At 40.5% G+C, this 112,757-nt stretch overlaps 2 protein-coding genes across 2 annotated transcripts; both read left to right on the top strand.

Moving 5' to 3' along the window:
* The first annotated feature begins 1,291 nt into the window (after positions 1-1,291).
* Positions 1,292-35,395, top strand: CAPRIN2 (caprin family member 2). The gene is made up of 19 exons (XM_084262649.1): positions 1,292-1,477; positions 3,348-3,410; positions 6,104-6,190; positions 8,570-8,808; positions 10,130-10,212; positions 13,901-14,065; positions 14,532-14,575; positions 15,913-16,650; positions 21,552-21,683; positions 21,879-21,966; positions 23,755-23,810; positions 24,367-24,468; positions 26,494-26,604; positions 27,239-27,391; positions 28,650-28,833; positions 30,978-31,163; positions 32,339-32,439; positions 33,167-33,233; positions 34,594-35,395. The coding sequence occupies exons 1-19, from the start codon at positions 1,307-1,309 to the stop codon at positions 35,160-35,162; spliced, it is 3,339 nt and encodes a 1,112-aa protein (XP_084118775.1). The 5' UTR covers positions 1,292-1,306; the 3' UTR covers positions 35,163-35,395.
* A 7,505-nt stretch (positions 35,396-42,900) lies between these two features.
* On the top strand, positions 42,901-88,062 carry IPO8 (importin 8; the record flags this gene model as incomplete). Its single annotated transcript, XM_084276514.1, has 25 exons — positions 42,901-42,984; positions 51,273-51,354; positions 53,393-53,549; positions 54,743-54,901; positions 55,839-55,995; positions 57,076-57,165; positions 57,826-57,920; positions 58,478-58,562; positions 61,233-61,367; positions 62,193-62,292; positions 63,887-63,963; positions 65,248-65,364; positions 68,999-69,088; positions 69,593-69,758; positions 70,349-70,509; positions 70,947-71,072; positions 72,646-72,712; positions 73,377-73,502; positions 74,003-74,100; positions 75,008-75,103; positions 76,528-76,757; positions 83,375-83,580; positions 84,983-85,210; positions 85,885-86,001; positions 86,694-88,062. The coding sequence occupies 25 exons, from the start codon at positions 42,901-42,903 to the stop codon at positions 86,789-86,791; spliced, it is 3,147 nt and encodes a 1,048-aa protein (XP_084132640.1). The 3' UTR covers positions 86,792-88,062.
* Positions 88,063-112,757: the final 24,695 nt, after the last annotated feature.

The raw sequence follows: 112,757 nt of genomic DNA, 5'->3' as shown, positions 1-112,757 counted from the left end.
CTGCGGACTGCCGCAACTTGGTGGCGGCAGCGCGAGTAGGCGCAGGACGCGGAGGAGGAGGACGAGGAGACTCCCCGGGATGGCGATGTCGGCGGGAAAGAGACTGCCGCTGCTCTCCCCTCCCTTCTCCTCCGCCGTGTTGGTGAGGCGTGCGGAGCGGCTCGCTGGCGGCGGCCGTACCCGTGCCCTCCCCGGGAGGTACTTTCTTGCCGTCGCCGAGGAGGACGGGAGGCGGGGCCGACTCCGATGCCCCCCTCCTTCCCGGCTGGTATCGGAGCCGGTGGGGTGCGGAGGCAGCTCCCTGCTCTGCGGCGGGGGCCGCGGCAGGGGCAGAGCGGGCGTCGGGGGGAGACGAAGGTTTTTCGCTTCCCTGGCCCCTCATCTCCCTTGTCTGTGGGTGGCTGGTGCCTGCGGGGGTTGTGAGCCGCAGGCCTCCCCGCCGGGCAGGGCAGTGGAAATGTGGTGTCGTGGCTTTCCAGGAGCGGGTGTGAGTAGTTGAGGGTGGTGGAGCATCTCTGGCAGAAATTCTCTTTTCAAGGTTAAAGCCCAGCCCCTCCCATCAAAGCTGGTGTCTTGCCATGGCACGAGTGCATCTTCTGGATGGGTGTAGGCAGAGACCAGTTCCTCCTGAAGGATAATCCTGTTGTAACCAAATGTGCTGCTTGCTTTATTAAGCAATTTTTTGGGGGGGTGTCTTTTTTTAGTTGAAATTTTTTAGTTCATATGATTATCTGGACTGCTGCAAAGATCATGAAGTGGTAGAACTGAATTGGGGGCGAGAAGAGGGGCTGTATGTTCAGACATGCCACTTCCAGATTTTTATTCAGGCTGCAGGCTGGGCACAAGGCTCATGGTGTGATTTGCATTTGCTTGCTTGCAGTTTTTTCCCCTGTGGGTGATGTGTGCAGGAAACCTGCCTAGTTTTATATGGGCACTATATTGGGTTTCTGGAATCATCCCCTGTGCTGTCTGATTCTGCCGATGTAAAGGCTGTCTGGTGGCTGGATGGGTGGGGAGTCTTGAACAATACAAAGTTTATCTTTCTTTTAAATTCCTGCTACAGATATTTTGAAAGGGGGAGGGAGAGGAAAGGAAGACAGACTGATGAATTCTTAATGAGGCTAGATTTTTTTTTGTATTTACCTGTTCTGAATGCATAATAAGAAAAAATGTAACTTAAGTGGGGGGAGGGGAGTTGAGAGAGAGTTTCTTTGCAGCTCTATCCATTTCAATGGTGCAGCTTTCCCAAGCCCCTTTCCGTTGCCCATCACCTTCAGGCCGGTCAAAGGAGGGGGAGGATAAGAGTATGAAGGCGGCCAAGCAGCAGGTGAACCCGTCTGGGGAGAGCCAACCTCCCTCCAGCCCCGTGCAGTCTGCGCTGAACTCGGCAGCCACTCCTTCCCAGGCATATGAGACTTATATTGATAATGGGCTTATCTGCCTCAAACACAAGATCAGGAACATTGAGAAAAAGAAGGTAACTTGTTTTTCTTTTGTGTGGCACATACTTAAACTGCTAACTCTAAAACTCATTGACTATTTTATAATAGCTGGAATGAGGTTGTGTGTGTATATAGTTACTTTCTCATGGATTTTTTTAAATAACCTGTGAAAGGACATAAATGTGGATTTGTTACTGCTTTTTTGTTATATTTTATAACTCTTGCATAGTGTAGAATGGTGTTCTTTACTCTCCTGAATTGGGCTACTTGCATTTGACCCTGTAAGCATAATATTATTGTTTCAAAGAATCAGGAATGCAGCTAACTATAAACCTACTGCCAGCTGCTGGCTTTACAGTGCATGTCCTGTAGTTAGCAGAAGTAATTGAATGTGGATCAAAAGTGCACTGCTGCTTTAATAGACTGAGTCAGTTCAGAACTAACTTGGAACTGATTTGGGGATGGCTTGGTCTTGCAGAAATTTATTGTTTGCATGCATCTAACATTAGGATGTAGAGATGTATGTTAATCTGGAAATGAGAAGTGTTTCCTCTTGACTCGTGGAAATGTCAAGTCATATTGAGTGTGTGTTGCCATTCGCTTTGCATAAGTATTCAACTCAACATTTTAAATAGTCATGTTTTATTTACTAGAAAGCTTTTATACAAAAAGGGTCCAAAGCCTGCCCTTGGTGTGAACTGTGCTTTTCTGGGATGGGTGAGGGGAACAGTATAGGATTAATGAGACTAAGATAATGATATACTTAAACTTTGGCTATAATTGGTCAGGCTTTTGCATTTTGAGACTTTTTCAGTTGGCAGGTGACTGAAGGTTGTGTGTGTGATTTTTAACTGGGAAATGTGATTCTCTAAGATATGCTGCATCAGGATTACAAGTAAAGTAGTTGTACAAGTATGTAGTGCTTCCCTAAATGTCTGAAAAGCTTTTGTGTTAGGTTTTGGGGTGAAGAAGTGGAGTAGATCAGATTTTTGGCCATGCAGCTGGGGGCTTGATCCTCCTGCAGGAGATGCAGTGTTACTGCTGTCTCATGTCATGCTTCATGCTGTAATTTTGAATAATGTCAGATAAGCATATTTTTCCATATGTCATTTGTCTTGTAGTCTCATTCTGACCAATGAAGCTTATTGTTGTGACATTCTTTGATTTTTCACATGAATATGTAAAAGTGTGCCTTACTAGAATGAGTAGCGAGTATATCTAGTCTAGGCTCCTATAGGTCAGTAAAGAACTATATGGATAATTAGGCAAATTAAATGTGTGACTTAATGGCAGTGAACTCCTCTCTTTCCTGTGTGTATAAAGAAGCTTTAAAAGATAGTTTAGCTCGTATGGTTTATATTGGCTTTTAAATCTATTTCAGTACACTAGGAATCTTATGTCTTCTCTGAAGGCATCAGTCTACCTCCTTAGGAAACGGTGCTGTAGAAACCTGATGACTTCACTGAAGCCAGGTTTTGAAAGAAATGCTCCAGAGAATTAAGTATGATTGTTGAAGGATAAGATCACTAATTTCCAGCATGGATTTGGAAAAGCTAAAAAACCTAACTTACAGTAAGGACCCTGTGGATGTGTTTGGAGTCCCTTAAAGATACAGGGTTAATTCATTAGTATTCATCAAATGAAATAAGTAGGAAGCAGGAAATGAGAGATCAAAGGTAGGAAAGGGAAGTAGGCAATCCTGGAGACCGAGACTGCCAAATCAATGGCATTGCAAAACTTTTCCTGTGGCTTTCTCCTGAGAATGGGAGGAAATAGTAAAGTTCCTATGATGTTGCAGTATGTGGATGGCTTAAAATACAGAAAGAATACGTAATGTCATTTGTACCCCTTACTCCACGTGTTTCGGAAATCAATATGAAAGATGTACTTTGGATTTTCCTACAGCTCAAACTAGAGGACTACAAAGATCGCCTGAAGAAGGGAGAAGCCCTTAACCAAGACCAGTTGGTAAGTTTGCTTTAGACAGGAGTGGGTGGCCTCAAAACCTTCAAACATGTCAGAAGGGATAGGTTGCTGAAGGAGATGGTGGTGTAGCTTTGCAGAAGTAATACTTGCTGCCTTGCAGTGGTATTTTTCATGAAACCAAATGGACAAATTAGTGATAGTCTGAATGGTGAACCCATGAGATTTGTCTGACTTCAACCTTCATGTTGTGTACTAAAGTAACAGAATGCCCTTGTTTCTTTGCTCTGTAGACTCTAAGTGTCAGTGCTCCTGCACCTTTATTTCTTGATGAGGTGTCTGTATGCAGTTTACCTATATGGCATTTCAGTGTTAGAACCAAATACTAGGACTTCTAGGATAAATAATTGATCCTCATGACTTCTTCATTAACAGCTGTATCCTGGGATAGACTTGATTTTCTTCCTAGCAGCTGGTATAGTGCTGGGTTTTAGACTTAGGATGTGAATAATGTTGATAACACACTGATAATTTGGTTGTTGCTAGACAGTGTTCACAGAAGCTGGAAGGTCCTTGTACTGCCATGCCAGTGGGGAGGCTGGTGGTGCATAAGAATCTGGGAGGGGATGTGGCCAAGATGGCTGACCTGAACTGGCCAAAGGGATATTCCATACCATATGGTGTCATGCTCAGTATATAACAGGGGGGAAGGTTGCTGGGAGCTCGGACCACAGCTCGGGAACTATCTGGGCATTAGTAGTCTGTGGGTGGTCAGCAATTTTGCTGTCACGTGCTTTGTATATTATTATTATTAATGTTGTTCATATTCTCTTCTGTTCTATTAAACTGTCTTTACCTCAACCTATGAGTTTTACTTCTTTCAGTTTCTCTCCTCCATGCTAATGGGATGATGGGGGTGAGCAAATGGCTGTGTGGTTGTTCTAGCTGCCTGCTGGGTTAAACTGACAAGGTGTCACTTGAAGTTGCCTGTTGGCTACACAGTGCAGTTGGTTACAATAGCTAAAATACAACTGCCAAACAGTCCTTGTTGGTAGAAAGGAAGGTGCTGGTCTAACTTGCAAAGGATCTAACGGCTTCCCTAATGCAGATATCTGGCTCTGAGGTACTGACTTAGCTGGGAATGCTTTCCTGTCCTTCCAGTGCTGCTATTTGATAACTGGAGTCACCAGCACTCAAGTGCTGTTAGAACAGTGTGTCTTTTGTTCCTAAGGTTGGGCAAGTTTGGAATGCCAAGATGAAGGATCACTCAAAGAAATGCTGTTTATGCTCATGACATGATATTGGAAGTTTTTCTAGAATAGGCGCATCAACCTAATATAAAGCTTCTTCAAAGTAGTGCTCATGTTGATAAGTGTTTTATCAGTATAGTGATAAAAGCTTAATTATAGAATTGTTTTGGTTGGAAAAGATGTTTAAGATAAAGTCCAATCATTAACCCCACTTTGTGGGGTTAGCTGAAACTTGCCTGATAAAACAGTGGGTCTGGCTTTTTTTCTGACTTGGATGGAATGGACTGTAGCACTAAAAGCAGGGTTTTATAATGGCAAAGCTGTTGTTCCTTAAGCATGTCTGAGTAACAGTGTCCTGTAATCCAAAGGGTTTACTGCTCTAGTGATCTAGGAGTCACAGTTTTTTGAAATGTGCTTCCCACATGCTGAAGAACAGTTGTGTGATAAAGGGCACTGACATGCCAGTGATTGTGCTGATCCTGCTAATGAACCAGCTGGAAAAATACTTCATTGACTTAGCTTCATCACAGTGCAGCAGTATGAACACAAATATCATCTCTGATTCTCTGATGAAACACTTTTCAATGCTATCAGTACTTTAAAAAGAACTTTAAACTAATGGGCCCTTTCTAGAAAAACTTGTGGTACCGTAACTAAACAGCATAATCTTCACAGTGTAAAGCACGTGTGAACAACTGAAGTGAAGCTTAACTTGTTACTTCCCAGCTATGTCTTATGGTCTGAGGATATGGACAGCCTGTCGAACCGCAGCATTCTATCTTCAGAGCTCTCAAGGAGAGTTATAAACTAACCCCTTAATAAGGGGGGGAAACCTCATAAAATTAGGGTATATCAAAATTCAGTTATTCTACTCTTAAGTAGTCTTTTTGAAGATTGGCTAGTAAAATATTGGTTAAAGCCATTAGTGAAAACAGGAACACTATTTCTGTGGAAAGTAAATTTAAGACTTTTTCTGGAAGCATGACTTGTTGTCTACATGAAGTTTCTATGAATTTTATATAAAGGCATTCAGCTGGGCATCAGAGTAAGAGATTTGTGCTGAGCTTGCCTGTCTCCAGTATTCCTTCCAGGCTTTCATATCAGTATCTGATTTTTTTTTTTAGTAGCTGTTTACCTCCAGTTGCTGAGACCTAAGGGAACAAAAGGAAAAATTAAATAAATGGTATCCCGGTTTTCCTCTTTCAACATTAGTATGTTGAAGTATTTCACAAGATGTTGCTTATAAAGTTTAATACAGACAAACTTGTAGGATGTCTGTGTGGTGAGATGGCTTTGTACTGCATCTCACTCATGGGTGGATGATATTTATAACTAAAAGTACTTGTTACAGACATAGTATCTTTATAAGTTTAAAATTTCAGAGAATTACCCACTAAATGACTAGTTCTCAATGGATTTCAGTACAAGGGGATTGAGATGCAACCGATATCTTCTGATAAAAATGTATTTTATTTTTTTTCTTTGTAGGAGGCAGTAGAGAAATATGATGAAGTAGTACACAACTTGGAATTTGCCAAGGAGCTTCAGAAGACATTTTCAGGACTTAGCCAAGATGTAAGTATAAAATGTTCTTCCTGCTTTGTCAGGAGATAACTGTAAAGGTTGTGCTAACTTCATAATGGCTGTCCTTGTACACCAATATGTAGAATACTGGAAGTTTATCTTGGAACCTGGGGGGAAGTGTGCTGAATCAAACAATGCACTGTCTGAAATAGTGTGTAGAGCAGAGTAAATGTTGGCAGTTTTGTGTACTACAGACCTCTATGATATAGTTATTCACTGCATACCCCTGTAAGAACTTTTGCTTAACTAGTCATTTGAACTCATCTATGTTTGAGAACTTCAGTTTACTTAGGTTTGAAACTGCTAACTGTCTTGCTGGTAGCTCATATTTGAAGTAGGCTCATCTGCATAACTGCAGACCGGCAACCTTAGTCTGAGGACCAGTAGATTAAGGAGAACTGATCATTTGGTGCTTGTTAACCAGTTGAGTTTAGTTCTGATCACTTGATACACAAGCTGTAGATAAACTGCGTGGCCAGTTGTGGGAATCTGAATGACTGGAGCTGGAGCATGAGACTTGATGAGGGCCTGGAAGAATTGAGCTGCTTGGGCCTGGTGAAGTGAGGACTTGGAGGTGCAGTAGCCTTCAAATATCAAAGAGATTCCTGAACAGATGGAGCCAGGCTTTTCTGAGAGAGATGGTAGGGGAAGGAGTGATCACAAATTTATATAATAGGTTCCAAATAGATAGGAAGAAAATAGGCCCTGAGGATAACTGTGCACTTGAGTAAGCTGCCTAGAGAAGTAGTAAAATCCTTAGATGTTTTCAAGACCTGACTGCACAAAGCTCTATGCAGTCTGGTCCTGATTCACTGTATCCTTGTTTGGGAGGCTGGGCTAGATGATATCCCAAGATCTCTTCTGAACTGAATGTTTCCAGTGAGGGAAAGCACTGGGGCTAAATCACTTTGGTTTTGGTGAGAAGTACAGATCTCAATAAAATTTTATTGAAGCCTGAGGAGCTTGCCACTTACTGTTTTAGTTGTTGCTAATTATGGTAAGTCATGGATTTAGTGCTTTCAGGCCTTTTTCAGTGCTACATACATTATTTTTAGGTAAGTGGGTGTTTTATCTGTGGAGAAACTGTTCTCTTGGCTCAAGTAAACACTATCTTTATGAAAAGATCTGATCCAAGGTAATGTTTGGAATGCTAAACATGATTAGTCACTGCTCTGGCACAATTTCTCTGCTTCTTGCATAATGCCTGAGGACCAGTAAAATGCCTTGTCTGTGACTGGGACCCAAACAATTTTGATAGAGAGGATTTTCTTGTATATGTAGTAATTCCAGGTAATGCAGTAAATCTCTCTGAGCTAGAGAGCTGCTGCTATGTGAGCTGAGATTAAGAGCCTTTTCAGCAGTGTTGCTGCTCTGGGTTCTCTAAGTCATTGTATGTTGAACAGAAGAGTTACTGTGCTGAATGTCAACTTGGACTGCTTCATGTTGCAATCTCAGCAATGGAGTATTGTGACTTGATATGTCTTTCTATAGATGTGTTTAGTTATCCAGCACTAACTTCTCCCAGTTCATGTTTGATCTTGAATTTGCTATATCTAAAGGCTAATGCAGTTATTTTTCTCCCTGGTTCTACTAGTATGGATTCTACAGCCATTACCCCTTACTGGAACACCAAGTGGAATTCTGGCAACAACGTGCTTTATGTTTTTTTCCAGTGCATTCTAGAAAACTAATTTTTCATAGGTCTTGCAAAGAAAACACCAAAGGCATAGCCCCATATTGAGGCATTTTAAATTCTGCCGTTACCTGCATAGTTTCTGCTGCATAATTCTCTTGGTACATGAGAATTCTCACATGCTTGCAGCCTGTTCGTGTTCTGTGACTTGTTGCTTATTTTCAGTGCTTCAGTCTTCTGCTAACAGAACGATACAGCAGAATCCTACAACTCAGTATTTAAAAGTGAAAAGGCAGTGGTCTCACTAAGAAGTTTGAGACAACTTGTGTGTTACTAACTTCATATGATAAATATTGAGGGTCAGCTAAGTGTGGATTTGTGTGTTAGTATAAACTCTATCAATTCCTTATATTCAGTTTTGAAAGCTGTTACAATAAAACAACTAGCAGGCATAACCAGGATGTGACATAAAGTATGTGACAGTGAAGCTACCAGTATCCAGTTTGACTTAAAGCTAGATGGTGTTGAGCATTAGTAGATAAATGGGGAACTCTTCCAGAGGAAGATCTTGAAAGATCTTGGGTGTCCAAAGAGAATTGGATTAATTCTGTTATCTAACCAGAATTAATAGTTATTTTGATCAATTTAGGATCGTAAATACCAGAACTCGGTGTGTTTTATCTTAGAACCCTGCTTCTAAACCATTGTATTTGACTCTAATTCATGTATTGTAATAGCTGCTGAAAGCACAGAGGAAGGCTCAGCGAAGAGAGAGCCTACTGAAGCTTGAAGCGGAGAAGAAAAAATTGCGTACAATACTTCAAGTCCAGTATGTGTTGCAAAACTTCACTCAAGAGCATGTTCAGAAAGATTTCAAAGGTGGTGTGAATGGTGCAATATACTTGCCTTCTAAAGAACTAGACTACCTCATAAGATTTGCAAAACTGACATGTCCAGAAAGAAATGAGAACTTGAGGTAAGTTTGAAAATTATTTTCTAATTAATATGCTTCATTCATTACAGTAGATGTCCAGTGTTTGACACTGCAGTGTCTTGAAATATTATGTTTTGTGACACTAATTAAAATTCTATTCAGTACCCTTGCTTTGGTCTGAGACTAGGAAAGTAGCTGATTTGCTGTACTCTGAGCATCAAAGGAAAGCTGCAGTAATTACAGCCTCAGTTGTTGGAAGCTATGCACAAGCCCCATCATGTCTCCTTGTGGGGTTGAGGGTGGGGGAGAGTCTCATACCATTATGAACAGGGAGGCTGGTGATATGTTACTTCCCTGAGGTCTTGAAAGAAGTGCAGGAAACACAGCAGAACTCGGTCCGTGTTCCGTTCAGATGATCCAAATGTGCTGCTCTATTTCAAAGGTGGCAGGCTTGAGATGCTCTTGTTTTTATCTTCAATAGCTTTTAAAAATTTAAAGGTTTTGATACATTTGCACTAAGTCATATGTTTCAAAGTAACAGATTGTGAGCAGATTTAATGTATGTCAGTACTAACTTGGCATTATGTTTGTACTGTGACTCTTAATGTTTAGTGTGACAGCCTGTGTGCTTTCAAGATAGTGTAGTAAGGGTTGGATTTTAATATGGAAAAAGTAAAGTGCTAAGTTGAAACACTGTAGCTAGGAGTAATTATTTCCATATGCTAATATGACAGGTTCCTAAAACTTGTAATCAGTTGTCATCTGCTAAACTTGCCTAATATCTGCTCTTACATTAATGTCTAAAGAACAGCTAGTTATAAAAAGCCAGTATAAAACACACTTAAGTTTCTCACCACAGTGAAATAGCTTATTCTCATTGTAGTACACATGTACGAGAAGCATAATACTTTCCTTCAGGATATTAAATTTCATCATGGTGGACTCCAAATCCATTATCTGGAGGGGGTGGATCATGGACCTATGTCAAAGTTTCATAACTACCAGAATGGCAGGACTGTTGGTGGCTGTTCCTGCACGTGTGTATCCAATAAGCAACAGTTCTTTCCCTGCCTGGAAATCCTGCCTTGTAATGAATGCTAGCTGTATAGTCTTGTGGGATAGTGCTAGTCTCTTTAATAGGTCTTACATACCAATTAAGGAAGTTATATTTGCTAGATTAAGTAATGTAAAAACATAAAGATGAATCCCTTTCAGGCGTGGATAATGGGCTTAGGATTCCCTCTATACAGCCTTTATTTGGAAGGTTAAACCTTGGTCAGCCTCTTAAAAGGAAGGACATTGGGATACTGCAACACTTGATCTTGACTATAATTCTACCTCATAAAACTGTTGTGTATTTTAGTGTTGAAGACCAGATGGAACAATCCTCTCTTTACTTCTGGGACCTTTTAGAAGGAAGCGAGAAACCTGTGGTTGGAACAACATGTGAGTGTCTCCTAGAGAAATAACTTGGATATCTGAAATTTGCATGCTGTTTAAATATCTTGGAAAGAGTGAATACACATAGAAGGCTATCAAATTAAGCCTTTTTAAGTGCTGCATGTAACTTGGATATCCAAGGATGAACTGCTGTTTGTTTTAAGATCTGCTTTGTAAGTATATATTAAGTAGATTGATAGCAATACAGCATGCTGGTACCTTTTTTGAAGAATAATGATGGTAGTAATTTTAAAGCTGATGCATTGATACCTTGCAGAACCAGTGGTGGGAAGCACATAGTTGTGTGCAAATAAGTTAGATTGGGACACCATTCCTGGCTGCTAAATGCTTAGTTGATGAGTGTACTGATACATACTGAAACTCCATTGCCCCAGGCTTAAGGTCCCACAGCACTGAAAATTCTGACCTTGTAGGAACTCAGGCTTATACCTGTTGTCTGACTACAGTGCAGGATACAACACTAAGGGAGGATAGTCATTAATAATCATGCACAGCCTGGGTTTTTTTGACCTGTAACAAATGTCCTTACTTCTCAAGCACACCATAATCTGTGAAGGACCTACATATTTTCTTCTATCTGTGTCTTAGTTTCAAAAGCCCTGATCATAAGCCAACCTATGCTTTCTGTGTTCCTGTTCAGAATGTGCTTATGGGGAAGCTGCGTTTGAGTTGTAGTGTCTTTCCTATTGCAAACAGACCTCCCTTGTCTTGTTTGCTCCAGTCATATAATGGCTGTATGGCAGTAATCTTTCACTTGTTATTGACAATGCTGTTGAAACTGTTAGACCAGAACACTGATGTACCCTATCTAACTTCCACTTACAGATAGCTGAACTGACAAGTAAGTGTTAACTCTTCATACAGTTCTGGACAAAGTACAAGGTGGCCCTATATTATTACAGGCTGGTAATTTTTTAGCTTTGTATCTGTTGATGTGGATTGATAGTGGTACAGTTATCTTCGTTACAAATTTTTGTAGCCTTTGGGCTACCATCTAAACTTTTGTGTGACTACTTTACTTTATCACTACGTATTATGGCCCTCTAGTGCCAGTCTTGCATCCTTTTGTATGCAGAGCTAAACTTCAGATAAAGCTGGTGTGACTTCTTATTAGTATTCATTGCCTTGAAAGGCAATTTTATCTGTATCCAATTCTAGCTACTAGTGTTAATAGGGTGGTCACTAATAGGAGTGATCTTTCACTGAATATTCTGTCTTTTTACATGAAGGAAGAAACTGGACAGTGCTGCTCAGAATACAGTTATTTTTTTCTTCAATCATGTTAACATTGATTCTTTTCCAAAACTTCAGAGGATTAAATTCAGTCTGGAACAGTCTTGCTTTTTTCCCTACCTGCCTGCTTTTGCAGTTAGGATGGTCTCAAAGAAAAGCTGTGACTTGGAAGAGGGTCTTGCAGGGCAGCTCCATAGTGACTTTGTTTAGCTTTACTTCTGCTGCAGGCTGCACAACATGCTTTTAGTATCAGTGCTAGCTAGCTTACAGATGGTAAGCAAATCCCTTTCAAAGCATGTGAGAGACTGGGTGGCTCACTGTTTACCTTATGTGCATTTAAACACAGGCTGCAGTCTTACCCCTGGATAGCAGAGATGTTTGTAGCTGTAGTATGTAAAGCAGTTTAACAAATCATAGAATCATAGAATGGCATGGGTTGGAAGGGACCCCAAGGATCATATAGCTCCAACCCTCCTACCACAGGCAGGGACACCAACCTCCAGCCTGGATCTACACAAGGTTGCCCAGGGCCCCATCCAACCTGGCCTTGAACAACCCCAGGGACCGGGCATCCACCACCTCTCTGGGCAGCCTGTTTCAGCACCTCACCACACTCTCTGTAAAAAAAACTTCCCCCTAATATCTAATCTAAACCTTCCCTCATTTAGCTTCAATCCATTCCCCTTGTCCTGCCAGTGTCTACCCTCTTAAAAAGTTGATTCCCCTCCTGTTTGCATGTTCTCTTCAGCTACTGGAAGGCTGCAATGAGGTCCCCCCTGCAGCCTTCTCTTCTCCAGGCTGAACAAGTCCAGCTCCTCCAGCCTCTCTTTATAAGGGAGGTGCTCCAGCCCTCTGATCATCTTTGTGGCCTCCTCTGAACCCTCTCCAGCAGTTCTACATCTTTCTTGTATTGCTGGCCCCAGACCTGGACACAGGACTCCAGATGGGGCCTCATGAGGGCAGAGTAGAGAGGGACAATCACCTCCCTGTCCCTGCTGGCCACCCCTCTTCTGATGGAGCTCAGGATACCATTGGCCATGTGAGCTGCAAGAGCACACTGCTGGCTCATGTTAAGTTTCTCATCTACCAGAATCCCCAAGTCCTTCTCAGCAGGGCTACTCCCAAGGAGCTCTTCTCCCAGTCTGTATCTGTCTGGGATTCTTCCAGCCCAAGTGCAACACCTTACACTTTGCAATGTTGAACTTCATTAGGTTCATCCAGCCTCACCTTTCCAGCCTGTCAAGATCCCTCTGGACGGCTTCCTTTCCTTCTATTGTGTCAACCACACCACTCAGCCGTGCTGGCTGTCCCGGATCACCCGCTCATCCCTCATGTGCTTCATGTCATCCAGGAGGATCTGTTCCATGATCTTCCCAGGCACAGAGGTGAGGCTCCCTGGCCTGTAATTCCCTGGGTCTTCCTTGCTCCCTTTCTTATAAATGGGAGTGATGTGACCTTTTTTCCAGTCCCCAGGGACCTCTCCTGACAGCCACGACTTTTCAAATATGATGGAGAGCGGCTTGGCAACCACATCAGCAGCTCCTTCAGGAGCCTGGGATGCATGTCATCCGGCCCCATAGACTTGTAGACATTCAGCCTCATGAGGCAGACTCAGACTTGCTCTGCCCTTACAGTGGAGGGGGGGAGGATTTACCTCCTCAGTTCCCACCTAGAGGTCCAGGGATGCAAGGTTCTGGGACTTGTGACTTATGAAAATCCTGGCTGCCAGAGAAGACAGAGGCAAAGAACTCATTCAGTACCTCAGCCTTCTCCACACCAGTTGCAGCAAATTCTCCATTCTCATTTACCAAAGGGGGTATGCTCTCTTTGGCCTGTCTCTTCTGGCCAATGTACCTGTAAAATCCCTTCTTGTTTTTAAAATCCTTTGCCAAGTTCAGTTCCATCTGCACCTTGGCTTTCCTGATCCCATCTCTGCAAGTCTGAACAGCAACGCTGTATTCTTTCCAGGCAACACACCCTTGTTTCCAGAGCTTGTATTTGCCTTTCTTTTCCCTCAGTTTGGCCAGCAGGTGCTTGCCTAGCCATGCTGGTCTCCTGCCCTTCCTGCCTACTTTGTTATTCAGAGGGAGAGAGAGCTCCTGAGCTCTCAGAAAGGCATCCTTAAAGAGTAGCCAACTTTCCTCAACATTTCTTTCTCTAAGGGCCACCTCCCAGGAGATCTTGGCCAACAAGTCCTTAAACAGCCTGAAGTTTGCTCTCCTAAAGTTCAGGGTCCTGATGCCACTCTTTGCCACGCCCACATTCCTTGAGATCGCAAACTCAACGAGGGCTTCCATTTACTAAAATGTTTTATAGCTATAACTTGATAAGATGTGAGGCTTGAAGTTGCAGTCTAAGGATCTGTAAGGACTAATCAGTAATCTGAATCCCCTTAACTTCAAATTTTCACATCTTAACTTTGTCAATTTTTACTCTTCAGATAAACACATGAAGGACCTGTTATCCAAACTTCTAGACTCTGGCTATTTTGAAAGTATTCCAGCTCCTCGCACCATTGTGCCAGTAAAAGAAGTGGAAGAAGTAATAAACAGAAAACCTGAGAGACCAAGACAGCTGTCAAAAGGAGAGTCTATCAAAGAACCAGGTGCAATATTACAGGGTTTAATTTCTGTACTGTAATGTTGGGATAAACTTTAACTGAGCATTGACTCTGCATTATCTTGATGTTAAATATAATTGTGCTGTAGCTTACTTGCAATGTAGCAACTAAAATGGCTTGCAGCCATAGTCTTCCATCTACCTGTAATCCTAACTTTAGTAATAGGATGTGTTTGCCTTCTGAGCAAGTCTCCGTGTTGAAGATGTGAGAGTTGGTGTAGCAAATGTTACATACTACACTAATCAAATTATGGATACTACATAATATTTCTTGCTTAACTCTTAAATCAGGAAATAAAACCTTGTTAAAAATAGTATTTTGAATGACAAGCTGAGCTTTCAAAATGTCTGGCTTAGCAATTGGCACTACTATTTAAATAGAATTAAATACTTGCTACTGTTTGGTCTGCATTTCTGCATTTGATCAGTTGAAACAAACATCCTTTCTCTAGAATCCATTATGGAGCTTATGAAGTCTGAAATACAGCCACAGGAGGTAAGATACTCCACTGCTAATTGCTTTTGCTTAGTATTGTGACTTATCAGAAACATAACTGCACTTCTGTAGCCCTTTTTAATCTTCCAGGGAGTCTGAACAGCAGCTTAAGTGTTGCTTTATGTAGGAAGTGTTAATGCATTTCTATTTCTAACCCCAAGTTATGGCTTCATTGGGGTATTTTGGGATAAATGGGGCAGCATTATATGAAGAAGTATAGTACTTCCACTCTGGCACTTTCCTGAATGAACAAACCAAAGCATCAGCCTTTTGAGTGAAACACACTGATCTTGTAGCCTATGGGACAGGCAAAATACACATCTGCTGAAGCTGACTGAAAGCTAAGATCATTGCAGTAGTCTCAATACTGGTGGGGTTGAGAATGATGGAGGCTTTTGATTTGTCAGAAGTAGGGATTCTGAGATGTGTGTGCACAAGAGTGTAGATGTTTTTCAGTAGCCTTTCAGATTCCCGAATTAAGAATTCAAGCTTCAAAAAGTAATATTGTAAAAATGGTTAGACTTGGTTCAAAAGGTAGGGAGGCGTGTTAAGTTGAAAATACTGTTTTTTAAAACACTAAATCCTGATTTCCAGGTATCCCACTAGATGGTGTACTCTAGAACAAGTTTTTGTAACCTACTGGTAATTGTTACTTGACTCTAAAGCATTTCTGTTGACTTGTCAGGAAAAATCTCAGCCAGTGAGTCTTGTACGTTCTTCACTTAATATATTAATTCCTGTTTATGACAAAACAATAATTTAGGAGAACTTCAGGATATCTCTTTTGAACTCTCAAACATACAGTAAACACAGCCTGGAGTTGTAGAGGTCCAGTGGTACTAAATCTGATAATCTGGTGACTGTAATGTTTGAACTCGAAGAATGAGGGATATACTTGGGTATTGGGCCAGTGATTTTGGGGGGGAAAGGTGCTGCTATGCTTAGCAGAATATTTCCTAATATAGTACCATAGAGCATTTCAGATGCTTAGGAGAAGAGCTGCCTTTATAAAAATCACTACTGAACTTGATATTGTCACTGCCTAAGAATGTCAGTTAACACTGAGGATAAGGAAAATGGATTCACTCAGCTCAAGTATGTTTCACTTGTGCTGTTCAGGACTTTAATGCTTCTGCAGCATGCCAATTACAGTTAGTCTGCAATGCTGTAGGATAAAGCCATGGCTGTCCACATAGCTTCTATGGCTAGAGCTTAAATTGCCTAGATACTACTTTTAATCAGAATTTTTCAGTAGCTGGGTGACTTAACTTAACTGACCTGAACTGTGGTAGCAGAATGTTTTCTTGGGAGCCATTAAGTTTCTTTGGTCTATGTAGTTTCTCAACAGGCGTTATTTGCCTGAAGCAGAATACTCTGTCAAGAAGACGGAAGAGCCCAAATCTTGGGAAGCTGAGTGTGCTAGAAAGCAAGACCCTCCAAAATCCTGGGAAATGCTTGTTGATATTGAAGAGCAGAAGCAAAAACAAGAGACTCTAAAGCCTTGGGAAGCTCGTGTTAGGCAGCAAGAACAAAAAAGACCAGATTCTCCAAAGCCTTGGGAAGCTCATATTAAAGAAGAGGAGCAGAAGCGTGAGTCTAAAAAGCCCTGGGAGGCTTATGTTGAGGAGGAAGAGCAGAAGAAGCAAGAAGCCCCAAAGGCCTGGGTAGCACGTGTTCAAGAGGAGCAGGAGTCTCCCAGGCATTGGGCAGCAAAAGTTAGGGAAGAGCAGGAACAGAAAAAGCAGGAGCCCCCAAAACCTTGGGTAACCAAAGTTAAGGAAGAACCAGAACAAAAGCAGGTATCTCCAAAACCAGAGCCTGTGAAATCATGGGAAGTGCCTCTTAGGGAAGAGCCAGAGAAAAAGAAGCAGGAGCCTGTGAAGGCTTGGGCTGCACATGTTAGGGAGGAGCCAGAACAAAAGAAGCAGGAGACTCGAGAGGCTTGGGAAAAAGCTGACAGGCAGCAGCAAGTGTCATCACAGCAGTTACAGAACCCTCGCAAGTCCTGGGGAGCTGCAAGTGTTGGGCCAAAGGAGCAGATGGGGCCAAAGAAGTTTGATATGGAACCCAAAGAAGTGAGTTGGTATATGTAGTATTATCTGTCATAAGCTTTTCACACTAGTGTATTGGACCAAATCTACCTATTAGCAGAAGCTTTTTAAAGTGTGTTTTGTAGGCCTGTATTAAGGCTCCTATTTCTTTCTTGGGGCAATTAAACACTATATGTGAATAGCAAGATGGTCTGCTTTGCTGTTTATGTCAACACAGTATTGCTGTGTTTGAGCCTTGAATAACTGTTTTATATGTAAGACAGAAGAATTAACTTGGTTCATCCCCAGCTATTGCCTCTGTCCACTGTTATCCGTGCAAAGCAGGTATGACTCATCCAGGGATCAAATACTTTGTCTGTGGCTGCATGCAAATAGCACTTCAGTATTTTTTTAGGCTTTTGATTAAAACAGCTGCTGATTCAAGAGAGATCTAACATCTAGATCAAGCAATGCAAACTGTACAGGGGCTTAAATATGTATTTCCAGATGAATGAGTAAGCCATACCGCTGTTCTAGAGAGTGTAACTATAGCATAGTTATAGAAATGTAAAATGGAAGCTTAATGCTGAGCGGGCTTCTAGCTGCTGGTTATTTTACCTTTCACCTGTAGTTGGATCGTAACAATTCTGATACTGTGAGAATAGGTAAGATGGTAGGCAAAGCAGCATTCCTGTATGTTACTGAAATCTATTAATTTAGAGTTAGGGTTTAGAAAGATAGCATGGGGAATTAAGCACTTTTGTCAATGTTAGCCCTACTACATAGTTCTACTGGAAAGCAGAAATCAATTAATTCCATATTACAGCAAACGATTAAGCTTAAATGTTGTCAATAATCTTGGTGTAACTGCAAAATTTTTGTGCCTAGAAGCGGGAGCGCAAACAGAAGGCTGAACATGAAAATAAAAGAGTAGGTAACATGAAGCACTGGGTAACAAAATGGGAGTAAGGTGTTTCAACTTGATCTGTCTTTACGCTCAAGCTGAGTAGAGTCTTGTGTCGGCTGGTGGTGGTACAAGTACAAAACCTGGTTGCCTCACACTAAGTACCCCTGAGCACAAGTTGGTGGTGTGTACCCATTACTGTAACTGAAATGTCTATATCATATTGGAATAGTCTTAAGCACTCTAAGATGTCCTGGAATATCTGGTGTCAGATTAACTTGAAACTTAATTGCAAGATGCTTTCTAATGAGATGGGGCTCTTATTTTTGTACAGAATGGAAGGATTGATAGCTTAAGTGGTAGGCAAACTTTGTGGTAAGGAGAAAGGAGGGTCTTCAGTCAGTTGGAGAGATTTGCAAGTTGCATAGAAATTTTCATAGTAATGTGCAGGTGTGCAAGTCAGCCAAACTAAATTGAATGTTGGAATGTAAGGTTGTTTGATCTGAATTAAATAAAGAAAGCATATTTTAAAAGTAATCTTTGATTTACATAGACTGTAGTGAAACAATGACTATGTTTTTTGCTTAGTAGCTGTTAACAAATCCTAATATCAAAAGTATATTAAATGAGTGAATAACTGTACTCTCAACCTACCTAGTTTTCATAACCACATACAAATATATCTTAATTTGACTTGAGGTGCATATAAAGAGCAATTTAAATATTTCAGACCTTTTGGATAATGAAACTTGTCTTTGTTTATATAAAGGAAGAAGAGGCAATGCAGTGTTTGTCCTGGTTTTGGCAGGACAGTGCTATAGCTGGATCCACTTAATTTCCTGGAGAGAACCTATAAATCTTGTGTGGAAATCTAGGCATGGTAGAAAAGACCTATGTAACTGCTGCTGTTTTCTGGAGCTAAAACTAACCTTTATTCCCTAAACTAAGTGTTAGAGCTCTAATGCATCTTGCTTGATTTCAAGATCTTAAAATATGTACCGTAAGACCTAAGAGGTTGGCCATAAGGTGGCAGGATGAGTTGATGTGCAGGCCTGTTAAATTGTTTAAAAGTTTGTGCAACCTGTGGGTTAGCGAAGTTGATTAGAGCTAAATAAGTGGTCTGTTATGTGAAAGCAAAACAGTTTGGCTTTTGCTGTCATCCAGTGCCATTTAATTTACACCTGCTGTGAATGTTGCTCTGAGTTGAAAGCAAATGTTAATTTTTATAGCTGTGTAGTACAGCTGGTGATCGTAGGTTACAACTTTGGTATCACTGTTCCAGCTTGTCTAGTGCTCCACAGTTAAACCTGCAGAGGAATTTAGGTCTTGTATCATAGGATGGAGTTTTACTAGTATATGAGGCAGTTGAAATGTATGCTAGTGTTACAAGTAGGTAAAACCGTCTCTAAGCTTTAAATGGAATACCTAGTATGTTGGCACTTTGACTAGTAAAATTTGAAGTTGTCAGCATGTCCTTATTGGTTTACTTGCAGTGGTTTAACAGGCCCTGAAACAAAGTCTAGGTTTTTCAGCTCCCCTTTTAGTCAGTTTTCTGGATATGTTAAAATAGTTTTTGTTGAATGTGTAAGTTGTGTTGAAGTTAGGTTTCAGAAACACTGTCATGGCAAATTAGACTAAACTTATCAGTGCTGTGTAAAACTAATCTGAACACTGCTGAATCACAGCAGCATTAGTGTTAAGTGATGGCAGCATGTGAGTGATGGCCTGACAAGTTGGTTAGAGCAAAATCTGCTACCAGCTTGTAATAACTTTCAGAAACAGTATGTAACTGTAAACTAGAAGGAAAACTGGGGTTCAAACCATCAGAAGGATGTAATGTACCTGTTCTTTTTCAAAGCATTGCTTTTATAAAGGTATAACACCTGAAGTACTTAACTTTCTGATGCTTTTTCATGTATGCTCAGTATTGCATTTAGAACATTCTAGTTCTGAACACCTAAGGACCAGCAAAACAGCAAGTCAATTCACTAAAGCTACTTCTGCTGGTGTATTTTAATATAGGCAGGAACTAGAACATAACTTCTGCAGAATGGAGAGTCTCCTTTGTTTCAATCCTGGCTTAAAGCCGGAATGACACATATGTAACCCTATGTGCTTGCTCTTCTACTTGAAGAAAGCTACCAGCATAATGCAGAGTATGGGCTGGGGAAGGAGACTCAAACTGTAAAAGCATACAGAAATCTATCATCTTTGCAGCCACAAGTGAAACACAACAGTCTTTTGCTTCTGTGGTCTTGGGGCTGTTTTTATTTGTTTGTGTTGAATGTATGAGTCTTAACTTATGTAGGTAGAGGACAATTGTAATTGCTTTAGACCCTGCTAAATTAGACCTGGTTAGGTGACTTAAGGGGAAAAGCTTCTGTTACCCTTTTGCCAACATGCAGAACTAGTTTGATAGCGTATGTGTGTCTTAAACTGTGGTGAGGAGGAAGAGGCTAATAAAAGCATGAACCAGTTTGAGTCATAATGAATTTACCGAGTGTTTTAGTAATGAATTTAGCAAGTGTTTTAGGATTAAGTCTGCTGGTAGTAAGGGCTCACAGTGATGGACAGGAAAATTCAGATCCCTACTAACCTAACTTATTAACTGTGAGATTTAACTAAAACAGATTTAACTTTATTCAACCATGTTTTTTCCCCCATACTTAAATCTTTAATAGTTTTAGTTCCTCTTCATTATTGGAACCTATACACAATATAAACCTGCATAGTCAGTAGTTAAAGGTAATGCTTGTGCATCAGAAATTCTAATTAAGCTAGAGTAGTACAAAGGTGCACTCTTCTAGCTCTAGAATAAAGTAAAACTTATCACAGCTCAATAAGTAGCTGTTGTGTGGGCTGTGATTCAGAGTCCTCCAGAGTTAATGATGTGCATGGATTAGGCTTTGAAGCCCACTAAACCCAGCAAGCTTCTTCCTGTGCATGCTATTGGAATTTCTGCAAATGCTAGTGAATTGTATCAGATAACTGTTGAAGTGGAAATGCAAGAGTATATTTGGGCCTGTTGCCCTAAAACTGGACAAAAAGACTGTTTTGAATTTAATGTGACAAATGTAATGACATACATACTCTTCTACCATATAGTCTAATGACTTTACACAAATATTCAATTATGCTACTACTATAAAGTGTATTGAAGGAATAACCTATTAAAGAGACGGATGTTTGCACTGTAGGAAAGTAAAAGCTTTCACATGTTCCTGTGTGTCTCAACATTTGGGCCAGTTGAAGTAATGTAGCTACTTAAATGTCCTCAGATTTGCCCCTGTCTAGCTGCACAAACATAAGAACAGCAAAGCTCTAGAATCACTAAAAATTGTGGGTTTAAAATACTTGGATGTTACATTTCACTCTACAGTGAGAACAAGTTGTGATGAGCTGTTAAGGGACCATCTGAAACAATCAGGGAGTAATAAGGCCCTGCAGAAATCCTTGTCTAGCTACAAAGTTAGGCTCCCATGTGGCAGCACAGGTATATTTTTCATGCCAAACTGAAAAGTTTAATCTACTATTTGCTACGGGAGCTGGTACACTGAGAGGATCTGGCCTGTTAGTGGAAGGACTTTGGTCTAATACTGAGTAACCTGCCTACACTATATCTCAAGTGCAGTTTCTTCAGAATGTATGGAAATGCCATCCTAAAAGCATCTGTACTTACTGGGAGGAAGTATGTTTAAAAACCTTCAGTGGTGCAGCTTTGATAGCTTTTTAAGCTTGTTCTGGCCTTTAACTTAAATGAGGCACATCTAATAAAATTCACGTTTTACACTAAATACAGGCAACTTACTGTCTTCTGTGTGTTTTACTGTAAGAAACTGAAGTGAATTCTCTGGCTTAACTAGATGTAGCAACAGTAAGCTGACTTTTCTAATGATGTGAAAACTGATATTTCCTAAATCAAGCAACAGCATAGAATTCCTTGGCCCATGGTGTCTGATCTATAAGTTGCTCTGGAATTACAGTGAATAAGGCAGCTTGTCTTGCTTCTGGTATTAGATATAATATCTTTCTTCCTTATTAGGTGCCTAAAGCTGTACATCAGCCAGCTGCTGAATTTTGCTCTACTTCAACTCTTCCAAAGGATCCAGTATTGAGAAGGGAAAAACTTCAGGATCTGATGACTCAGATACAAGGGACTTGCAACTTCATGCAGGTATGGTTTTCTCTGCTGTTGTAGCACAAAATGACAATTCCTACTGAATTAGGGTAAACAGTGCTGATAGTGCATGTTTGCATGGAATGAGTGAATCTAGCATTAATTAGCTAACAGCAGCTTATCAGATGAGAATTTAATTTGTACTGAATTTAATTTTTCTCCCAACTGATGATCACTTTTCTTTTTCAAAAGGAGTCCGTTCTGGATTTTGATAAAGCTTCACCAAGTGCCATTGGTTCATCCCAACCACCTTCAGTTACTCCAGCAAGTAGTCCTGTAGGTAGGTAATACTGTAAATTGTATGTCAGCTTTTGCAAGCACTGGCAAGGCTAGCTTGGGCTGTAGATAAGTAGGCATGGTGAAGACAGCTTGTCTAATTATAGAGAACATCAAGGTATTTACCTGCTTATGCTTCCTGATGAGGGGCAGTGAAGGGACAGGTGCTCATCACTCTCTGGTGAACAGTCATAGAACCTAAGGGAACAGTACAGAGCTGAGACGGGGAGGTTTGGGTTGGATGTTAAGAAGAGACTCTTCACTGAGAGGATGTTTGGGTGCTGGAACAGGCTCCTCAGGGAAGTGGTCACAACACCAAGATTGAGTTCCAGAAGCATCTGGATGACATGGTCACATGCTCTGACTTGGCTGAGCCTGTACAGAGCCAGGAGTTGGAATTGATGATCCTTATGGGTCTCTTCCAACTCGGTATATTCTATGAATGGTATACTATGACAGGAAGGCTCTACAAGGGGACCTGGACAGGTTGGATCAATGGTCTGAGGCCAACTGTAACAAGGTTCAACAGGGCTAAGTACCAGGTTTTGCAACAATCCCAGGCAGTGATACAGCCTTGGGGAAGAGTGGTTGGAAAACTGCCTGGTGGAAAAGGACCTAGGGTTGCTGTTTGACTGCTGGCTGAACATGAGCCAGCAGTGTGGCCAGGTGGCCCAGAAGGCCAACAGCATCCTGGCCTGTGTCAGAGCTGATGTGGCCAGGAGGACTGGGGAAGTGGTAGTGCTCCTGTAGTTGACACTGGTGAGGATGCACCTCAAGTATGCTGTTCAGTTGTGGGCACTTCAACACAAGACATTGAGGTGCTGGAGTATATCTAAAGAATGGTAATAAAGCAGGTGAAGGGTCTAGAGCACAAGTGCTGTGAAGAGCACCTGAGGGAACTGGTGTATAGCCTGGAGAAAAGGAAGCTGAGGGCAGACCTCCTCACTCTTCACAACTATCTGAAGGGAACAAGAAGTGATATGACTCCCAGGTAACAAGTTATGGGTCAACAAGAAATGGCCTGAAGCTGTGCTGGGGATGTTTAGATTGGATATTAGGAAAATTTCTTCACTGAAAGGGTTGTCAATCACTGGAACAGGCTGTCTGGGGAAGTGTTTGAATCACCACCCCTGGACGTATTTAAGTGATGGTGTGAATGTGGTGCTTAGGGACATAGTTTAGTGACAGAGTTGGCAGCACTGAGTCAACAGTTGGACTTCATGATCTTAAAGGTCTTTTTCTGACCTAAACAATTTTATGATTCTATGACTTGTTGCTGGAGGTGGCTTAAGTTGGTACACCTGCCTGGAACTGGAATGCATGTGTGGTCACTGACTGGCATGTGCATCTAAAACCAGCTGCAGAACTGATATGCTATATCTGTGTAACAAACTTGTGTAGATGAGGTATATAGACAGAAGCTGTGAGCTCGGGATAAAGGGCAGTTAGCCAGCTACACTTAAACTGGAACATTCTACAATGGGCCATGTTAAGAAACTGTTTGTGTGGCTCTTGAGTTGTAAACCACAATTACCCAGACAGGTGGGTATCTCTGTGGTAGAAGTATTTTTATCACTGAGTGCCTGTCCTTTCACAAAAACAAAGTGAGGTTTTTAACTGGCTGTAGTTTACTGATGCTAAGTCCTAAGTATAGGTATCTGAATATGGTGTGTACTCTAAAAATAGTGTGCATCTTCATACACCAAATGTCTTCAAAAAGTAAGAACAGCATAGTAAAACTATACACGGTGTTTGCACTTAAAATTAAATACTGCTTAATATTTTTTTACAGCTTCAAAAGAACAGAAACTGCCAAGTCAGAGTGACTTTCTTCAACAGCCACTTCAAGTAAGTTGAAGTTAAGACTGCTCTGAAGACAGAGCTGTAGCTGTGACATGATACAGAAGTTAACTAGAATAGACTTAGTACTTTAATTGCTTTTTTGTCAGTTTTCTAACAAATTTCACATAACTTAATAGCTTCTGAGTCTAAGATCACTCAGATGCTGACAACAGATGTTTGAAGTTTCTTTAAAAAACTGTTGCAGACATGCTAAAATAGTTTGAATATTTAACCCATGACTTCAAGTATAGCTGATAGCTGTGTACTGGAGGTGTCTTCATCTGAGGTCCTCGCTTGTGCCAAAGATGAGTGTGTCAAGCTTTGGCAGACATGGTTAAGTGAACATTAAGTTCACCATGTATGCATGTCTTGTGACTTTTGGCTTTAAAATATGTTCCCTTGCCACTAACATGAATTCCTAAGAAACTTTGCCTAACTGGTCAAAGTACTTCAGCTCCTGTCTCGTTCAGAGGCTTACTTGGATATGCCTGAAGTGAGTTTCAGCAAAACCAAGCATTTAAGATAGTATTTCAAAACCTTACCTGTTTCCTCTTCTTGCAAGGCTGCTACTTCATCTGTGACACTGCATGGGTCAAATACTTCCCTGGCATCTGCTGATCAGAATCTTTCTGGCTCTGAAACTGAAGACTTGGTGACACCACAGGTATATCCCCAGGGGTTCACTGGCATTCAAAGATCTGTTTGATAGCCAACCCTAAGAGAAAGCTGTGGTGGGGTCTCTTGAGCTCTCTTGAGCAGCATACAGGGGAAGGATGCAGGTAACAGCAATAGTATAGCCTGCATCCTGGAATATTTAAGATGGTTGAATGAGTCTTTCTAGTGCTGCATGATTTCAGAGTGAAGTCTGCCTCATGAAGTGGGAAGGGTGTAGAACAAAAAATGCTGTCTAAAAAGTATGGCACATGTTCTTGTGGGAACACTGGAGCAGTATAAGTATTTGCTTTGGTTACAGTATAGATACTCCCTCTAATGACAACATAGAGGATACATAATGGATATTGTCATGAAATAGCAGACTTCTATGAGCTGAAGACCAAGTCATGTTTTCTTAAGCATAACTGAAAAAATAATAGGAGTCTGACTTCCTGATATTCAGCTAAGACCTCAAACTCTGCTTTAACTGTATTTATGTGCAGTTAAATCTTCAGCTAGTATTCAGAAGTGGTTTAGAGCTGAAAGTAGTGTTTCAGTTTATGCAGATCACTTAAAGATTTCTTGCCAAGTGTTATGTTCAGAAACACAGCTGGGTCTTACCTATGGGACTCTAATACAGTGTGTATTGAGGAAATGTTCATGCTTTGTAAGTGTGTTTTGCTGATATATGTGCTATCAGTATATTGTGTATGATGCATTTACTCTGATCTCGAATATATGGTACAGCTGAATATGTCTTAACAGGGATGTTTTAGTCTTGCTGCCTCTTGAATTAGTAGTTTTGGCCTGGTTCTTGACACCTTCTCATTTATGTAATGTTGTAAGACTTCTTGTGCTGACAAAGATTATAGTCTTGAGGTTTGATATACATCCAGAAGACTTGCACTGTGCTGTAATGCAGAACACAATTTAGTAGAATGCTCTGTTTTGCATGCTTTGTGTGGAATTAGGGTTGGTTGTGCCCAGGATTTCTCTAGTCCCTTAGGTTTGAAGTGTGGTGTCTTTCTCTTCCAGTCCTGCTTCTCATGTGAAGCAGGAGGTAAGCTTTGTGTGGTCTCAGTACAACCAAGAAATACTCCATGGTAACTGCACTCTTCTAATATGCAAGTGATGCACCTGTGGTGGTATACATGGTGAGAATAGGACTGGCAGCCTTTAGCCCTAGGCTTTATAAGTATAAGCAACTGTTGTTTAACCCAGTTGACAGTTAAAACAACTACACAGTGGTCTGCTCACTCCCTTCCTCCCAGTGGGGTGGGGGAGAGAATTGAAAAGGTAACTCATGGGTCCACCTGGAGTCAATGGTCAGCAAGACCCCAAGCTGCCCTGTCTCCTGCCCCACCCCCAGCTATACACTCAGAATGACATCATGGTAGGGAATATCCCTTTGACCAATTAGGTCAGCTGTCCTGGCTGTGTCCCTTTCCAGCTTCTTGGTCACCTTTGCTGCCTTGGTGGGGCAGTGAGAGAAGCTGGCAAATCCTTGACTGCTTAACTACTAAAACACAAGTTACCAACACTGTTCTCATCCTAAATCCAAAACCCAGCACTGTACCAGCTGCTGTGAAGAAAATTAACTCTCTCTCTGTCAAAGCTTGTCCAGTCTCTTAAATGTAGCAAAACAAGTGAGCTAACTATCAAACATGTAGAAGCAAACCAAAGTTTGGTTCTGAAGCCTTGTTTGACACCTTACTAAAAGTTTAACATCAGATATGTCTTTCTGTTTAATTCAGTGAAGTGGGTGGGTGTCAGATTTCATTGTAGCTGCTTGAACTAATTCAGTTCTTGAAATTACTGGACTTTGTAGGCCTGTTATGTAAGAAGGGTGATCTAAGTCTGAATCTCTAAAGTGAATTCTTGAAGCTTTTGATTAGGATTACTATTTAGTACACTTAGTTTAGACTTAATACTTGTCAAGGTCTTTTAAAATCACTTATTTTAATTGTAGACTGGTAGTTCGTAGAAGTTTTTCTACAGTAGTTGTAATAGCAGGTACATGTATGGCTGCTTCTAGGCATCAGCATCACTTTCTCAAGAGACTGAGAAATATGCTTCCCAGCCACTGTATCAGAAAAGTTCACGTATTTCTGAGCCACTGATACCTAAGAAGATTGAAATTGCCCAGGTGAGCTATCACAAATATTGGTAAGGTAAATGTATGGGTTGCTGAAATGCATCTAGAGCCTCACATTCCGTTTGACTTCCGATTCCTATAAAAATTGTTATTCTAAATCAACACTTTATTTTATCATCTGCACAGATGAAACTTAATGCTGGTTAATGCTTTGTCTGAACAACTGAGCATTATTTCGAAGCTGGAATGTAATTAAGTTGGGAGGGGGAAAAAAAATCAATTCCCCTAAACTTCCTGACTTGTTTTGGAGAAGTCACTTTTAATATCAGCCAGAGAATCATCTTCCAATAAATGGAACAGAAGGCTTTGTGTTCCCTTCATGGGGGGAGGGGGGGAACCCTAATGTCTCTTTATTGTGAAATTATTACAGTGAGTGGTATGTATAGTAGCTCATATGAACATTTCACTTAATCAGCAGAGACTGCAATAGAAGTACTGTTTGCTGAGAATGCACAGCAAGATTTTAAATTGTAAGCAAAAGCTATTTTGTAGCTCTACTATGTCCAAATGTCATCCTGTAGAAACTGCTGACTTCTGTCAGTCTAGGCTTTAGAACAAATTAACTGCTTCTGTTACTGCCTGATAACTATCAAGTGACCTTTCATCACATTTGTTCTTCCCTCAGGCAACTGTTCCCCTCCCAAGTGAGCCACAGTCACCATTACCTACTTCGAGCACCTCCATGTCACCAGTGCCATCAGCACAAAGCTTTCAGTCTGCTCCAGCAACTAGCAGCTCTGTTACAATAACAGCAGCGCCCTTTCAGGCTATGCAGACTGTAAGTATGCTACTTGACGTCACAGAAGAACTGACAATGCTCATAACTTAGTCCTAATACTGGGGAACTGTCTCCCCTTGATATAGTACAGAACTTCATTTTGATGTTTTAATGTTACAAACCTAGATTAGAATTCCACTTTTTCCAGTGCTTTCAGAACTTAAACCAGATCATCTCAGGATAGAGATCCTGACTTGGCTCTGCATAGTCCCAGAATCTAATACTGGAACCTCAAGGAACTAAGAGGGAGAAGCCAGACCCAAAATATAGTCGTACCCCAAGATTAAGTTGATTCTAGCTAAACTGTCCTTATCAAATAATAAAAACTGTAGAGGAGAGAAGGAATCCTGAAGTGAATAGCTGTTCAAACTAAAAGCCTGCTGTAGCCAGAACCTGTCTTGCTGCTCTTTAAACGGCTTTAGTGAGATAAAACTTAGTCCAGTGGAATCATAAAGAAATGTGTCCTTGATAGAGATGTAGCACTCTATCCTATGTTGTTAATATAGATGTCTAGTCCACATACTGAGGAGTGTTTCTTGCAGATAAATATTTTTTCAGGCCATTACCTCATTACTAATCTTTAACACAACTAACATTGCTACTGTCATGTAATTTGCAGTGCAAGCTTAGAGGGACTCAGCAAGTGTCTTCATTCATCCAGTCGTTAATGTCCTCTTCATGGTAGATCAACTCATCTATCTACAGAACATGCTAGAAACCTTCCTTTTTTTTTCTTGCTCAAAAGTCCGTCTTTGTTGAGATTATCCAAAGGCATTCTCTATTTTAACTAAATGTACCAGTGCAGCTCCACAACTTGCTGGACAATATACACTTAGCAGGAATGAGACATGTAGTAAGATTTAGTGGAAGAAGGTAGCAATAGCCTTTTATCCTACATCCAAAAACCAGCACTAAATCAGCTGCTAGGAAGAAAATTAACTCTGGCCCAGCTGAAGCCAGGATTCATTTCCCATAGAAGGAAAAGGAAAACAGCTTACTGCATAGTAGTTGCTGTTTTGAGCAAACGTGGTATGATCAAGCTATGTATCCTGGGTAGTAGCTACGTAGTAGGAATAAGCTCTTGAAGCTTACTAAGAAGTAAAAGGATGAGTTGAAATACAATGTTTTTGGTTCCTTCTGTGAAACAGTTGGTGTTCTAAACTGTTTTGGCATACAGATTTGAAGTACAGTATGGTGGTGGCATTAGGCAGAGACTTTAACTGGTAGTGTTAAGCACTTGTCTTGAAATATGTTGTAGGTATTTAAAGTGAATGCACCACTGCCTCCACGTAAAGACCAAGAAATTAAAGAGGATTCTTCATATTCATCAGGATATAACCAGAGTTTCTCTACAGCAAGTACACAGACTCTTCCTCAATGCCAGCTGCAGTCTTCTCATGTTGCAGAACAAACCTCTCTTTCACAAGAATCTGTGTCTTCAGGTGAGAACTGCACTTGTGTCTCTATTTTAAAAACTACTTAAACTCCTTCAGGTTAGTAGTATTTTAGTTTTAATGTGTGCTGTGAATATATGTAGGTTCTTCTAACTCAGTAAAATTCTGAACATGTTAGTGTTACATCACCTCTAACCTAGCTGATGGTACGTAAACTTAATTTCAAAACTGCTGGCAGGATGAAAAGGTGTCTCAAACTAGTATCTGTTAGCTGTACAGTGTCACCTACTGGCCTGAGAGACAACTTCCCACTTACTGGGAAACTCAAGCATGCAGTGATACTTGTCAAACAAGTGTTTGCTTGGAATTGAATCCGTGATGAAATACAGAACCATTAAATTGATCTCTGGTAAAAGACACTAGCTTTGTCTGTAGTGCTGGGAGTTGCAGAATGCTAAATATGAAATCTGGGATAAGTTTGCAGTGCTGAGGTGAATTTCCCAAAGTGTTAAGTATTGTATGCTACTGGTACAAGACTGTCACCTGAGAGCTAGTTAACATTAGAGTTCTTTTAAGAATGAGCTGGTATCAGTCTGGAACTTATCTCACATATTGTAAAATGCATAGCTGATCTTGACTATACTAATATGTGCCAAAATCTTCACATGGGTATTACTTTAGTCTGTAAGAGAAGCATTCTAGGTGTTACTGCCAGGTCATACCTGCCATTAACTCATCATTCCAGCTGTATCTTATGATCTAGCTTACTGTAGCAGAGAATAATTTTGTTCCTAATTAGGTCCTAAATTTGTCACTTGTTACCTCCAAAGGCTAATTTCCTAATTAGGAGACTTCAATCACAAGTTACTGTAGTTTAGTTAGGTGCTGAATCAGCTGAGCTGCAGGAGTCATTCATGTGTGTGCTTTTTAGCCTGAAGTAGGTGCAAGCTAATGACATCTTTTGTTACAGAGTAGGCTAATCTTCAGTTTATCTAGCTCAGACTTCTCACCAAGGCTGACTTTATTAACTGTGTTAGAGTCTGAGTGTCTGACCTAAGAATAGTAACCTTCTGGTAAGTGGGGTCTTGAGCTGCCTTAGTCAAATCAACTGATCTGCTTGACATTTAACTACTGTACCAGGTGAATTTATGTAGCTGACACTAAGAATTTGAAATGAGGCAAGCCCCTACACTTGTCTGAAATGAGTTCCAGGACAAAAGGAAGCTGTCAGCTAGGAATTTGGATTTATAAGATTATCTGTAATCAAGGGACTTAATGACACTTAATTACTGCTTTTCTGCTGGAGGACTCCTGGTAGGATTTGTAGTAGAAATAGATTGATATTGTGTAAAGTGAGACAAACGAAGATTAGGAGCTCCAAGGAACAATACAAGTATAGCAGTCAGGAAAGCTTGACTGTGCCTTCTCATTGTTGAGACTACAGGTGATCAGCCTTCTATAAAGTTTTTTTGATGTAACATCATGCTTTAATGTTAATATTGTGCAGTGGCTCTGCACAGATTTCAGAAGGAGACTTACTGTCACTCTGGATCGGTTTTTGAACTTTCTGGATTGATGTAAAGCATGGACTTATGGAAACATTCATGGTTTCAAGGTCCATATTTAAAGCTAACCACTCATTCACTCTGAGTGAAAAGCATTCTTGAGTACTTGTTGCTTGGGGTTGAACTGCTCAGTAACATGTGATAGGAATGCCTGAGGAGTCTGAACCCACATATCAAGCTTTCTGCACTTGTCTTACTGCTATCTAGGTAAGACTGATCTTGTCTTACCACTTCAAAGGATGTTGATGCTGAAGTGACCTAGTTTATCTCGTAGACCACTGAGTTCTTGCTAACCTGAACAGTGGTGGTTCTAAGAGAAAATTCTTAATTGGGTGTTACTTGACTTTATTCTAGCTTGGTTATTAATGCTGCTAGCAAGCTTGTTCTGACAGACAATGCAGTACAGACTTACAATGATAGCCTGTGTTGTCTAGAGTATCCTGTAACAAGCATCACACTGCAGAACAGAGGGGGTGGGTCTCTATGTATTTGGAGTGAAGGGGCACGAGAACAGGATATTCAGAGTGACTTAGTCTCTGAACTTCCTAATATTGTCCTTACTTCCAGCTGTGGTAACTTCTTACACTTCTAAAAGCTTTGAATTCACTTGTACCCTCTGTTTTCAAGCAGTGAATTACCAACCTGATGGAGCTGTTCCTGTTAGCAATGGTAGCCTTGCCTTTTATCCAGCACAGACTAATGTTATTCCCAGACCCACTCAGCCTTACCTTAACAGTCGTGGGTCTGTCAGAGGATCTGTTAGAGGTGGAAGGTCACTGGCTAATTCATATCGTTCCCCTGGTGGGTACAAAGGTATGTATGTATTTATTACTACCTTAAAAGTAAAAAAATGTAGTAACACTAAAACATGTTTTAACATGGTAATAAATTTAGGTTCTAGTGAAACTTCTGAAGACTTTGATAGCAATATGCAGAGGTTAGGGTCTTCCTTTGTAGAAGTTTTTGCAGGTTTATTCTCGCAAAGTTCAACTTCTCAAGTTCATTCTGACGCTTGTAGTCCGTGTACTTAGTGTTGGGTGATCTGGCAGGGCACTTTTGTAGCCTTTTGAATTAAAAGTAACTCTGATTAATAGTTTATTAAATTATTTAATTGTATACAGATTTCTGCTTGCTATTTCATTTAGCTTTCTGACAGTCTTGCTCCCTTCATTCTTGAGTAATCTTGGTATCTGTCCTGCCCATAATGCTAGCATGCATTTTCTCTTCAGATGTCACTTGTGGGTATTTGCCCAAAACAAGATACTCTTAGCTTAGCATTGCTGGCTTTAATACTACCAGCAGAAATTGGGATGAGGGAGAGGGCACTTCTGTATTAATAACAAACTGAAGGTTTTGAAGAGAAGGATTGCTTGGTCTTTGCCAATTAGCTGCTATTCTGCTGGCTGAAGTAATGTAAAAAGCTTTCACTGACTCAGCAGGTACTAACTTAAGGTTGTCAATAGCTGTGGCCTATTGCACTTAAGTGGAATGGCACTTAGTCTCTTTCAACTGCTGATCTGAGGCTGTTCAATGCCTTGTAGGAATGTGTACTGGAAAATGAGTCACATAGGTCTAACCAGCAGTTAAGTGCTAGCTAATTATTGTAATAGCTAAAGGTGCTGAATATTATAGTATGTAAATATATGTCATAGCGATGCATCTGGAATAGCAAAAGAAAGCATTAATTCAGCTAATATATCTGGATCTAGCAGCTTTCTCAGCTGCTCTGTCAAGTGCTGTTAATATCAAACAGGCAATTATTAAGGTCTGTTCATATTTCTAAATGTGATTTTTATGCAGGCATTAGGTTGTTCAGAGTAGCTAATGAAGTGTGTTCTTTATAGGAGTTGTGACACTGAAATAAAGAACAAATGTGTAAATTCATAATGTAATACACAACTACCCAAAGGGAGCTCTAGTTTTATTCTAGCCTTGTATTTGTAAACCAAACCGTGAATAATATTGAATAATCAACTTTATTTGAACAGGTTTTGATGCTTACAGAGGCTCACCTTCAATAACTAATGGTAACTATGGCCAGCTGCAGTTCCCTGGTAGAGATTATGCTGGAATGCCGTATTCTCAGAGGGTAAGAATAGACATAGTTTCCAGAAGCTGCCTTGAGAACTGCATAGGAGAGAAATGTTATAATACTGTAGCCTTTCATTATTCAAACAGGTGCACTGTTCCCTGCAAGCTAGAGATTAGATTTCTTTTCTAGTTAAAATCCCTTTTTTAAACAACAGACTGAACTGACTTCCTATTTCAAGTGCTGGTATCTCTGTATGACAGGTTGGTTTTAGTCTAAAGGGGATCTCTGAATTGCAAACATAATAAAATGGACCCATTATGCCACATCTTATGGGTTTTACAGTTAGTCCTCAATGCCTCTGTATTTAATAATGAATTCTTAAGTGGTTTATTGAGAATTTGGTTAGGCAAAAAAATCCTAAAAGCAGTGTTTAAGAAAGCAAATGTTTTTCTGGTGGGAGGAGGATCTTTAGCTTTGAAAGGAAATATATTCCTGTGTACAGACTTGTAACAGACCAGAGACTTGAGGTAATGCTCAGTTAACTGAATGTATACTTCAGAAGCTAACTTACTAGAATGGTATTGAAATTGCTCTTTAATTTCATATGAGCTGTTGTGAATGTTGTGAGAGTTAAGTTTCCATAAGGCTGTTTATCTACATATTAATTCTGAACTCCATCATTGTCTATTTCAGAGCTTGAAATAACTGTGCAAATGCAAAAACGTTTTGTAGCCCTGTTTGCTTTCAGATTTGTTCACAGCAATCTTAATACTGCTTTTCTTAGGATGTTAATTACCAGCAGTGCTATAAACGAGCTGGAATAACTACTGGTCCTCGAGCAAATTCAAGAGGTAAGGCTACCATCAGGTTTCCAGGATAGATATATGTGCTCAGGCATAGCAGATGCTGAAGCAGCTATGTGAGTAGTGAGGAAAAAAGTGTACTGTTACTGATGAAACAGATGAAGCTTGGTATAATTTAACCAATATAGATGAAAGCTCAAGTACTGTTCTTAGACATTCAGCACTACGTAGCAAGTTTTAATTTAACATCTCAATTTGGTGCTAACATAATGGTGCCTTACTGAACTTCCTTTGCAAATAGACTGAACAGGAAGTAAACACAGGGTGGTTCCTGTGTTGCATTTGGCTTTATCCCCTTGATCTCCCTGATTCTGGGTGAACATAGGTCTCAGAAACCTTAAGATAACTTTTTCTAAACAAAATATCTTGGGAATACAGATAAACTGTGTATTTCCATGCTGGAGTACAAAATCTAAAGAAATACTAAGATTAGCTGTCTCAATACAAGCATGTATTTTGAAAACTTGTAAGGAAGATTTAATTCTGGAAGATGTGCTGGAGGAAGCTGGAGCTAAGAGTGCTGTAGGTGATAAAGATGAATAGTAACTGTAGATCATCACTTTGAAGAATAGAGTTATGGCGTATCATGGAAGTGGTTTTAAGATAAAGCAGGTCATCTGTCAGGGAGTATTCCTAGAATATAGTTTAGAAGAGAATTAAAAGCTATGAGATTTTTAACAAGCTGACAGTAGATAAGAGTAGCAAGTTTACTAGTTCTATTTGTCTTAAGATGTTTCTTTCCATGGCTTGAAGCTTGCGGGTCACAGCTTTAAATTTCTTAGATTTATTCATGATTTAATGTAGACCTTTAACTTGGATATTTGAAAAGATAAACAGCTTCATTTGGGGGAGTGGGGTGCAGAAAGCTTACAATCTATTCTAGCTATTAAAACTTTAAAATACTCTAGCATCATAAGCTGATGTGCAAAAATGCAGCTCCAGAACAGTACTGAGGTAACCCCAAGTGCAAATTGAGGTCTTGACAGTGACTAAACTACTTGGGTCTTGGTAATCCTTCCAGGTTTTTAGAAATTATATTATAATTTATTATCTCCACTCAGAAGCTGGCAGATGCTATTTTTATGGTAATACATGTACATGGCAAATCTAAAACTATTCCAGGCTAGTCCCACTGACTTAACAATGCCTTTTCATGTTTGTAACTTGTAGTCCATGCTGCTGATGAATTCAAAATAACTTGAGTTCTATTTTCACTGGGGTTCTTGGACTTCCTGTACGTGAAAGACAGATCTATTGCACAGCCTTCTGCTGCTTAAGATTATGCCTGTGGGTTTAAGAGTATCCTTCTGTTACAATACTATTTATCATTGCTAATCATCTTTAACAGCAGGGTGGAGTGATTCCTCTCAGGTGAGCAGTCCAGAACGAGACAATGAAACCTTTAACAGTGGGGACTCTGGGCAGGGAGACTCCCGCAGCATCACCCCTGTTGATATGCCAGTGACGAGCCAAGCTGCCACCATCCTACCAGTGCATGTCTACCCACTTCCGCAGCAGATGCGAGTTGCCTTCTCTGCTGCTAGAACATCCAACTTGGCCCCTGGAACTCTAGACCAGCCAATTGTGTTTGATCTGTTGCTGAACAACCTTGGAGAAACTTTTGATATACAGCTTGGTAGGTTCAACTGCCCAGTGAATGGTACATATGTCTTCATCTTCCACATGCTGAAATTAGCTGTAAATGTTCCCCTGTATGTAAATCTCATGAAGAATGAAGAGGTCTTAGTGTCAGCATATGCAAACGACGGGGCTCCTGATCACGAAACAGCTAGTAACCATGCAGTCCTACAGCTGTTCCAGGGAGATCAGATCTGGCTGCGTCTGCATCGGGGAGCCATCTATGGAAGTAGCTGGAAATACTCCACCTTTTCCGGATACCTCCTTTATCAGGACTAAATTCCAGTACGATGTTTACAAAAGAGCTGCTCCAAACACCTTGGTGGAGGGGGGTGGGACTAGCTTTGCACTTGCTACTGACTTCGTAGAAGATATGTGGTTCTGTTATGGGGGAAATGATGGTCCTGTTGTGCAAGGTGAAATCATGGAGTTGGGGTACTGAATCAGCACTAATTTGGCACTTTATCAGTTGTGATGTAGCCTTGCTAGTAAAGCTGTGAATGTATATTGTTTGCACCTACCCTAAAATGTATTAATGTCCGGCTTACTACACTATTGATTGCCTCAAGTATGGGCTATTCACAATGCCTTGTTGTGCCTCAATAAAACAAATTAATATGCATTTTAGTATTAATCTTGCCAGTGGTCTTTATTTTTAAAATACATCAAATATTTATCCCTGATGTTAGGGGGTGTGTGCATGTTATTAAATAGAACTGATCTTCAAGTTTGAGTAACTTGGGGTAAGCTGTAGTTTAAATTGGGACTGCTTGTTTATTCAGTTCTTGCTTTATGCCATTCTCCATTTTTAAACCTTGTTCAAACTCCCCCACCCTTGATCAACGAATTCAAGACTGACTTATCTGCTTCCTTTTTAACTGATAGGTCAAGAAATTAGATGTGAAATACTGCCTACGTCATTAGGACTATCTATTTTAAATGTGCATCCTGTCAAAATCTAGATTTGTCACATCAACTCTCCTTCAGAAATTATGTAATAGAAATTCTTTAGGTCTCAAGACAGACCCTGTCTTTTGTTCAGGTGGTATCTATTTTAAATTTAACCTTGTAAAGCACAAATATATGTATTGTTTCCTTTCCCTAAGAGACTTAACTTGCATTACAATCCCATTTATCTTCTGTCAGAGAGATGCTGAGGAACTTGGTGTTTGTAGTTGAAGCCTGCTGCTTGCATTTTTAAATCAAACCTGAATGCAAGTGTTAGGGCGCATTCATGAAATTCCTTTCTTAGAGGTGTCTCCTGTGGATGGAGAACTGAAAAGCCATGATTTCTGTCCTTATTTTAGCTGAAGTGTGTCAAATGCTGTAAAGCATTTCAAGGTTTAAAGAAAGAAGATTGCTGTCATAGTCTTTCTGCTATTAAAAGCTTCAATAGTTTGTTTTAGCAGTAGGAAGTACTTTATCCAATTATACTAGGGTAGCTAGTGCAAAAGCCTGACTGATATACCTAAGGATGAGCTAGACCTATGCAAAGTAAAAGCAGTCTGGGTACCTGCTTAATGTAAATAAAAGTAAAAACCCAAATGGAATAAACTTCAGGTCAGATACAAAAGTGCTGTTTCTTGGTAACTGGCTTCACAACTTCTAGCTTTAAACAGTTTTCCCCTGCTACCATGCCAAAACAAGGTATCTGGCATGACTTCATTAAGTTACTGGCTAACAGTCTTAGGTTTATTCCAAGCTTAGGTTTCTTTTTTATAGATATATTTTTAGAGGGTGACTGTACTTCAAGTCTTGGATTAATTCCTTTGGCAAGTTTGGAGATGAGATGTGGGATAAAGCTTTAGGGAACCTGATTTTTACTGCTATAAGCACAAAATGCAGTTAAGGCTTGACATTTTTATCTTATAAATGTCAATTCTGACTTTAGCCAATAACAATGCTTATTTCTAGAACACTCAGAGGGTGACAGGAGTTTAGCACTGTTTTCTTAGATTAACTCTCCTTGTATATTAATATGGGAACATGGTAAGTAGGTCTTTGTCAACTGCAGGTGCAATTACTGTCAACACATGAAGCACTCATTGCTTTCTAATGCTCCACTTCAATCAAGTCTAGATAACTGCTTGGTGCGTCCATGTTACCACTTCAGACTAATCATATTTCCCACTGGCAGATATAGCAAACCTTTTGTATATATTTAGCTAGCATATGTTGAAGATATGAGGTAAACATATGAATTTCAGAGCTTGTTGTTCATCTCCAAGATGGATTTTTAATTTCTTAATAGGATTATATCCTGTCATAGCCAGAAGTGTGCAAGTATAAGGAAGTATGAAGTTCCTTGGTAGTAAACTTGGCCATAAATCATATAACAAATAGCTTTAAAAAACTTAGTATTTTTATAGGCTTTACTTTTATCAGTCTGAATTAGAACCATCTCTACAGTACCAGTTACTTTAAAATAAGATGTCTTCTTCTCTGGTACTTGTTAAAACAATATACAACTTGGACAATTCTCTTCCCATACAATAACTCAATTTTAACTATAGGTTTCTCACATTGTGCCTCCTTAGCTAGCACTCTTGGTTTTCACTCTGTTTCCAGTCAGAGCCATTTTTGAGGGAGATGCTACTCCTGTGAGACCCTACCTCAAGTGCAATTCTGAAGTCTCCAACATAAGGACATAGAACTGTTGGAAGGGTTCCTGAGGAAGGCCATGAAGGTGATCAGAGGGCTGGAGCACCTCTCCTATGAAGACAGGCTGAAAGTTGGGGTGGTACAACCTGGAAAAGAGAAGGCTTGGAGAAGACCTTCCAGTACCTGAAGGGACCTATAGGAAATCTGGGGAGGGACTTTTTATAAGGGTGTGTACTGATAGCGCAAGGGGGAATGGCTTTAAATTGGAAGGGGGTAGATTTAGATTGGGTATTAGGAAGATATTCTTGATTACGAGGATGGTGAGGACTGACACAGGTTGCCCATACCTAAGAATGCAAAATAATATGATTTCCCAGGATGTTGATACCTCATAGATCATTTTTTATGCTTCTAGATTCACAGTTGTTTTTGAAAGCTTCTCAAAGTACTTTGGAGTATTTCAGTGCATTATATACTGATCTGGCTTTAGTCTACCGTGGTTTGTCCAGACTAAAGACTTAAATTAATTTTCTTCTTCTGGGCAAAGCATTTAACAGGTGAGTTTCCCAGCTGGAAAGGTCTGGAGGTAATGCTGGTATAGACTTAATGTAAATACTGCCTGTAATAGTAGTTGCTAAATAAAGTTGCTTGAACTGTTGCAGTAGGTAATGTCCCTTAAATGTATAAGGATGATAATCAGGCCTCATTAAAACATACAGATGGACATCATAATTAACTTTGTATTGCTGTTTTTGTTGTACAAATCAGCTCTGACCTAAATTCTCTCCAATTAGTGACTTTGTACAGACTACAGGATATAAACTGTAAGGTAAGGAGCTAATACTGGGTTTTGTGAGTTCAGTGAAATACTGGAACTACCTTGAAATGGGAGGATGTACCACTTTGGCTGGGATAGAGTTAATTTTCACTAGAGTAGCTGGTATGGTGCTGTTTTGGATTTTTTTGATTTGTGCTGTTGACAATGTCAGGGATACTTTGTTACTAAGCAGTGCTTATGCAGTGTCAAGGCCTTTTCTGTTTTTCACGCTACCTCATCGGTGATTAGGCTGGGAGTGCACAAGGAGTTGGGAGGGGATACAACTGGGTACAAAGGGATACCTCAGACATATGACATCATGCTCAACAATACAAGCTGGGGGAAGAGGAAAGAGGATGTTGGAGTTATGGTGTCAGACATCCCAAGTAACTGTTACACATGATGGAGTCCTGCTGAACACCTACCTGGCCATGGGAAGCGGGGAGTAAATTCCTTGTGTTGCTTTGCTTGTGTGCACAGCTTTTCTTCACCTACTGAACTGTCTTATATCAGCCCTTCTGATTTTCTTTCCTGTCCCACTGGGAGGGAGGGAGTGCCTGCATGGTGCTGAGCTGCCTATTCACGGGGTTCAACCGTGACAAAGGGTTATTAGTTTTAAAAATTGGGACTTTCCTTGGTTTTTTTTCCAGGGTGAGAAGAGAGTTCTCTGTGACTGCTGGAAATTGCTGCTCCAACAAAACAGTTGGTGGAAGAAGATGGCTTCAGAAGTCTTCTATCCAGAGGTCTGGCATACATTTATCTGCTTTGCATCATCCTTCCTAGCTCTTTATCAAATGTAGGCATCTCTTGAGAAAGTAAGTTTGAGAGTCTTGTGGAGAATATGGAAGATCTGTTATGTATTCTACTGGAGATACACCATACTGTAAACAGATAAAAAGGAGTTAACTCTCCTTATGCACTTGCTGGCAAGTTTCTCATCAACTTAATGGGTTTTTTTGAACAATTCTACTAAGAATGGAAAAGCTTATCAATTTGTATCTCTGACTGAACATTTCCCGGTCTTGGTATATTTGGGAAAAAAAGCTCATTGCAAAGTACGAATTTGGCTGGAGACTGCCAGCTCATAAACCTTTGGTACTGTTTGGGTCTTACCTGAGTAAGGGCTGTGGTTGATAGGTAACAGAGGCTTTATGCTAAGTATAGATGCAATCACTCTGTCATTAGTTTACTACAATGAAACAAAACCTATGTTGAAAACAGTGTATTACTTTAGGTTGTAGCACATCACACAGAGGATCATAGTTGTCTTTCTCATACTTTTTTCATGAGTATCTCTTATGAACCAGATACTATCCTAAAGAACCTTGGTTGGCACGGTAAGGGAGCAGTTGTTCTGTGGCAGCATTTTATGTGTAGCATTCAGGTATAAAACACTACCTGAGTTTCAAAATAGCTAAAAGTCAAAGTCCTAATTCTAAGTAACCTGCAACATGTAAGGGTCTCCTACTTTTTCTCCACCTCCCAAAGTTCTTGAACTTAATCAAGCTACCTTGACAGCAATTCCGTCAGGACTGAAATCTGATTTTCATTGGGGTCAAAACTTATGTTCCTTTAAAAAATCTTTGGTTTCAGCAAGTGAGTTTTGAGATATGATTGCTTGTTCTAAATACATCATAAAACTGTTGTTATAGAGCACCTGGAAAATTCTGGAGCTTAAAAAAAGTAGTCATTGCTTTGCCTTATCTCCCCACTTCTTTTTATTCTCATCCTCTTTTTCTGTACTTGTGCTCTGGTGCAACTTGGATTTCATTTACTTGTTTTTAGTTTCTTTCTATATCACTTGTTCCTTTCACACTGGGTCTTCTCTCAGCTGCACTGGTAGATAGCTGACAATAAAATATCAGGATTTTACCTCAGAGTTTGCTGAGTAGCAAAACAGATTTAAAAACAAAACAAACAAAACAAATTCTAATTCAGTCCCAGATATGTTATTTTGAAGTAGACGAAGCCCAAAATATTAACAGAATCTTTGTGCTGACAAAAAGGCACACAAGTTTTTGTATAAAAGAAGTTACTTTCATCCCAAAGTTTTCAAGTTACATACAAATAGTTCAACTAATGATTAAATTTATCTTTAGAGTAACATAGCCGCTGGTATCTATGGAAGTTCATGTTTTACAGGAAGAAATAGCAGGCAAACATCAAACCCAGTCAATAAGTAGACTAAAATGCCTGCCACAATACTTCCACAACTAAATCATTGCTGACGTATTACAAAGGCAATAAGCAGCATTGAGATGGTTGTTACTCAGTTTAGAGATTTGCATTCCCCCACTGATGGCTGGGTGCACAAAAAGCAAGTCTTAGAAGTAAAATCTTAGGTATAAAATCTTTTCCACTTCTTTTTAGTGAATGTTATGTGTTAAAAGTGCTATTCTAAATACAAGTGGTAAGTACAATGACATTCTGAAAAACATTTAAGAAGATGTTAAAGTAGCCTTTAAACACATTTTGCTTTACATCACCAGCTTCACAAGTCTCGGGTCCTTCAATGAATCAGTTTCATAACTTCTAAGTTCTCATACCACAGATGAATACACAGAATTGGAATGAGATTGAGATTCTTTCAAGTAATTAGGTTTTAGTATGATACATGATTCAAGATCTTTAAAATGGGCAATTTTCCCTGGACCTAAGGAAACTAGGTTAGTGTCTTAACTAAAATGGCAACATGACAAAGAATTACCAAAGTTAACCATACATGCTTTTTACACTCATGTTGGGTTTTGGTTTATGTATTTTATGGTTACTAGACATAGACTCCTCCCCTGCTTATAAAAATAAATGAAAATATCAATGAAAATACCTACAAATTTTTTGCTAGATGCTGCAGAGCTGCGTTACTGGTGAACAGAAAGATGGTTCTTGAGTGGCAACAATCAGGTGTTCTGCACCGCTTCAGAAAGTGAAGACAACTACAAGATCATACACAATCTCCAAATACTAGGTAAGTTTGTGTGGCTAAATTCTTCTTTTATTCTAGGCAAGCATAAAGGCGCTTTTTTTAAAATAAAGTCATTATAGTATTAGATGCTTTAACATCTTCCTTGTAAGCAATTAAAAAACTTAAGTTTTTTAGTGACAGTGAAGATGATGTGGCGAGCATTGCTGTATAATCCCCTTGGGTAGAGAAGGGACAATATAGTCCTCGTGGTCAGAGAATGGTATCCCTGCCATAAATGGCACTCCCCTGCATTCCCCGTTGTTAAGAAGAATATTCTTTAGCATAGATGGGGTAATATATAAGTTGAGAGAAGCCTTGTGGTTTTCTTAATTGAGAGGCAGTAATGAGCATTACATTTCATACTGTAATTACAATGAACCAATGGCAGTCTGATTGTGTTAAGACAATCTGTATCAGTGCATGATCCTCTAATTGCCCGTGTGTTTGACTCTTCCAAAACACAGCAAATAGCCTTTTTGTTATTTCTACAGGTTAGCAACGTGTTTCTGCTTTGTACACGTTATGTAAAGCATCACCCGCAGAAAGGAACAGCGGGACCCGGCTCGCTGGCGTGCGGTGCGTCACGGTGTGTGTCACGCTGTGCGTCTGCACCTTTAAAAGCTGCCTTACACCTGCACAGATGTTTACCTCTTCCTCTGGCTAGGTTCTAGGGTTTAAGGGGAGCCGCTGGCCGGCGGTGAAGACTCGCGGCGGGACGGACGCCTGACGCTGGGAGCGGTGCTCGTACGGCTGCTGACGCCCCCGCGGTAAGCCCCTGCCGCGCACCCGCCGCCGCCACACGCGAGCCGCTTTCAGGGGCTGCTCGTCTACGTTACGTAACGGTGGCAAGGGCGAGAAGCGTAGTGGGAAGCACGATGCGTGACGCAACTGCACATTTCAGGAGCCCCCTGGCAGCGACACGCTCCCTCCCTGCACCTCGCCTTCCCGCCGTGCGAGCGGCACCCGGGTACCCGCGGGGCCGGCTCCCCGCCGCTGCCATTCCTGTGCCAACAACGCCGATAAAGCGCGTAGCAGGCCAGCTGGGAAGCTGCCGTGAGGAGGAGTGAACGATAAAGAAGGAAAACGCGCTGGCGAAGCTCGATGGCGCAGCGGGCCGGCCAGCGCCCCGGGGGCCGGGCGACCCGGCAGCGATGGACTGAGGTACCGCGGCACAACTGCGGCGGTGGGCCCTTGCCTCCCCAGGTCCTGCTGTCCCCTCGACGCCGCGGCGGCCGCCCGGGCCGGCTCCCTGTCATGGGGCCGTGCCTTCCTCAGGCAGAGGGACTCGGCGTGGTCCCCAGCCCCCCGAGCCGTACCGCGACGCAGCTACCGCCAGCCCCGCCCAACCCGAGCCGCTCCGGGATGACTCTTATCCGTACCAGAAGATGGCGGCCACTCCCCCCCCCCCCCCCGACCTCTGCACGGAGCCAGAAGGCGGCGCTGCGGCCGTAAAGCAGTTCCCGTTTCCCGATACCCAGCTGTCGCAAACCGGTGAATGGCTCTGGAGGGGACCTGGGGGGCTGGGGGACACGAGCCTGTGATTGTGGCACGGGGGGGCGGTGGCGCTAGCGGCAGCTTCTCTTCCTCCTCCCGCGCCCGGGGAAGCGTCTGCCTGCCGGCGAAGGAAAGGGAAGATGGATCCCAACAGGATCATCCAGGCTCTGAAGGGCACCATAGACCCCAAACTGCGCATCGCAGCCGAGAACGAGCTCAATCAGGTGAGGGGGCGGCCTGCCCCGCCCCGCCTCACCCCGGCCGCTTCGCTGCACGGGGTCTCCCGGCCCCGCCGGCAGGGGCGGGGGCGACGGGATGCACTCCTTCCTCCGCGCCGGGGCCGGCCGCTCCGCAGCTCGGGGCTGTGGGGTCCCGATCCGCTGCCCTGCTCCCACGGGTTGCAGCGGAGCGCGGGGCCGGCGGCGGTGGTGTACCCCCGCCGGAGCGGGCGTTTCCGCGCCGACTGTCAGCGGCCGGGCCAGCTAGCCCCGGCGCCCGGCCTCAGGCCCGGGCGAGGGCGGCCTGGCAGCGGGGGGCAGGGCCGCCCCGGTCCGGCTGCCGGGACCCCCGGGGCGGGGTGTGTAGCTGCGAGACCTCACAGCTCCCGAAGCCTCCGGGTGGCGGGCGCGGAGCGCGGCCCTGGCGCTCTGGGGTCTGCGCTGTAGGTGCTTGGCGGCTGGGCGGGATCGCTGCCACCCATCAATTATGTCCTTAGTTCTGTGGCCCGGGGAGCAGGGCGTACCGGAGCGGAGTGCGGCTTGGCCTGAGCCCTCACGCTCAGTGCTTGGCCCGGGAGGCGCGACACCGGGCACCGCGCTGCTCAGACCTCTCTGGCTCTGCGAGCAAGAGCTCGCCCACGTCACGGGCGGCAGTGACTGTCAAGGCTTCGTTTTGTCCCGTTCAGCAGGATGCCAAGTAAAACTTTGCGAAAGACACGTTAGGGTTTTTGAGGGTACTGTTTATCACAGCATCCTGCAGTTAATAGAGCAGCAGTACGTGCTGAATCAGACCTGTGGCCACAATCTCAATTTGGGCATTTGAAAATGAGACAGTTCCCTTGCACAATATTAATAAAGCTTTAACCTCTGTATTTGAATATTTGATCAATTCTTTTCAAAGACTTGGATTGTTCAGCTGAGTTGGGAGGAGAGCTAAATAGTCAATGAGAATTGACTGTGAGGAATTACTGCTACTTTGGGATTGCTCCTCCGGCTTAGTTTTCTATTTAGGCAAGTTAAAACTCCTTCGAAATTAGCTATAGCTAATCCTTGCTTTAGCAGTTGGTGCATTCCTTTAGTCAATCAATGGATTAAGTGTCGGACGTTGAGAAGGCTTTTGCAGACGGAAATGCTTTTTTTTTTCTTATTTGGTATAGTTACTTTAAAAATTCATCAGTATCTATTTTTGTACCTGCTATTAATGACTGAGAGAGAACTGATAAATATTTGTTGGCAGCTTGTTGCCCGGTAATCAAAGTTACAGTAATAAACTACATGTTTGGCAGGCTCAGAACAAAGAGGCAGCTGTCTGGATTGCTGGGTCCTGCTCCTAACACTGTTGTTTTAACATCACCAATGAGTACTGTGAAGCTCGGGAAATATTTTGAAAGCGTTTTAGGACTGATATCTGTAAAATGTTTTAAGTTGAAGTGATGGATAATGTAATCTGTGTGAAAGACACGGGTTTTAGTTTCAGGATTGCAAGTGTATTTATTAGGAAAAGGTTGAGATACAGATTTTAATTTAAAATAGCTGACACATTTTCACTCTTATTATAAAGAATGAATCTTGACATTAAGACATACCTATTATTGTGTAGGCTTCCTGTTGCTAAATGAAGTGTGATACATCTGACTGACATAATGTACTGATGCAGCACTGAGTTTGACAGGGCTTTTTGGATGAGTCGAACAAAAGTGCTAAGGAATGTAACTTAACGTGGGCCTTTGACATCTTGAAGCCTTTCAGTGCTTTTGAAGCAAGACTTCAAAGCCGAGTGTCAGACTCCCATGTATTTAATGGTAGTGTTGACATGTAACTGTTTCTGCAAGTACTGGAATCCAGGTGCTGTTCCAGCACTTATCTTGTTCTGCAACAGAACAGATCCACCAGCCAAACAGAAAAACCTCCAACAGTAAGTACTGGAAGTGGTAATACAACACTTGGCCAAACACGAGGGGTCACCTTTATTCTTTGCCCTAGTGAAAATGATGCTGCTCCTGATACACGCTAATGGATATTGAGCTAAAACTTCTCTTGTGTTAGCCCCCCTGCAGTGTACATTTACTTTCCAGTTTCAACCCGGGTAGTGACAGAAGCTTCCCAGAGGGTATAAGTCATACTAGTCCACCAACATACACCTCTCTGTAGGCACCTCATTGCTTGTACCAATACAGAGAGTCCTTTAGATCAACATCATAATAGTCTCAACTCTGTTAGTTGCTTACAGTGTAGAGCGTGGGCTAAGGACTTAAAATGAATGAGAGTTTGCCTAACTGTATAAAAGTTCTAACAGTTTTGAAATTGCCTCTTTCCGTGTTTCTGCATCTGTGTAGAGATAGAGCTCAGTCAGTGAAGTTGCTGTTGCCCTTTGGGTTATCATCTAACTGCATTTGGAAATAAAATCAAGATTCCTTTTTTTTTTTTTCTTCTTCTATCTATTGGAATGCTGTGAATTTTCTTCCTATCAGAGCTAGAAGCAAGTATTAGTTCCCAGTCTAAGTGAATTTATGGTCCATTTATATCCATTTGTGCCAATCTTAATTCTTAACTAGAATAGGTTTCTTGCTACCTGCTCTGACATATTTGTCAAAGGCTCATTCTTACTTGCCTGTTTGCATAGCCTCAACAGGCCGTATTTCCTTTGCCTTATCATAAAATGGAATTTATGAAATCTAGTGAAAGGAGAGCACAGCTCTTCTCCACGCTGTTTTCCTTTTGAATTATTTTTTCCTGTGCAATCTGGTCATTTGTGTTTGCAGCATTCTAAAAGTCTCATGTTTAATTCTGCTAATACCTCATTTGATACATCCTAAAATTACAATTATCTTCTTTGAGTCCAATGCCTCTGTATTTCTTACTGCTTATATATCAAGTTTTGTTTTATCCTATAGTTGTTCCTCACTAAGAAACCCAGGCTTTTAGGAGAAATTCGCATTTTCCTTGAGTGCACGACCACGTGCTTTGTTCTATTACCCCACTCCATTTTGGTTGATGGTCTAAAGGTCATTCAGTTCTTTGTAGTAGTTTTCTGACCTTTCCTCTTGGATGATGCATGCTACTCCTAGTCATCCACAAACTTTGCATGTCTCAGTGACCTGAACACGGGTCTTAAGTGTGGGGTTTGTCTGAAGTATGATTCTTGATAAACTAGAGCAGTAATTTCCTGCCCGGTTAGTAATCTCTACTGTGTAACTGCTGTCATTTCCCTTTTAGCCTGTTGATTTTCTAAGTGTACCCGTCTTTCCGTCCTCTTTTTCTTTCTTTCCCCTCCCTCTTCCCCTTTTTTTTCTTCAGCTCTGTCACATCACAATTGTTGTGCACGTCATGATTGTATTTATCTATTACACTGTACTTTTTAGAACAGTCAATTATCATACCAAGAAAGATACTCAGTTTCTGTGCTCTTTAATATCTACTCTAGGCTGTTATTTTTGTGAGGTCTGGTTCATGGTCTTCAGGGACTTTTGATGGGTTTGGGGTTGGGTTTTTTTTTAATGATTAAATACTGCTTTCATGTGCCAGTTCTTGGAGTGTTGTGGAATGTACTGTCTGATTGTGTGAATGTATACAGCCATCTCTGATTTTGGTTCAGAGAGGATTACCGTACAATTTTTATGAATTGATCTTCATTGTCTCAACCTGCTGTAATCCATTTCCTTGGCCTGTAACAAAGGGGCACATAAGAAGAACACATGTGCAGAAATGCAGCTGGTTGTTTAAATATTGAAAAGGAGTTGCAGAATTTGGATTTGGAAGAAGAGAAAGAAGTGTGAGAAGTTTGCCCCAAATCAGGAGAGTCCAGAATAAAGTTAAGCTTCCTTCCGTATCTTCTACAGCTTGGTTTAGCTGGCTGCTATCATAGGCAGGGATCTCAAGGCCACTCTGAAAGTGGCAATACCAGTTCCCATTACCTCAGATATTTGTATTGAAGATCAGTTTGATGAGGAAGTTGACTTGCGTGGTTAAAAGTGCTGTGAAAGTAGAGTTTGCGACTGGACAAGTTTGGCAGTAGAATCCACAGAGGAAAGAAGCTCAGGTAGGTTCTTATATGTGTTTGTTTTCAGAGTGTGCAAGAACACTATGCAATTTTCCCCTGCCAAAACAATGGCTTTTTGTGTAGTCAGGGAAAGAAGAAACTATCTTTTGAAGTTCTAGTTTGTTTTCACAAGTTGTATGGGACTGCTAGCATAAAAACCTGAAGTTACTATTCACAGTTGCAGAAATATTCGCAAGTGTGACAAATACTGATGATTTTCAATGCAGACAGAAAGTAGAACCTAGGAAACTAGATAGCTGAGCATTCGAATCAAATGCATGAAAGCCTCAACATAATATTTTCAAACAATTAATTGCATATGTATTTGAAGTACGAGGGGTTTTTTCTGTGTGTTTATCTTTGCAAACACAAAGGTGTAGTGCCTGGATTTTTCGTCAGTTGTTAACATGCCACACTTGGATTCAGAGGTGCAGAGAAAGAGATGTTGTTTACTTCTGGTGGATAAGGATGGGCTTGGCTTTGCTTGTAGGACCTGAGGGAAGGCTCCAGTTTGCCACATCCATTGTCCTGCCCTAGATTGTCCTGTTCTGCAGAGGAGGAAGTGCCTTCCCATGTCATTGTGCACTCAGCCGCTGTGGTTGCTGTCACTGCAGCAGGAAAGTTACTAGCAAATGTGATTACAGAGCAGTTGCTTGCTATGGGCTTTAAATGCAACAGCAAGCAAGACACAAGAGTAACTGTTCAGTAGTGTATAGTGCATGATAACCTGGGATCTAAATCTCAATGTTAGATATGGAAACTATTTGCTTTAGTAGGATCCATTTAGGGGAAATGTTATGCATTTTTCCTGCTTATTGTCATATTCTACTCCTTTATGTGTAATGGTGTTCATCTTGCTGTTTTTCAGTGGCCCATCTGAGGCTTTCTTGGGTGTCATCTGTTCTATGCCTAATGAAATGGAAGAGCAAATAGACAAAAAATAAAATTATGTATTCTTTGATGTTTTGAAGAGTGGAGCTGTGTTGCTGAGGCAGGAAAGAATGCAGTTAGGCCAGAGGTGAAAGGACAGAGTACAGAAAGCTGTACAGCTGCAGTGCACAGATCCTGAGACAGCAAACCCATGTGGCACAAGATCTCTGGGATATATGCATCTCCTGGGACACTGTTGTGAATTTACCCCATTGCACCTTACCAGTGCTGTGTGCCTCTCCAAGTTTAGCATCTAGCCTTGCAAATTGCTGCATCCCATTCTCTTAATCCCAATGGAAATTAGATGAGGTGGGTTTTTTTTTTTAGCATAAGTGCTGTGATCTGTGATTCATGCACGAGCAGCCAGTGTGTGTTTTACACAGCTGCAAAATAATCAGTTTTTGTAAGCACTCAGTGAAAGTTTATTTTTCAAAAACTTTTACTTTCTTCTTCAAAATAAACTTCTTCCCCCATCAATCAGCACCTTAATAGAAAGTTTTACCAAATCCCAACAATGTGAGTTCAAGGCACCATAATTATTGACAAGCTGCACAAAGCAGTGTGCTGTGTTACCCGAGTTGTGCTAATGGTATTTCGACGCCATCTGGTGCCTCCCTGCGGTTTTTGGGCATGACTCTTCAAAATCAGCAGATAGCTTTCCATTCCTTCCATAGGACTGACAGTATTGCTGCCCTCCCTTTGTAACAGTTCAGGTGCAGCTGTAACAACAGCCATCTTGCTGAACTCACCCAGCTCTGAAGTCTCTTCCTTGTCTCTTTCCCTTTACGCATTTTTGCCTAACAGTTGCTCTGCACCTGCTTGTGTGAGAAGTACAGCTTTACTCGGTGGTCTCTGTGTGCCTGTGGTATGGATTCCTGAGCAAGGCAGAGAAAGGATACATCCCAAGATCACATTTAGCCTGATAACCAAACCAATGAGAATGTGCTGGTGTAGGAAAAATGTTGCTGCATGCAGCTTTTTTAAAAGTCCTCTGTTCCAAAAATTGCAAGCAGCATGTGGTTTTCCCTGACCAGGTTTACTGCTGCACAAGCAAGCAGGATGGTGTTTGAGCTTCACGAATAAAACAAAATTGGGTATTTAGTTTCTAAAACAAGATCACATGATCTCTGGATCTCTACAGCATTCGTGTTTCTGATAATGAGTGGAAAATGAAGCTATGTAAAAATGTAAATTATACTAATAATAGTATGGAGTAGAAGCATTTAGCAGGAACTTGAGACTGTGTCCTTGTGATCTCTTTTCAGGATGACAGTGTGTAAAGTGTAAAAACCCCTCATAGCAGTGTGCTGGTAGGGATGGGGGGGCCTCCTCTGAGACACTGTGTGTGACACAGTGCACCATGTCTTTTGTCACTCTTGCTGCTTGCTGAGAGGGTTTGCTGCCTGGGCCAAATAACCATATTTGTATATATCCTGGCAAAACTTCAGGACAGCAGCTGTGTGCCAGCACAGTGTTGCCAATAAAGCTTCCTGGAGAAGCGGTGACTTTAATGTAGATTCAGCAAAAGCTGTTTGTACAGACAAAAAGGGCAATAATTTATACAGTTATCGCTGTTTTCCTCCATAAATGTGATAAGGGTAGGGATACTGCAGGAAAACAACAAAATAACCCCAAATAAGGTTTCGCTCTAAATCAACACGTTTGTAGTAGTAAAAGCTGTGTGTAGATTAGGTCTAAGAACAGCATGTTAACACTGTTTAGAAGAAAAAGGACGGTTAGAGCTGCCACACATTTTTGGTTTTCTGTGCTGCTGGGATTCCTTGTGCTTTTCTTATCTCACTGGGAGCTGGGGGTTGAGTGCTGGAGGATGCTGCAGCCTGCTGCAGGCCCATGGGTTAGAACCCACCAACCTTGTACAGATTCTGTCCCATAGCAACCGGAGGGCAAGCTTTTGACCATGGGATACTTGATTAAAAGGCAATCTTTGGAATCAAGCACGCTTCAACCAGTTGATGTTGAAAGCTGTTATTTCTGTAAATAAATGGATCTCCTGTGCTGTCTGTTACAGCTTTTACTTTATTTGGACCATTCCTTAGGGATAATTAAAGTTTATAGAGAAGGGAATTGCAGGAGAGTATACTTTTGATTTGCCATTACTGCTTTTATCTGAGATCTCAGATTGCTCTGTAAACATCGAATGGATCTCTGAGTACAGAGTAGGTTAGAATTACACTATCATTATAATGAGTACAACAAGGGCCAGAAGGTTAAGTGATTTGGTAAAATCATAGTGTTATGGTGTGGCTGTTACACTTAGGCATCATGAAAGCAATGCAATTTTACCTCATTATGGAAATGTTAGATCAAGGAACTGGGTACATGAAGAGCAGAACATAGCTCTTATTTCATAGCTGTCAAATGAGGCAAAGTTCACTGGAGGATGTAGTATACTTGTACTTAAAGCACAGCTCTGGAAACAGCAGCAGAACTGCCAGACATAATCTAGTTGGAAAGAAAGGCTGTAAAGGGTGAAACAGAGAAAGCTTCTGTCATCTAGCCCTGAGAAACTCTCTTTGATCCTCAAGCTCATAGATAAAAGTGATGAAAGATCTGACCTACTAGTAACTACCTATGTTGCCAAGGTTTAGTGGTAACTGCACCATCCTGAGTTAATGATTCTTCACACTGGAGAGGACCCCTACTGAGTGACAGTGTTATAGTGCTATCAGATTTTCATATCTTTTAAATCTGGCATGTAGTGAACATTGTTTTCTCTTTTAAATTCTTCAGCTGCATGGCTGATCTAGTGTTTGAAAAGTTCCCAGGCAGGCTGTGTGTTTTGAAATGTTACCTGTCTAGGCTTGATTCTGATTAAAAATGTTTGTTCTGCTGTGTTTCTCTAGTTTTTATTTTTCTGTTCAGATGCACTATACATCTAGTCTGTTGAAAGATAGCTGTAAAATATATGACTAGAACAGATGCTGTTAACACAGCAATCTGTTTTGCAAATAAATGGCATATATTAATGAAACATCTCTGTATCCATTTGACTTACGAGGCTAAGCCAGATCTGTAGTGCTTCAATTATCATTCCTGGAGTTATTTAAATATTATCACTAATCTCTAATAGAAAGTCTTGTTACATCACTTATTCCACCCATGTGCTGTTACATGCTTGGCTCTTACAAGTAATTATTTGGGTTGCTGCAGATCTGGGTAAATCCAAGTGCTAAAGTTTTTTATACTTCATGAGGAGAGTCAAAGAACACTGAAAAATCCCTAGTTCATGTTTCTTATCTCACCTTTTGTTAATACAGTTTTCTTTAAACACAGATTTGCTAACCATGTTTTATATATATTTCAGTCCTATAAGATCATCAATTTTGCTCCAAGTTTACTGCAAATCATAGTATCAGATCAAGTTGAATTTCCAGTGCGTCAAGCAGGTGAGATTGTTTCCTTTGTTTCAGTTTCTTTCAAAAGAAGGTCAGTCTGTGAGTTACTGAGTATTGATCTGTGGGCATGTAAGTTCTTAATTGTTCTGAATGTGGAAACGAAAAGGATTGATCTTTCCCATTTCTTTCCTACATGAGGATCTGCTAAAGCCATGAGTGTAGGGTAGCATCCTGATGTGGCTTCTGTGTGTTTCTAGTGATCCCTACTGGATTGCTGTGATACCATTACGAGAAGAGAATCTTTTCTGCTCAAAATGAGTATGCAGGGAGCCTTAGGCATTCTTTCTTCTGGTGATGTAGAAGTAGTGAAGCCAAGATAAGTGGGAATTTATTTAAAAACAAGAAAGAAAAAGTGTATCTAATTTGAGTAAATGGTTCTCTATTTGAATCCTTTTCCTGGAACAGTTGAAATTTCTGAAAAAATAATAAACCTCCAGTCAGTGTCCATGGTGTTCACTACAAAATAGGGTATGAAAGAAGGTCATATCACGCTGGTAAGTTGTAAGTCTGAGCCTGTTTAAAAAGATTGCCCAGCTGTGTGCGTAAGCTCAGGTATGGTATCACAGTTAACTTAAAGCTATGCATTTGTGTAAGATCAGATTCTAAATTCTCAAAATCTATGATAACTACTCCTATACAGTATTTTTGACAGATTTAGAAAATATCCAGTGTTTTCAACAAATTAATAAGTAGGGGTTCATTCACAGCTCTGTTTTTATCCTATGGAACAGCATTTCCCATAGAAGCCTTGTCGGGCTTTTTTTTACAGATCCTATTAATCCCCTAAGTGCGTTAGGGCATGCTGACATATGCTGTTTGTCATGCTGGCATGTATTTTCTCAGAGATAATCCAACCCTGAATGGCATTGTTAAACCATTCTGTAGTAAAGTTTGATGCCTAATCTGGACTCCATAAGGTCATTTTCATAAATGAATCTCTCATTTTAGTATCATTCAGGGGAAAAAAAAGTATGTAGAACTTTTTATAAAAAAGTGGAATTATAAAATGGAAAAGCACATTTAAATTACATTTGTAAATCAATGGGTTTCTCTGGGAATTTTTTTAAAACCAAGAATTTGTATAACAAGATCAATGGACAAAGTAAATTAAAGTCTTGGGCTGGTCTTTCTGGACCTGTTTCTTGTCTGAATATTCTGGTGTGTCATAGACAAAGAACTGCTTTTCCTCTTGCTTCTATAAAATGTTTTACAAACTACGTGTTTTTCATTCTTTATCATCACCAAGAAAAATGATTGTACCCGTGGATGTCTGTCTTATACTTTAAAACCCTAGCTAGTAATCAACCAAAATAGTAGAGAAGAGTTTATTAAGAACATTAATGTCTTCTACTGCATCTCCTGTGTTTTCTAAAGAATACCCACAGCCATTTTAGTACGAAGACATAAATACTGCATTATCTTCAGTTAAGATTAACTTTATTTTTCATGTTTTTTCATATGAGACAGAAGGTAATAATTCTAATGGATTATGGGAATTCCTATCAGTCAGATAAAGCTTAGGGAATTCACAACAAACATTGCTGTCTGAATAGAAGGTAGGCCACACGCCAGTTTCACACTGGGCATTTCCCCAAGCAGAGTGTCCCATCCACATGCTCAATGATTTGTTTACATGAGCCTCCCAAAACTTCACTTCCGGAGTTCGAGTTGTGTTAGGGAAGAGTAAAAATGAAGATAAGTAGATTTTTTTTGTTTGCTTGTTTAGAACAATGCAGTATTATGGAAAACTCCTGTAATAAAGAACATACCCTGAGAGAAGTTGAGTGAAATACTATCCTGCTGTGTTTAGGACCAAGAACTTGAACCTGAGCTTGTGTAGAATGATTAAAAAAAAAAGCTTTTCTGACTTGGTTGTGCTTAGTGCCTATAATTGTTAAGAACTCATGCAGTGGTTTTCAGTCATCTTTTCAACTCTCCATTTTACTTTCAGCTGTACTACATGTTGAGTACAGAGTAATGTAGAGGTGTTTCAGGATTAAATTATTATTTTCCCAATGTTTGTACTTAGCTGCCATTTACCTGAAGAACATGGTGACACAGTACTGGCCAGATCGTGAACCACCTCCAGGAGAAGCGGTATTTCCATTCAACATTCATGAAAACGATCGTCAGCAGATTCGCGATAACATTGTAGAAGGAATAATTCGTTCTCCTGACTTAGTGAGGTACCTTATGTTGTGTAGAGGTATTTCTGTAGCTCGAGTTTTCTGACCAGCCAGTCTGGATATAGTTAATGTGAAAATCTCAATATATTGGGAGATGAAACAAATACTTATTTTGAAAATGTAATAACAATCAATTTATGTGCACTTGATTTTTACAAATGTAGTACCCTGGTTAAGAGCCCTGTGGTGTGATTCGTCCTCTTCTGGTGTTGTTTATAGTGTCTTTTACCACTTGTTGTAGTGACAGCCTATTTGGCTGATTCACAGCAGATGGTATAGATGACTATCTGCAATACATAATTAACCATTCAGAGAAGCACTGACAAGGGTGTCTTTTCTTTTTTAATAGTAGCCCTTTTCTTAATATTTTTGCAATTTTTAGATGTAAACCCAGTATTTTAATGTGTATTGGCATTGTTGCTTTTAAGATATTGAAAGAATTTTTGCTGGAAGAATAGTTAAGATTCACAGACATGCTACATTCTATGATTGTTCACCACTCATTTATGCAGAAGGGGTTTTTTATGCCTTAGCAGAGCCAGAAGTATTTATTTACAGCTTTTAGTTCAGCACCTCTCATTTTTTTTAGTTGCACCTTATTTTAGTCAATTAAGAATCCTGTCTTGGATCACCACTGTGAGTGGTATCTAAAAGTGTGTGCAGGGAGAGGGATGGTCAGATGTTTTTACTGAACTGGCCCTGCTGTATGCTTCAGAGGTTGAGAAGTGCTGTTACAGAAAGTCCCAGTAAAACTGTGATTTCATGAGGTCTCTCTGGCATGGATCATCACACATTGAATATAACAATATAAACATTGTTTAATAAAAAAGTGCAAATTTGTTTTTTGTGTTCGCTTTCAGACTCATAGGCCTGTAGAAGTATAAACATTCTTTTTCAAAGTACAAACCTAGATGGTTTCACAAACAATTAATTGTTTTCAGATATTGCCTGATGGGTGTGGAGAGGAAGGAGGATAAATGTTCTGAAATCAATTTCTTCCTTAAAGTTAAATCCCCTGGTATTTTTTTTTTCTTGCTTTTCATCTGTTGCTTCCCAGAACTCTTTCAGCGCTTTCAAAACGTGTGCTACTTAGGATGTAATATGTATATTGTGGCAAATAAACCATCACTTGTTTTCTACTGTACCGTAATCTTTTTTACTTATAATGTATTTCTTTTTCCCTCCTACCATAGAGCCCAGCTGACAATGTGCCTCCGTGCTATCATCAAACATGACTTTCCCGGCCATTGGACAGCTGTGGTAGACAAGATAGGCTACTACTTGCAGTCTCAGAACAGTGGGAGCTGGCTTGGGAGCCTGTTGTGCCTGTATCAGCTGGTGAAGACTTATGAGTAAGTTGGTGTCCATCAGTAGGTGAAGAATCGGTACTTTTAGTTTCATTCTTAAGAGCACTAGCAGTTCTACAAGGAATTGAGGTAATTAATAATTGTGATATGCTTCCTTTCCTGCAAGTAAATTAAAACTACAATCTTTATATCATCAGTGAATTTAAAGCAGAGATGCCAGCATAATCGGTATGAATTTACTGACATTTTTACTTGAGGCTTTGTATTTTTGATTGGGTTTAACCAATCTGTGAAAATTTTCTTAATGTTTATAACTTCTTTTATTGAAGATTCCCCAAATGCTGAATATGAGAATGCAAATTATTTTCTACTTTCATGTCATGAGTACAGTATTGTCAATGTCATATACTCTTACTGCATATTGTTACCTGTAGCATCTTCCTGATAGTCTGTATCCATAAAATGTAAATTTGGAGAAGTAGCGCTGTCACTCATTTTCTTATAAAAAATTACCTGCTGTTAGAAACATATGTATAAACTACATTAAAGAAATGTAAATTGAGAAGGAAAGTGTCTTGAAAAACAAAGGCATGACCTTTCCCTTTCAATGGCTGTTCACTCCCTATTTGTTCTACACCCGGCTTGCATTTGGCATTGGTGTGAATGTCAGAGAAATTCAGGATCCTGCTCCTGTGAACTGACAATTCAGTAGTATAGAACATTAGTTCTTCCTCACAATAGCTGTGTTTATATAAGATAACACTTGCTGGTTTTCATTTCTCTCTAGGTTAGAGAATTTGCACAAATTGTTGAGGTGGGGGCTAGAGAAGGTGAGAGAATGAATATGAAAGTGCTGGATATTAATTTTGTTAGGCTTTTTTTTTTTTTTTTTTAGGGTACAGAAATGAAATTGCAGGTGGGGAATAGGCAGTAGTATCTCCAGTGTGTAGATCCTGGACCAACATTTTTCTTTCCTTTGCAGATACAAAAAAGCAGAGGAGCGAGATCCTCTCATAGCAGCAATGCAAATATTTTTGCCTCGGATTCAGCAGCAGATGATACAGCTTCTGCCTGATAACTCCCATTACTCTGTACTGCTTCAGAAACAAATCTTAAAAATCTTCTATGCTCTTGTTCAGGTTGGCATCTGTGTACAAGAAATGCAAAACTTTGACTTTACCGGGCTCAATAACCCCCTTCAGTGCACTCAAGGTTGTGATTGAATAAAATCACCAATTTGAATAGGAAAAATAATGTAAAATAAATAGCTTTTATTTAAAAAAAAAATCCTTAGAGATTTTTCTACTTTAAAACAGGACACATGATCCCCCATATTAAATTTTTAATGAACCCTGGTAGTTCTGCACATTCTGCTTTTAAACTTACTAGAGTAATGTTCCAATTTTATAAAGTCACACATAACCTGATAAAAAACTCTGAGTATCTAGACTGTGCTGCTTAACTTCTGAAAGCAGCAGTAGTACAGATGGTAGTTTAATTGTCAAATAGTGCACATAAGTAGGTGGCATTTTTCATTATCTTCTGGAGGTTTGGCCGAAATTAACTGTCAAGCACACATATTTAAACAGAGATGAGTTTGGCTTTTACAGGGTTGAGTTTGGTGAGGAAGTATTTTCAGAGAATGAAAAAGAAAGTTAGATCCTATGTAAGGGCAGCTGAAAATTCAGTTGTTGGAGGTTAAAAAAATAAAGCAGGGATCTTTTTATTAGATGGGAAGACTAAAAAGATCCCAAGATCCTATTTTTCTTTCCAATAGCTTGCCTCAATATTTCCACTTTGCTTTGGTATTTGTAGAGAGGTAAGGTTTACTACATAGTAACTAGGTGGTAATTAGGAATCAGGTAGGAATTAGTAATCTCAGTTACTAAAATGGTATTGGTTGCCCTAAGCCCTGTAATATGGACACTGCTGTAGTCCCTAAAAGTTCGCTGGACTATTGTGAAGAAGAGGAAGAAACCCACTAAAGAAATAGCAAGTTCTCAGACCAAGGAACTTCAAATAGGAATTCCTCAGAGAACTGTACCATGAAGGATACCATTAGAATAGTATTGATATCTAACCTAATTAATTTCAATTTTACTTAAAACCTCATCTTCTTGGGAATGTAACTATTGTAGAAACATCTATCCTTTCCAGAAAGAAATAGTATTTCATTACAGCGTGGTGTTTTGTTTTTTTGGGTTTTTTCCTTACTTCAGTATGCATTGCCGCTCCAGTTGGTGAATAACCAGACTATGACTCAGTGGATGGAGATCTTCCGTGCCATCATTGACAGAAACGTACCTCCAGTAAGTTCTAGTTTTGTAAAGACCTCTGATGTTTGTTGCTATTTGAGGAACAGTCAGTGTGAAGATTTTCCAAGTGTTCTTTTTTTAAAAGATGGAATCTATTTAAGATTTTTATCCCTGTAATTATTGGTGTTTTTGACAGAAATGCAGGAAGATCATGTAAGCTGTCAGAATTGTGTTGTCTGAGGTGGTGATACTGTGTAAACTCCAAATATTTTAGCCAGTTTCTCTCAAAAGCTCATCACAAACCCATATTTTTAATTTCTCTTTTTTAGAAATTTATTCCACAACTTTAACATTGTTTTAATGGATTTTGCATTAGTATATGATTAGGATGTATTTTTTGGAGGAGTTAGTATCATGCTTAAACATTTAAACCAGAGTGCACACCACTGCAGTATTCAAGTGTATGTGAAAGTTTCAGGTTTTTAAATATGCATAAATTTGAAGTTGACATTACAGGCATTGTACAAGTATTGTACATTGCAGTTATATTGACTAAGATTTTGAAAGTGCCTGAATTTTACATAAATGTTATCAGAATCAAAGCTTTAGTTGATGCTGTGCATTTTTGTTAGCTTACTCAGCAAGGAATGTTTAAAGCATTGTTTCTCTCAACAATACACACAGCTAATTTAGAATAAATGTCTTTATTTATAGGAGACTTTGCAAATTGATGAAGATGATAGACCAGAGCTGGTGTGGTGGAAATGCAAGAAGTGGGCATTGCACATTGTCGCTCGTCTTTTTGAACGGTAACAAACTAATTAAAACCTCAGTTGGGGCTACAAATCTGGAGCATTACTTCAGGTGCAATTAGACAAGACAGTTGATCTGTTTTACCAACTCATGGTCACTGAGGAGGTGTTTGTGCTGCTGTCCTCTGCCTTGTACTGTCACAGCCACAGTTCTTAGTGGAATGATTTGACTCTTTAAGATGGCAAGAAACTAGTTCCGCAGGAAAAGTATAGGTTTGGGTTTTTTACTGCATCCAGCTACAAGTGCTTGTATTCTCAAATACAAAGGCCGTGGGAGATTTGAAAAGAAAGCATAAGTGTGGAAGTTCCAGAGCTTGTGACAAAAAGGTGGCTATAGTTACTTGACAGTAATATTGTATCTTATGAGAAGCTAAGGATGGAAAAGGGAAGTAGGCGATTATATGGCAAATAATGACTTGAAAGGAAGCTGTGGGAAAAGATTCCTCTGGGGATGGAAGACTCCTCAGGGTCCTTTGCATTTTAGAAAATACTGTGTTTTGCTGGCACAGTAGACTTCTTACAATGTAAATATCTGTGTCCTCTTCTTTTCAAAGGTATGGAAGTCCTGGAAATGTAACTAAAGAATACTTCGAATTCTCAGAGTTTTTTTTAAAAACATATGCTGTGGGCATACAACAGGTAACAAATTAATGCATTGCTTTTCAACAGTGTGCTCCTATCAAAGTTCATTCATTAAACAATCAGTCAGGTTTTCCTTTTAGGGACTGAGAAGTTCTGTTTATAATAACACAAATTTTCAGTGGTTCAAAAAAACCCTTCAGGAAAATTCTCAGAAAAGGTGAGTGCTGATAAAACGTTACTGTCATCGTGTATAAACATTCTAGATAGAGCTGAGAGAAAAAACTGTTTATCTAGAGGCCTCATATCATAGAAGGCTGTATGTTCAGGCCAGTCTTTAGTAAATGTGTTTGCTGCAAACAGCTTAGGCACAGTAATCCAGTGATACTGTTTTATTTCAGAAATACACAAGCAGATTCGAAGATGTCTGGAGAACAGCACTAAAAGTTGCTCTACCCCTGGAAAGTATATTTTATGAAAATTAGGCATAAATTCAGAGTTTCCAAGTAAATTGTTTTTGTTGATGAATGCTAATTATTTGTGATTAACATGTTGTGGAGACAGTTCAGTTCTGATAAAATTGTATAGAAGAGGGGAAGTTCCTGTCAGGAATTTTCTGTGGTTTTCTGCCAAACCAACTGTAGTCCCCTGGGAACATGGGCTTCCTGCATCTCCCTGGTTTGGTGGAATGGCTGTAGCAGTTGGGTACCTGGAGAGCACTGGCTCCCAAGCTCGGATGTTTTTGGCACTACTCGTCCTGTTTCTCATTCAACCTGCCATAAGCTGTGGTGGTTCCCAGCCTTTTGGCTCAGCTAAAACTCTTGGGAGTCCAATCTTCTGGGTTGCATATTCCATACAGGCTCCTAAGAAGCTCAGAGAATGTAGTATGCTCTCCTGCTCATCATTCTGGGCTCTTGAGTCCCTTTAGCCTGTAACCCTTGAAAAATGCCTGGGAATGCTGTTTTTCAAATTATGTGTTTGGAGAATATATATTTCCAGAATATGTGGCACCTTGGCATGCTGTCAGGTGAGAAATAATCCTGACATGGCATTTGCAGGCTTCTTACAGTTTTAAATTTTCAGTGTCTTTTATGCAGCATATCAGGCTGTTGTTGCTTGAAGTCAAATGTAAACTAGATTTCAAAATACCAGGATTTTCTGAAAAAACTTTATTTTTTTTCCATCTAGTTTGACAACAGAATACTTTATCCATCAGCATATTAAATCTGTGTGAATATGTAAATCTTAAGAAGAGAGGAGTGGTTGGTGTAAGGCTGTAAGGATTAAATTAAAAGGGAAATAGTCCAATATCTATTCTGAACTCCCTGCAGTTCTTAACTGCTGTGTGGAAAAATTGAATCTCATGGGCAGTTGTCATTTGAAGTATAAAAGTTTGTCTGTTAAGGGATGGCTATGTACTAGAGAGAGCAGTTTAGCTTGCAAGACAAATGGACCGGACAATGCACATGTCTTTTGTTTCTGGCTCTTAAATGCTGATTTGTCACATTTTCTTGCAGAGTTACTAAGAATTCCATTGTGAATATCACATTACTAAGTGTTCATTACTTTCTCATGAGTAGTTAAGTGTAGCTAAGAAGTAAGTGCTGACATTGTGCTGGAGTCTATGTGAGGTATAGACAACTCTTCCCCAAGAACCATATCGTAGGATCAGACTTAGTACTCTTAAGGAAGGAGCTATGTTTAAATGACGATTTATTGTAGTGTTGTGAAGAATTGCGAAGCAGATTTGTCCTTCTGAAAATGTATGGCTCAATATTTTGTTATGACTGTTATTCAAGTACATGCCAGTTCTTTACACTTACTAACACTTAATCGTTCATGTACTGTTAGTGCAAATCATTGGCTTTGTGCTGTAGGCTTTTCTTAGTAGAGCAAGCTTTTGTATGAAACTCTATCTGTGACAGAGTTTGTGATAGCATACTAGGTGATACTATCTAATGGTTACAACAGATAACTGAAGTTAAGAGTTTTGTGCATGGTACTGTATTATCATGAAGTTAGGTTATGTAATTTCTGCTGTCTGGGTCTGTTGCAAAAGGAAAGTATTTGTATTGCAAGTTTATTTCTGTTAGCCAAAATAACAGAGCACTGCTTAAAAGCATTTTACTCTTCAGAAAAGTAGGTCTGGTAAATTAGTGCATCTAGTAAATTAGCAAAGGGAAGCTGTGCTGGACTTTGATGTTATGTGTACTTACATGTATTTGACTTCTCTAATTTTTATTTCTTCAGATTCACAGATTTAGGTGCTAACCTATTTTTCTTTTTTTTAACTTTCGTATTTCTATTCTTATCACTGTTCTTCTAAATTTGGCTTCTTTAGGGACCTGTCCTTAAAAAATTAACAGACACCGCTAACAGATTTAGAAGCCAACCAGTTTAAAAATCTCACTGTCCCTTTTCCTTACCTATTCTAAATTTTGCTGAGGCCTGTGTAAACTGTGAGCCTGGTTTACAAGTACAAACGATAACTTGGTAGGGCTAGAAGTAAAGGTAAATGTGTACATAAATGCTTGCAGGATTAGATCCTTAATATTGAATGATTTCTGATTTTAGGATCAAAGACATTACAGTGATAACTACCCCTAGAACCTCTGCTGTAAAACTAATTGATTTGTCTGTGTACATTTTTTAAGAGGGGCAGTGCGTGACTATGCATGAAAAATAATTTTCAGTCTTCATTTAAAAATATAAATTTGTCATTTCTTTAAGGTTCTCTTAAGAATCTTAGACCAATACAGGCAAAAAGACTATGTTGCACCACGTGTTCTTCAGCAAACATTAAATTATCTGAACCAAGGTGTTATTCACTCTGTAACGTGGAAACAAATGAAGCCACACATACAGGTCAGTGCATAAAACCCAGTCATAAACACTGCATGAGTGATCAAATAACCCCCCACAAAACAAAATAAAACATAAATCCCCACCAGTTTTGCACTTTTAAAGAGGGTTTTATGAATCCTTCCTGCAGCGATCCATCTGGGCAAAAAATATCATTTGTACATGAATGTGGTTATGTTTTTCGGTGCTACGCGTACCTTTTATTACAGATGTTGTTAACTCAGTTTCTGTTCCATAAGTTCTTTAAGTCTGCCAGACAGTCACAGTGTTCTGGCTTTTATCAGCTGTTAGTGTTCAGAATTGTCTGTAGGTTCAGATATTCATGATTGATAGTAGTGAAAAGATAGTGGGCAAAGAGAACATGAACTATGAGGAACTGACCTCTGGTTTAAGACGTGTTGTAAGTGAACTAACAACAAGTGAAAAGTGGGTTTTTGTGCTTTCATTTTTTCATATCCTAAGATCCCCTGTGGTAGGTTGTTAATCCTGTGACTGCTAAAGTGTAGGGGCTCTCACATCCATTCTTATGTTAAGTGTTGCATTGGTGAGATCCTTCTGATGAATGCCATGTTCTGCTATTTATAGACTATGTCCTGAAATGTATTTTGTGCATGCTACTGTATTATCATGAAGTTAGGTTATGTAATTTCTGCTGTCTGGATCTGTTGCAAAAAGAAAGTATTTGTATTGCAAGCACTGGTTAAAAGCATTTTACTCTTCAGAAAAGTAGGTCTGGTAAATTAGTGCATCTAGTAAATTAGCAGAGGGAAGCTGTGCTGGACTTTGATGTTATGTGTACTTACATGTATTTGACTTCTCTAATATTAGAGTATCACAGAAGAAGTTATATTCTCTCTAATGTGCTACAAAGATGAGGATGAAGAGCTCTGGCAAGAGGATCCGTATGAATACATCCGCATGAAATTTGGTAAATGAGCTTAGCATTTATTTTCTGCTTTCACCGTAACTGTACACTGTGGTCCCAATTAACAGCATGACCACAGTAATGTCTCTGTGTTTACCAGTGTCCTGAACAATAGCAGGAAGAAGATAGGTTTCTTAGGCTTAACCAATCTGTAGTTAAAAGAAGAAGGTAAAATCAAGTGAGTTTTGGCCATTTGACCAGTAGCTTTAAACTAAATGGTTATCTTAATAGGTTTTTTTTCTACTTCATGTGTGCTCAGCACAGCCCAAACAGATGCCTTGCTCACATTTTAATGCCAGTTTCAGAATCCTGAATTGCAGGTGTGCCAGCTGCCTGCAAGTTCTTGCAGCTCTCATTTTGACCAGAAGAGGCCTGACTTGCTCTTTCCCTATTGAAAATTGTTAATCTCTTCAGCATTTTTTGGCAGATATTATTACTAAATTGTAAGATAATTAGATAACTCTTTCAAAAGATGCAGTGCAAAATCTTGGGAATATCACACAGGACCATATTATGAATAATTACTTTTACTGTAAGATTCATGTCATTGAAAAAGAGGATACTTAATAAATATCACAGTTTTAGCTGGAAAACTCCAGCAAATCAGGCACCACAGAGATATGTAGCATTTGGGAATGTTAATTAGTTGATTTGGGATTAGCATATGTGAAAACAGAAAGCCTCAGAGAGCTGTTTTGCCAAAAATTGTTCACAATATATTTTTGATCACTAGGGTAACAAATATATTGCTGATTTTTTGAGAAATGAATTTACTTCTTTCTGTTCAAGTAGTAAATCCTATTTTTCTATGTAGCTGAGTCAGTTAAATACAAATGTATACTGTATCATGGAAGGTAAAAAAACCCAAACAACAAAAAAACAAGCATGAAAGTAAATTCAGTTGAAGTTTAGTGAGGTACATTTGGCTTTGGAGCAAGAATTCCTGTAGTCTGGTAATATTTCTTAATCAGGTTTTATCTTCAAGTTCTTGGGAAAAGTTAGTGTTTAATTTTAACCACATTTTGAGATTACCTTTTTAGATCTTTTTATTTAATCTAAATTTCTCTAGGGCTGTCTGGATTAAAACATGTTTGGCAGCACAGATTTTTTTTTCTTTCAACGTATAAATTATATTTTTAATATTAAAGGAGGTTTACTTGTAATTAATGAAGCTAAAATGCTCCAACTTTCAGCAGGTTTAAATCTACTCCAGATCCAAGTCATTTTTGCATAACAAAGTTTCCCATGAGGTTTTAATAAAATCAAGCCCAAATTGTGTCCATATGGTATGCAGATGGTACTGGAATGTATTGTTCTTCCTATAGTAGTATTAATTTTAAAAAAGCCAGGATTTTTCATCCCCTAAATACATGGTCTTGAAAGAATTAATGAATAAATAGCACATTCCTAATAAAGGGAATGATGAGTCGTCAGTAGATTTGTAAGGCAAGAAGTAAATGCTTTCATAAGATATAGGAGAAAAGCTTGGGTCTGGCTCTTTAACCACAAAGTGAAGACAATGGTATAAATAGCTTAGAAGTTGCATATTCAGAAAAGGAAATATATTTATTTTTCTTCTGTTTTTGAAATTCATTAGATGTATTTGAGGATTATGCATCCACTACAACAGCAGCACAGAATCTTCTTTATACTGCTGCAAAGAAGAGAAAAGAGGTATGAATCTAGTGGTTTTAATAATTTTGAGTTTCCTTAATAATGTAGTTTTTCATTAAAATTGAAGATGCAACAGGAAGATACTCTTGAAAAATTTACTTGCTAAAACATAGTCAAACACTTTCCTGGCTGAGTGCTAGCAATTCAGGGAGAATTAAAATGTATGTATATGTATAAATACATACATAAATCGGATTCCTCTTGCAGCTTTAGAATAACTCTGCCGGCTACGAACTGAGTTGGAAAAGATGTACTGGTATTTTCCCAAGTTTACGAACGGCCTCTCACGGCTGTTCTGAGGTTCCCAAACTGTAGCAAGGGGAAAAAGTGGACATGATCCTTACTAATTTTCAGTGATGCTATTTAAATTCCTGTTGACAGCAGTGAAATTAGCAAGAACCAGTTTCATACAGCTGCTCTTTAAATGAGGACCAAACTTTTCTGTAGATCTTTCTATACTTACAGGGATCTCTGCAAAAGTATCTGGCCAAGCCCTGAAAAACATATGTCTGTTTCCTAAAATTGTGAAGTTTTTTCTGGGTACCATTTTAACGTCTAGTAAATATGGAGCTTTGTTTCCAGATCAATATTCAGAGAAGAGCATAGTCTTTAAGTCAGGTGGAATAGTTTGTGACCTTTCTACTTCTTTATTGTCAAAACAACCTTTGCCCACTGACCTCCTCTGTTTCATAATTTGTACTGAGGCCGTCAAAATATCTTCATATCTGAAAAGCACATAATGGGTGTGGAAATTACATGAAACAACTAGTTTTTCCAAGAAACCTTTTTAAGTCTAGTCAACTTTAGAAGTTATTACTAAAACTGGTAGATTAATATAAATTTATGAGGTTTTAGTCCAAGCCATCCTTGAATATGTATATGTTCATACATGTATTTACACACACGTTATTTATGTGTGTGTGAGACAAGCCAGAAGAGAAACGAGTGAGGTGCTGTTTGAGCCTCTTGCCTTTTCGTCCCCTTTCATTTATTTGCCTCAAGACACCAAAAGTATCTTATTTACTATTACTGAGGTGAAATTACAAGGAGATTAATTTAATTTTGACAAGCTTGTCTGAAAAGTTGAAAAAGGAACTTTCTAAATTTTAACTATGGAAAGATGCTATGCATAGAGCCTCACAGTTGCTTTGGCCAAGGTAAAATTTCTACTTAAATATGCCATATGAATTCTTTAACTTAAACAAAGCTGTTAAAATCATTTGACAAAAGGAGTACTAAAGGAGGAGCTGCAGCAGCAAATTCTGTGTTTTTGGTCCTGTATAGGTATTACCAAAAATGATGGCATATTGCTACCAGATTCTGACAGAGCCCAACATTGATCCAAGGAAAAAAGATGGTGCTTTGCATGTTATAGGATCCCTCGCAGATATTTTACTGAAGGTAAGTACATAAAGACTTGAAAAAAGCTGGTAATTCTTACTATCAACTGCCATTTGCAATAAAAAGGTCTTAGCATATAAAGTATGGCTAGCCCTTAGCTGTACTTCTGAAGTCTGTAGAGAGATTGCACTGTGCAATAAGTTTCTTTCTTTAAAAATGCTAACATTCTATCCTGGGTTTTATATTCCCATTTTATGGGCAAATTTTTTTCTCAAGTTTCTGCAAAACTCTGTTTGTTTGCTACAGAACAGTCCCTTGGTCCTCTCCTGCTTTACTCATAAAATTGAAGGGTGTTAAGAAAGCAAACATGCATTCCATCAGTAACATTGCCTGTGATTCTTTAGCAAGCTTCCTAACAGCCTGCACTATTGTGGGTTTCTTCTGGGTCCAGAAAAATGTTTAGGTAACATGTAGGAATGTTTTGTCTAGCCGTGGTGGCTTGACACTGGTCAGAGGCCTGAGGCCCACCAAAGTTGCTCTATCACTCCCCTTTTCAGCTGGACAGGGAGAAAATATATATTGAGAGGCTCAGGAGTCAAGATAAGGACAGGGAGAAATCATTCCACAATCAGCATCATGGGCAAAACGGATTCAACACGGATTAAAAAGAGGGGGAAAAAAAGAATCTAATTTATTACACTACACGCACATACAGTGAAACCAGAGTCAATAATGAGAAGTACTACCAGATCTTAAAACATCTCTCCCACCCCTCCCTTCTTAGCAGACTTGACTTCGTTCATTATTTCTGTCCCTTCCTCTGCCCCAGATGTGACAGCAGTAGATGGGAATGGGGGTTTCAGTCGCTTCCTCACAAGTTGTTTTCCTTCTTAACTGGGTAGGGGGCATTCCTCAAACTTTTCCCCTGCTCCAGCATGGGGTCCCATCCACAGTAGACAGTCTTCCACAAACTTCTCCAACCTGAGTCCCTTCCCATGGGGCTTCAGCTCTTCACCAACTGCTCCAGTGTGGGTCACTTCTTTGGGGTAGAGTCACAGAATCATAGAATGTCTCTCAGTCTCTCAAGCTCGGACTACTCCAGTCTGGTCCTCCATGGAGTCACAAGTCCCCCCAGCAAACCTGCTTCCCTGTGGGCCTCTCTCTCTGTTTCTCTCCACAGGCTGCAGGTTCTGTCAGGGGCTTGCTCCAACATGTGTCACAGAGTCTTCCTTCCATATTTCTCCACCTGCTCCACAATGGTATTCTCCATGGGCTGCAGGGGAATCTTTCTCTCCCTCCCCTGCGGCACCTCTTCCCTGCCCTTCTTCACTGACCTTGATGTCTGCAGTGTTTCTTACATCTTCTCACTCCCTTCTCTGGTGACAAAAAGTGGCTACTTGCAAATTTTTTTTCTTCTAAATGTGAGTCACAGAGGTGCTGTGACTGTCTCTGATGGGCTCAGCCTTGGTCAGTGGCGGGTACAGCCTTGAGCCCAGATGATATTTACTCTGTCAGGCTTAGGGAAGGCTTCTAGCTGCTTCTTGCAGATGCCATCCTTAGAGCTCCCACTTCTCCACCAGAACCCCAGCAGGCAAAAGCACAACACTAGCTTTCCAGCTTTCTTACCCTAGGATGTGTGGCTTTAAGTTTTATTTCATCAGCCACGTGGGAGTTTTGAAAATAACTGGAAAGAGCACAGAGCTTCTGTCCTTCCTCTGATCTTCATAAATAGTATCTACAGAATTTTGACTATTTTTCTGGAATTTGAATGCACATTTGTCTTGATTGCATTTTCATTTATGCTTTTGTAGATGGTGGAATCCAAAGTATGCCCTCTATTTGTCAAAAGTAACTTCCAAAAACTTAGAACTTTTAGCATGAAAGTGGAAGCCTTGTGCTAGAGGCTTCCTTTTTAAAGTAACTTATTTTACTTTCTGTAGTTATGTCTCTGTGCAGGATGTGTCTTCATGCTAGTAGCAAGGCACATCTTACCAATATTTAACATCTATTTTTTACCAGTGCATTAATCCATGATCTGATCCGAAATCCCGAAACATCAGTAATGTTGCAGAATTTCTGTACATTGCATTACATTGTAAATGCCCGCCCTTGTCCTGGAGTATAGCAGTGAAAGAGGAAGACATTGTGACGTGAGGAGCATTTCATATTGACTGGGGTAGGGGGGTCTTTAAACCCATTTATCTCTGAGGGGAAAAAAAAGGGTTTTCAAAGGATTCTCCAGTGAAAGCAGGAGAGGGACTTTTGACAACGACATGTATTGACAGGACAAGGGACAAGGGCCTTAAGCTGAAGGAGGGAAGATTTGGATTAGATATTAGAAAGACATTCTTCACTCTGAGGGCGATGTAACACTGGCACAGGTTGCCCAGAGAAGCTGTGGCTGCCCCCTCCCTGTCAGTGTTCAAGGCCAGGTGGATGGAGCTGTGGGCAACCTGGACTAGTGGAGGGTCTCTTCCAACCCAAACCATTCTATGATTGCATTTGAAATTTTCAATTGAAATTTTCATTTAAACATGAAGTTATAATATACTTTATAAAAGTAATTATTCCCAAACACTGCAAACTCCCCTCAACTCTGAATTTCTTGTATTTGGGATTGGGCAGATTGAAAAAAATCCCTGAAATTTTTCTGCATAAAATACTCAGTTTGTGAGTGAGTGAGTCCTTTCTGGTGAGCTGAGATATATATTGTAAGACTGTAAGAAGGTCGTAGACACAATGACCCTGCCTTAACCACCTAAATCTCCACAGCGGCTCCAATTTAGTGCGTGCAAACCTCTGATCTGTATGCACAAGGAAAAATTATATTTCCTTCTCTGATTGGGTTGTTTTTTTTTTCCCTCTGCTGAGTTCTTCATCTGCCTCTCTCTGAATGTTTGAGAGTCAGCGTGCGAGGAAAATAATGTATGTATTGGTGAAGTTGAAGTGTGATCACATAAGACACATCTTGTATTGAATGTCCCCTTTCAACCTTTTCCTATCTTAGCCACTGAAACATTCCTTTAGATGGTAACACAGTCCCCAGCATGTATATTTTCCAGTATCTTGGATCTGTAGGTACTAGGAAAGTCCCAGGTGTCCAAGCTGGCATCCTGTCAATATCTTGCAATTTGCCACAGTTGGAATGAGGGATAATTTTCATCGAATATCCTTTGTCTGCCAGGGAGATTTCTGTCATAAAAGAATCTTCTTAATCCATTAATAAAAAAAAAGGATGTGAGTTATTGTTGTGTGTAAAATAATTAATTTTGATGCTTACAGTAACAGTAGGTCTTTTGAAACTGTTTCATACTGACCTTATATTGATCTTCAGCTGTGTATGTACTCTTTGTAGGTAGCCTGGAGGTTATTGATCCTAATTAATTTTTAAGAAAGATCAGCTGGAATCAGTTGCCTTAAAGAAAATGAACATTCCAGTTTACGGTATTGTAGCGAGTAATGTAGAGTTGAATATTATATCTTCAGTTCTTTCCCTTATCCAGCTTTGCTCTTGCTATGCTTCTGAGTTTTGTTCAGTTCAAGGTATGCGGTTCATATATCTTTGTGAGAGAATACCTGAATTACATAGAGAAGTCACTGTTTTTCCAAGGTTGATAGATGAAATGGATTACTGAGTAGAATGAAGTATGTGGAATTAATGGTCTCCAAAATTAATTTGCATTTACACCAACAGAAGAGTGTCTTCAAGGATCAAATGGAGCTGATGTTACAGAATCACGTATTTCCATTGTTCATGTCTAACCAGGGGTACCTCAGAGCTAGAGTAAGTTCACCAGTTTTATCAATTTCAGTATTTGCCATGATTCTTTGCTCTTCAACTTGACTTTGTTCTGACTTATTTAAATAAAAAAGCAAATACATAGTAAAATTTCAAATAATAACCTTGGACAGTAATGTTTCAGCATTTTGGTTTTAAAAACTGTTTGTCAGTTAAGTGAATTAATGGAAAGTCTGTGTTATCTAATTGTTTACCTGTTTGATCAGACTGGAGACTTCGAGCAGTGGTTGTGGCCCTTTTGTGACCATTCGGTGACGAAAACTATGATTACCAGTTGTGTACACATGGAATGTATTGGAATTTGGGAAGGGAAAATAAAGAACTGCTTTGAGTGTAAAAAATGCGTTACTTGTTACTCTATGAATACACCATAATTAAGAAAAAAAGGAAAAAAGCAGTACATGCAGCCAGTTAGCATTGGTTTTGAATCAGATAAAAATTGCTAAAAATTTCAATAGCTCCTAACTTGCATTTCTTCTTGTTATGTAGTCCTGTTGGGTGCTTCATTCATTCAGTGCTTTGAAATTTCACAATGAGCTAAACTTGAGGAATGCAGTAGAGTTGGCAAAGAAGAGCTTAATTGATGATAAGGAAATGCCTGTAAAAGTAGAAGCAGCCATAGCTCTTCAGACGTTAATAAGCAACCAAGAGCAAGGTACGCTACACTGATTTGTCAGTTGTATACACTGATTTTTGTTTGGTTTTTTGTAGTGATGAAGAGGTTGGTGCAGATTTATCTAAACATTTCTACCATTTAAAGACATAGATTTTGGAACATTTCATCGTGTTTAGGTATTTCCTCATTAGTTACCATATGTGCTAGAATTCTGACTTCAACTTTCTATGTACAGGTCTCTACACAAAAGAAGTTAGAATCAACGTATTTCTTTAATAAAGTAAATAGCACCTGGTTTTGTTTTTCTTTAGTGAAGTGAAATAGTGTGTATGTTTAAGATGAAAGCTGCCTGCGTACAAGGGCATGCATTTCCCCAAGACAGTGGATTTTTGTTGTAGATGGCATCTCAGTACTGAATGTGGTAAACATACAATTTATTTGCATTGTTAGTCTACTAGTTATGGTCTGTAAAAGTGCCTTGGGTAGGGTTGGTTTGTTTCTTTGTTTTAGCTAATGAAACTTCAAAAAATGATTTTGGTCAAGAACAGTCAGTTACCTAGCAGTTTTGAGGTATTGTGTGTGTTTATGGATACTTGATTTCACCTAATCTCAATTGGGGTTTTTTTTAGCCAAGGAGTATGTGAAGCCTCATGTAAGGCCAGTAATGCAAGAGCTCTTGCACATTGTTAGAGAGACGGAAAATGATGATCTTACTAATGTAATCCAGAAGATGATCTGTGAGTACAGTCAGGAAGTAGCTACCATCGCCATTGACATGACTCAACACTTGGTAAGAGACACTACTAAAGTAACAGTCTGGTCAGGAGCACATGCCTAGTTTGGTAAACATTTAATGAACTTTGTTTGAAGTGCACATTGTTGACAGTAATCTTTATAAAGGTCCACCTATAGTATTGACATGCTGCTTTTTTTTTTCCTGTATGAAGCATCTTTAAAACTTGCAGGCTTTTCAAGATACTGAATTTTGTCACTGGTTTTAATGAGTTGAGCTCTTACTGTTTAACTTTTCAAATGACATAACATAGCCAGACCTTAAAAAAGCGTTCTTAATTCTATATTTTCCCCTTTCAGAAAGGAGCATATTTTTCAATGCTGACAGCTCTTACAGATAAGGTCTTGCTGCTGTTGCATTAGCTGTCTTGGTTATGTATGACAAATTAGAAATGTGAGTTTGCTTTTGAATGTCAAGGGGTTTTTTTTCCATAGGCTGAAATATTTGGTAAAGTACTTCAGAGTGAAGAATATGAGGAAGTAGAAGACAAAACAGTTATGGCTATGGGCATCTTGCACACAATTGATACTATCCTGACAGTTGTTGAAGATCACAAGGAGGTGAGATTTTATTTTGTATGTCTTTTCTCCTGCTGTTCCCTCATGCCTTTCATTCATGACAGCAAGCACTTCTGTATGTTGCATAACTTCAGTTGACGTGAATGTACATTTACTGAGTACTGAGTGATCTCTGACAAATTTGAATTTAAAACCCTGTTTACTTTTGTGATTTCTTAAATTGTTTAGCTCCCAACCTTGATGGGAATTTATATCCTGAGGGTAAAATTTTTAGCTCTTATTCTGGTAAGCATTTCATCGGGCAATTAAATTACGGACTGTTAAAATACATGTTAGGGAGAAATATTTTGCACAAGGCTAATCTTTTATTTTGTTGCTTAGCCAGCAGTTTATTGGATAGAATTCCTAGAAATTGATCTCCCAGTTATGGTGCAATCTAAGTCTACATTTCACATGTTCAGGGAAGACAGAGATTCTTTCTGCTCATACCACCTGGGCTAAATGAGGTAGGAAGGAGTTCAGTGATGACCAGAGTGACAGAGTCAGTCAGTGACTTAAAGCTCAGTTGGCTTAAAAGTGCTTTGTCCTAGATTGTTTTGATTCCTTGATTTACAATGAGAATGTTTCATTGCAAGTGTGGAATGTTTTTATGAAGTTTATAATTTAAAAATACATTAATTAAAATATTAATTATTTTCTTGCAAGACAATTGTATTCCTTTGGATTTCAAAACCTCTTTCATTCCTTTGCAAGAGCATCTCACATCTGTTGAAAACTAAAATGAAATCTGGTAGCTAAGCTGAGCATCAGGAATGATGGTCTAAAGTGCACCTTGAGGTTTCAGCCTAGGAAAACCTTTGGAGTTGAGGTAGTTTTGGTATAAACTTAGCAGCTTGTTTTTCTGTTGTGCGAAGCGCAAAGTAAAATACTGTGTAGAATACTCTTCATCTCAGGATTTTGCATCATTTTAGAAGTAATAGAAATGGTATGGAAATCATACATGAGGCTGAAAACTCCTTAGAAATTCCTTTCCCTTTCCCCCACCATAAAATGTGGAGAGAGTTGAGGGGATGATAACTTTTGAGTCAAGTGTCTGAAGGTAAGTGGATGAATCTGTGGTCATGTACTTAATCCATTTACTAGAACAAGTCTAGAAAGACTGATATCCTGCAAGTTTATGTCTATAATGTGTGGCCTGTGGTAATAACGTCAAATGTCTTTATTTGCTAGTTTTAATTAGACTTCTAATGTGACTCTATAATTTAGTTTAATTCATCAGTATAGTCTCTCTGTCCAACATGGCAAGGCTGAATCCTGACTTCAGCACAGTTGTATGCTCCCAGTTTCTGCATGGGTTCCTCTTGCTGAGCCTGCTCTGGCAACCTCTCCATATTTTAGAATAAAGAAAAATGTGACAAGTTTTAAAGCAATTTTGAAAGTTTGAGTACTTATATCAGTGAGATCTTCTTTCGTAAGACTGTGGTCATTAATGCAGCATTAAAGAAGTTATGAAAGCCCTTTTGCTTTGAAAAGCTTTTCAAGCTCCATTAGTCAAATATGTTGATTAAATGACTGTTTCTAAGTTTTTAAATAAACTGCTTTGTTTTTGTTTCAGATAACTCAACAGCTTGAGAGCATTTGTTTACAGATCATTGGCCTCGTTTTGCAGAAACATGTTATAGGTATGTTTTAGACATAATTTTTAGAAAAACAATACATGTTTTTACATGGAAAGAAAAATGTTAATTATTGCAAACAATACTATCTTCCGGACCAGATCTTCATGTTTTTTGTATGTGTGGTTCTTTAAAGACAAAAAAAAAAAAAAAAGAGTTATTTTTCTGTTATCTTCTTACATGTTAGTCAGGCTTCTTATTGTGTTTTGGAGGTCAGACTCAAAAGCAGAAGGTGCAGTTTTGATTATTTTTCTAGCTAGCTGGGTTAAGGGGCATCATCTACAATTACATTAGTATTTTATGGACGTGGCACGGAATTAAATTACTGCTTTATCAGTACGCTGCACTAAAAAGCTACACAGTTTTGTGATAAGGCCTTTGATAATAAACGAAGGTTGAGAAAATAAAAGTATTTTTTCAGTAAATCATTTAGAAGTAGTGTCTTTGATGTGCTGGTAGCATTTCTGCTGTGTGTTTGCGATCAAAAACTATGTGTATTGCAACTGTAGCCAACGTGAGGCCTATCTTTTCTAGTTTGTGCTATTTTTCTACGTATTCGTTTAGTCTTCTAGCTGTTACATGACTTGGGGCTTGGTTTCAGATTTCAAGGTATTTGCAAGATAAATTTATTTTTTAAAGCATGCTACTTCAAACTGTTTCTCCTTTCCAGAGTTTTATGAAGAAATTCTCTCCTTGGCCTACAGCTTGACATGCCAGATGATTTCACCTCAAATGTGGCAGCTTTTAGGTGTCCTTTATGAGGTTTTCCAGCAGGATTGCTTTGAATACTTTGCAGGTGTGTTCACTTATGTTCTATTGATGTTTCTGCTGTTTGGGGATTCATCTCTAAAAGCCACCTTAATAAGGGTTGCTTCCATTTAGTGGCTTGGTTTAAAATGTTCATGTATTTGAGTCATGCTTTGACTGTCTGTTTAGTGTGGAAGTATAACAAGAGCATATTTAATAGGAGAAAGAAGCATGTTCAAATCTGTCAGTGTGATTGGTTATCATAGGAGGTCCTGAACTCAAAGAAAGCTGAAATACACAAAGTTAATGTGAAACTACAAATGGATTAATTAAAACATAGTCTTACTCTGTGTCCTCTTCTGAGAATGCACTCTGGATGTGCACTTCATGAAGAATTCTGCTAGAATAGACTTTTGCAGAGTTTGAACTTCCAACCTTACCCAAGAATCTGAGCTAATGAATCCCATTGTAGGACTACAGCCTCACTGGTTAGTACTCCTAGTGGGGTAATTTGTATTTTTTTTTTCTCTTGTTCTCCCTGTTGTGCAGATATGATGCCTCTCTTGCATAATTATGTGACCATTGACACTGATACTTTACTGTCTAACCCAAAGCATTTAGAAATCATTTACGCTATGTGTAAAAAGGTAAGCCTTCTGATTCTTACTGCTGTGCTTACCCCTGGTACTTAACAGTCAGATTGGTGGAGTGTTATTTCAGAACCAAGTGAAACTTGGTCTTGCTCAGTTTTCCATACTCATGGCACCTTCACACTTTTCAAGTGACAACAGTTTTAAAAAAATTACGTGCACAAAAATGTGTGGGAGAAAGTTGTTCGTCTTGACTCTCTTCTGTGAGAAGCTATTTTGTTAAGTAGAGGAATTAATGAGGCCTGATTTCCTTGGGTTGTATCTTGTGATTGGATTCTCCAGTTGTCAGCTAAAGTGCAAACTTATTTGAAGTTCTTCCTACTTTTATAATGTTTCTCTTTTATGTTGATTCTCTCACGTATAATACAAGTACGGATTCATGCTGATGCCCTTGTCTGATATCTGGGGTGTTATAGAGTATTAGGCATCCAGCTACCTGCTTATTTTTAAGAAACTTAGAGAGATTGAATGTGCTTGAGAATTCTGCTTCTTAGTCAGGTTTGGTTGACACTGACTGTAGGGTTGAAAGGTACTGAGAAGCAGTCAGTTTCACATATACACAGAATGATTCCATTCATCTGTTTTTAATCAGAAACTAGCCCAGAGATAGAACTTCACTTTACCAGGTGGTTAATCTGCCAGTGTCTTTTAGAACTGAAGGAAAAAAATGGAATCAGAATGTGAAAACATCAATGATTTTTTAAGTAACATTTCCTGTAAAAAAGGGAAAGCAGTGGCGTATAATGCATACTAAAGAATAATTTCTTATAATTTTTAAAATTAATCTCTAGACACTTATCTGTGCCATGTAAAGGTTTTTCGATGTATGCAGGTACAGGACTACTTAATTTTGAAGTTGTCAGTGATTAATACTGATAAACTACATTGTCATTCTGGTTGCTAGGTATTAACAGGAGACGCAGGAGAAGATGCAGAGTGCCATGCAGCCAAACTCCTAGAAGTAATTGTTCTGCAGTGCAAAGGACGGGGTATTGACCAGGTGATACATATTTAACATGTATTCTGTTTTACTGGCTCCCAGTGATAAATGTATGATTCCTGAGAAAAGCAGTTGGAATTAGAGAATTTGAGTTAAGTGTCAAGTGTAGGAATGGAGGGAAATACAGAAAGGAGTAAATGAGCTCATGAGAGTTTGTAAAGTAGGGATTTGTTGGATTTTGCTTTTTTTTTTTTTTAGATTAGTGGACATGACTGGATAATTAGTATAGACTGAATGATAAGGATATATGATATACAGGATTGTCTTTTTTGGCTTTCTCCTAATGGGATTTCCCTTTTGATGCAAACAATATATTGTTAAAACTGTTGTGGCTGAGAGGTTAACTAAACATGCCCAACTACTGAAGTTATTTCTTCAAGCAACATGAACTTGCTCAGTGCATTTGGCAGTGAAGAATTTTTAGCATGACTGGATTGTGATTGCTGAGAAAAACATTTATCATAATTTTCCAAAGTTTCTTGAAACACGTTTTACATAGTAGTCTTTTTCCTATTGAGGGTTAAATTCTCATCTTATGTTTTATGTAGTGCTCCTGCTTAATGTATCATGTTTGATATTGCCACAGTGCAATCCATGGCCTTCAATGATACATTTTCAGTTAATTTCACTGAAACCAATAAAATTTTCCTTAGGTAAATCTGAAATACTGAAATATTCCATGAAAGATTTTATTTTTTGAAGAAATCTGGAAAGGATTACAGTGAATTTTATGCATTTGCATTGAAATAAGTATGTGGTAGAAGGCTTAATTGAGCTCCACTATGCTGTGAATTAAAATGATTGCACACAGAACTGAAATTAATAAACTAAAACTTTCAGAATGCCTCCCAGTTATTTATAAAGCATAAACCTGCCCATTGAAATGTATGTGGATGTTTATTTCATTGTGTAGAAATTTGTGCATACTTGCTTTTATCTGTACAAACTCATTTTAAACTTCTATAAGAAATTTAACAACACTTTACAGTTATTAGGGAAAACTTTTCTTGTTCTTGCAGATTGAGGTAATCTAATTTTTCTTGTCTATTAGTTTTGAAATTGTTGAATATCTTTATTCAAAGATGAGAATGTCTTTAAATTCGTTTCTAAACCTTTCAGACATGCTAGAACAAATTCCTTCAAATGGCCCCAAATATTCTCCTTCATGCTGAGAATAACATTGGCAATTTTTAGCTCAGAGAATAGCTGTTTTCAAGAAGATTTATAAGCATGTAATCAAAGGCTTAAAATGCTTTTGCACTTGCAAGTGAATAGAATGCATTCCTAGGTTATACCTGGACTTTGGTTAACTCTGGAGATCACTTCTGATAAAAGTATTTTAAAATTTGTCTCATCTGGCAACATGCATAATGCCTTTCTGTTTGTTTTTGGTTTTTTTTTCTCCTTTATACTTACATGCCCAGTGTATTCCACTCTTTGTGGAGGCTGTTCTGGAGCGGTTAACTAGAGGAGTTAAAACAAGCGAGCTTCGTACCATGTGTCTTCAGGTTGCTATAGCTGCACTTTACTACAATCCTGACCTACTTCTGCACACCTTGGAGAACATCAGATTTCCACACAATCCTGAGCCCATCACTGCACAGTTCATAAACCAGTGGATGAATGACACAGACTGTTTTCTTGGGCAAGTATTGTGTATTTTTTCTTTTAGAAGTCCATGGTTTTGATTTTTGTATCCCTACTCATGTTGACGAAAGACTTCTTGTTCCTTGGTTGGTCTAACTAACAGTACTCCACACCAGGTCTAATTGCTGTGATGCCAGTAAAGTTGACCTTTGTCTGTGTAACTTTTCTGGGTCTGTTGAGGTGCATGCTGAATTTTCTTTGTTGTGAGGATCCCAGGGTACAATACATTATCATATTTCAGAATTCCTTTAAGGTCCTTTAATCACAAACTGTCTGCTTCTCCAAGAGATGGTCCAGCACATGCTTTGAGGGTAATATTTGGAGCTGACCAATAGGGTTTCAGTGAGATGTTAACTTTTTTCTGAAACACAGTATATACATATTTTTCTTGTTTATATTTTAGGAAGGACTTTTAACTGCTTCATTTAATGTTAAAAAATTCTGTCCAGTGAATCCCACACTCTGATTTTCATACCTGTGAGTTGTTCAAGATCAACTTTGCATATTTATCATTATGCCATGGATCTACTGACTGTTTAGTGTACTCCTGAACATAAACTGCATTCATACCTCCCTTGAACATGTGTGTGCACCACACTAGTGTGCACTTGGGCAGAAGTTGGACATTTGTAAAGTAAATGAAGGCAGACAAGGCCTGTCATCATGTAACTAAGCATGCACTTGATGCTGGGCAGATGTGGAGTCCAGTGCTCAACAGTTAGTGCTTGTCTCTCAGCTGAGATGTGGTCTCCAACTGTGAGATTCAAATTCACTTACCAGCAAAGCAGTCAGATGTAGTAAACAGCTCTCTCTCACTGTCTTCAATTATGTTTTGTTATTGGATGCTGACATCTGACTGCAGGTGTATGGATAGGCTTAGAATGTGTCTTCTTCATGCACAATCTATGCCAGTAGACTACGTGAAGTGTCAGCATGCTGGGAGTCATGCCATGAGAGAGCATGGGCTGCGACAGGCAGCCCATACCCTACCCCTACACTCCACAGTTGTCCAAACAGCTTTTTCCATACCATTGTCTGTGTTTGAAGGAATTATCGTAGTGGCCTCTCCTTAAAGAAAAACAAAAGTACTAATTATCTTATTCATTATAACAAAACCAGACAGCTCATATTACCACAAGCATTCACACAATCACAGAATGTTAGGGATTGGAAGGGACCTTGAAAGATGATCTAGTCCAACCCCCCTGCCAGAGCAGGATCACCTGGATTAGGTTACACAGGAACACATCCAGGCGTGTTTTGAATGTCTGCAGAGAAGGAGACTCCATAACCTCTCTGGGCAGCCTGTGCCAGTGCTCCGCCATCCTCACAGTGAAGAAGTTCACATGAAACCTCCTGTGCTCCAGCTTGTACCCACTGCCCCTTGTGCTATCATTGGACATCACTGAGAGAAGAGCCTGACTCTGTCCTCCTGACACTCACCCTCTACATATTTATAGACATTAATGAGGTCACCCCTCAGTCTCCTCTTCTCTAGGCTAAAGAGACCCAGCTCCCTCTGCCTGTCCTCATAAGGAAGATGTTCCACTCCCTTAATCATCTTGGTGGCCCTGCGCTGGACTCTTTGAAGTAACTGAACTGAGTAGTTAAACTGTCCTTGAACTGAGGGGCCTAGAGGTGGACATAATATTCCAAATCTAGTCTCACCAGGGCAGAGTAGAGAGGGAGAGGAACCACTTTTGACCTACTGACTACACCCCTTCTAATACACCCCAAACATCTTGTACGTACCATGTATACAAAAGGTCTACGGTATGCCCTGTATCTTAACATAAATGCACATCTCATCAATTAGATGGTTTACTTGAGTTGGTGACAAAGCATAAAGGACCAATGCCCCTCATTTCTTTTGGAGTGCCAGAGACTGACAAAGGACACCTTTAATTCTACCTTTCCCCCACCTTGTGGTTATACTATTTTTAATTACTGAGTAGTTTTTATATCTACTCGCTTTAGTAAAGAACAAGACTTCTAAAGATTTTCATGTACTTTTTTGATGGCAGAAGCAAATTTTTTGAGATTCAGCTCTTTGTGCTGTCATTTTTCCTACTGCCATGCACATACAGAGGCAGTACGAAAGAAGATACTCCCTATAGGTAATGAACTTATCATTCCTTTTTTAAAAGAAATAAAAAATGTAAGAGATTTATAGCCTTAAATGGTTCATCCTTTAGCATTCAGTGAGAAACTAGTCAGTCAGCTCCAGAGAGGAAAAATCTGACTAGGCTCCAACCTCAAGTGCTCTTGTGAGCTACAGCTTAACTTTCAGGTCTTTTGTGTTGCTTTTCAAAAAAATATCAGCTACTGCAACTCCTGTTCAACTAAATTCTTCAGAGCTGAAAAAAAAGTTGACAAAGCCCATGAAAATGAAACATGGACATCGTGATGCTAGGTTCTGCTCAGACTCTGCACTTGAATGGCAGTAGATTAAAATGTATCTCTTTGATCTGCTGCTACCAGCAGCGAAATAAATATCTGTAGTATTGCTTAAATCTAAAAATCACTCTCCCTTCAGTGCTGTTTCCTCAGTGTGTGGCTTCTGTGTGTAGGACACTTGTTTTAGTAAGGGTCATCATCTGAACAGCAGCCGAGGTGTAACTGAACTGGAAAAGACAGAAATACAAATAAAATCTAGCTTTCTTGAAACCCTTCCTTGGGTCCACCCCTGCAGACTTCATGTCTTCCTCGGTGAGGACTGCAGTGGGCACCCCAATTCATACAGTCCTTTTTCTCACCAGCCATCATTTACTGCTGCTTTGGTTTACCATTGGATTGCTTTCTAGGAAGAGGCAGTTTTAACCTTAAATTGAAATCAGTTAGAAGACTCACAGATCCTAGAGAAATTTGAGGTCAGAATAGAATCACCTCCAACTGTGAAGGACCAGGTGAATCTTACTGCCATGTCTTTGCCAGCCACGCAGGAAATCTGTGACTTACTGGTAACAGTGGTTCTTCAAGATGCTTTGCCCACATAAATCTCACATCCCTCTGTCCTTATACTCCTGTGAAGCCCTAGCACTCATAGATGCTGCTCTGCCAGCAGTAGGGTTCTGCCTGTCTGCATGCTCTCAGGCTCGAGACCATGGTGTTTGCCAAAAGTGTGCAGTATTTCTTGAGCAACACTTCTGAATGCATGAGAATAATATATATTGGAGAACAAGAGGGGGGAAAGAAGTTAGGGTAAGATAAGTACCTGTTCTTCCATGTTATTAAAAATATGGAAGCTACTTTAAACTGCTTAGAAATTTAGAATGATCCAGACAATGAGAGCTCAGTACTCAAAAAACTGTGCATAAATCTACTATGTCTTTGCGGATGTTACACGTGTGTTTGTGGATGTGTGCCTGTAATGCCCAGGTACAATAGTATACATGCTATTTATTTCTCAATATTTTTTACTGTAACCTGTAATTGAATAAAGGACAGTGACTGAAAAGTTATTTGTAGAAACATTTGTTCCTTACTGTTTTCCACTGTTATACCTGACAGTCTGAAATTTAGGTGAGACTTTTGCTTCACTTACACTTCCCCTTATATTAAAAATTCTTCTGTAGAAACTAGGATGCAAGGAAAGCTGTCTTGCTCAAAAAAAACCCTAAGTAAATTGTTTGGGGTTTTTTTTAAAAGCTGAATAAGGGGATTTATTTGAGAGGAGTTTAAATAGTTTGATATCCTAGTTTTCTCAGTTGTATATAAAATTCCAATCTTAGACAGTAAACCAGGGTTATTTCTAACTTTGCAACTGGAAGGAAATGTCTAATTATTTGCAGATTGTCCAGGAAGTGGATTGATGTGATAGAAAGCAACTTGATCCTCACATAAAGGAGCACAGCAAACCAGTAAAGGAAAGGCTTAGTGATTTCCTTTTGAAATCCTTTCAGCTCAGTTTAAAATACAAAAGATTCTTAGATCTTTTGTCCTGTATTGGAAGGAAGTGTATTACTGAGAAAAGGTCCTGCAGATTATGAAGGCCACACACCACTTGTTACCCTAGGAGTCATGCATTGCACTGCCGTGCGTCACATGTTTAGCCCTCCAGGCTCAATATACCATTGAGGGAGCAGGCAGAGTCCGTGATTGTTAGGGAGGACTATTGCATGCTGCTGAGCAAATAAGTATGGATCTCAAAGCCCTCAGGGGAATTGTATCCAGGCTTCCAAATGCAGGCTGAAGGGTGCTGAAATAATGAGCCTTTTGATAACAAAGGAATGGTCCTGAAAACATTCTTTGAATTATGAACATATGTAAATGACATAAAATGCTGTTCTGCTTGTTCAGTCCGGTGTAGTAGAATGCTGAACTTCGGGCAAGGTGGATGCTTGTCCTGTTGTTTGTCTTGGTGGGCAGGTGGAAAAAACCAAGTCTCCTTCTGACTCACATCCACTAAAGATGGCTTGATGCCTGGATTTCTGCTGGCTCTTCTGGTAATATGCATAGTCTGAAGATGTATTCGTTCTTACAACTTCTCTTTTTAGAAGCTTGAAAATGGATCATGACAAATATGCTGTCTCTTTTGGCCATTAGGGCTGCTTCCTAATGAAGACTCTTTTACAGCAGTGCTTGGTTCTTGCACTTTCATTTGCTGTCCAGAAAAAATAATTTAGCATGAAGCTAAACAACTAATTACTACGAAGATTTTGGTTTTTTACTTTTTACTGTGTTGCATTTTGCAGATGGTGCTGTGTAACAGTAGCTTTTTCAAATGTCTTGTGAAAGGCAGTGCCATGTGTCCTTAACTACTCTAGTGCACATACACTGAAATTGCTTCATGATACCTTTGGCTCTTAAAGAAATTTCATGGCTTACCTGTGTCAAGATACAAGGTAGAAGTTTTGTGAATAGTTTAAAGAGCTTTGGTCAAACTTGGATGAAGGTACTGGCAGGAGTTAGAAAAAGTTCTTTCCTTTTGTACTTGCAGTAAGGAAAAATCTCCCAAAAAGCTATGCTTTATTCATAGGTTGTATCATCTTTAGCTTGGATTTTGGTCTTCACAGCTCAGAAAGCACATTAGAGGGGATCTTTGGTAAAGAAATTGTATGCACTTTAAAAATTGTATTTCTATAGCAAATTTTTAAGTGGAGGATTGAGCTGGCTCTTCCCCTGTAAGCTTTATTGCAGTGAGTGGCGCACATCTTAATTCGTTTCTTCTCTCTCAACTTGTATCCTCCTTATTCCAAAGTAAATCTACCTACTGAGAGTTTGGAGGAGGTCTGCTTGGTTTCTGTAGGCCTTGCTGAAACTTCTTGCTGGAGTAGCTGCCCTGCAGAAGGCTTGCACAGAAGCTGTAAGCATGGAATAGAATTCAGTAGTACAAAACAATCTCCTCTGAAGCTTTTAATAGTAAAAATATCATGACCTTATAGAAAAGTTGATAACTACTTTACTACCAGTAAAGGAGATCCAAAGAGTACCAGTAGAGGTATGTCCTGGTTCTGGCCAGGCCAGAGTTAACCTTCACAAGCAGCCAGCACAGGTGAGCTGAGTCAGCCCAGTCTATTTTCCTGACATCACACCCCATAGAAGAGACTGGTTGGAGAGGGGCGCTACTGTGCGGCTTCCAGACGGTCTTGAGTGTGGTTGGGAGGTAGGTCTTCATGTCAGTGAGGTGACACAGTAAAGTGCTGTGTGGTATCACCAGGTGAATTCTGCCACGGGGCTCAGCTATTGTTCCCCTTTCATGGTGTTGTCAGTAACCTGGCATTATCCCAACCCACCAGGGCTCTGTGTTTTCTCCTGGGGTGGAGGGGTGAGAGAGCAGCACAGTGGGGGTCAGCCACTGCCTGGGGCTGAGCCACCACAAGGCAGTTAGAGAATTTTTCCCTGGCTTGTTTGCATATAACTTCTACTCCTGGAAGTGAAAATCAATTCTTATTTTTAAGAGCATAGACTTTTACCTAGTTGTCTGACTATGATCACATAAAAATCTTTCTGCTACTGATTTAATTTTCTTTCCCTTCAGTTATCTACCACTTCTTGTTTTATTGGAGGTCTACTCATTTGGAAGTTCCCTGTTTGAGTGTACTACTAGTTCTTGATATTTCCCTGCTTTCAGTGGAATTAGCAATGTGTCTCAAGTTAGTGTCAGAAATTGGATGTATAGTACTGCCATTCTGATGGACTTTTAAATACAGCTAGCCCTGTGGCACTCCATAAAATCACCCTGCAATTGAGTGCATTCCTGCTTATCGTTACTCGTCACTTATAGTCTTTTTGCTAATGTCAATCCTTGCAACAGTACTGCTGTCAAAGCCAAGGCAAATTAATTTTCCATCCTATTTAATGATGATAATCTGTATCAAATGCTTTATTAAAGACAAGATATTCCACATAATTATTAAACATTGTTTATTTAGCATTACAGACTTTGCATTTGGTAATCAGAAACAGTTGTTCCAGGAATTTGGCCAGTTCTTGAAAGGTGTTTAATTGTTATTGGACTTTCCAGTGGGAATGTGTATTTGGAATTAAGGAACATCAAACATAGACTTCAAATATAGTGTCTGTGACATTGTCTTCTGACATGTCAAGCACTAGGACTTTAATGTTCTCTACATATCCTTGAAAATCTTTTTTTTTTTGTCTAACAAGTGTGTGTTGTTTCAGTCTCCATGACAGAAAGATGTGCATAATAGGACTGAGCATCCTAATGGAATTGCAGAACCGACCGCCTGCAGTAGATGCCGTGGCTGCCCAGATTGTCCCTTCAATCCTCCTCCTCTTCCTGGGCTTAAAACAAGTTTGCGCCTCACGAGAACTCACAGAACATGAGGATCATGCTAAAGATGAAAAACACGTTGCAGAAGATAATGGTAAAATCTCCCCTTTTAACATTGTGGATTTTGTCTGGATTTAATTTAAAGGGGGTAAGAAATTGCAGTTCATTTTTAAGACTCATTAGTCTGCTGAAAATAGCTAGACTTGCTGGGTGCTTGAAAGATCATCTTAGGAATTGATTTTTCCTCCCAAAATGTAATCAAAACATTTCAATTTGTAACAGCTAACACTTTGTGAAAGGGTAGTATTGGTTTAAGAGTAGCATTAAAACTTTCAAGACTGCTCTTCTGAGTTGTGAATGCACTACATCATCTCACATAGGCAGTAGGAGTTTGGTGGGACTCTTTGGTTATACTCTTGATTCCTGGAAAGAAGCTGTTTCTAGTACACAACCATTTGGAAGACCAGTTTTTATGACCTTTGAAGAAAATCCTAGCACACCTTCTTTGTCCAAATGGAAAGGGATTTGTAAAGTGGGATTTGAGACATCTGAGGTTCCTGGAGCAGACAGACCTCTTTTTTGTTGTACCTGCGAGAAGAGAACAAACATAAAGGAATACCTTGTGGAGGGAACTGGGGAGACTGAATTTAACACAGCATTGCAGGCAGATTGTATTTGACATGCAACAGGAGATAGATGATTTGAATCTGAAAATTAGATTGGATGTAAGCAGATTATGTAATCCACTCAAATTCCATACAGGGTTGTTCTGTAACAGAGTTACAGAATTATTTTTGATGCATAGGAATACAGTATGAAAACAGCACAGTAACTGTCAAATCTCTCTCCTGTGATTAAGTCTCTCCCTGTTGCAGATAGTCAGAAAGCTGAAAGTTTGGAATTGGAGGGGACATTTTAAAACTTGATTATAAATCAGTAATAGCAGTGTTGAGAGTTGCATGTTGGAGTTGCATGAAATGCAGAATGTAATAGTTGTTTCCTAAGGGGAATGGAAGGTAAAGCTAAGTGAAAGATGCTGTTTAAATTTGTTTGAATAAAGGAGTGCTCTGAAGAGTAGCAGGCAGACATTTGGTCTACATCAGGTTTTCTATTTGTTTTGTGACAGTTTGTGAAGTATATGCAAGTAAATATATGCAAGTAAAAAACACAGTGATGGAACAGTTTGTTAGAGAAACGTTTCCTCAAACTCTTTGGATCCTGTGGTTTCACAGTGACTGCACAAATGAAAAAAGAAAAATTATGCCAGTTTCACATTCCCCAGGTGTGCTTAGAAACAAAACCTTAACTGATCTTGAATGTAGGAAACATGTAACAGTTTAATTTTTCACAATTCTAAGATTTTTGGGGGAAGGATGTTAACAGAGAGTCCCCTTTCCAGCCAAAACCTAGATTTATTAATTTTTCTTTATTCATAAGTCATTTTTTCCTTATGCTTTTAAGACTTTGTTTTACAAAATGCACCAATGCTTTTGCAGAAGAGATACCAAGTGATGAAGAGGAGACAAATGAAGTGAGCCAGGCAATGCAAGAAAACCATAGTGGAGGCGGTGGTGATGGAGGTGGAGAGGAAGATGATGAAGATGATGATGATGATGACTGGGATGAAGATGCATTGGAAGAGACTGCTCTTGAAGGGTTCAGCACACCTCTTGACCTTGAAAATGGTGTTGATGAATACCAGTTTTTTACACGAGCACTTTTAGGTATGTGTTTGCTAGTTGGCAGAATGATACAACATGATTAAATAGTTTTGAGGTGTTTATGGTCATCATTGAGAAAAAAACATTTCTTTTTTATGAGGAATAATTCAGTTTATTGAGACTGGAAAATGCGATCTTGCTTTTTAATGTTAGTCCTAAGATTTTTTGGTTTACAGGTACTGCAAAAAAGAAATGGTACCGAGTACAGCCAGAGATTAATTCTCTTCATGTTCTCTTTCAGAAATTTTCCATAACAGCCTGAATAAATGGCACTCAGTCACTAGAGGGACTCCTATATATATAAATATTCACTTTCTAGATGTTAAAATCATAATGGAGAAATTGTTTTCTCCTTTTCCTGTTTGACTAATCCTGTTGCTTTTAGTTTTCAAAGAAGTTTTTTAAAAAAGATTTGCTTCATCATTGTTCATTAATATTGTCCACATGGATAACTTTGTGTTTCAGGAAGCAGGGGATGTATTTAAGGTCTTGAAAATGGATTGACTGTTACAGTGGGGATTCTGCACTAAGAAAAGTGTCAGGAATACTGAACCCATTTTGCAGTGCAAATTCAGGTTTAAAACTAACCTGGGATTCAGTGTATTTCATTTTGTTCTTCTGATATTAACTTGCAGTGTAACCTGGTAATCACTTTTTCTCCATTCCTGTTCTGACAGAGGTGCAGAGCCGAGATGCAGCCTGGTACCACTCGCTGACAGCACCCTTGAGCAAGGATCAGAAGAAACAGCTGCAGGAAATTTATACATTAGCAGAACACCGGCGAAATGCTGCAGGTGAGTCACTTCTCTGGAGCCATTTTATCTGTTGCAAGGATGTTGGAACTGCATCTACTCTAATAACAGAGAGAGTAAATCTCTGCTAATTACCATTTCCTGAGAAGCATGAGTAGGCTATTGCACTTACATTATCCCTTGCCTGGAACTGTGTGATATTCAGAAAGATTACTTTTGTTTCTCATTAGTTGCCTTCTCACTGGCATATGCTGCTGTTTGAACAGGATATGAACTAGTTTTACACAATCTTGACTTTTGAAATGAAGGGCAAATTAAAGCAATACCTAACTGCCAGACAGGCATTTTGTGGACGTTACTATAGATTATTATCTGTTTAACAGTTTTGTGCCTTTTAAGCCGCAAACATTACCTTCACAGTCAGTGTAAGGTTTTAGATGTTTAGAAAGCTTGCCTTGTGGAATATTCAGATTTAATCAGAAAGCATGCAGAATAGTGTAATGTAGACTGATAGCGTAGAAGATTTATTTCTCAGCTGTGTTGTAGAGGTGTGTGCGTTTATGCATTTAGAGAAAACCTGAGTGTAATTTATTACTGTCACTGTGTTTAGGGAATGCCATTTTCTTCTTGGTTTTTTGCCAAAACTTTGCATTCTTAGCTGAGCTGTATTGTCTCTTGAGAAAAGCATTCTCTACAGACTGTTTTTCATAGCCTTTCCCTTCTTTGATTTCCAGAGACTAAGACAAGAGAACAGCAAAGTGGCTACACATTTGACAACAAAGGACTGATAACAGCATTTAACTTTGCTGGTAGTACTCCTGGTGGCAACTGAAGGATCAACAGCAATGGTCAATGGGAAGGGTCTCATCATTACATTTTCTTGAAATCATCATGACTTCTGAGTGACAGGGGAGGGTAATTAAATGCTGCTGAAGGTTTTCTGGAAAATAGCAGTGTGCTTTCCCCACCAGAATGCTCTTTCTAACCAACTACTGTAATCTACAGATTCTTGTGGTGTTTTTATAATTTGATGGACTGAAAGGAAACAGTTGTCCTCAAGGAACCTGAATGACTGGTAGGGGCCAGGCTGCATCTAATTGAGTTGCACTTCTCAGGTTTTTGCTGTGCAGAATTGATAGATTCATATGGATAACAGTGCCTTCTGTTGTACATGGACTGCCTGAACAAATGGATTTTGGAGTGCATTATTTTTTAAGTGTAAGGACATTTCTTGATGCACTGTAAGCCTTGGTTCTGCGTTTTCCTGTCATCTGCTTTTTACTACTCAGTTTAATTGTTCATTGGTTGCACACACGTTGCTGGATTCTGAATATAATCTCATCTTCCCTATTTGGTGCAGACCAAATGTGTAGAGGGAGGTGTCTGTTGGAACTGCAGAGTATACACTGGTTACGCCAAAGGGTCTTAACAGATTGCAGATTTTCCTTTGATGCAGTAGTCTTAAATTTTTCTCTTAGCCATGAAATCAACTCATCTGAGTTACGATGGCATGAGTGGCAGGTGGCTACCCTAAATCTACCTGGATATTACCTCCTGCCTTGGACAAGTGGCGTGGCCCTTGCATGTAGATGTTCTACATAGCAACTTTTTATTTTCACTATTTTAGAATTTTACTTCGGATTCTATAAACCTCTTTTCTGTTTTTAATTCATTCATTACCATTCCAATGGTAGTACTGAATGACATGGTACAAAATATTTGCAATACTTTATCTTGGTAGAAGATAAACAGCTCCAAACTTATTTCTTTGTACTCTTACACTTCTGTGATTGAATTTCTGGTCTGCATTCCATTTGGCTGTTCTTGTCCTGTGCTGAAATATCTGCCAGATCTCTTCCTAAGTTTTAAAGACTGGTTTCTCATTAATTGAAACACACATAACAAGGTGTTCATGAATGTGTTAGTTTGGTGAGAAACTGGTAGCAGCACTAATTTGAATAGGTGCCCCTCCTTTAGATCTATTTGGGATAAGTGATGTAGCCAAAATAAGTAGGGGTGCTTTAGAATGTGAAGTTTGGATTGGAGATAAAATGTTTAGACCAGATTTTGTCTCTGTGTTAATTTCTTTATGACATAAAAATATTTACCAAACAATGTAAAGCACATACTGATAATGTATTTCTTTAGAGCAGTGCCCCAACATCGAAGCCCTTGCCATGCTCGATCAAATTTTTATGACTGTAGTGAATTACACTTTTCTGGCCCTGCACTGTGCTGAAGATGTCTTTTTTTTTTTTTTTTTAATATCTCAGAGTAATGATAATTTGCTCTGATAAATCTGAAGTGCTCTCTGCCTTGGGTTCTGGAAAAGCCTGAAGTATCTGCCTGCTCCTTGCCCCATCCCCTGGAATTTTCTCAGCCTAGCAGCTGCAAGGCAAAAGGTTCTCCGCTGCTTTGCTTTTTCCTGCACCTCTGTGTCAGACTCTCTCTGGCACTGTTCTCTGTTCATGCTTTTTTTTTTTAGTTCACTCCCCCCCAGCAGCTGTGAAGTAAAGTTGGTCTGATTCCTGTAGGTTTTTCATTGCTGCTACTCACTTAATAGCAACTGAAAATTTTTCACTTTTATGTCTGCTGTGCATATGGAAAATTGTGACAATGCCAGGGTCTGCATTTCCAAAAGTGAATGATACTTTGAGCTGCATTGAACAGGCTATTTAGGCTCAAGTAGCAGAGGTCCAGGACGTTCTTTATTTTGAACATCAGGCTATGAAAACCGTAGGTCATATTTGTTAACTGGAGGTATGTTGACTGAGATGGTAGGAGGGCATTGCACCCAGTTAGCTGGTGAATTTTTCAGAAGTCATGGAAGTTTTTAAACCCTTTACAAATTTAAGAAATGTTTTTAGGAAGTTAAGGACATAGATGACACTTACCTAATGCTTGAAGTATTGAGCAGGTAAACTGTTTGAGCCATTTATTTTAAAAACATGAGATTGTCAGTTTGGGTTTATTTCAAAGGCATTCTACCCTCGCATGCAGAGTAAAGAGGGAATTATTTTTCATCTGCTAATGAGGTTACTCACACTGTCAAAAGCTAATATTTAGGAGTTAAGGAATTAAAGGAAAAATCTGCTTTTGTATAGCAGCATCTTTGTGTTACTCAACTGAACTATGGCTGCTCCCTAGTTCTGCTTCTTGTATACTTTTCAAGTCAACTGCCAAGAAAATTTCATCCAGATGTTTCTAACAAGGGGTTTAATCACAGAATCATTTAGTTTGAAAAAGATCTTCAATATCATTGAGTCCAACCATCTATCCAGCCCTACTAGGTCCAACACTAGACTGTGTCACCAAGTACAATGTCTACTCTTCTTTTAAACACCTCCAGGAATGGTGACCACCTCCCTGGGCAGCCTGTTCCAATATCTGACAGTCCCTTCAGTAAAGACTTTTTTCCCAGTATCCAACCTAAACTTACCCTGATGCAACTTCAGGCCATTTCTCCTTGACCTGTAGCTAAGCTACCAGGGAGAGGAGACCAACTCCCACCTCACTACAATGACCTTTTAGATAGTTGTTGAGAGCGATGAGGTCTCCCCTCAGTCTCCCTTTCTTCAGACTAAACAATCCCAGCTCCCTCAGCTGCTCCTCATAAGATTTGTCTTCTAAACCCTTCACCAGCTTTGTAGCCCTTCTCTGGACACACTCCACCATCTCGATGTCCTTGTAGTGCGGGGCCCAAAACGGAACACAGTACTCCAGCTGTGGCCTCACCAGCGCTGAGTACAGGGGGAGGATCACTGGCCTCACAGTTCCTGATGCAGGCCAGGATGCCATTGGCCTTCTTGGCTGCCTGGGCATGCTGCTGGCTCATATTCAGCTGGCTGTTGATCAATAGTCTTAGGTCTCTCTCCTCCTGACAGCTCTCAAGCTGTTAGCCAACCATCAGCAGCATGGATTCAGGAAACTTTGTTGTCTATTTTGCAGTGGGGGCTGGAGGTGTTTGAGGGGATGGTATGTAAAAAGGTTAAATGCCCGATTCATGAGCAAATATTTCTACTGGCAAAAGCAAATGTTAATTACCTTACTCCTTTTTTTGAAAAGGGATTTAATCCAAAAAGACTTGTTGGGCTCTAGCCTCCACTTAACATATGGTTCTCTTTTAACGTGATAAATATCCATTTGTACATGATCATAAATAGGTAATGGATTTTAGGGATTTCTTTCTGAGCTGCATCCAGCTTTGTAGTATGTTAAAGGGAGAGTAACACAAATGTGCGTTACTGTCTCACTTAGTAGCTGATGTAATCATGGAATATCAGATATCAGCATCACCCAACCAAGTAGGATATATTTGCCACTGGAAATATAGAGAATCATGAATGTATTTTTAAATAAAACAAAGGCTGATAACGGTGACCTATGTTGCTCCTGTTGCCTGTGTTCCCGAAGACTGAAGGTGACTTGTATGAGCAGCATGGGGGCTTCACATAGGAAATTTGCATTGTGTAGGTTAGAATCATAGCAGATGTTAACTTCCATGATAAGCTGGTGCTTTTTGCATAAAATGAACTGATCTTGAGTATTGAATTGCATACGCTCTTTTGTCACTCTTAAAAGGAAGATAAGAATCACCACATGTTTTGGCTGCTTATTTTTTTGCTCTCTCTTTTGAAGTTGAAGTACTTAGTTGGCTTTCATAACAAAGCAAAATCTTTAAGCAAAACAGCCAACTTCAGAAAGAGTGTAGAATATCCAGCTAAAGAAAATGCTAAACAAAGCCCCCAACCCAAAACCCCACATGTGTACAGTCTGATTGAAATAAATGTGCTTCGTGAGTGTATGTCAAAATATGCTAGGAATGTTACACAGAATGGTAATGTGAGAGTCTTTGCTTTAGGGGGAAAGGCTGCCTGCAGGATATCAGGGAGACATGAAATTAACTGCTTTAGGACTTGTCTTTTGTCTGTGAAGACCAGGCAGTTTGTGACTCTGGTCACATATTGTAGAGGAGAGAAGGTAGGACAGTAGAGGATTTTTTTTCTATACAGCAAGAGTCTGTTTTGGGACTTGTATGAACCAAAGGAATTGTAGACAACATGAAGGATTAACTGTCTTTTGTTTCCAGAATAATTTTCAGCCTTTTTCTGCCTTTCTCTCCTTCCCTTTGCAAGTTGCTGTGCTATCAGATACTTCAGGAGATATTCCAAATATCTGGAAAGCTAAAGCTTAAACTTTTTTTTTTAAATCCTGTTGTTCTTGAAGCAATGCAACCTGTCCATTGTGTTTGTGTCAGTAGAAGAAAGTCTCGTTTCATTTACGTGGATGATACAGAATTACAAAAACCCCTCACGTGTGCCTGCTGTTCGAGAGAAACCTTTTTGTGATTTACTTAATATGGGTACTTTGAAATCCCCACACCTTGTACTGAAATTTGCTCAAAGGATAGGCAAAAACACACTGAGAACCCGGTCCCAGTCCTGAGGTACAACCCGGTCAACCTTTTGGTAATGTTTGGCAGTCTGGTGATCAGTTCCTCAAGGATCTCTGCCTCTGGTCAAGGACATTCTTCAAGTCCAAGAGACTCTGTATCTTTGCAGGTGAACAGAGAATCGTGTTTCCCTCATCGCAGCAAGGAATACAGCAGGTATGGCTAATGACAGCTTGACATCATGAGTGAAAGTAACACTCTCTTCTCTTGGATGTTCAGTCTTCCCCCAAGGAGATGGGATTCAGAATAAATGGATGTTCCCAATCTGTGAAAGGAAGTCAGACACTATTCCAGATACCAGAAAGTCTTAGCATAGAGTCATATCTTAAAGAAAATACGTAAACAGGCCAAGCTGCTCACTTTTTACAACTCTTCTACTGCTGTTAATTTTGTAGAAACAACCAAAAAAAAAAAAAGAACTAAAGCAGATATGCACTAGACAGGTAGAAACTTCCTTGGGTTGTGGATCTAATCCCAATACTCACTGCAAATACACTCAGATACTTTTAAAAGAGAATATGCAACGTCTGTATGGATATCGGTACCCTGAATCTGACAACTGTAATGAGAGGTAAAGACCTAGTGTGATTTTCCTCTGGTAGAGAACTGATGCATTCCTTTAAAAAGTCTGTGAGCCTCTTGTCCTGGTGCAATCACTGACAGGAGATGCTCAGTGGGATTATATCCTTAGGTAGCCTGGCTACCTAAAATGCTCCACATCTAGGGAGCTTGCTGATGAACTAAAGAGTTTTGGGGGCAACAGTTCAAATCACAATCACAGGCATATGTGATTGTGATGAATTAGGGAAAACATCCATTTAAATTGAGGTATGCCATGTTTGAAATGATCTCAGATCTGCAGTGTTCCTGATTTTTGCCTGCATCTTCTAGAGCAGTGTCCAAGAATTTTGCCCCATACTTTTTTCCAAGAAGAAAATGTACTTGACTTTGTTGCAGCCTCAAGTTTTGTGCAATGCTTTGAATTTCGGGTCAGAAAGCTGGTGCTAGTGATTATCAGAAAAAAGAGGTGAAAGTGGTATATTAATGCTAGGATTTTCTCTGTAGGCTGTATAGAGATTCACAATTTTAGGTGCTTGCCTATGTGCATGGTGGGGTAGGAGATGGAATTCCAGGTGTGTTTATTTCTCTGATGTGAATGCAACAGTGTCCGTTCCAGGATTCACCTGAGGTGAATGAAGAATGTTGGTCAGGGTCTGTGTGCTGGAGTATACACGGTTATATTAGATGAAAAGAAATACAAAAAATGAATAATTACTTGGTAGTTGAAGCTGCAGGGCAACAAAAGACAGTGTTTTCTTGAAATGAGATTTTAATATTTTTTTTTTCAGCTATATGAATAATTTTTAATTTCCAGGTTTCTTGCCCTTGTGCAAAAATACAAATGTACTACATGACTTGGAGGCCTGTTGATTTTTCACAGGACTGTTTACCATTGATGGTGTTTATCCAAGAATTATTCCTCATTTTTAGATATTTTTAACATGTTAGTAAAATTTCACATAGCCCTCTTTCACTGCTTTCCATGCACAGAGGTCTTGGATTTTACAAAAGGAAGAACAGTGCTTTGAAAAGATAAAAATATGCATAAGCATGTTATTTTTAGGATACAGAAGAACTATGGCCTCCAAAGAATCACAGAATCACAGACTTGTAGAGGTTGGAAGGAAGGGATCTCCAGAGACCATTGAGTCCAACCCCCCTGCCAAAGCAGGTTCCCTAGGACAGGTCACACAGGTAGGTGTCCAGACGGGTCTTGAATATCTCCACAGAAGGAGACTCCACCACCCCCCTGGCAGCCTGTCCCAGGGCTCTGTCACCTCACTGTGAAAAAGTTCTTCCACATGTTGGTGCAGAACTTCATATGTCCCAGCTTGAGGCCATTGCCCCTTGTCCTGTCTCCACAGACAACTGAAAAGAGGCTGGCCATTTCTCCCTGTGTCCCACACTTGAGATATATCTGTAAACATTAATCAGATCCCCTCTTAGCCTTTTTTTCTCAAGGCTGAACAGCCCCAGCTCACTCAGCCTTTCCTCGCAGGGGAGATGCTCCAGGCCCTTAATCATCTTCATAGCTTCCGCTGGACTCTCTCCAGGAGATCCCTGTCCTTTTTATACCAGGGAGCCCAGAACTGGACACAATACTCCAGGTAGGGCCTGACCAGGGCAGAGTAGAGGGGGAGGATCACCTCCTTTGACCTGCTGGCCATGTTCCTTTTGATGCACCCCAGGATCCCATTGGCTCTCTTAGCCACCAGGGCACACTGCTGGCTCATGAGCCACCTGTCACCCACCAGGACCCCCAGGTCCTTCTCCACTGAGCTCTTCTCCAGCAGGTCATCCCCCAGCCTGAACTGATACAAGCAGTTATTCCTTCCCAAGTGCAAGACTCTACACTTGCTTTTGTTGAATCTCATCTGGTTTCTCCCTGCCCATCTCTCCAGCCTGAATGGCAGCGCAGTGTTCCTGCGTGTCAGACGCTCCTCCCAGCTTTGTATCATCGGCACCTGATGAGGGTGGATGCTATTCCCTCATCAAGGTCATCGATGAAGATGCTAAACAGGACTGGACCCAACGCTGAGCCCTGGGGAACACAGCTAGTCACAGGTCTCCAGCCAGACTCTGCTTCACTTGATCACCACCCTTGTAGCTTGGTCCATCAGCCAGTTCTCAGCCCACCTCATGGTCCACTCATCTATCCCATACTTTCTCAGGATATCATGGGAGACAGTATCGAAAGCCTTGCTGAAGTCAAGGTAGATGACATCCACTGCTCTCCCTCCATCTACACAGCCGGTGATGACATCATAGGAGGTTACAAGGTTGGTTGAGCACGATCTCCCCTTGGTGAATCCATGCTGACTATTCCTCATGACCTTCTCTTCCAATTACTTGGAGATGGCATTCAGAAATAAAATGTTCCATCACCTTTCCAGGGACAGAGGAAGAAAATACAAAACAATAAATATTTATACGAAAGTGTATGAGGCAAAGGAATGAATATAAGACAGTATAAGTGAGAGTCCATTCTTTGATCACAGCTGTATTTTTTGTTTTAATTGACAAACAGTGTGTGAAAATAGCTTTTGATTGCATGTGCTGTTGGTAATAGGCTTAGCATGAACCACCTGAAATGTTTTTGGGCTCAAAAAGAGACCAAAGAGGCCATGCAGATTTCTTTTGACATAAAAAGCAAAGATAGGAGCCCATTCCTGCAGTGACTAAAGAGAAACCACTATGTGCTACATCAGCAGGTTGAATTGCAGGATCATCAGGTTTGTCAGAAGCCTAAAATACTGAACTGGAGGTTGGCTTTGAGGGCAAGAATTGACAAATGCAAAACACATTGGTGACAAGAAGAGCCTCTTCCTAGCTTAAAAAATTCTGTACAGTGGTCTCTTAAACTGTGCTGAATTTGCTTTAAAAGCAGTAATCAATCTTACGCCCTAGGTTGAAAGTTACATCTGTTGTGCATTTACATGGGAGGATTTATTTTAAAAATGTAGCATGCCACCTAGCAAGGAGCCTCTCTTTATACTGCCATAAAACTTACTTGCAAAAACACCCCAGAATTAATTTCAAACAAATGAGTGCATTATCCATAGTTAATATGTGCATTTGTGTAGCATTGTGTTTGTTAATCTGAGACTTGTGAAGGCAACTGTTCACATACATGCTTGGAATTCAGAAGAACAGAGCTGATGTTCGATGCAGGTAAGATTGTTACGCATCTTCTGAATACAGTTCTCAACTTATCAAACTAGTGAAGATAGTGATCTTGCAATCTTGAGAGAGGGGATGGCACTGGAGCTCGGGCTGGTCTTCTGTGTATGGAATTTATACAGAAGATAGTTCTACCAAACCTCCACAGGACAAGAGATTAACCCTGCTGAAACTGCAAGCCTGATGTTTCTATCAGTGGAGTGTTTCCCTGATGGTGAGTTGCTGAAGCAGACAGTTTGCTAAATCATGCTGTTTGATGTTGCCCTTTTCTGTACATCTATGAATCCTCCACAGCATCTCCAAGAGCAGTGGTCAGTGGCCCATCTTTATAGCTGGGGAGGTTGAGTTGGTGTAGTTTGCCCAGAGCTATGTGTTGCAGCTGGCTTGAGAAATTAAAATTCTGGCTCCGCAGAAGTGCCTAGGAGTTTTGCCATTGGCTTTAATGAAACCAGGATTTTGCCCAAGAAATTTGCTAATGTTTGGATCACCACTGGTACCTTCCAGAGAACCTCTGCCAAAACATACTTCATTTATGAAATTGCTTAATACCAGCGAGTTCCTCTGTTGAGCTGCAGTTTTAATCTGTCTAGTAGTGACATTGCTTAATTGTATTTTGTGTGGGTTGCTTGGTATGATGAGCTCTCCCGTGGAAAAAACAGTTCTCAGCTAGGTGATGAATGATGTGCTGATTCCTAATTCCTCTCAAGGGTTTCAAATGGACCTGATGATGTGGGAGCAGAACTCCCAGTGACCTGTGGTATCACCCATACCATGTATCAGGGTGTTGTGACACGTAAATCCTCTCTGCAGGTATTAACAAACAGTCTGTATGGGTTGTGAAGCTGTAGGTTGTGATTGCCACTTTTAAGAGGCTCTAAAGAGTATATTTTTTTCATCCAAGTAAATATATGGCTCCTGTGCTGCCTCCTGCCCTCTGACAAAGCATAGATCTTTTAGCTAAAACCACATTCTTGAGCTGAATGCTAAAGTCTAAATCTCTTGAAATTGTAATTTCTTTCGGTTGTTCCCCAGCAAGGCTGAAAGCAGTGTGTGCTTCCTCTTGGTATCAGATATGTTAAATGAATAATTTAAATAATTACCTGATTTTTATGGTTTTGCATGGCAAGATTCTGGGGATAGGGCATGGGGGGGGGGGGGGGGCGAAGGGGAAGGGCAGTGCTGCAGGGGTGGCTTCTGCAAGAAGCAGCCAGAAGCTCTCTGCAGGCCTGAGAGAGCAAACACCAGCCGGCTCAAGGCCGGACCTGCCACTGACCAAGGCCGAGCCCATTAGCGGTGGTCAGAGTGCCTCTGGGAATCGTGTAAGAGGAAAATAAACAACTGCTTTTTGTCACCAGAGAAGGGAATGAGAAGATGTAAGGGACTGTGCAGACACCAAGGTCAGTTGAGGAGGTGCTCCAGGTGCTGGTGAGAAAGATTCCCCTGCAGCCCCTGGAGAAGACCATGGTGAAGCAGGCTGTCCCCCTGCAGCCCACGGAAGATGATGGGGAGCAGAGATCCTACGTGCAGCCTGTGGAAAGACCCTGTGCTGGAGCAGGTGGAGATATATGGAAAATTCTGTGACCCATGTTGGAGAAAGCCCCTGGCAGAAGATCTGCAGTCTGTCAAAAAGAGGCCCATGCTGGAGCAGGTTTGCTGGGTGTGTTGTGACTCCATGGAGGACCAGACTGGAGCAGCCTGGGCCTGAAAGACCAAGAGACATTCCGTGATTTGAAGCCCTGTTGGAAAGGTCTCATGTTGGAAAACTTCATGGAGGACTGTCTCCCATGGTTGGGACCCCACACTGGAGCATGGGAAGAGGAATGCCCGGCCTCACTACCCCCCTCCAGGTAACAAGGCAAACTGAAACCTCCATCCCTCTCTCCCCCTGTGACACCTGGGCGGGGGAGGAAGGGAACAAAATCATGACTAAAGTGAAGTCTGCAAAGAAGGAAGGGGTTGGGGATAGGTGTTTTAAGATCTGGTCACACTTCTCATTATCCAACTGGTGTCACTGGGTGTGCAGTGCAGTGTAATCAATTAGATAGTTTCTGTCCTTTATTCTGTGTTGAGTCTGTTTTGCCTATGACTCTAATTGCGGAATGATCTCTCCCTGTCCTTATCTTGACTCCTGAGCCTCTCAATACATATTTTCTTCCCTATCCAGCTGAAAAGGGGAGCAATAGAGTGACTATGGTGGGTGTCTGGCCTCCAGCCAGGGTCAAACCACCACACCGTTTGATGAAATCAACCACTCCCATGCAGTTTCCCACTAAATTTATGGTTTTCCTGGCAGAGCTCAAGCTAGCTAGATTTGTGTGCAGATCAGGAAAATTCTGTGTAGTCATATAAATGAGATTCAGAGTAACACATAGAAGGAGAGTCTGAAAAGGTCATATTGCTATATGAATAATGGATGTGTTCTTTATTATTAAAGACGCTGGCTGCCTATCTCTCAGTACCTTGTAGAGCAGGGTATGCAACTGCAACAGGTAAGGGTGCCCTATGCAATTTCAGTCTCCCTAATTATTAAATACAAAGAATGCATACTGTCCTTTTTAGCACAAGGTAACATTGTCTCACACCTGAATACTTCAACAGGCTGTTGTGCAAAGTGCAATTATTGGAGCCAAATGAATGCACATCTGCATAAGGGTTTGCCTACAGCTGTGGAGCTGACACTTGGACCTCAGTAGCAGTTGTGTCTGTGCTCTGGAAGAACTACATCTGTACGGAGAAAGCAAATACTGTGTCATGTTTTTCTCTTGCCATAAATACCTTTCTAGAGGATGCAGATAAAACCACAGTGAGAATAATGGAAGAGCACCCCAGGGGGTCTGAACAGTGCACTGAATGGGACATCCATTGCTTCGTGTAAGCTGCTCTGAAATCTGTCAGAGTGAGATTAAACAGTTCCTCAGTACAACAGGGATCACAGTTATTGAATTCTGCCAAACAAGAATTCACAGCATGATTTGTTAATTTTTTTTTTTTTTTTTTTTTTTAAGAAAGACTGACAGGACCTTTCTGCATCATCTGGGGGGTGGGAGGAGGATGGCAGGCAAGATCCTGGCCAAGAGAGTATCTGTGCATAATTGTCCCCCAAGCACTGATTTTAATGGAAGAGCAAGCATGGAAATTGTTCCAAGGATGAGTTCCTACTCCTAATTTTTAGTTACGGGATATCTAGTCCATTTTATTGTTAATCATAAGGTTTTATGATTTCATGAAGGTAGGACTGAAGTAAAGGAAGTTGCTAATACTTTCCCATTGTGGTCCCTTGATGCTTAAGTATGGTTGAACCTTTCATAACCCACAGCCATCTGCACCACCAGGCTGAAGGATCTGAAGGACTTTCCTGGCTGCCCAAGTTCGTTCTATCAAGAAGGGATCTCCGGATACCTTAGTTCTTGTGGTTCCTTCTTCCTAATGGTGGCAAAAGCATGTTTGTTTTTTTTAGCAGGATTTTCTATTACCTGGTGATTGGTAATTCTTCTAATAAAATACACATCCTGGAAAACCACTGCTGCTGCCTGGCTGAAGTAGCAGCTGTTCGTGGTTGCAAATTGTGCCTGGCTGCCTGTCATGGGGTAGGGGAGACTGCTTGTGTTTGTCTCCCCCCCTGCTCTGGGCAGGCTTTGTTACCCTCTCACTTTGCTGCCTGTGATACAGCTTTAGGGTGCAGGGGTCTTACGGGGTATCAGGATCTTGCCTTAGATCTCCAGCTTCTGTTATTTGTAAACAAATGCTCTCAGTCATGATTCTGGATACAGCTATGTAAACATAATGTCAAAGCACATGTGCAAGTTTATTTTGTTTCCATCATTGTGGCTTTCATCCAAGGCCACTTGTGTTATGGGATGCCCAAGTCCAAGATTTATTCTGCTGCGGGGGATTACCTAAGAAGACACCAACAGTTCATAATCTAATGAATTTCCAAAGCCATATTAAGGCACTGGGGAACATTTCATACTTTCCTGAACAGTTCCTGTTTCACAAATAATTTTGTACAACATTTTCATACTGTTTTTTTATAATATCCTGTTATTGGTTGAAGAAAAATAGGGAGGAAAAATAGACCAGCTGTGGATATGACCTTTAAAAAGACACAGCTGAGCACCGGGAGATGTAGTGCTAATGGGGAAATAAGGAAAAAAATACACCTGATTTTAGGCTCCTAATTTAGGGTAAGAGGCTGGTCTTGTTTGGCTTTTGTAGGAGTGTGGGGGACAGTTGGAGTTGTGCTTCTGAGCTATGCTTTAAATCACCCTCAAGCAAAGCTTAACTCTCTTCTTTTAAAGTGAGCTCAGGGAGGTGAACCATCCTGGGTGGCTAATTCTGCTAATGTGAGTACACTCCCCATAGGTGTATTTGGAGGGGAAAGAAAAATGCTAAGAGGGTTGTAACCAACAGTAATTAGAGAAGGCAAATCTCTGCTTGTTGTTTGCTGATTGTGTACCAGCGTGCAGTCAGTTTTGGTGATGCTTGTACATAAGAGAGATTCTGAAACACAGGAGTAATTTGATGTGTATGCTTTGTCTTGTTATGGTAAATTACACCTTTTCCTTGCCCAGCTTTTCTTCTACAGTGTGCTGTGTTGCCCTAATTGCACCATCTATTGTAACATTGTTGGTGCTTTCAATTTTTGTCTTTTACCGTGGATGCTCCACCCCAAGTAAATGATACTACAGCATTCAGGAAATTTGTCAGGCTGTATTCAGGTCAGCCGTTCACCCATGAGTGCTCTGGCAGATAATCTATGGATGTCAAATTTGGAGGACCTGGAAAAAAGACCATCAGGAATGGTTTGGAAAGGTAAGTGAGATGCTGTCTGTGAGTTATTAAATGTGGCATGTCCCTGGCTGTGTGGTGACTATTAGCTAGCCCTTTAGAATTAGGGGAAAACCCTAAAAGGGAAACATGTAACCCATGGTGCACCATATGTTACAAATCCAGGTTTTCTATTGGTTTCTATTGCTTTGTCTGCTTGAAACTTAGAACCACCAAGGAGTTAAGGTTGGAAGGGAGCTTAGGGGGTTTCTAGTCAACCTCTGCCCAAAGCCAGGTCAGCTCAGAGATCAGGATTGCTCAGGATATTACCCTGTTGATCTTGCTGCTCTTTCTGTTGGGTGGGCAGGGGGAATCCAGGGTTAGCAGTGGCAGAGTAGCTTGGCTGGGCTGTGTGGGCAGAGATGATTAGGAGGGCAGGTGGTTGGCTTGTTCAAAATGTAATAATGGCAATAATTTTGGATGAAGTGGCTCCACTTCAGAGTCAGAGGGTAATCAGACTTTGCATTTGAAAGGAAATGAGCAGAAGAAGCAATAAGCATTAGGCATGAGTCCCACTACTATGCAATTTCTAACCCTGGAAACTGCAGCTTGCTTGAAGTAGCGTTTGCTACAATTGCAAAGGTATGTTGCTTCCTATGAGCTGTCTGAAAGCTAAAGCATGAACTACAGATTCTCCAGTACCCTAAACTATAGAGTTCTGTGGAGGGGGAGGTATAAACTCAATGGCTCATGCTTTAGAGGTCTGTGGGAGGGAGAGCTATAAAAGGAGAACCTACATGAGAAATTGGTGTCTACTTCAATTGCAAAGTGTCAGTAGGTGTCTGGTAGGTTCTGCTTGCTGAGAGAAGCAGGTGACTCCTTATTCACAAGAGAAACAGGAGCCTCTTCCTGATAAAGGATCTAAGCATGGAAGAACTGGATGAATGGAGGGATCTCTGGAGGTTTCAAGGATACAGGTTCCTTGTTTTGAGATGACAAAGCATATTGGTGGAGAAGGAAAGGCTAAACAGGGAAATACTGTCTTTTTAAGGTTGAGAAAGGCACACAGTCACTTACTCTGTGTTTACTGCAGAGGAAAGTAGAGGCACATTCCTGACTCTGAAACTATTTGCTCAGCCCTAATATGGAGTTATGCAGCTGGCACAGCCGTGCTTCCCAGTCTCAAGCTTTGCCATCAAGCTTTAGTTTCTGTGCAGCCATCCATCGGGTGCAAGATGCATTGTCTCTTTATGGCTGTACTGAGAGGCAGACCACGCTGTGTGAAGGTCTAGATAAAAAAAATACAGCAATGGGGAAGAGGGAGTGTGCAGACACACTTCAAGTTTACACAGAAGATACAGAGCTGTTTACTCAGTTACAGAGCCCGTGCTTTTTCCTTATGCGTCTGTAAGTCTCCTAGATTCCTATTGCCATATTTTGGGGAAATGCTTTTTCTCTGGTACCAAGCCTGGGTCAGTACCACGGACCTGAGCCCTGCTACAATCGGGTACAGCCCTGCACGAAACACCCATCCCTAGCAGTTCCTCCTGTGACTCCTATTCATTGAGGTGTCCTGCCTCCAGCTCCTTCCCCAAGGGACATGCGTGGGGGGCACCACGCCGAGACGCATGACCTCGGCGCTGGGCTGGTGTTCGGTTCATCCAGCCAGCTGTGCGGTGGGGAGGGACGGAGGGATGGAGGGGGGGGGGGGCGGGCACGGTTGGGCGGGAGCGGCCGTACCGCTGTCCGTGGTGCTGACCGCCGCCGGGCCACCCCTCTGTCGGGGCAGGGGTCCTGCGGCTCGGCCAGCCCGTATGAAAAGGCTCTGGCTCCCCTCATGCCGTCCTGCTGCTCGGGCAGGCTCCTTCGGCTGGTCAGGAAACGCGGATGCCTTCCGGCTGGCTCTTAAAAAGGCTGGTTGCTCTATAATCTTTCTGTCGAATCCCTCTGTGCCATTTCTCAAGTAGGATGGCTTCCTGGCCTGCTGGAGCCCATTTTCACCGTGGCAGGTAACTCTGAATATCTCCAGCCAGAGTACCTTTCCTATTTCCTTGCAGAAAGCTACTATTACTGAAATAACTATCTGCTAAGCTAAGCACAGTGGGGAGTTCTCAGGGAGATCATTCTTCTGAAAACGTCTGTGTTAAGCCAAAGCAAGAACCGACTCTGCTAGTGCCATCCTGGCATGTTAACTGACAGAGCTGCAAAAACCTGAATACTTGGAACTGCTTACAATGGCTAAAAATACCTGGTATATTCAAACTATCAGTAACACGTCCAGTGTATAATACTGGATGCCACTCATGGGCTTGGAACATTTTTTGCCACGTGCCTGACTTGCTACAGGAGCCAGAAGGCAAAGAGAGGGACAGTCCAGGGTGACACTGAAAGAAAGGGGCTCTTCTAACTTGTTGGATCAGTTTGTGGTTCAGAGTTTTGTAGCACTAAAGGCTCTCCATGAAGTGAACCATCTTTCTGATGGTGTTGGAGAACTGCTCCAAGTTCAGCATTTCCTAAGAAAACTGACAGCACAAGACATTTCTATAGGTTTTCTTACATACTTCTGACACTGTGGTTTGGTCTCCAGCAGCGTTGAGCCCACAAGATGGAAACAATAGCTAGAACTAGCATAGTAGAAAATTTACTACTTTAAATCCTTAAGCAAGCAGCAACACTGGATAAGATAGCAATGGCCTTGTATACCTCAGTGCATCACAAATCTTTTAAGAGGAACTTATTTCCGAGATCAGGGTGCCTCAAGGATGCAAGGGGACCCAAGACCAGTCCTGCAGCTCTGGCAAACAAAGAGAATGATAAGCTCACAATGAGGGCACAGTGATGAAGATGAGAGGATGCAGTAAACGACCACCAGGGTCCTTGAAGACCACCTAAAAACTGTAATACGCATGTGGGAAACGGTGGAAACCTATGATAATGTGAGAGATTTGCTTTTCACTTTGTTGGCATGTTCGTGGGTTCCTTCTGACGGAATATCTGTGGCAGTCAGGCTGAAGGAACAAGAAATCTCAACACACCCCATCACCTCAATTTCCTAGGCCAACTGAGCATCCAAGGAAGGAGTACTTGAGAGGAGAGTATCCTGGATCTCTGTATATATGACACTGTAATCTCTGTCAAGCATCCTTTTTGGCAGTTTTCTGAAATGCCCTTGTTAGCAGTCTAAGGCGCTTTTTCCTCCCGCTCTTGCCTTTATCTTGCATTTGGCCCTGTTACTATTTATTTTGGGGAATGACAGAATGCCTTTATATGGAGTGGTAAACCTTGGTTGTAAGGTTCACAAAGTTGCTCTGCAACTCTTGTTGTACAAGAGCTTTATTTCTGTATCTGTTGTTCTCTTCTCTTGCAGGAAAGATAATAAGTTTCATCTATAGCCATCTTGCTTTTAGCATAAAGGCTTGTCCTCAGGATTATTGCTAGCACAGGACATTTTTATATTGCATACTAGAAGTCTAGAAATTTCTGCTTCATTCCTCCTATGTGTTCAGATAATGGGAACTACTCATCTGTGACAAGCAAGAACTCATTTGTGCAATTGATGTACTGCCCTGCTTTTGGCTAGGATAGGGTTAAGTTAGGATGGGAGCAGTGCTGATAGCACGCTGATGGTTTCAGTTTTTGCCAAACAGTCGAGGAATTTTCAGTTGTTCGTATTGGCCTGCTAATGAGAAGATGAGAAGGTAGGAGGGGTACCCAGGAAGCTGGGAGGGGACACAGCCAGGACAGGTGACCCAAAATAGCTAAAGAGGCTATTTCATACCATTTGCATGGACGTGTGGTTTTGCAGATGGTCTAGCTTCATGACAACTCTGAGCTGTATGGCCTGAGTTGTGTGGTTCAGTGAGAAACTGCATTGTGTTTCACCAGTTTTGTTTATTTTGCCATAAAGTCCTGTTAGTGTTATTTTTTTTCTCTCTCTCTTTGCTGTCCCAGTAAACAGTCCTTATCCCAACCTGTGAGGTTTGGGGTTTTTTGTGGTTTTTTGTTTTCTTTTCCCTCCTTTCCTCTCCCACTCGCCCACCCCAATCTCCTCACCCCCCTCTTAGAGAGAGCGTCTGCATGGTGCTTGGCTCTCAGCTGGGGTGAAACCATGACATGTATCATCACCCAGTCTTTCTCTGCATGATTATGTTCTGCAGAGGAAGAGCTGACTGTAGAGAAAAAGCCCTGAGAGTGGAGTGCCACCATTTATAAAACCACCTGCAACAAAAAATTTTTGCCATTACATCCCAAAAGTCATGCCCTGGAATTTTTATCATGTATGATTTTTCATCCCATAACCTTAAAGAATGATGTACGTGTAAGTTTTGGGATTTTTTTAAAATAGTGAGCATGTTAGGAAGATCAGATCAGGCAGATCTTGGCTAGCCATCAAGATGATTTTCATTCTGTATATCACCAATTTGTCATTCCCAGAAGGTTATAATTTTGGTTAGGTTTGATTGCACAAGGTGACAGATGTAGGCACAGCTTCCCTCTCCTTTGCAGTATTCAGAGCTTAATTGATGGTGGTTACAGAAAGGTACTTTCAGGCACCAAAATGTTTAAATTCAGGTAAGGAATGATTCTGTCAGGCCAGCCTATTCTGCCAAGTGGAAGAGAGTTCATTAAAGCAGAGCACTGTCTGCAATGTCCCCATTATGAAATACTGGTTTTCTGACCTGACTTCATATGGAGATTATCAGATAGACATGAAGCACCCCCAATTGCTCTGTGAAATCTCTCAATGTGTCACTCCTTTTTCAGAGATATTCATCTCCTAGTTTCCCTGATCTCTGCTGTGACTAGGTCCCAGGGAAAAATTATATGAGCTTTTTCTTCCCTATAAGGCAAGAAAACGGTGGTTTTGCAGTACCAAAGGAAGGAAAGTTTGATATGATCCTCTCTGTGCTCCACTGTGATATAAAGTTATACAGTAAATTTACCAATGGCTTCTGCTGCCCAACAGGATCCCCATCCTAAGACTATGTGGCAAATGTTCTGGTTTTGGTGCACATATGTAGGTGATACGTCTCTCTGATTAAAGAGGCAAGGGATTTGCTTTTTGCAGCATGAGTTTCATTTTAATGAACCAAGGCAAAGCCCTGACCTACCTAATCTAGTTGGCCCTGCTTTGAGCAGGACATTGGACTAGATGACCTGCAGAGGTCTTTTCAGTCTAAATTATTCTGTGGTTCCAGTGTAGCTGCCTGAGAGTATAGCCAGGACAGTCTGTAAAACTAACACTGGAGCCATGGCTGCTGCAGCAGCTCTTGGGCAAAGATGTGCCTCTGCATGCTGCCTTCATTTCTCCTGATGAGTGTGGAGACACTCAGAGATGCGGTTTCTGGGACCATACTGTGGTGTGGCTGACTGCAGACTTCAGCTATAGGACATGGCAGCCCTGACATTTATCTACATCCAGGTTCTCTGCCTGCCACTGTGAATGTGGCTGGATGATGACCGACTACCTTGTGGCAGTACTGTCATGAAGAGGAATCCCTGCAGGCAGACAGAGCTCCTTTGGGCAGCTCTGATGCTTTATAAAAGGCTCCAGAGTCTCCAGATGTGAGACCCTGCTGTTGCCTGCCACCCTACCTGGCAATCCATTGCTCTTCCTCATGAACAGGTCATTCTCTGTTTCTAGGAGGGTTACTCAAGCCAGGACCAATTTATTCTGTGGGCAGAACCGCATCTTTACTGGAATACAAATTTCACAAGCCTTGCAAGATAAATCACCCAAGACTTTAACCTTTATTTTCTATAAATTGTCTTTTTTTGGTGCTGTCTGCCATGAAACCTCCATATAAACAGGTGGGAACCAAAAGAGCAGGAGTTCCTTTGAGTTATACATAAGCCAACTTTTAGCCCAAATAGTGACATGTATAGAGGCAGGTGTATAGTATGCTCAACTGCAAGCCACGATACGAAATGTTAGTCTAGAAATTCTATACATGCTGTCTAAAAAAGTGCTCAGATATTGTTTTATGTTTAAACATGCTAGCCTAAAGCTCCACACATAAGAAAAGAGTAAACGGTGTGGGTGGCATAGTTGTTACTTTTTTATATCCCAAACATACACTTTTAGCAATCAGGACCTCATAAATTTTCGCTCAATGCTTGTCAGCATTGCTTTGGTTTCCAACCAGGTGCTTTGAACTCTGCTGGCCCTTCTCCAGAGGTCTGATCTTGCACTCACTGATGTCTGAAGATTTGGGGGGGTCTGGTAAAAAGGCTTCTGAGGAAAAAACCCAAAAGGCCACATAGTTTCTGTCAGCGAAAAACAGAACTTGACGGCTACAAATAAGACATGTTGCCATTTTTAAATGGCTCCTCCATTACTAATCACCCTCTCCTATGTATTCCCACACCTGCCTCGAGCTGTGGCTATCCTGTAGTTTCAGATTTAGTCCTTTGCAACCCATGCTGCTCCCATATCTATTTCCTCTGCAAGCTTCTCACCTGACTGACATTTGAAAGTGCCTCAACAGGCTCTGCGTGCGCAATGTCACCAGATTTCGCGCCTGTTTGCCTCAGCTGCCCGTTCCGACCTGCAGATAGGGCTCTGCGAAGCTTGTGACACTAACTGCTGGCGACAGACTGCTGCAGGGCTTGCAGCGTGCTGGAGTTCTCAAATAAAAGGGTTTGGATTTGTGTTGATTTCATGTGACTTTCTTGCTTCTCTTGCCACATTTCTTTCTATGATTTTTCAATTTTTTTAACCTCCCTCATACCACCCATTAGTCAAAGCCTTTTGTGTGTCTCCTCTAGGTTGGGATCCAATAGTTCCTCATCACAGGCTCCAAAAATATCTCCTTCAGTGTGACTTTTGCTTTCCTCTGTTCAGGCCCTTACTGCTCTTCTCACAACAGGAACCCAAGCTGCGCAGAACACACTGGAGGAGCCAGAATGGCAACATCCCACCTCTGTCCCTGGTATGAGCTGATTTAACTCTCCAGACCAGGATGCAACGGCCAATCTGTGAACATCTGCTGCCCACGCAGACTCTGCTGCAAGGACCAAGCATGTGTTGGACTGACACTCAGGCAATGTGTGGTGGGGATTGCGTGGCCAGTCAGCCTTCTTCAGCCATCCATTGACCACTGCAGGGCTCCTTGATTGCTGGCTGCTCTCCTCCTATAGGCAGGTGCAGCTTGGCCTGCAGAGGTTTCTGTTTACCTCACAACAAGCATCCTTCCTTGGGTTCCTGGGAAATGGTTTTCCCCTTACTCTAACTTAACAAATGCAGCATGCACTTGGGATATCTCTGATAATAGAGAAGTATGTGGGTAGAGGGCAAATTTGGGATTGTTTGCACAACCCCAGACTTGTTCTGAAATGTTTTTTCCTCCTTTCACTGAATGCCAGATTTCACCTTGATAAGTCTAACTCTTAACTGTAGCAGACTCACTGCAAGGGATGAAGAACATCTTTATAGATGAAGAAAAATTGCAGGAAGAATTATGTAGTGCTGCAGCTTTTCAGTGTGGTAAATTCAAGGTACTCAATTTGAACCATTTTAACTCTTCAGAATGATGTGGGAAAATCGCCTCTGAAGCCCAAACTTTGCTTACTTCTCAAGTGCAAAGATTAACCTTTTGTGAAATCTCCATGTGAAAGCTAGCTGCAATTTGGCAGGAGTTTAGGCAGTAGAGAAGGAAGTAGTCTGGAAAGACAATCGTGATTTGAGAAGCTGTTCTCTCAAACAAAACAGCCTTATTCTTTTATTTCTATTTATCTAACTTGTGTTTCAGAGAACATTTTTTTGCTATCAAAGCACCTTTATTTATCATAGAATCATAGAATGGTTAGGGTTGGAAGGCACCTTGAAGGTCATCAAATTCCAACCCCCCTGCCATGGGCAGGGACACCTCTCACTAGACCAGGGTGCTCAAGCCCCCCATCCAACCTGGCCTTGAACACCTCCAGGGAGGGGGCAGCCATTTATTTTTTTCTTTTATGTGACTAAGACTTTATCAACCAGTTCCTGTCTTATAACTGCTTGATTCTGCAACCTTAATATTCTCTTAACCTTGCTTTGTATATAATTTCCTACACTTGTTCTTAAAAGCAAATTGCAAAAAGCCACTTTCCCACCATACAGAACCATATGTACTCTTGCAGAGGCCAGCAAAATGGCTGAGCTTATTTATACTGAGATTTAGCAGAGACCTCCACTTGAGTTAAGAGTGTTCAGTGAGAGCGCTGAAGAGCTATTCGCTCTGGCAGAGTGGTCTGCAGTCTACAACCATCAGTGTCCACAGTGAGTGGTCAACAGCTAGTCTGCAAGAATTGTGAAAGAAATGTAAATTGAAGGTGGAACGCCCTGTTTGAACGATACAGGGTGTGCTCTGGGCTTGCTTTGATCTGCTGGTCTCTATGGCCAACTGCTAGAAGAAGGTGGGCTGCTTTCTTTGCTAGGGTGTTGTTCAGATGTTTGAAGAACCTGGGCTTTGCTTTGAGTTGCTGTGCAAGCATCCTGTCTCACCTCCTGTCTCTTGCTCTGTTGCTTGTGAAGGTGGTTGCTTCCTTCTACCTGCGCTGCCTGGGTGTTGTCACCAGGAGTGGGGTGACATAAGGAGAGGTGTCATCTGTACATGCTGCTGATCTGCTGTATGCCGTGGTGATCCCCAAAGCAGAGAATTATAGAAAAGCCTTGCTTGGTCTGGAGGTGGGCTGTTGGATCTTTTCACTCCAGAGGCTCGGTCTGCTCTAAATTCTTCTGTTTCTGTCTTGTCTAAAGATGGCTCATGTACCAAGAAAAGCTCGTCATCCTACAGTATTTTTCTGTTTCCTTAGGAGCAAGCAGCTGAAACGAAGGTAGACCTGCTTGAGCAAAGACAGTAGCAGGAAGTTTTGGGCAGTGTTAACTAGGGTGTTGCCAGTAGCTGTTTATGAAAAAACAATCCCAAATACCACACCTCTAACTTAGGGCAGCTTTCTTGTTCCCTCCTATTAGGCAAGTTTGCCACTTGCCTGTATCACCCAGCTGCTACCTCAGCGTCCCTCCGAACTCAGCCAGCTTCCATTCGCTGAAGCCTGCACAGCAAACGTGAGGTAGTTATGTAGCACAATACTTGGGGAGTCAATCAGCTCCTTGTAAACGATTTTATCCACCGCAGGTTTGCTGTGAGCCTTGTGCCAGTGCAGAGGCCTTCTGTGGTGATGGAGTGTGCCAGCGTGACCGCAAGTGGGTAGCTCAGGACCCAGAGTGCAGTCAGTGGCTGAGTGTGAATCACTGGCTTTGGGCACATCTCCTTAGACTGTGGATGGATTTCCAAGGCAGCAGCATATCCCCTTCTGGGTTACAGCATATTGCTTCCTGCCAGTGTCTTGAAGCCTTGCTACAAACTTCAAGAGCTTCTAAATAAAGGAGTCAGAGCCTTTCTTAATGCTGGTGAAATGCTGTGGTTTTACTTAAATTCATCCTCAAAATAGCTGGGCTAATTTTGCTGGAAATGTCTGAAAATATTTAGCCTGAGGCAAGCCCGTTAGAGGGAAAATTTCTGTGAACACAACGTTTGGCAGTTATGTGCAACTGAAATCAGGATCTGATGAAGTACGAGGCAAATTTAACTCATTGTGTGTGCCAGGTGCCGGCCTGTGCTAACTACTCTGAGTGGATACACAAGTAACACGTTCAAGTTCATATTGTGTCCTGTCTCTTTGTGAACCAGCTTTTTTCTGGTAAATCTCATTAAAGTCTATGGAATTACAAAATCATAAATCTAACGTGATGCTGGAAAATCATGCCCTACAGACGTGCTCTGTGTGTGGTATCTATGTATTTGCAGTGTATATATAAAGAAGATTTGTGGTGAAATGAGAAAAACAAGCTGCTTGTACATCATCTAGGAATGAGCTCTATGTTGTGCTTAATATTTTCCAGAGCCAAATGTGGTGACACACTTATCGGAAACACTGGCTGAAATGAAGCTGCTGATCCAAACGTCCTCACCATCCTTTTTCCAACAGCCAAAGCAAAACTGTGGGTGTGGGCCATGGTAACATTATTTTTTATCGTCATTATTATTATGTTCAGATGTTGGTTCTGTTTACAGTTACAGTGCTGGCAGACCGTCTCTATTAGAACTGTCAAAGCTGGTAATTTAGCCCCAAATCTGATCATGTTACTGAGAACAGAGTCTGGGATTTTACAGGGGCCTGAGACAATTTGACTCTTTCTTCCTCACCAGCTCATCTTGCCATATCTATTTCAGAGTGATTGAACCCCCCTCACTTTGCATCCTTCCAGGTGCCTCTTGGGCAGAGACCAAGCAAGGTTAGTGGCTTTGTGCTAGCAGAGGGAGCAACACACAGGTGTTCTTGCAGGTCGGGTGGGTAAGTGAGCTCATGTTTGCTGCATGTGAAAAGATAAACAAGGGGTTTCCTTCCCATTTTGGCACTCTTTTTTTTTTTTAAATGAAAGGACATGTGGAGGAGAGGAAATGCCTTATAAAACAATATATGTCATTTATCTATGTTAAGGCTGATTTATTGTTTTTTTTTCTGTTCAGGGGATAAGAAGCCAACAGCATGTGCATGGTGTACATTGCATCCGAAGAATCAAGTGTGCCTATCAGCTAAACTGGGACAAAATGCATCTTTCAGGCAGGTCTAGCAGCCAGCATTTCAGAGTGTTTCCACTGCACAGACTCTGTTCCTTGGATCTAATGGCTCACTGAATGAAAATGAAGAAATGAGCAGGTTAACTTGCCTTCTGGGGAGAGAGAGACAGAAGTGCTCTTTGGAAAGCAGGGTAGATATTCAGATCATATGCAAGCAGAGCCAAGGAAGCAGGAACCCCAAGGAAATGGTCATGTGCAAAAGGCTCATTCTGAGGAAATGGTCTGGGGTAAACAGCAGAGCAAAACTACTTGAGTTCTGATCTTGATTCCAAGAGCAGGGCTGTTTTCTACTTTGGTTTCTACCCTGCAGCTGAATATAAAAGACTGTCTCAAAAGACAGAACAAACCTTCCAGCTTATTACATCTCAGGACAAAAGCTCTTGGGCCTAATGCAACTTGAGACCATTTCCTCTCATTATGAAACAACTATTCGTCAAACTTCCAAGTGGTTGCTTTCCTTCTGTGCCCTGCCACCTTTCTTTTTCTCCCTCTCTCTTTCTGTCCTAACTGCATAATTACCATCCTTTACTTTCTCCCTTTCCTACCTGTCCCTTACCATGCCTTGTCAGTTGATTGAAAAACATCTTTCCATAGAGGAGAAGTCTTCATAAGAAAGTCATAAACACAGTCCCTGCCCTTGCAGTTGTGAGATGTTCAGACCGGGACAGGAAGGGGTTGGTGTTCTGCTCTGGGCTGTAGGACTATGGGTTTGAGCCCTTTAGGTTGGAGGGAGAGAGGGGGCATCCTTGAGTTCCCTTTCTCTGTTTTCTTTTTTTCTAGTTTATTTATTCTCCCCAAATTAAATTTTAGCACCTCTTCTGGGAGTTTGTAGATAAGTAGAAAATAAGTGTAGCCTAACTGAGCTATTGTTATTCCAACAGGTCTTTCTTGTGGACAGTTCGAGCACATCTGTGTTGGATCTCAGTCCAGAAAACTTTTGAAATCAAAGGAAATGCAGTGGGATCTTCTATCTTAGAGAAGTTCAGCACAGAGGCAAGCACACCTCAGGAGAGGACCATTTATTCAATTGACAATGCTAGCGGGAACCTCCATCCTTAGGATAGGCTGTCCACCTGCTCCTTTGGATGGGTGAGTGCTCAAGAGTTGCTCTTCCTGCCATCCAGATCTTAACACTGGAAACTGCCACATGTTCCCCTTTAGGCTGGGAATTTTTTCCTAATTTTTTTTTTGTATGTTTCTAAGCACACACTTGACTTTCCAATGGACTTAAGAATTTATTTACATTGACTTACTGCATGATGTTTCAACATATCACAATAGACAATCCAAATGAGCCAAGTAAAAGCTGCTGATGTGTGTGCAAGAGTGAAAACAGGATGAGGGAAGTGTTTGTGGAGAGGAACCATTTCCCCCTTGACTCTGAACATCAGGTTTTGCATGATTGAGAACAGAGAATCATTGTCCCTTTAACTCTTGCCTCTTGCTACTCAGCTGTTATCCTTTTATTTGAATGACTAAGCAGCTCTGAAGAGAAATATAGCTGTTTGGTGGTGGTGGTGGTTTTTGTTTCCTGTGGAAACAAAATGTCTATGTAGAAGAGCAGTGAAGCTCAGCTTAGATGTTATTTTAAGCAGCTCATTTTTGCTGCCCAACTTACATGACTGAGTTAAGGTCACAGGAAAGTACATCTTTTTTGGGGATTAGATTATGTGCTTTATGCATTGGGCTGGTGCTAAGAATTTTGATTTCTGGCACTGGAGGTAGAGATAAAAAGGGACCTTAATTCTACTAGTCTTTGATAAATCCCTCTATAAACTTCATCATCCTTTGGTTTCATCTTCAAAAGTACAGGCATCAAATACCCCGTGAAGGACAGCAGCATGAGGTGTTTTCCAGTATGAGGATGAATGCGGCATAACTGTCAGTCTTGCTCTATTCTGAGTTTATACGGTACCATTAAGCTGACTGGCATCCATTTCATGATGTTGCTTCCAGTTATTTTGTATATTGCAAGTAGTTGACATGCTGGAAGGTGAAACTGCCATCATTCAGGGGGACATGACCAAGCTGGAGAAACTGGATGACAGAAGCATCGTGCAGTTTAAGAAGGCAAATGTAAAGTCCTACACCTGGGAAATAATAACTGTACAGGCTGGGTGTGGAGCTAGAAAGCAGCTTATTAAAAAAATAATCTGAAGGTCCTGATGGGCATCAAGCTGACTGTGAGTCAAGTATGTGCCAATACAATGAGA

Source organism: Gallinula chloropus (genome assembly GCF_964237585.1).
Source record: "Gallinula chloropus genome assembly, chromosome: 1".
Classification (NCBI taxonomy): Eukaryota; Metazoa; Chordata; class Aves; order Gruiformes; family Rallidae; genus Gallinula; species Gallinula chloropus.
This window is presented reverse-complemented; position numbering and strand designations above follow the sequence as displayed.

Excerpts from the sequence above, each read along its gene's own strand:
- CAPRIN2 (XM_084262649.1), top strand. The coding sequence starts at position 1,307 with ATGAAGGCGGCCAAGCAGCAGGTGAACCCGTCTGGGGAGAGCCAACCT. Across the intron at positions 3,411-6,103 it reads CCCTTAACCAAGACCAGTTG|GAGGCAGTAGAGAAATATGA; the intron begins GTAAGTTTGCTT and ends TTTTCTTTGTAG. Across the intron at positions 28,834-30,977 it reads ACAAGAATCTGTGTCTTCAG|CAGTGAATTACCAACCTGAT; the intron begins GTGAGAACTGCA and ends TCTGTTTTCAAG.